This window comes from Megalops cyprinoides, chromosome 1, assembly GCF_013368585.1.
Source record: "Megalops cyprinoides isolate fMegCyp1 chromosome 1, fMegCyp1.pri, whole genome shotgun sequence".
NCBI classification, from domain to species: Eukaryota; Metazoa; Chordata; class Actinopteri; order Elopiformes; family Megalopidae; genus Megalops; species Megalops cyprinoides.
In genome coordinates this window covers 51,590,590-51,734,768 of record NC_050583.1, presented here as the reverse complement: position 1 = coordinate 51,734,768, position 144,179 = coordinate 51,590,590, and the positions used below count along the sequence as shown (strand labels likewise).

The window sequence follows — 144,179 nt, the reverse complement described above, 5'->3', positions numbered from 1 at the left end:
TTCTGATGTTAAATGTGAGCACTAAAAGAACTCTTACATAGCCGCTTTAAATAAATTGCGATTCTAAATTACAATGTACCGTGTTTTGCGTCTTTCATTGATTCTGTTACTTACATTACAACTTTTAATTGTTATCTCAGACTCTAGCTAAACCCCAGACCTACCAGCAAACACATTAACATCATACAAACCGACGGTAAAGCATTATTTCTGGTTTCATCATGTCATTGTTCATGCGGAGGCGGAAAAGCCGCCGATCCCAGTGACGGACGCGCTGCGCTCCGTCACAGGCAGCCTTAAGGAACAGGGGGGCTAAATGCAGAATCTGACAGAGTGGCCCATCCCAAGGACATCAGTAATTTCCCTGGCGGATTATATTAGGAGGCGGCATTACCGGCAGTCCGATAGCAGCTGCCGGGTCCCGCTGGAGGAGCCAGGGGAACAAACTTCTGCCTAAGCCTCTTTGCACCTGATTTTGGATAGCACAGAAGAGGTGAACTCTGGGTAATGATGCAGTCAGACAGGAGCTGCTGCACGGCAGGAAAATACTGTTGATTTCTCAGCGTTCCAATGCATGTAATTATGACTCAACAACTTTTTTTCCTTTCTCGCTTTTTTCTAAATGGGAAAATGTCAAGAATAATAAAGTGGGAGGAGGTTACTGGTGGTTATGCATATTTATATTTTTTTTAAAAAAGAGGACACGCATATGCAAAAGAAGTTTGTTCACACTGCTAAACTTTTTAGTTTTATAATTGAAATGAGACAGGGTGATTATGTTACAAAACCAGGGGTAGAAAAAAACAGGGTGGAAATTTACTGGGTGTCAAGATTAAAAGCTGCAAACATTCAAAACAAGTTCTGCAACTGGTATATTTAGCAAAAAATAGATGTCCCATATAAAGGTGTGACAGTGCTTTAATGAAAATCAGGGGGGAAAATCAATTTTCTCCATTCAAAAAGAATAAAAATCAATAAACAATTAACAAAGTGATTACGTATATCTATTGAAAGATTGAGATCATCCTTTTTGATTCTCCGGACTCCTTTGATGAGTGCTGAGTTATGTGCTGTGAGTTACTAGCAAGTGTATGCTAGTTCAACTGTGATGAAGCCTATCAGTAACTAAAATAATACAGAGCTGCACCATTGTGCCTTGTATTGAAATACATGTGATTTTCCACTGGTTTTGCATAAGACTTTCAATATTAACCACGGCTATGTCTAGTTTTAACAAATAGCTAAGAAAATACAGGTGCAGATGCCGCTGTGACATACAGACATAGATTAACATCCTCTCTATATCCCTAGTGCTCACCGCATTTTCCTCCTCTGGTTTGTGCTTGCCAGTCATTGAAAACCTCCAATTATATAGGCATGGGCGCTACTCCAACATCCTGACGACCCAACTTTTTTTTCAGCTGTCCAGTGATTTGTCACATGACATTCATCAGAGGGGCAGTCATGTGACAAAATGCAGTAAAATCATTGGTGCCTGTTCCTTATTAGCAGGGGAACTTTAAGTTAGCACAGTGAAATACAGCTGACAGCATGTATGCCGTATGGCACGCTGCCCAATGTGACAAAAATGTGACACATTTGAGAAAATCAGGCATGCTGTGGGCTTTAGACCACAAAAGGAGGTGGTTAAATTAGTCAACAACCTAATCAATGTCCTCTTGCAGGCAATTTCATCTAGCAATCCATCAGCTTCTCTTTAACTATTGATATTTCCAGGACAAAAATCAACTGATTGTCTGCAAAAGGCTATAGGCATAATTGCTAAGCACAGAGGCAGCGCTACCCATGTTTCATTCATGACACAAGAGCTGGCCTTTATCCATCTGACAGTCTATATTTTGTGTATTTTGAGGGCATATTGTAATGGCTCATGGAACACTATTCATAAATGGAATAAGGGGGTCTGTCAGAACAGCTTCTGATGGTGGTGTGTTCCCGTTACTGGAGGTGTCTCACACTGTAAGGAGCAGCATGTAGCCACCTGCCATTTGTGTGCACGGAAGCGCTGGGTCAGTAATTGCAGAGCTCCTCCTCAAATGACAGGAGGTCTGAGTAGTTCGATTAGCATGGGCACCGACACCGCCAGCCAGGTGGAATATGTATGCATCCACCATACAAGAACAGCAAAACAAAAAAAATGCAGAAAACAGCAGTGTTATTGGAAGTAATTGTCGGACGCAGCGCTGCTGAGAAAATGCGATGCAGGCCGCTCGTGCACAGATCATTCTTTAAAACCTGCCTTCTTCCCACAGCCAGGCGATTCTCGCTCTTGGCACCTAGGGAACGGCGATCTGAATTCCGTCTCATTTCCACGATGGTTCTTCTCGGAAACCATTTCCATATTCATTCGGCAGGAGCCCCCGTGTCACAGCCCGCCAAGCGTTCACAGGAGTGGTCTTGCTGAGAAGGGCTTCATTATTTCGCTGAAGTTCTCTCCAGGCCTCATGGCCAGGCCTCCACTCCCCAAGTCCCCCCCCCTTCCCGTTGTTTTCCAAACTGTTTTTTTTCCTTCTTTTCGGCAAGCTTTCAGCAGGGCCTCACTCCACCATTCGACAACCCTCTGTCAGCACCGATTAAGCACAGCATTCATCTCTGCTTCTTTTGTCAAAGTAAATGAGTTTGAGGAGAATCACGTTTCTTTTCGAGCGTGCCATAATTTACATAATATAACAATAACTGAGTTAAAGTCATGACGTGCAACCTCTGATGTACCCCTGTGCCTTTTCATCTCATCAGTCACATGGTCTGAGTTAATTATAATGATGATGATGATGATGATGGTGGTGTTTATTATTATATTTATCGTTCATCTTTTCCAATTTTAATATTGCATAACATCATATACCAAGCCCTTTCATTTCCTTCCTGCCTGTATGTGTGTGTATATATATACAGTATATATATATATATATATATATATACATATATATATATATATATATATATAGATATTGGTTGTACTTCTACATTTCTGTCTGTTGTCTGTTGTATCCTATAGGAAATCAGCCAAAGGCTATCCAAGGCATACTGCACACTCAGATGGTAAAAATTCTTCTGGGATTGTTTTTTTTCTTTTCTTACAGTGCATGCAATCTGGAGATCATTCTACTGCTTTGTGACACCAAGGAAGAAAATACATTCTGCTTTTTGCTGCTGACATTAATGTAGGGCCATTTTTTCCTGTTATGAAAAATAACACAAGAGTTGTGTACGCCATCAATCTTCATGTGTCAGAGCTTTCCAAACTGACTAATGTAACCATTCTCCCCCAATTTCGCCTCTCCGAACACAAGATTTCTGGAGGCTAAGTGCGGCAAATTAGCTTTAGTGGATTGCTGTCCAACAGTGTTGTGAATTTAAAGCATCGACGCCGCTCTGTTTTCATCTGTCAGGTTTTAACGATACCTCCAACACTTTTATTAAATGGGCTGGTTGCTATTTTAAATTCATTAAATGAACGGAGAAAGAGTTCTCTGTTTTACATTAAAAGCCCCGTGCCAACAGTTACTGCGGGAAAAAGTCAGGAATGATGGAACAAATTAGAAATAACCTTGCAATTATGTTAGCATCTTTGCCCTCTGTAGTAAAACAATGGCTGTAACAGTGTAGTTACTGCAGAGTTGTTCGGTTTAATTCTAGTGTACAGTGCCCTCTTAGTGTAGCTTTTCCCTGAGTCTGTAACATATATCTGACACACACCTGCATTAGGGTTTTGAGAGGATGGAGTAAAAGTGAAAAATATTCACACAAAGAAGTAACTGTATAGCAAGACTGAAAAGAATTCATACAGATTCGGCACATGCCAGCTCCGTGTTGTAAAAATAAGTGCCTGGACTGTGTCAAGACCAAACTAACTGCCTTTTCTGGGTGGGGGACTCACCAGAAACCCTGCTATTTTTCACATCCCAGTGGCATCACTCAGCACACGGTTGAAGAGGCCAGAGGCAGACAGGGGAAGAGAAGAGTAATGGAAGTGTTCAGAAGGAACGCTGTGTAGTACTGGGCTGATACAGCTGTTTCCATACTGGACTTTGTGAACCTGACCGGACTGCTCTAGTATAGTCCTGTGTTGTCTTTCCCATGATATTTACTGTCAGAGATATCTATCTATGGCACCATGGGAAGTCATGATTATGTTTTTCCTGGGATATGTTTTCATGAGTTTCATTTACAAATATACCCTTACGCAAATACTCACCCATATACTCACACACACACACACACACACACACACACGCGCGCTCATGTACACACAAACACTCATGCACATGCACACACACACACACACACAGCTTGTGCTTAAATCTGCATACACGTCCATGTATTCAGATGTATAGGCATGTAGGCTCAAATGCATACCCATACAAACTCATACAACTGTATGTGCACTAAGTTCATACACATGTATATACCAGTAACATGGATTGTTATGTATGTATAGCATACAGCAGTAGAGATCAGCCATTAATAATGCAATGTACAGATATGCAGTATACGCAATATACTGTACATAAGTAACTATTACCTCAGGTCCCTTTGTGCAGAACACCAGGGACCTCATTTATCAAACATGAGTAGGAATACATCTATATAAATACTTATGAGCAGAATTTTGTATGATCGTGTGCACACAAAAGTGTGATTCATTAGGCAATTGTACAACCAGCATAGAAATAATTATTGGTGAATGCCAACTATTCCCCCAAAGCTTGTGCACGGCCATGTCAATTAGCATTTTGAATCTACCCTAACCAGTGATATATGGTAAAGCCATGCCCTTGAAGCTTTGCTGGACATTCATTGTTATTACCATGAAATAAAATGGCATACTCCAAAAAACAAAAGAAAGGAATTTCTCAGAAAAAAATTGAGCTGTTTGTGTCTGAAGAGAAAAGATGACAAAAGGTATTATTTGGCTGTCTGCGTAACATGTAGGAGCAAAGTTATCACTTGGCAACAGATCAGTTGAACTGTAAATGCTGGCACATCCAAGAGCTGGACAGTGACCAAAATAAAAATGATACGGTTTGATTGGAGGGTGACTGCAAAAAAGCAGCCAGTCCTCTCACAAGGATGGCCTCACTACAGCTGGAGGTGACCAGAGTGTCACAGACATTTCCCCTGGAGATAAAAGAGCTGCAAAATTGGGAAAATCACGATCAGTGGCATTATACCAGAGGGTGACAGTGACCTGTTTCACCCATCATAGAAGCTGAGGACTTCTCCTATCCCAGTTGATGGTAAGGAGCTTACGTTAATCAAACCGTCTGCATTGACTTTCTTGTACGTAATCACACATATGACATTGCAACATCTGTTCCGCACTGACCTGATCACCTGAAACACTATAACACCTATAGCAATTTCTTATGTCTTATACTCTGGTTTCCTTAAAAAAAATCAAATCTAATGGTTTAATGCACTTTTATCTCTACCAGCTAGCTTGTATATTGTCTGGCCAACTGTTGAAACTTAGTCATGCAGCGTTTCTAATATTGTTGGCATAATGTTGCAGGAAGCCCTGACCTGTCTGACATGCACAAAGTACCTTTACAGGACTGTGCCATTTCGCAGTCCTGAAGCCATACACCAAGAGTCCTGATTAATTTCTTCCTTCCTTTAGAAACAACATACTGTATCAGTCAGAAAATAAATCATGCTTAACTACATAATATTTCATTGTTCACGTATTATCTTTTATGTGGCCATTATTGGGTTATTATTATTATTGGGTACTGGCAGGGGTGGTTCCTCAGGTCTAGGACCATTTGGGTCTCAGGCCTTTGGGTTTACAGGACTTCCGTACTGATAGGCCTTATCGTGGAGCAGGCAGTAAGACACATCTCAAGGTTGTGCTGCAGTGTGCCCCCCACAGAGAACGACTGGCTGCGGGAGGAAGGTGAGCGTTAAAAATGATCTGTGCATGAGAAGCCTGCGTCCCACTTTCTCAGCAGCGCTGCGTCCGGCAATTACTTCCAATAACACTGCTGTTTTCTGCATTTTTTTGCATTGTTTTGCTGTTCTTGTATGGTGGATGCATACATATTCCACCTGGCTGGCGGTGTCGGTGCCCATGCTAATCGAACTACTCAGACCTCCTGTCATTTGAGGAGGAGCTCTGCAATTACTGACCCAGCGCTTCCGTGCACACAAACGGCAGGTGGCTACATGCTGCTCCTTACAGTGTCAGACACCTCCAGTAACGGGAACACACCACCATCAGAAGCTGTTCTGACAGCATGGCTATTACGTGCTCCATGACCATGTCCATTTATGCACCCTGTTGTGGCTCCTTTGCCCTGGCTTCTGATTCATAAGCAGTTCCATTACTCTAGCGCCAGGTAAAGTGAATTTGCATGATCAGTGTTATGCATATAATTGTGCAAATTCACACGCAACCGTTTATGCTGGTCTTACACTTTGCTTGGAAGTGCACACACACACACACACACACACACACACACACACACGCATAACATGCACAAATTTACACACACACAAACACAAACACAAACGCACACACACACACACACACACACACACAAACACAAACACAAACACACACAAACGAGAGATTGCTGGTTCAATTGCCCACTGGGGCTCTGCTCGGGCAAGGTACCTAACCCGCATACTGCCTTGGTAAATATCCACCTGTATAAATTAACATCATGTATTGCAATGTAATGTAAAATGTAACCTATGTATGTCACTCTGAATAAAAGTGTCTGCTAACTGACAATAATGTAATCTAATGTAGGTGCGCTTACATACACTCTTACATATATATAATGAATGGCAGAAAAAACAAATGCACCACCATTCCAGCAGTGCAAGTGGAGAGAGTGCAGGAAGAGGAAGGCTGGGCAAATGTAAAGCTGTGGAAGGCGCTACCAGCAGAATTTCACATTGGGTGTGTCATTTCGACTGTGATAAATGCCCCTTCCGCTATTAGTTTGTGTTAAAGTGGTCGCTGTTACCCGCTGGCCATGCCATAATTTGATCACATTTCTGTGTTGACGGCAGAGTTGTTACCATTCTGGCGTTGCTGGTGGTTTCTCTCCCCCAAACTGTGTCAACGCAAAATTGCCATTTGCATTAAATGGGAGTCCAGGTTATTCTTTCCATCTCTTCGTCTTTGCGTAGGGCATGTCCGATTACCAAGATAATCAAACGTGGATTTATTTTCAGCGCACGTGGCGTTGTTTATTTGTACATTGATTTATAGAATGTTCTGAAGCTTTACTGTGATGTCCAGAAGGTTGTGGTTAGTATTTGATTAGTTTCAGCAGTTTGTTCCATTTTGTATATTATATTATATATTATTATATTATATTATGGGGAGCTTTTGTGGCTTGAGAGTTTGTCTTGCCCTTCATTTAGAATTGGTTGAAGTTTTGAGGTTAAGCACATTTTATTGTAGCTAAAAACTATTCATTTTAGTTATTATTTTTTAAAATTCGTATTATAAGTAAGGACTGTGTGAGAGGAAGTAGGATTAGGAGAACTGCAGCTTAATCCCATGGGGAGGAAAGTGTTAAAGTGTTAAATGTCATAAGAAAGAGGAGAGAGAGGCTTATAAAAAATCAAGTGATAAGAGGAAGATAATTTTGATTCACTTCTAATAACAGGAGCAGATTTTGTACTTGTACTGAAGCTACAAAGAGATGAACAAATTGAAACATGACCATGCAGGGAAAGTTTACCCATCTTCCTTTTCATCTAAATCCTGAGGAATTCCAGTTCTCATTAAAAAGGACATAATCAAACATGAATTACTCTCTCAATACTGTGATACTGAAGGTTGTTTCATAATCCACACTGTACATTGAGAAACTCTCAAATTCTATGCTACTTTCCCATAATATATGGTCCAACAATACCTGATATTGTTTCTTTCAGAAGATGCGGGATAGACTAAACCAATTTCCACACTTACCAGTGATAATAGGCAAAGATTTGAAGCAGATAATGAGTCCAGAACAACACAGATTACGCAAAAAGGATACAATCACACTTAAGATTTACAACAGACCCAGAGAGCACACTGAACCCAGAGGCCAAAAAAAAAAAAACAATTCTACTCACCTTCATATACAGTCTGCTTAAGACTGGATGCTGCTTAATCTCCAAAATCATTATCATTAAAATATTCAAAGTCAAAAAACGTTGTAATATCAGATCACACACCATAAAGGCTGCGAACAATGGCGGATGCAGAACCTACTCAGGGGTAATTGGGGATGGAGTCTGACCTGGCACCAGTGAACAGCCCAGCATACTGTACTTTCATCATTAAAAAAGGCAGAGGAATTCATGGAAATTAATGACGAGACAGTAGACATTGTAGTCTGTTTGTGGGGTGTCATGAAAGTGTACTTCAGAGGGAGAATTTCTCCTCTTTCAACACGGAAATTAAAAGAGAAAGGCAAAGAAAGGCGACACCATCAAAGTTGCCTCAGACCCTCCTAATGAGAAATGCAATTTAAACAAGTGGAACATGGCTTCAACACTTACGCACCATCACAAGCTCTCCAGTCCATAAAATGGACAAGATAGGATTGAGAAACTGTCAGACGTAAATATGTCTTTTGACTGGAAGTTCAGGACAAAGTAATTTGAATTGTCATTTTAATATGAATTGGATGAATCACGCCTGTCTTAGAGGTAGCTCGGCCTGGCTCCCCAGCGGCTCAGACAGAAAAAGCACTTGTTCCAAATGCAGGCTCAGCCCTATGGCCTGAGTTCAAAACATGCTGTCTGACAATGACTGGGAGCCCCACATCAAGCAGAACAAACTGGCTTTGTTCCACCAGGGATATGGGCGGGTTGCTTGACCAGGGTCCCCTCCTCCCTTGCTCTCAGCACCCTGGGACTTGCTTCCGGCACTTGTGAGTCATTCAGACAATGTGTGGAGGATGATATGCCTGTTCTCCATTGGCATTTGCCTCCATGATGATACATTTAAAAAAGAAGTGGACGACAGTGTGGCGTATTAGTAAGGAGCAGGGCTCGTAACCAAAAGGCTGCTGGTTTGACTCCTCACTAGGAATTTGATTCCTCACTGCTGTTGTACCTCACTGCTGTTGTACCCTTGGGCAAAGTACTTAACCCAGAATTGCCTCAGTAAATATCCATCTGTATAAATGGATAATATTGTAACGTAGTGTATGTAAGCTGATCTGGATAAGAGTGTCTGCCAAATGATGTAATATTAGATTGACTAAATGCTATCCACCCACATTTAAAATATGTGGGTTTAATACACTATAATGTGCTATATAGTAACACATTACATATACTATTCTGGTAACACCCATCTTGAGCCTCTGTGTTTGAATATTTGATAGACTCCCTTTCTTGCACAACATTTCATGCAGCAAGATTGAATTTCTTACTTAGCACTTTTGATGTGAGGCAATGAAAACAAGTCAGATCTAGGTTTTTGGTGATGTTCCCCCCCCTTTAGCAATGTGGGGAAGAAGGATTTGCATGTTGTCAAAATGTCCTGCCAGCACAGCTTTGCAGCAACAATGATGTTTTTGTGCAGTATAGAGGATTCAGAGGCTGTAATATATTTTAATGTAGCCCCCGCAGAAGCCCCTTAGTGCCAGCGTTAAAAACATTTATGATGTAATAACTAACAATGAGATGAAACATCTCCACATTTATAGACCATAGTTTATGGAAGTGAAATTGCAATATATAATTTAAACAATAATTGCATTTAAATTTGTTGTGAAAAATGAGTGGTGGATGAGTCAGTGATTGATCTATGAAGCTACAGCTTCATACAGCATTGTGTTACATTTCATAGGTTTAGCAGATGCTCTTATCCAGAGCAACATACATAGCTTGTGATTTTATATGATACACAACTGGTTATCTAATTGGTGGCCATATTTTAAAAAGTATGACATCTGCATTTTGACAATCAGGAGAGACAAGCATGCAATGCACATCAAAGTGTAGAACGTGGTCCTAATTTACACAAGAACTAAAAAAATAAAAAATAAACGTGAAATTGTGCCAAATAAAAACAGTAAGATACCATATATAAGGTAAATAAATGAAAAGTATTAGATTGGACAGTGGAATTTTATTACCATTTGACATGCTGAATTTTGGGAATTTTTACCTATGCCATGTGTCAAGGCTTACCCATAAGCTGAGCACAAAAATATCTGGCAAGATCATGCGTGATTTGCTCTGTTAATAAACGCATTACAGTGATCTGTTGAAAACAGTTTTATTGAGCACACTCTGAATCTAGAAAAATAACTGCGTAGTACACAATAATGAATCACGGGGCTTATTCCTAAGCATTAAGCCTCGTTGGCAGAGATCTAATTGATAACAGCATTTTTGAAGGTAAGAGAATCTAATAATGATGAATATAAATATGGCTTATATATCACTAGCAACAAAGATTCAATGTATTGTTGTATTGTTTCATAATAGAAAGAGGCCATACAAACATGCAGCTTGTTTAAAATCATTGGTATGCTAGTACAATAGAGATATGGTCTCGTATTTATTAATTTATCATTAATACCAAGGATTCAAGCACATATTGCTTATTGTTTTCTTGTAACATAACATGTAAATACAAATATTAATTATAAGCTTTCTCATTGGGGTGGTTATTTGGTACTAAACAATTGGGAGTCACCCTAAACAACAGTTCCTCAAATCATTATATCTTGTTTAGGCCATCATGTTAACTAGTATCAGTCACATCTATATAATATTATATAAAGCACAGTTCCATTTCTTGATGTGGACAGTTATTTTTAAATGTAAAGTTCATAGATATGGTCATAAGAACATAGAATTAATCATACCAAAAAAGTGGAACATGGAAGTAACATGCGGATAACGTGTTAAAAACTAGTTATTAGTTATCAGGTTTTGCTGTTTGGGGAATGACATTTCGATCAGAGGGCAGCATGGACAAAATTCTTAGAAAAGCAAGCAAAGAGACAACAATGTCAAAAGAAGTAGTTATTGAAGTCTGTTAGATCAGATTTTCAAGGGGTTCATTGCAGGCCATTTGAAAGCAGAACATATCCTGAAATAGCTGATGGGTTTAGAAGACAATAAATAAGAGGTGAAAGATCAGAAGAAATGGTTTTGAAATAATGAGTAGGCAAGACCTTGACTTCAGGTGGTAGTTTTGCAGCCCAGAGGTCAGACTTAGAGGGAGTGGTGCGTATTTATTGGTTAAGAAAGGGTACAGAAATTTCATTGGTTCAAGGTTGTGAAAGTGAATTTACTGAGAGTGCTTGCAGGTGCTTGAATATCTTGAATGGTTCATGCACTTTTTGAAACACTAAACGTTAAGTTAAAATGAGGATTTTTTTATAAATTTGTAATGAATGTAGCTATCTGAAATTGATTTATAAAGGAGTTCGTAACCTTCTTAAGAATGATAGCTGAGCTTAGGTCCTTGAAAACTTTGTAAATTGTCTTTGAAGGTCCTTGAAACATCAGTGAATGTGGCATTAGGAGAAGTGTAGAAACCTTGAAGGAAGGAAGTAACAGGAACGAGTCACACAATGATTCAGGAGTATTTCATTTCACCTGTCTGTATTGTGGCATTTTGTTTATGTGTGTGTGTGTGTGTGTGTGTGTGTGTGTATTTGAGTATATGGGTGAGTATTTTCATAAGGGTATATTTGTAAATGAAACTCATGAAAGCATCACAGGAAAAACATAATCATGACTTCTCATGGTGCCATAGTTAGATGTTTCACATTATAGCTTTCTTGTGTTACAAAATTCAAATTACAAAAAGGAGCTAAATTTAGTTAAATTGATTTAAATTACTGAGAATAAACTTTTTATATCTGAGATAATCTGGTCATTTTGTTCATTTGAAACATTCATTTGTTCATCTATTTATACCAGAGATTTTCCTAAAATGGAGTTCGGACCTTTTAAAAAAATGGTGTCGCCTCTGGACCAGTGGTAAGTAAAAATCCCCCTACTACCCTGGTTTGCATTTGTATAGCTCACAGCATTTTCAATTACATTTGAAAGCTGCCCCTAGACCTAGGTGATGGGGGGGTCCACTGCCAAACTTCTCAGGCTTGTAAAACTGCCAGAAATTCAATTCCCACGTCAATTCATGGCAGTTCCCAGCAGTTTTCTGTGCTGTCTACAAATTCCCGTGAACAGTCATTAACCAGAACTTCCACGGCAATTTACAGTGCTGCTTACTGGCGAAAATCCCACTTTTCATGCAACATGTGCAGTATATAATTATCTGATTTATAGTCTTATAATACTTTTGTGATCTCTGCTTTTAAACGGCAGTGTAGCATCATGGTAAGGAACAGGACTCATAACTGAAAGTTTCTTGGTTTGATTCCCACTGGCGCTACTGCTATACCCTTTGACAAGGTAATTAACCTGGCATTGCCTGAGTAAATATTCAGCTATATAAATGGATGACATGTAAAAATTGTAATCTGTGTAAGTTACTCTGGATAAGAGCATCTTCTAAATTCTCTGTAATGTAATGTAAGTGAGTTTTGTTGTGGCACTACAGTTTATTGTTTATTTTCATGTCAGGTTGTAGGAATCTCTGGTTCAGCCCACTGAAATTCCATTTTCCTGAAGTATTCACGCATTCAGTTGTCACAAGCTGCACGCATGCCATGACACCCTCCACTTTTCAGTGTAAGGCATGCGTCCCTAAACATTTCTTTTCACCACATTGTGCAGTGAAACATCCAGTCCATTTTCATCAGATCCTACATTACAATGGAAGGGTGAAAAGTCAACAGAAAATTAATTTCAATGTCAAGTCAAGTAGTCAACATTTTGAAAATGTTTTCAAAAAAACTAATTATAAAATGTGCAAGTCACGACAGTGTACTTGTCACTTTCCTCTATTTTAGGCAATAAATAAGGAAAAATATAATCGTAATTCACATGCAGATAATCATTCTCATCGTGCAGAAACCACCACGCGGATGAGAAAACCAGGCATGAGAAAGAAGATTTTGAAAAGATAAAACATAAACATATACATCTGAAGTGTCTGTATATTTAAAATGCATTTTCTACTCTGGTGGTTGAGTCCTGTTAAATCCTGTTATCACCCGTAACCTGTCGTAAGGCCTCGTATTTATATTTTGTTGCCTCGCAGATGTTATTATCCAGAGTGACTTGCATAGGTTATACATTTTGCATGTTATCTATTTATACAGCTACAAATTTACATGGTAGCTCAAGTTGGACGCCTTGCACAGCAGTACAACAGGGTCATTCCATGTCAAATCACCCAGACGGTCCCAGGTCAACCTCTCAGATTCTCCTGAAAAAATTCACAGGTGTTCCTGTACCTTATGGAGACTTATGGAGAAATCCCAGATATTAGGGCTGTATCTCTAATAGTTTTGAAACTACAGCAGATATGTGTTTTTTATATATTAGAAGTGTGTGGTCTTGGAAATACTGGTGTGCAGCCAAGGCAGATATGGAGTGGGACAGATGCTAAAATGAGAAACAATGGTGTGCAGAAGAATGTGGTATGAAACTGAAGGAGGAGTCTGAGTTTAAGCTCCACAACAGGAGGAGCTAGGGAAACGTATAAAAGAGAAATGCATTCAGAGGGTGTGACAGAGTGAGTGGGAGACCGGGTGTGCGAGTTGCTCCGCGCGGACCAGCCCCGTTTACTGTATGCTGCATGAAATGTATACAATAAACCAATTACATCAGACTCTGTAGTTTGTGCTTGTTTTTAAGAAGTATTGAATAATGTGGAGGGAACTCTCAGTCCATCTGGCCCAGGCTGGGATCAGTTCTGCCACAAGAGGTCACCTGTCCTGATGATTGTCATGGAGAATTCTTTCTTAAACAATCTAAAAGTGTAATACCCCTCACACTGTTGGCTCCAGCTTCCCCAACACCTTCCCAATAAAAACGTTAGCCTACAACAATACCCTTTCTGCTGGGGAGGTAGCATTCAATTATCGTTTGGCTGGGAAGACAAACAGGATCAGACCAGAAAGGCACCACCGAGGCAAACAACGCTCGGTACCTCGCTTGACCCACTTCAGAGATGGAGAGACAAGGAAAGTCCTGTCTCCTTAGAAAACAGCCTTAAGCATCACATTCATTTAAAAAGAGGAAGATGCCCTTACCATGGTAACCGCATCCTGAAACCACACACATAGCTTATTTATATATTTGTTTACATTCTATTTGAATATTGTCACCCTGAAAAGCTTGAGAATGTTTTGACACAATTAATCTTCAGATGCCAATAACAGCAAAGGGGCCACCCTTTGAATATTTACACAATATAATCTTGTTCTCATGTCTTGGATAATGAATAAATGATAACACAACAATGTTTTGTTTCATAATAGAGCCCGAGAGACGTCCGTGCATGGTAATCACTTTCAGAGCTTTGTCCTTGCATGAATCACATGTTAATGATTGATTAGTCCTCAGACCACTGTGAAGGTTTTTTTTTTTTTTACACCCACTCCCTCAAGACTGCAGATTAGTTCGCTTTGGTAAAAGAGCCAAAATTTGATTAATTAGTCATTAAGGGTGGTGCTTCCCCCCTGAAAGGAAACTTGTCCTGCCGCAAAAGAGCCACTGAAAAACGAGAAAGGTGAATCCGAGCCCTAATTAGGAATTTTTGTTTCTTCAAGAGGCAAGCAGCCGGCTGCCAATCGCCCCACGCCGGCCATTAAGGGTCACTGTTAATTTACAGACACAGACTGGTGGGGGCCCACACACATGCAGCGGAGTATGAAAAGCTGTTTTACAACCGGCTGAGCCCGGCGGAGCAGGAACGCTTATGGAAAATTTCGTACATAATGCATTTCATTGCTTCACCCCACAACATCTCATTACAATCTATAACATATTCACTCAGGCTTGCAATCAAATGCGCTTTTTGGTAAATTTAACAAACGCACAGAGATCTGCCTCTGAAAAGCAACGGCTCTGACTTCAGTTGTGCTTATTTGCCATTATACTACAATTACTGATGCTGTAAACACAATTTTAACTTTTTTTTCTTTATTTACTTGTGCTGATGAGGAAAATGAGTAAGTGGTACCAGTGATATGTATATGAAAGGAATGAATAATTGGCAAAAGTTAACCTAAAGCAGGTGTTCTGCGCTTGTACTGCCATCCTTAGTGTGCCAGCCATCAATAGATAAAAGTCTGAAACAGCGTGGCACATCATAATCTATGAAGTACACAGTGTTATTTGAACTATCAAAACACCCATGCGAACACAACCAAAATTATAGCACAGCTACTGAGTACATTGTTTTGTGAAATGCTTCATTGTATTGTACTTGTGGGAATTTGATTTTCTTGACAGGAGCTGCTCTCAGTATTTTATGTGATGATGAAGGTGAAAGACTGAACTGTTTTAGCATGCTGCTGTCTTCAGTCTGAGGTGCCATTCTGTTGACAGTTTTTATATCTAATGCTAACTCATCAACTGCAGTTAAATCAAGAGGGATTTCCAATCTGTGCTTTATCATTCTTTTGATTTCTGCACTTCTAGTTTTTAAGCCCTTTGAGTCCTGAATCTTTTGGACTCATCTTTGTATAAAACTCTTTGGTGTGGATCTTTTCTGAATATAGATGGTGAATTCCTTTTGATCCACACACCTGTTTTAATGTATAGGCTTAAATAAGCTTAAATATCCATTTATTGGAAAATTATTTTTTATTTGGCTCTCAAGATTGAGGAACTTTAGTCATAACATCTGAAACCTTTATCCTCATCTTAATGCTAACCTAGTCTCATAGTCCAAGTGCCAATATCTGAAGCCCGACCAGGGTGAGTGATGCAAATAAGACACTCAGGAATTTTGTCATGGTAACATCAACATTAAATAAAAACACTTATGAGGGACTAAGCACTGCACCACTGAAGCACCCCATGGATGTAAGATGATCTTTTTAAGATTCATACAATTTGTCCTGGTGAGATGATGTTATAGTATGATATTCTACTAGATAATCAAAATACTATTGTATGTCTGTGTAATATGCTACAGCATACTCACCATCTTAGTATCAGTCTTAAAAAATCCAGTTAAATATGTGCAGTTGGCATGGTGGATCTGAGAATAGTGCTATTGCATCAAAGCGCTGATATCACTGTAGACAGTACACTGAGCACCGTGTCACTACTCAAGACTGGTCAAGCATCAGATATCAGTGCTAGGGCCACTAGACTTACAGCAGCGTTTGCAAATTGTTCATGAATGCAGTTTCTGAAATTCTGCTTTATAAACTCACCACTATTTTTATTCATGGTCTTAAATAAGAGCACAATCCATTTCTCTTGGACATTTTCATGAGACCACAAAGGGTCTGGCAGAATTTTCAACAATGCAGTGAACAGCTGTTTGCCTCAGATAGTATAATGCTCAAAATGAACTGGAATAAATAGCAGCGCTTTGTGCAATGGCTGTTCTCATGAGAATAGTTCTCAACTGAATAGAAACTGCCTTTTTGTGCACCTCGTTTCAGCATGTACCTACTTCTCGATGTGATGCTTTTGAATGCAGGCATAGTGAGTTACATTTTTTTTATTGAACGTGTCTACGTTGTATAGGTTTCAACTGTCCAACAGACTTCTGTGCATCTAGCCATGTTGAAATTGATTAGGTGTTCCCGCCGGCATTGCCCGCCTGTGTTTCCTTCGATTTTGATGGGTAAGATGTACCTACACCTCATGAATGAAACTGTTGACACAGAGATTTTATTTGACTGTGTTAATATGACATTATCTTTATCTCATAGGATCAAAGCTAAGTTCGAGCAAATGGATATTATTTAAACATACTGTAACACAGCAAGGGGAGCTGGCGTGCAATACAGCAACATGCTATATTTTGTCCTATCAGAAACAGTTTAAGCATCTGCCTCCTTGTGCAATGTGTGGGATCTCTAGTATGGAAAACAGGCATGATAGGTTTTGCGGCTGTTACGGCATGATAATCCCAGTGTCCAATTGCCAGCTACCAGTAAAAATGGATGGAAAAAGGAAAACTCAACAAAAAAAAGAGAGAGATTAGCTTTTAGCTTATGGCCATAAGCCTTGTCATAAGCCTTTAATGAAAACTATATGGCTAGTTTATACTAGACTCTAGCTTATACTAGACTCACATAAAGTTATGCAGCATGCAATGACAAACACTCTAGCAATCATACACTAGGAAGAGATCTGTATAACGTTCCAGCCTCTCTACAAGGTCCAGGCTTTTAGCAATATGCGAATGAATATAGCTACCATGTGGAGCAACACAGTTATGTTCCCAGTGCCAGCAAGTATGCTCTTATTCCTAACAACGCCTCTCTTACCACAGTATTATTGCAGTTGAGACGCAACATCGAATGCTTTGTGCTAACCAATTGTTATTGGATGATTAATCCATTTATGTATGCTCATGATATTATACCCAGCATTATAATTTATTGCTACAACTTATGAGCATGTTATGAACAGTACAGTAGGCCCTGCAAGGTTGTTTGTGCTTTTGCTGTAAATATCAAAAAGTAAATTTTTCACTGTTGAGTGTACAGCTAATAAGACTGTCTGTACATTGCCAGAAGGAGGCTATTAGTGTATGAGAGTGAGAAACTGTATACGATTGCCAGCCTTATGGTTATTAAAATGTAATATTAAGTATCAGGTTTCAGCGTTGAATTCATAGCTCAAACTGCAGGATGCACTGTGTTTAACAACTAGCCAACACCTGTGAATCACTGTGATAACTTAAAGCAGCCAAGGTGGTAACCAAACAAGAGTCCAGTCCAGTCCAGTTTCGATGCCTTGCTCATCTACACTAATTCTACCTTTAAAATAGATTTTATTCTACAATCATGACACTCCATATAAGTCATACTTTCTCAATGAATGAAAAATTCTACAGGGCAATTTATCAATTTCAGCCACGGTATCTTTTGAAAGAGCTTGAGAGGCAAAGATGAAGAGGATAGATTTCTGGTAGTCATCTGTCAGGGCAATGACCTCTGCGTTTGGTAAAATTCCGGTTACACATGACCTGGTAAATACATTACATGACTTAACCACATCAGTCCCTATAGAGGTCCCCCTGGCCCATTTTGACATGCTTCATTACTGGGTTTTGTGACTATATCATTAGCTCATCAGAGATGTCGACTAAATATGGTAATGCAGCCATCTGGACGTAGGGGCGGCAATGGCAGCATGGCATCGTTTTCCAACAGCTAATGACACAAAACAAAGAGACAATTTAAATCACCTCATTTATGTGCCTTCCAGCCTGTCCCTTTATGTCTCACAAACGATGGTGACTTCAAAGTGATAAACAAAGAGAGAGAAAAAATGGCCACAGTAGGAGTATGCATACACTGTGCATATATACAACCCAGGGGAGGGTAACAGGTTTGTGCTCACTCCAAACCAGTCCAGGCTTGCTCTGGAAACTATAACATAACCATTCAAACCAACGCTTTGATTGGTAATCTAATGGGTATGTCACAATGTATGTGTGTAACTTCTAAATCAGCTGTTGCAGCTTCTCTGTTAAAATTCAGGAAAAAATACTAGCAACAAAAAAGGATCTCTATCAGCTGTATGGAACAACTTCCAATATGTCTTAAGAGGTTTCTAATTTTATTTTAAAAACTTTGATATTTAAAAAAACAAATGTATTAAAGGCAATAATGCACGTGTCAATGGGGTTGCCTTCCCAGCTAAGAACTTTCTTCTTGCAATATGTGTGCAGCAAATACTTGAATTGTTACTGTTGGCCTCAATAAAAATCATCTTTATTCTCCCTGAGGGGTTATTGTCTTGGGAATACAGATATATTAACATCCACATACCTGCATTAAAGAACCCTCAATACTCCTGTCATTTTCAAGGGAGAAATCCATGGCCGTCCATGCATTTCATACCAGTATGTACTGTATATTAGACAGTGTCTATGAATAGATACTCAACAGAATTCCAATTAATTTACAGAAATCTCAATTGGTTAATGCGGGGAAGCTCAACATCCAGCACACAATAAAGCTGCAATATCTGCAAAGAACAGTCATTGATTAATTACCTCCAGTAATTAAAATCGTCATAAAAATAGTCAATGGCTTCTTCTGTGACCAATTGCTGTTTTCTTTTTTCTCCTACTGGCCCCAGCAAGCCTATGAAAAAAGATCATTGTGTCTCATTATTTCTGAAAGTGAGTGAGACCACCTGTTGTTCAGCAACACAGGGATAGAGGCACTAGGGATACAGAAACTGGTGGTAATTTGTCAGTTTCACTGTGCAGTCTCTTGTGTCTGGATTTACAATCTCTTGATACTAAAACAAACTTGTTTGCTTAATCCCTCTGACCTCTGTTCGTGACCCCTTAATGACAAACATAAAAGCCAAAATATACATAAAAGTTAGATTCAGGAATATGACGCAGTGCAGTTAATAACTCTTAATCACTTGGGTGTGATTCAGGGTGTTGATTAACATAATTTCTATTGAAAAAGGTGCTTAGATGGGTAATTGATTTGTTGTGGTCTCTTGATACAAATAGCTACTAGAAGATAACTTCTTATGTTTTTCCAAATGCCACCTCCCTGTAAGCCCCAAGAAAAGCGTATTTTTACTCATTGCTTTTTTTGTGTGCAAGAAAGGCTGAGTACCCTTTAAAAGGAAGTTTCAACGTAATTTCATTTCCTTCATTGACTCCGTAATAGAGCCAGCATGCACTAGCATGGATGTTTTGCATAGGATAGTCATCTGATTAATTGAAAAACGCCTGTCTCAAGGCAAGAAAGCAATCGCTAAAAGGAAAACGGGTTCTGGTAAATGAGAGATGCACTGTCAGCTGGAATAATAAAGGTAGTCGGCTGTATGAAGCGTCTTCATTTTAAGGGCCATTAAGCTCTGAGTCTTTCATTTATCTTTGTGAGATGAAACTTAACGGCAATGTTTTCCCTTCTTTCAAGACTTTTTAAGAAGAAAAAAAAACTGTTTGGTGCTTAGCAGAAACAAGGAATTATTCAAATTGTCATGCTGTCATTGAATAATTCCTTCTTATAAAGTGTTAGACTGTCACATTGAATTATATGTTTTGCAAATTTTATAGCAAATGCAGGTATCCAAACTACACTTCATCCACATTAAATATTAACATCCAAATACCTTCAAATCATAATCCAGCAAGTACATTACGCACACCTAGTTTGCTGTTTACTTTACACTGAATTTGAATTAATGGTGATAAGTGAATCTTGAATGTATATTTTCAATCCTCTTTGCAGAAATGAAGAGAATAACAAGTTTGTTTGCTTTAGGCAGCAAATTTGGTCATGAATATTTCTGAATGTACTGTGCACTGTGTTTTTACAGTTGTATAATTGTGTACACAAGCAGCCTGAACAGTTGTCCAGATTTTGTAAATGGCTACATTTTTTGTTATCGAGCTCTTTCAGTATATTCTTGTGTCAAATAATGGCCAAATAATATACAGTAATACAGGTGAATTCTGAAGCTACTAAATAGAGGTAAATATACTGTAACAACTTTGTAACCAATTTGTAGGTACATTTACATTCCACAAAAGATTATATTCTGTTGTTGAGTTCTGAGGTGACCATTTCTTCACTGCATATTTTAATGTGCAATTAATACTTGCCGAAAGACCAACAGCGCATTTATAGCAATGCAGTTACAACATTATGCATTTATGTGTAAAGCAAAAAAAACTTATAGCTGCACCATGGTCTAAAGTATTACCACAACTGTGACACTATGACATGACTTTACACAGCAATATAAATTTTATTATTTAATAACCATGCATACATAGTTATTGCCTCCAAACTAATACAAAATGCCAAAATAAAGTGGATCTCTGTATGGTGAAGGCTTATAAATGATTTAACCTTGAAGCAGAAAAACTCCCCCCACACATCAAAACAGTAAACTAGGAGAGCATATAAATAGTTTCCTAAATGAGTACTGCCAGACTAAACAATTTGCACCTTATTTTCAGTGGAAGGCTGATTCAAGTGGTGTAATTGCCATGTATACGGAGTTCAAACTGAGGACACGTGTCCCGCTTAACAGGTGAAGCAGAAGAAGCCCAGGACACATTATTAGTTCTAATTATGCCCCACAGGCATTGAAAGCCATATGATTTGGGGTCCAGATAAGACTGTAATCTGCATTAATGCATCATTGTTGCACATGATGTAGGGAACTCAAATTGCTATCATTAATAAGTTCCAAGAGTGAATGCCTCAGATATATTCTTTCCAGTTGTTCTGGTGCAAACTGAATTATTCAGCAGGGCAGCACTGTGGGATACATAAAAGGATGTATATGTTTTTAATAACCCTTTATGCATGCAGTCCTGGCAATTTGTTGCAATTATCTATGGTTATGTCGCAGAAAAGGTGAAGCCTCACCACGATTCGAATAATTTAAATTTTTACAAACAGCACCTTGCATGTTACATGTTAGGTCTCCATCAGTTCTGTTTGATGCAGACAGTGTTGCTTGTCTGCATTAATAGAGTCATAAAATGTAAAACAAATATTTCTCTTATTGCCTACCCAAACGGGCATTACAAATGAACAAACAGGAAGCTTATAGGAAAGCGACACCACTTTGTAAAAAATATCTAAGTCAGCAGTGCTCAGCTGAACTGAGAGGCAGCCCATCAGTTGTATAAGTACATGAAGCACATTTGTATGGAAGCAGTGCGGTGTAGTGGTAAGGGACAGACTGTGTAGCACAAAAGTTGCTGGTTCAATTCCCTTGTGGGACACTGCCATTTTACCTTTGTGCAAGGTATTTAAATTGCTTCATTTAGTATCCAGCTGTATAAACGGATTACTTTTAAAAAGCTATGTAAGCCGCTCTGGGTGAGAGTGTTGGCTAAGGAACTATAATGCAATGCTTGTGGTATAAAGAAGTGAGAAGTCAACTTGTAACAGAGTGGAAATCAATCACAATTCTAAGCACTGCATGCAAGCACAGTATGTGACCATAAGTTGGCTTTTAACACTATAGTTGGAAAGGGCAACAAACATATTCATTAAATTACATAATAAAAACATAATAAATTACATTGGTCCTTCAGCACAGGTTTGATGCTATTAGCATAAGTGCACTTCATAGTTTTCTCAAAGACCCTCTTCGGCGTCGTGGTCAAAGTGGCATGGTTGGTACCCCGTAGACCCGGGTTCGAGGCCTGGTGGGGTGACTGCTCTCACACTTTGCTACAAATGGTGTCAGAAGTGGTATGGCTTGCCGCGAGGCCATTGGAGGCGTGCCTGGTGTGTGAGCTGTACAAGGGGACTCCCCAGGATGGGAGAAGTATAGCAAGGAAATGCGTGAGGGATGCTTTGGTGTGTGAAGCGCATGGGCGCACTTCCCGAAGGGGAGGGCAGTGTGACGGACTGCTGTCACTATGGATGAGTATGCGGTCTGACTGCAATACCAACGAGCCTGGCTCTTTGGCGTTGCGGTCAAAGTGGTATGGTTGGTACCCCGTAGCCCCGGGTTCAAGGCCAGGTGTGGTCACTCTTGACTCTTGCCCTTCGCTACAGACCCATAGACTTTCGTGCAGTAACTTTCTTGCAAATGCTGTCAGCAGTGTGGGGTTGCAGTGAGGAGCAGGACTTGTAACTCAAAGCTTGCTTGTTTGATTCTAAAGTGGGTGACTGCTGTTGTACCCTCAGACATCTACACCGATAGAAGGTAAACTCATCAGAGATGCGGGCCGCACACACATATGGATTACACTGAATTACTGAATGAACATAGTTAAATCTGCCACCGGTCTTAATAAGACCATTTTGTGTAGTCTGAAACAAGAATAGACGCAGATTATTTGCAATTATGAATGTGATCCAGTACATGTTCTGGATCACATCTCTAAGGTAATGAGTGTGAATTTGTGAGTGTGCATGTGCCTAAGAGGATGTGTTGCTAAGATGGTGAGATACATATGGTCAGCATCTTCTTATATATAACATACAATTTGAATTGATCAGTTCAGGGCCTCATGCCAGTGTTTTGAGGGATGGGGGTAGCAGTGGCCCACTAGGAATTCTGTGCTCCACTGAATATATTATAAAGATGAGGAGAGTTATTTAAAGTGCCCAATACAATTTGGATTTCTTGTTTATTTCTTACTTTTCTATTTTCCCCCCAGATTGCAGCCTCTCTGCCTCCACTGCAGTAATTATCAGATAATTCATGCAGCCCTGTGCCGTGGTGGTTCATGGTCATGTCTTTCCTTCGCAAACGTAAAAGATGAGGAGGACAGCTTTTCTCATCGCTACTCAGATTAGACCTTTACTGAAATGTCTTCATGTTTTTTATAATTCAGTATGACAATATCAGGGTTTTGAATGAGGCATTGAGGAGAAGTTTAAATGTAGCCTGAAATCTATCTTGTAAAGATTCATTTTGCCACTGTGAACCAAAAGTTAAGATTTTTTTCCCCTTCAAAATGTATCTGAGTAAGAATAACAGTATAGCCCAATAAAAATACTCAAGAAGGAAAATGAAATGATCTTACAGACACACTCATAAGCGTACACGTGCACAATTTTTAAAAACCCTTTCTTATTAGTGGCTATGGAATAGACACACACAATGTTATTGTTCCAAAACATATTTCAACAAGGCGCATATCCCATCCCCCATGTTTTTTTGTTTTTTTTTTGGTGCCAGAGAAACGCTTTTGTATTACAGAGCATGACAGGCAAAAGTAAGGGTCAGTGCCTTTGTGATCTGTGTGAACTTTATTGTTATGTGAGCCACAAGCCGCAAGATGAATCTGATCACCTCACAGAAAAACAAATGGCCAAAATATCTTTACATTCATCACCAAGGAAGCCTTTGTGGGGCTTTTTCAGAAGTGATTTAACTCAGCCCCATGACTTGCAATCAGGTGAATAGCCCTCCTCGGTTTTCTCAAGGTGATCCCTTGGAGAAATTCACAACAGCCAGAAAGTCCACGTCAGAAAGCAGTGCGGTACTTGTCAGCTGTTATATCTTCATTTTGGCCCACATTTGTGACTTGGGCGTTCATCAAAAACATCAGCTTTCCAGAAAAAAAAATATGGCTGCAGGAGAAGAGGGGGAGTTCTCTTTCTGATGAATTCACTGAGCCGCAATGGGCACACCATCTCAGAACAATCAATCTGCATGTGTGCTCAACTTATTTGGCACCGCATCGCTTCCTAACGTACGACCACGACTGTAGAAGAGTAAGAGCGATCATAAACGTGAAAACCGAAGTGCTTTTTTTTATTAATACCTCATTCCAGTCATTTCTGGAAAAAAAATATATTTTCCCAGGACCCAGCAACCATTTAATCCAGCCCTCCGATGTGCTTTTCACTAATGCATTCTGCTCCTGGAATGTGATGAAGTCTATGCCTCGCTTGTATGGTGTGTCCTGATTACATTGCGTTGCATTATTTATTTCCTGTGCAGACATAGCTCGCATTTTTTAACATATTATAAATTTATAGAGCTCAACATTTCCAGCAGCAATAAAGGTTAAGTACCTCAACTGAAGGGTGCAAATGCAGTGCCCTTCCCAGGAATCAAACCTGCAGCCCTCTGTTTTACAGACCCCCATTCCTCAATCGCCATGTCATACCGCTGACACATGGGCGTCTTTGGACTAATTCAGTTCACCTTAGTCACGCAGGTGTGCCGGCACCTGTACATCTTTTCCCGCAGCGATAGGCCAAGTTAACTGTTTTGAGCTGATAAAATGTGATGGTGTGCTGATCTTTTTTCTCAGCTCCCTCTGGTCTAAACGAGTGGTGAAAGGGAAACCATTAAAAATCCAATACCAGGAAATGAACGCTCCAAATACACTTGCCAGAAGCTCTGAAGGAAATGTGCATGATGCCGCCGGTCCAGGAACAGCATGCATTAATTCAGCCACGGTGAACTCGAAACCTCAGCAAGGCCGTTACACACGCACATGCCGCAATCACGAAATTGCGATAAATTAAACATTTTATGTGATTAGTACAGAGTGATCCAGTCCTTTTTTCCTGTGTTTGATTGATGTAATTTAATTACCCATTCAACCCAGAAAGATCTCCTCATCAACAGCTTCTTATTGCATCGCTCATTTGTGTAGCAAACTGTAATGAGAGTGTGTGCAGAGTGTTAATCTACGTGAAAATAGCATAATGTTACGTGACTTTGAGGGAAAACTTCTCCAGATGAATACTTGGGCAGTAGCTGTGCCTGTGCATTTCCTGTTCCTACATTCCATGCTGGGGCAAGCCACGCATTGGGGTCTTAGGTCTTACTGTCATAGGTCTTACTATTGTAGGATATTATCATAGGTCTTACTTATTATCATAGCTTGTGCCTTGTCTGGCCAACTATTGACATTTGGTCATGCAGTGCTTCTAATGTTGTTGACTCTTTATATGGCTTTTTGCTTGTGTTACACTCTGCCTCACTTGTAAGTCTCTTTGGATAAAAGTGCCTGCCAAATGAATACATGTAAATGTAGGTCTTATAAGCAGAGTGGAAGTAAAAATTACAGACAAATTACAGACTGCAAACCTTTTAACTGACATTTTCAGAAAAAAAGAGCTTATGGATTGACTTTATTGCTATCAGTAACATCTTGCCATGTTTTTTATTTTTTGAAAACCCATAAAATGATTTGAGAATTCAGCAAATAAACCTGTTTCCACATGCAACTATGATGCTTCTCATCTGACACAACATCAAGGTCATCTGAATCATGTTCATACTGTTACAATTAGATGGCTCGGCCATATGTCCTTGATGTTGCCAAAAAACAATGCGCAAGTGGAGCACATAACTGTCATAGCACAGTAATTTGGCTAGTTTGAGTATACAGCTGTTGTGAAATGCTTCACAATATCTGCCCATAAGCTGTCAATAAATGTGGTATAATAATTTGCAATCACTCGCATTTTACAGGGTTTTCTGTGTCAGAGAAATATTTTCGAAATATCTGATTAGACTAAAAACCTGAAAGTCACTGGAAAATGTTCATAGTGGGGCCGATTAAGAATTGAGGAATGTATGCATTAAACCCCATTTAAGTGCTTCCCAGAAGAGTCACTTAGCTGTATTACCAATATGCAACTTTTGACATGGGAATTCAACAGACCCCCTCTGGAAGATGGGTGGTTGGTGTGGAGTGGATACAAAATTAGGGTGTTTCATTTATTACTATGACATGCACATTCTGACCACACACATACAGTACCAGTTAAAAGTTTGGACGCACCTACTCATAGAACGGTTTTTTATTTTTGCTATTTTCCACATTTTAGAATAATAGTAAAGACATGAAACTATGAAATAACATAAATGGAATCATGCAGTGACCAAAAAAGTGTTAAGCAAATCAAAACTATCTTATATTTAGATTCTTCAAAGTAGCCAAAAAAATATATATATATTGTGTTTTTTGGAAAGAAATTCATACATAGGCATCAGCCTGACTTATTTATATTTGTCTAGGAAACAGATTTCAAGCATTTAAGCATACATCTTTAGATCAAAATGCCTTTGAATGTTTTTGACTTTGACTTTTAAAGCTCCAGACTTTTGACTGGTTCTGTACATCATTTATCTCTCTGCAACCCTTAAACTCATGAAAAGGTGGAATCAAAAGAGCAACAAAGTGGAGATTGTGTGTACAATATCAATGCTGTTTTTAATTTGACAGGCTATTTACAGTTGAAATAAAAACAGACAAATCAAGCTTCTGTTCAAGCTTCTGTTCGACAAGTATATCACTTTTGCTGGCCCTGAACAATTGTGTTAAATTTTGAACATTTACTTTCATTTAAAACATCATATTTTATCTGTGGTCTGATAGGTGTCTGCACAGATGACAGATGAAATGCATCAGTGAGGTAAACAGCATGGATTAATTAATGGTGGTAGAAAAAAATAACAAATGTGAGCATTTGTCAACTAATGAGCACGTTGTCTTCCATAACGTGCTCATTAGTTGTATTGTGTAAGCATGTATATACCTCAAATAATGTCTCCATTCATATGGTGTTAAAGAAAAAGAAATCATCATGTCCTGCACTGGACATTGTGGTCTTGAGGAAATGGCAGCAGTGATAGAGATGAGACCCAGCTTGTAAGCTGAGACCCAAGCAAATCCCCAAGCCTTGTTCAGATATTATTATATTGACAGAGGATGTTTACAGTGCTTTCAGCTGGACAAAGTGTAAATTTATGATTATACCAACTTTTGCCTGAAGACTTGGAAAGCCACATAAATAAGCTGACTGCTGTCTTGTTTCCACTGAAAATAATCCATGTACTCTCGCTCCTGCCCACCGGGTCTTTTCAGCAAATGTTGTGGGATGTTGTCGGCATCTCACATGCATCGGTGCTGAAACAATGGTAACTTTCTGTAGTTCGTGGTCCAGACCACCAATCCAGTTACTTGTCCATCTAGTTAGCTAATGTTGTGAATGTCTGGTTCAGTGGTTTGGACCGCAAAGTAAGTAGTCTACTACACTTTCCTAATGAGTTAGTTCTCTCTTCATGCTGTGTGTGCTACACCATTTTCTGCAAGTATTTTAACATTGCTTGATTGCACCTTTTATGAACTGTATTTACAATGTGATACTGTATGGTCTGACTGGGAAGGAAGAGTAGGATATGCCCTACTCTGAACACTGACATATAACTTTATCTGAACACTGACATATAACTTTATCTGAAAACACAATAATTAGCTGACTAGCAAATAAAAATGCATTGCGTTATAATACTGCATCATAATTTAAAGCTGATACACCTGAAAGAGAGAAATTACATGTTGATTCAGTTGCCCATCCAATAGTTGCATTTGCTATAATTGAAAACATAGATAGCTAGTTAATGAGACTGCAGTGAATAAATGTTACAGCCCTATGAACACTGAAGGTCATAACTGGACTGTTGTGTAAATACTGCTGCAAATGGTGAAAATGTCTGCTGGAAAGTTTACACTACTATGAGATAGCTGACACAATTGTCCCTGAGCAGTCAAAAGTGTCTTGGCACATTTTGCTTGTGGGAAAGCTGAACCTGAACTATTAACTACTTACCAATAGTTTAGAGCGTGGAAAACAATATGTTGAACCCTCTTTTCCATCACTATCCACGTGCTATCCACAGCTTTGTCCTGTGTGGGATGCTACAGTATGCGACTGCCTTCAAAAAAACCTCCTCACTCAGTTTTAAATTGAGGGTTTGAGGTAATGAAATCAATAATAAGGTCACTTATCAAAATATAGTTTTATGGTTGGTATGTATGTACTTCCATATTGTCACCTCCTCTCGGTGTCATCATTATCTACCCTTTGAGAGAAAACTCCTAGCCGGCCGTTAAAGTTTTCATAATTTCTTAAGTTAAATTTTTGGAAATATCTTCTCAGCTTTCATATTTAAAGTTGCGAGGGTACTGCAGCTGTGATCTGAAATGGCTGTAATGGAACTCCTTGGGAATATGTATCAGTTGCCAGGCTCTCGGATTGGAGATGTAGTTTTCCTGGGTGTAATAAAATCTAGTTAGCTCAGCTTAACATGGCAAATGTAGCTATGGGGACTTCCATCAAACAGGAATTATGCATGTAGAGAAGTACATGAACATGTCATGTCCTTACAGAAATCTGTCAAATTTTATATGATATTGTTCTAGGAATACACCTAGAGACACCTAGACTACAGCCTAACACTAACACTAACACTAACACTGTAGGCTTGTTAATTTATTAGTTGCAATGTCTGGTTAACCTAAATAGTCAAATAATAGATAGCAAAGTTACCCTAAGGCATAGCATGTAATGCATGATCTCTTTCCTGTGCTTTCCTGGACTGGTCAACAGAGCTGGAAGTGGAATATTTACAGTTTTGTAGAATGAAGTAGACAGGACCTTTCCACCCCAGGGTCTGCACTCTAGAATACACTCTCTGTGCCAGCGAGCATATTCTTCCACAGGTCTGTGTCAAGGTCTTTCTTCATTACACTGTTGCCCCTTTGTGGGTTGTTGATTCTTACCTGATTAAGCAAGATGCACCTTATCAGGCAGACATCTGTACACCTGTTAAGACTCATCTGAGTAATGGGTTGGAGAGGAGGCTGTAAATAATGGATCAGATATTGTTATTATTATTAGCAGTAGTAGTCACAGTAGTGTAGTGGTGGTTAGTAGTGTTGCTGTGGTTATCTTTGGTGTTAAAGTAAACTGTATAACCATGTGGTGATGAATGTGGCTCAATGTATCTGTGTGTGTGTGTGAAATGATTCTGATAAGTAATTGACATCCTTAATGAGTGAGATGTGGCATTAAAATGGCATCAAGAAAAAATGTAAAGCAAGGTCAATATTTGTGCATATATGTGTGTGTGTGTGTGTGTGTGTGTGTGTGTGCATGCGTTTGTTTCTGTAGTTGTCAAGATGTGTGTTTGAATGAAGCCTTAGTTTAGTGGAATTTTATTGATTGTCATATTAAATCACATACGAAGGGCAAGGACTCAGAGAATAACATGTTATGCAAGAGATTCTACCCACTCAAAAATGATTGATTTCCATATTTTCTAAAGGAAATAACTACATCGAGAGTGAAAAGGGGTAATTTAATATATAACAAAGAGAGAATTATCAGTATATGGGACATTTGACAGATAGTTACATTAATGTACAAGGAATTTTATTTCTTACATTTCTAATAGTAAACACTTTTATTCCAATTCACTAAAGTATATGTCCAAACTCACTAGTAGGTAACATAGATGCGGACATTGAGGACAGCAGCTCGTTCATTGTAATTGAATTATAGCTGAGTGTTATTGTAAGATAACAGCATTTCACATCTAGTTTGACCATAATTGCATGTGAGATTGTATGACTCCACACTCAATTTTAAAGTAATCCTTGTCTTTGGCTAAATTGTTGCATTCCTGTTAGAAATATTGACCTTGCTTTATACATTTTTTCTTGATGCAGTTTTAATAAAGCTAAATACCACATTTCACTCATTAAAGATGTCAATTACTTATCAGAATCATTTCACATTAATGTCTGCCAATTTTAAGAGAGCCCATATCTTAATCTGATGATGAGCATGGCTGTGTTCGTTTCCATTGGGAGCAAGAATATTTAAGAAAATTTGTTAAAACCAGATTGTGACCTTTGTTTAGCAGCAGTAAGATAGCGTTTTAATTAGGCTTTAGATTTTCTCTGTTTTCTGCTGTAATCGGTAAAACTTTAATTTTCCACTTAGTCAAGAAAATTAAAAAGGAAGCAGACACATGTTTGTTAATCCACTTATATGCTATGGATGTGTCGTTATCTGGTTGAAGATAAACGTCTGGAACACTCCTTTAACTCCTTTGTGATGTCACAGAAGAGGCACACTTGTCACTGTGAAATATTTGATACGGAGGACACAAACAGTCTGCATTTCCTAAATCAAATCAGTGCGCTGGAGGCAGACTAAACCACACTAAATCTGACTTTGATGGGGAATAATATGTCACTATCTCATATTGTCTGGTTGCCTAGGCAACACGTTTGAAGTCGAACAGAGGCTCCCCACTGCCTGCTATCAAGCATGGGGGACAGCACCTAATGATTACACTTTAAAAAAATGTCTGGATTCAATCCCACACACCGTTGTCATCCTTTACTTCAATGATGAGTTCAAGCAAGTTTTGAGATGATAGTTATTAATTTTTTTTTCATTCATTTTGTTTGGGTTTACTTTACGCAACATTACAAGCTTGGCGGTTGCTGAAATTGGTGATTAATACAACTAATAAAATTGTATATGTAATGAAAAAAAGCTTTTTTAAGGGTAGGACAGACCCACAGTACGGTAGAAATAAATAAGAACAATACTCAATATATTACAACCTGAAACAGAGAGAGCTTTTTTTGCATGTCAGCAAGTCTGTTTCAAGAAATAACAATGAAGGAAGAAAGGCAATACATTCAGACCCTATCAGGAACATAACATAATAATAGCACAAACATCTAGTCACAAACCCGAGAAGATGCCTTGACTTTCAGCATCTTTCCAGTCAGAGTTGGTCAACAGTTTTCAGACACTTCAAAACTCCTGAAGAACAAAGAACATACACAGTTATTACTCATTTAGTTAGCATTAAATGAGTTATTACTCATTAAATTAGAAGAAACCCCCTAGGGTGATATAGAGAACACTTGATGATCCAAGTGAAGCGCGCATTATAACAGTACAGTATGTCACACACAAACAAGTGTGTGTTTTTAGGGTACTTTCACACCAAGTTCACTAGCAAGTTATTCACATCGGGTGCACTTTATTTTTTTCTGGTTTAGGTTTGCTTCAATACAAATGAGGCACAAGCTTCAAGGATCAAACTTGAGTTTCCTTTGTTTGCAAATTCATCTCAAATTCAAATTCAAGTTTAGTCCATTTCCTGCAGTACTCATGTGGCAGCTTTTTAATTGTGCTCAGCCTGTTCCTTCACCTGCAGTGGAATTTCTCTGGAGGAACTGCAGGTATGATCGGGAATATCGACACCAATATGCAGTGCTGTTGCCTTTGCTATGTGGCACTTGATGCTTTTCAACTGTGAGAGAATCAGAACATAGTTACAAAAGAGTTGCATCTATCAGCGGAAGACCCTCCACTCCAATCATTCCTTTTCAAAGTGATTCACCATATTAGATTTGCCATTTGACTGCTCCGAGGTAATGATACAATCACAATCAAGTAACGGTCAGCTCTAGATGAGCTGATTGCATTAGGCGCTCCCAGTCCCTTTGAATAATTTCAGGATGAATCAGACTTTGAGGAACATAGATACGGAGTGAAGAGGTCTGAAGAGTTTTTAAGAAGAAGGTGACGGGGGGAAGTTATTCTGCTCATGGTGGCTAGCACATTTTATGTCCAAGAAAAATGAAAAGGGAGATGAAAGGGGAGGTTTGCCATTCTGTTGGACAGCAGTGCCTGACTGGTGGCCAATTGTACAATGGGAGTGGACATCATGGGTGGGGTTGTATGGAGGAGCAGTGTGTTTGGGGATGAGGTACGCCATTACCACAGGTTTCAAACAGATATGGGTTGCATCCAGTCGCAACAGGGACTGGATGGGGCTGGAGTAGGGCAGGAGCAGGGTAAAAAAATCTGACAATTTATGCAGAGTTATGGATGATTTAGAGGTGTGGAACTGCATTTTAACACAGGCCAGCCAGGAACGAGTCCAAGTGGGGGAGTACCAGGCCCCGGGAACATTATCTAGGTAGAGTGGCTTGTGAGGATGAGACAGATGCTTTGGACAGGATGAATGGGACGGTGTAGATTACGGTAGCTTCACAGTTCTCTGGGAGGACGTGGGAGTTTTATTAAGTGTTGCTGTGATTCTTTCAGGGTGTTGGAACAGGTAGATATTTTTGGTTTCCAAGGAGACAGAGAGGTCTTGGACCGGCAAGGACGTTATCAGAAAATAGCAGCAAGTTAAACCCTGACTTGTGTTGTGGCACTGCCAAATTGGACAAAGCAGAGGTGTTACCCAAATGTCCTCTATTATGCTAAGCTGTTTTTTTTTTCTCACCACCATACAGCAAATGGGGATTCTAATAAAGGCTTAGTGAAATATTATACGAGCATGTTCTCCACCAGTGAAACACATGCTGAGCCCAATTTAACCTCTATTTCACCTTCATTTCAAATGACTCACTTCTCATTTACAGCAGTGGCCAGCAGATACAAGACAGGCATGCAGGAGATTTTAGGTTCTTGGCTGCTTTGCTCTGGGATGATTGTGTGGCCAGAGCTAGAAAGCCTGATTAAGGCGGATTGATGGAGACACAGGGGTTACAACTCCAGCTCTGTTAAAATTAGTGATTTCAGGTGACAGGGTGTTAGGGCCTTGGGTTAATGTCTCACCAGTAAGGTCATACCTCCCACAGCACCTTGTCCCCATCACTGAGCAGAGACACTGACTTTATCTTGTATCTCATTGGAACGGATTCCCTAGTGACCCACCAACCCTGTCATCCCAGTAATACCCGAGCCTGGTCCACTTAACTTTAGGCATTTTTTACAAGAGATGACCACTGAGTGTGACTGTGGCCAGCTAGGCACACTTTGTCTCCTTCAATGTGGGCACGTAACACTTGTTTTTGACACAACAGAAGACACTTTGTCTACAGTCTTCTGAGACAATATACGGCAGTGCCAATATAGGATAAGAATACCTCTATATTGCAGCTCCTTTCTTTCAGGTCAAGGTAATTTGTCCCAGTTCCCTTGTCAGGGATTTACAGTTGACACATGTCTCTAATAGACAGTAAAATTGTGTTGGAGTCTGGTGGCAGCATAATGGGGCTGAGGCTGGCTGATTTTACCAAGAATAATGCTGTATAGCACTGCTGGGAGCAGAATCTATTTAAATAAAATTTATTGGGACATATGACAGAGGGTAAGTGGGTCATTGTATGGTACCATAAAAAAAAATTCCTACCAAGTTTTTAAAGTAGATTACTTTGTGTACAACATCAACATTCTAAAACAGTAATGAAAATATTTGCATATTTGATGAATGAGTGAGATTATTTTAATTGTCAGTGATCAGACTGGAGATACCAGTCACTAATTAAGCAAGCATAACTCTGTAGGCTTATGATTAAAATGTGGTTCCTGCTTCTATGACAAACCAAAATTATTTAAATATCACATATTTATACATTCTGATCACATAAATGTCAAGCATAGGCGAATTTCTGATACCACTAGGGGGCCACAGCACAGAGAAAAGACTGTAAAAGAATGTAAATAATTGTGATTCTAAACAAATAATGAATTGTATTCCAAAAAACACATCACATCCCCATAGACAGTATTTTGTAAATCCTATTCTGGCATGGATTGTATTGATAGGACACATCTGGCACTTCTAATTGGGATTTTTGAATATACCCCCTGGAAGGATTGTTCTGGGTCCTTCAGATCTTTTAGTTTTCCTTTGTGAACTACTATCTTGAGTCTGAACTGCTCAAGAAACTGCTTTTTGTGAATTTCTCTAATTAGTGGAGGTCAATGACCTATTACCTGCAATGTTCAGAGAGCCCTCTGACTTTATTCATGATAATGGTTTTGTTACTAATGAGTCTCCACTGTGTTTCCTCTTTTTATACCTCAGGGAAATATATATAGTTCTTGCAGCTTCCATCAAACTTCTACTAAGAAGAAAGTTGATGTAGGTTTGTTTGTTTTGGATTTGGATATATATACACTATATGGACAAAAGTATTTGGCCACACCTGTTTTTCAGGGTTTGGGCTAGGCCCTTTATCTCCAGTGAAGGGCAATCTTAATGCTTCAGCATACCAAGACATGTTGGACAATGCTATGCTTCCAACTTTTTGGCAAAACAGTTTGGGGAAGGTCCTTTTCTATTCCAACATAACTGTGCCCCAGTGCACAAAGCAAGGACTATAAAGACATGGTTTGATGAGTTGGGTGTGGAAGAACTCGACTGGCTCGCACAGAGCCCTGACCTCAACCTCATTGAGCACCTTTGGGATGAACTGGAACGGAGATTGCGAGCCAGGCCTTCTCATCCAACCTCAGTGCCTGACCTCATAAATACTCTACAGAATGAATGGGCACAAATTCCCACAGAAACACTCCAAAATCTTGTGGAAAGCCTTCCAAGGTATATGTATTTGAATACAATGTCATATACAATACAATACATATAGTGTGTGTGTGTGTATATATATATATATATATATATATATATATATATATATATATATATATATATATATATATATATATATATATATATATACACACACACACACACACACACACACACACACACACAGGGAGGGTTACTTTTAATATGTATACCACTACAGATTACATTGCAGGCTGTGCACTTTTTTCTTCTTTTTTTTCGTGAGGGGCAAATGGGAGATGCCTATCATTGGATAGATTTTCCAACTGAATAAACATTGATGAAAAAAATGAAAAAAAATAAATCAAATTAAATGAAAAAAAAAATCCAACATAATCCCTTCAGTAATCTTTTTAAAATGTAACTGTAATTTGATGACCATCAATTTGAATGGTAACTGTAACGGAATATAGTTAGGCCTACTCATATTTTGTATTTTAAATACGTAACGCCGATACATGTATTCCGTCACTCCCCAATCCCGTGTATCTGTGTGTATATATATATATATATATGTGTATATACACACACACACACACACACACACATTTTCATTCCTTTTCTGTACAGTGATGGAGATCAATCTTGATGTATTGTTTCTTGTTTCTGTTATTGATATCTCTGCTCCCGTGAATACAGCCCTCTGTCTTCTCTCCCCTCGGGCCTCTCTTTCCCAGGATTCTATATTTATGTGTTCCTGTGAAGCTTGGTTAATCATGTTTTTCATACTTCGGTGAAAGTACTTCCCCACATTTTTGTCTCATCAACACTTTCCCTCTTGCTCAGCCCCCTTCAGAAGAAATAGCTTTAATTTCCCCCTTGGTTCACCTCTGAATCGTCCTCAGAATCGGGGCGTGACTCATTCCCCACTCCGTAAACTGCCATGAATTTTTACCTCCTCTTCCACGAGCTCAGCTAAATTGCGCAGAGATTATGAAATTGTAAGTATGAGAGGGTGTTTGTTTGCCCACTGGTGGCTTCCGCTGTATTCGTGTCATTGTGCGATGTAAACATTTGTCCATACGCGTATCACTTGTTTATGCCAACGTTTGTGTTGCATGACCACCTTCCATTAAAGATGAACCGGAAATGCAGAAGAGTGGTATACCTAGGGGCGTTTTAAAAATGCAACAAGCTGGGCATGACAGAGTCTAACTTTTCCCTGTCATGCATATATTTACAGCTGAGAAGTGCTAAATGTTACAGACACACAAAATCTCAAAATATTTACTCACAAAATTGACATGTCCAACCTGTCTCGCCATTCAGTTTCTGATTGATTCAGCACCTTTCTTTAATGTAATTCTTTGGTGGCAGTCATATTGAATTTTTTTTTTTTCTTGAGTTACCCCAGTCATATGAGTAGAAAAATGAAAAGCCAAGGAAAACTCTCATTCTAGGCACAAAAATCAAAACTCCTGAAATGAAGAGGGAACAGGCCACAGGCATGCTGACAGCTATTTAATGGTGGTCAGACACTTTTTGGTGTTCACTGGGTGACTACATCAAGGCTACAGATGTGAATGCAAACAAATGAGATACAGGTTCAAGCCTGAACATTCTAGTTCAGTACATCAGGTTGTACCTGAGGGTAACTGTCCCTGGGACTTGCAGAACTCTGCTTAACACTGCTCAGTGTTGTGTTACATATTTAATGCTGTTCAGTATGGCATTAAATTAATTGAACTACATTTCTACTAAGAGCTCATTTGCTGTTAGTAGAGGCAATAATACATTCTTACATAATGCGTCGCTTTTGAGTCATATTTTGGGCAGCAGGTATGGTATAGTGGTAAGGTGCAGGGATCCTAACAAAAAGGTTGATGGTTCAATTTCCCGCTGGGGCACTGCTTCTGCACAGACAGAATTGCCTCAGTAAATACTCAGCTGCATAAATGGATAATGTGTAAAAATCATAACCTATGTAAGTCGCTCTGAATAACAGCGTCTGCTAAATGCCTACAGTGCAATGTAATGCGGACAACACAAGCCCGAAGTGAAAGCCTTCCTGTGCAGGCCGACTTCCCTGCAAGAGGTTTCCGGCGCGTTTCCCCAAGAACGGGCACGCAAAACCGAACGGTCCGGAGATGCATGGTAGACGAACAAAATAGATTTATGTTCCGGCAGTGCGCCGAACCAACCGCAGTAAGGTATACGATCCGTAACACGGCGGGCAGGCAGGGCTCACGGGGGCCCCCGCTGTTCCATTTATTTATGATCGCATTTGTGCAACATGGCAGTGATGGAAAAGCCTTGTTTCCTTCCCTTCAGTGGCGAATGGGCACAATCGTATTCCTCCCCCTACTCCAGCAACCATGGCTCAGCACCGGCAGACCCAAGGCGCGTTTCGAAGCTGCTGCATTGTAAGGCAGCATGCTCGGGGTCAGGGTCCGTCCTCAACGCTTCAGACTCTCTGTTAGTGCTTTCCATTAGTACGAAATTCAGTATCGGATTACATGAGCGTTATATCAAGGTATATCACATTTCGTTATATTATGACAGAAATTATGACACAAAATTTTATGGGGCAGCAAAGCCAAACAAACTGACATCACATCAGCTTGTTTCACTGGCTCTGGTTGGAGGTCAAAAAAGGTGTTATAAGTTTGCCAAAACCCAAAAGGTAGTGTCAGTGTAGCATAGTGGTCAGGAGCAGGACTCATAACTGAAAGGTTGCTGGTTCGATTCCCTGTTGGGGCATTGCTGTTGTACCCGTTGGAGAGGTACTTAACCCACGATTGGCTCAGTAAGTATCCAACTGTAAATAAATTGGAAAAGTCAAAAAAAAAATTGTAACCTATGCAAGTCGCTCTGGATAAGAATATTTGCTGAAGGCCAATAATGTAGCACAATGTTGTCAAGGTATTGCACATTTTGTTTTGAATTCCAAATTAAAATAACCCTATAAATACATCCATTGTGAATGTGTCTGTAGGCTTAAAATCAAATATAAATAAGCAGCAGTACACATCGAGGGTCTGAACAGATGGAGAACACAGAAACAAGCATGGAAATTTATGTAACCTGCTTTGTTATTGGTACTGAAAAATATGCGCTAAAGTAGTTTGCTTCATCTACCTGTTTCTGTTAATACATTCATTGTCATGACCTGATTAGTTTCCATTTGATAAAACACATCTTGTGTTCAAAATGCTAGATACGCTGTAGGGAAACTGCTTTTACCTGTCTGCTCAATACTGGAGAATAAACAGAACTAAGGCTGCAATTGACAGCAATATTATCAACATTATCCCAGTCTGGCATTGTTTCCATATCAACTGCACAATTAAAATTAAACTGCATGCAGGGTTTCTCTTTTTTAGGTTTGGGTTTTCTTCCGATACCACTAAAACCTACCCAGAAGGGCCATCTACTTTATGTATGCTGGATACACTGAACACTTATGTGGGTTTAATTTTGGGTTTAATTGGGTTTAATTATAATAATTCTCACACATTGTATGCATGTGTCCATGCATGTGTGTGTGTTACGCATATGTGGGGTGGCAGTGTAGTATAGCGGTGACTAGCAGGGCTTGTAACCGAAAGGTTGCTGGTTTGATTCCCCGCTGGGGCACTGCCGTTGTAACCTTGGGCAATGTACTTAACCTAGATTTACCTCAGTAAATAACCAGCTGAATAAATGATAATATATAAAACTGTAACCTATTTAAGTTGCTCTGAATAAGAGCATCTGCTAAATGACCGTAATGTAATGTGTTTGTGTAAAGAAGGGTAGGACAAACTACTAATAGTTTTCAGACAAAAAAAATGCTAGGTGCACTCTTAAGAGAAAATTGTGTTGGCTTGTTTTTTCTGTAGCTGGGTCTGTTCTGGTTGCAAGTGATTCATTGACCTATTCCAAATTCAACAACTCCAGTGTATAAAGAGCCTCCTATTCTACTGCTAAGCACTTATACACCTCGGTGGCTTCTGCACACTGCTGAGATGGATGCTAGCTCGCAGAAGACTGAGGAAGATGTGGCTACCCAGCGCTGAAAACTGTCCTCCCTGTCACCTCCTTGACAGCACAGGCCTGCCCCCAGTTTCTTTGGGGTCCTTAATGGAGTGGGACAGCCCTGGAACACCTCCGTGGCCACACAACCTATCATTGCTTTTCATCTCTTTATGCTGTTGTAGCCTGGCCAGCCGAGGCTAGTGCATTTCTTACTTCCCATTACATTGTGTTCTCAATCACCTTGCCGTCCTCCGCTGGTTCTTTCTGTCTCTTTCCACCCTCTCTTTTACTCTCTCTATCTCTATCTCTCTATCTCTCTCTCTCATCTCTCTTGCTGTTTTGCTCTGTCTCTCTTTATCCCTCACATTATCCGAGAGACCAGTACTCCAGCAGCCCAGCCCAAATTAGTATGAGGGTACGCCACAAAATACCACAACTGTGTTAGCCCTACCTCTTTAAAACTGTGTGCCATCATTGCACTGGGAGTCATGCCTTTGCACCCTTAAAAATGGGATTTATCAGGGGGACTGATGGATATTTTACCTCCAAGCCTTCATTTGTTACAATTTCTCTTGTTTGGTTTTGTTTTCTTTTTCTGTTTTCTGAAGAGTGTCTCTTCACTGCATTTACCTGGGGTCAGGGATTAATTTTCCACTTTTTTGGCTCTGGGATTTCTTGAAAAACATATCCTGTCATGAATGCTGTGACAATATAATTATTAAAATGCACAAAACATTTTCATGGATTTTTTTTCCATTAAAGGGCGTGTTAATGTCTCTACAAACCTTCTGCTTTTTCCTCCAGAGTCAATTTTCTCTGTCCTCGACTTGGCTATTTAGAGACAGAATAAAGCACTTTGCCCAATTCAGTACTTCAGAAGAACACTGAGTCCAGCTGCCATACTTCATTTTCTTAAGAGGGATCGCATTTGGGAACCATTTCAAAGATGCACAGTTAGTCTAGTACCAGCCCAAGAGACATTTGGGCCACAATCTTCTGCCTAAGGCCTTCTCTGCAGAGGCTATAAGCCGATTTGTGCTCGTGTTTCTTTAATTATAAAAGACATGAGAAAAACAAACAAATCAACAAAAAAATCTCAGGGGGCTAGTAATAGTCATTAGTGGCAACTCGCATTGTAATTGACTTTAGCTCAGTTTTACTCTACTGCAGCTAACAGGTCTTCCCCTTTCTCATAGAGAATCCTTTCTTTCAATTGATTTAATTTAAAATGAATTAATGCTGCCTCACACACTTTCATAACCTTTAAAAGGTGCATCCATATAGTCTTTCCAGAGTGTATACATTGAGAGAATAATACTATAATTAAAATGGGAAATTTTCGTTTTCACCATAATTTCTTGTAATTTTAATACTGTAGATTGGGCACTATATCACTTCACAGATTAATTGGTTAGATTATTCAGATAAAGCTTTGATCTGATAACATATACCATTTTATTTAATTAAATGTAATATTCTAACCACATTATATGCTATATAATCCAATTATTTGCCACAGTTTTTATGAAGTGCACATTAAGGTACATATTAAATGTCAACATAATTACGAACATACGATGCAGCTGCATGTACTGTGAAGCTACCATTCATGGTAACTTGCATGTAATATTTAGGTTTGTGTTTACAGAATAAGGTGGAGGTGCATATCTGTAGAACACTCAAAACTAATGCAGCTTTTACAAAGAGCTCATCATTTGGCTCTGTCTATGTAAAAAAAAAAACTCAAGCAAGTGTGGATTTTTTCATGACAAAAATGTAAAACAAATGTGAGAAACGACAAATCTTCCAATACATTTTTGCTCAGTGCTTACATTTATAAGCACGTACCTTCACAGACACGACATGTTCTGTGTGGTGCCACATCAGGAAATATGGTATGGTAGAAAACCATAGGATTGATCTTCAGGTAAGTGTTGGGTCTGCTGACACATCACAATTTTAGTTGACCTGCAGCAGTTTAACTAAATTCTAATAAAACCTAATTCTATTAAAGAACACTGCTGCTAGGATCATTTATGTACTTGTTTTAGGCACACTTGACTCCACTTCCAACAAGGATACATTAGGGACCTGAGTGCCTTAATTTTATTTGCTTGAATGTAAGCAATAATAAGCAATAAAAATACAGTAGTACTTTTTTATATATAAATAGGCAAATACCAGGAAACATCTGTAGTACAATTTACTTTCTTGGTTTCATCCTTTTTTCTTTTGTTATTATTACAATTATAGGTTGGGTGGAGTGGAGAAGAAGCAAATAATGAATATTCTAGCTACGTCGCGGGGATATTACATGAATGTTCTGTTCAAAACGCTTTAATCAGGAAGCCATGATGGGTACCAGTGTGCCAAAGCCATCCCACCATGTTCAGAAAGTTATAGTTTCAACCACCTGTCCTGCTGAATTGAATACAGAACAGAAAGAGACTGAACTAAGGCTTAGATTCAATCAACATATGCCCTTATCTTTGACTCAAAATTAAATGAAAGTGCCATTTTGATGTTCTCTACAAACAGTATGGTTTGTTTAGTGATTTAGTGACCTAAAGGAATGGGGGAAAAAAAGAAAAAAAAAAAACAATGTAATGTGTTTTTTTTAAACGAAAAACAATACCATTTGCATTTAATTGCAAGTTAAAGAAAAGATGCTGATTGAATCCAGGCCTAATTCTTGATTAGTCCTCAAGTAGAAGGGCAAGCTCTGCTCCACCAACTTGTAAAATGAAAACAATAATGATTTTTCCCCCAAATTAGTCTCAATTGGTGCAGTTCCTACCATAGCTTCAGTCATACTGTCAGAAGTAAAACAAGAGTTGCTATACCACGTATAGAACAAGTGATTGGAGAAGGTATTCCTGAAAAATAGCAAAATTTTAATTTCTGGAGGAGAGGGCACAGTTTGTATCTCACTTTAATATTTTTGTACATCCTGTGTGAATGATGTACAAAATTATTTTAATTAAATTACTGTAATTTCTTTTTCAGATTATTATTATGATCATGATTATTGTCAACTCTAGTAGTCATGGTGGTGGTCGATGCTGTGGTAGTGGGTCAGCAGTATGTCTCTGTGCTCTGCAGTAATTTGTCTTTAAAAATATATATTCTAACATTTCAAACACATTACTACTCAAATATCACAACAATCATGGGAAGAAGGAAATCTGAGCAGCCTGCAAGTCAGTTTGATTTACTGCGTCTACATGTTCACATGTACTCGTGTGCTTGTTGGGTTATTTTCCAGCATGCAAGAGGCAAAGCATGTTCGTACTTTGGTCCTCTGTCTTACGTGTAGATACATGAAGAATACTGAGTCTGATGCAACAAAATGATGCATTGAGTTCAGGTCTGATGAAACGCATTGTCTTTGAAATGCCTAGTTTTTTTGTTTTTTTTTCAGAAGCGCTTCAGTAACTACAGCAGATAGAAGCTAATGCTTCCAAATTCCTTATGGTCTACCAGTCATTAAACCCAAAGTGGCACTAAAATGCAGCTTATTGCCTAGATGGACAGTCACACCTTAGTTGTAGTCCTCCTGTATCCCATCAAGCACTGGTTCAGTGTCATGCTCCTTGTGTAATGAGTACTTCACCCTTGTGCTTTCCCCATCCACGTGCACTTGCTTTACGCAAAAGCACAGAGTGCACATTGTGAATTCCTTTCTTCTTAGGACCTCAAAATCTGGACCCCATTTGTTCTGGTCACATTAACTGTTCTGTTCAGATTACCTTTTCAGATTATCTTTTCATTGATTAAATATTGATTTCAACAGGAGGTTAATGTATTAACACAGAATCCACAAAACGTTTAATTGAAAAAGAAATGAGAAAACATTACTTAATAAAAGAATCAATTAATATCTATCTAGCAATTGAACAAACAAAGCACTGCAAAACAAATACTACAGTCCTTAACTGTACTCTTTAGAATGTCTTTCTACACAGTATGCATGTTTTTTTTGTTCACACTGATTACTGATGACAGTGATTCTCTCTTAAATAATGTCAAACAATATTTTTATACAATACCATTACCTTTTCTTTTAAACCAGTTCACTTTTACACAATATTTGTATATCCATCAATACACGATACCATCAATGCTGTGACCAAGCGCAACATTTACTTTTCTGGTTTTAGAGACATTAATTGTTTCTCTATAATTTCAGTGCAAACCTCAACCAACTTTCATGTTGTATATTTACACAGATATGTGCACAGATGTATGTGTATGTATGTGTGTATGTCCATATACACATACATATATACACACACACACATACACACACATACATATGGAGATGAATTTATAAATATATGATTTATTGTACTTATCACCATTAATGCTGAATTCACAAGTTTTTCACTGTGATCTGAACACGTGAAACCCTTAATTTTTAAAATAGAGCTTCAATATGAAACATTTAATCTCTGAGCAGTGTTTCACTTCATATTCCATTCAACCAAGTCAGACGTAGCCAGTGTACAGATGTAAACTGGGGCGATTCAGGAATATTGACTTATTTTTACGAAATGGACAATCTTATTTAGTGGTCAGCGATCCCTTCACAGTATATAAGGAATAGTTTGTTACAAAGCTCATGGCTTTTCATCTCATTTTTCTCAGTCTTAGGCGATTTTCTTTATCTCGTTTCTTAAGCGCATTGATGAACTGATTGAAGAAGTGTTCCTGATCTTTCTTTTTCTGAACTTGCTTGAATCGCTGGTCTCTGCCGTATTTCTCTGAAAACTCCTTGAATGTTGACCTGCAGAACAAAACACATTCAGACACATAAAAGCAACTGGTTGTAGATGAACGGAGCTTTATATTCATGAAGTCAAAATCAGCACACACAACAGACTCATACTTCAATTTTAGCTGACTTCACTTGAAGACATTCCGCAAGTAAAATCAAGAACTCTCCATTCAATTGCAAAGCCTTGTATTTCCGTAAGTAATTCCAATCTTTTGAAATACCTTTGATGAAAGAGTGCTAAGTTAAGCACTAATGTCTAATTGGAACAATGTTCATACTGTAGACAAGTACACAAATGCAAGTGATAAAGTATTTAGATTAATGAATTTAATTGTTTGTGATGAGCTCATATTGGCATAAATATTGTATATCATTGGCAATGGTAAAGTCTCCATTTCAAAGAACCCCAGACCCAAAGGCAGCCTGTTTAAGCCTGGAGACCCAGGAGTCCATGCTTACCATGATTACCATGATTGAGTAGACTATGCTGTCCTGGTTATAATTTTGCTGTTTTTATTTTGTGCAAATTGTGTATGAATTGTATTCTAATGATTATCTTTGGAAGTCAGGTATGTAGGTTTGGAGTCAGGCACATATAATAATTGTATGTTGCCACCTGCCCTGGACAAGAGTGATTTCTAAATAACAGAGGAGGAAGATGACTCACTACAAAGGAAAGTATGGGGACAAAATTGAAGTTGGCTCAAAAAAGCCTAGCATGGTATTAGCTAGTAGTAGTTGAGCCAGTCAGCTTTTCAAGCTAGCTAACTAGCAATTAGTTAGCTAACTCACAGACTACCTGTGTCACCATCTTGTTAGCCAGCTAGCAAGTTCTTTTTTGGTTAGTTTTCTCACTACCTAAGTCACTAGCTTGCAACCTAAAGCCAGTTTACACCTTCACCAGCTAACATGCTGGCTAGCTAGTGAACTAATTCTAGCTAGGTAGGTGGCTGCAATGGTAATGAGCGAGAGTTGGCAACTCTGAGTAAGAAGCTTTGTTAGACAGAGAGATTCTGAATGTTCTATCCATGTTAGTCAATGGGAAATTTTTGGATGAAAAACCATGAATATCTCTTAAAATATTATTCCATACAAGTTTAAGGTTTTATCCAAAGTTCCATAGGTGTAGCTGAAAAGCTGTAAGGGTTGCATATAAAAAGGTGTGAAGGAAGGGGTGAAGAAGAAAAGGAAAAAGAAGCGATTAAGCTGGCTTAATAATAAATCATTTGTAGTGCTACTTACAATGCAAGCCAAAAAAAAAGGTTGAGTGTGATGATTTCCATCGCTAGTTTACAAAGAAAGCTGTCAATGTGGGAAAATAGGATATCACATCCTTGTAAGAACATCATTTGTACTTTTCAGGCTCTGCTGCTGTGTTTCTCACAGGGGAATCTAAATAAACCTGACATCAGCCTGACAACAAGCCATTCCTCTTTTATTTTATTAACAATTCCCATGACGGGTTTTCCTATTTGGGTCTTAAATGGTTGGATGCAACACCAGGTAAGAACTGTTCAAACAACTCGTTCTTGTTCGTTTGTACAAAACAGAGAGATCAATAACAGAGGCCAATGCCTTCGAAGAAGACAAACCAAATCAATGTTTTTTATTTTCCCACTGTCTCTCAAAGCTGGCACTTAATTCAGTTTGCAAACAGATGTCTTTACACACTGACTGGAGCAATATAGAATAGATGCAACAGCCCTTTTTCCTTTATGCTCTGGTAAATGTTGCCATTTTATTAATGTTTTAAGAGCTACTTATTCAGAAAGTCATACCTGCAGGTAACTATTGCTGTGGAAAATTATGTGCTTTGTGTTTCATAATTCTCAGGACTCTCATAATTTTATGGCATCATAAATGCAGAATCACAAATTATACACAGTCTTCAGGTAAATGGTTAAGTCACCTAAAAGTAACGGCATTGTGGACCTTTCTTGAGTAGCAGCTTCCTCAAGAATGGACTCCTTTGTATGGAGTCCATCCTCAAAAAAAAAAAAAAAAGCAACAGTTCAAAGTTTCTATCTCCCAGCTGTGATTTCAGAACCTGACATCCTTTCATCAATGCTGGAATAAACTCCCTCAAGGTTTCATATGAAAGGATTCCAGATTTTCATCAAATACAGTGGTCAAAAGCACCTCCATACCAAGCACTAAAATATGTCAGCATATGAAGAGATTAAATAATAAAACACTTTTTACCTTGATGTAATCTTTGACTCCTCAAGAAGTTTTCGGAATTCCTCTTTGGCCTGCTGTAATTTGCTCTTTTTTTCCTTGTATTCTTCTTTTATTCTAGCCTTCACAAACTGATCAAAAATCTGAAATAGAGGCCATTAGTCTGGCTTTAAATTGTACACTTAAAAGAGACAAAGCCACTAAGACCATGGGCATAATTTATGGTAGGGACGGTGGGGATATGCCGCTACCACTTTTCTGATTATCAAGCAAAAATAGTTAGGCATATTAACGTTACACTAGTAGCTAGTATACTTAGCTAACGCTATGTCCCCACCACTTTCCGAATCAAACCTACGTCCTTGACTAAGACATTCAAGGTGCTCTGCTTTTCACTATATCTATGAAAAACTGATATTTCACCCAAGATGACTGGTATCTCTCACAAAATGAGAAGTGTAAAAATGTATAAAATTCAAGAAAGAAAACTTGAAGGGAAAGAAAAAGGAAGGAAGAAAAACATATTTCTGCATATTTATTTACATACCTGTTTTCTTTCTTCTGAAGTTAGTAAGAGATACCGTGGATCAAAAACAATTTTATGCAACTCTTTTTCCCATGTAGAGAATGCTGACACCTGTGACAAAAGAAAAAAATGCTGAATTTTCTGTAAAACAGAGTGAGAGTCTCTGAGATAAATTACAAACCAGCACAACATATCAATAAAATGTACAAAGTCTGAATTTGCCATATTAGGGATGGTGTTCCCAAGGAGACAGTTTATTTTAAACCATTCACTCTACACTACTACAAGTCTTTCGTCACAGGTAACCATTCATCCTTTGCTGGGATCTGTATGCTTTTGAGTCACAAAGATTGCTGATTCACTCAACACATGAAGAGATGGCTGTCAGCCATCAATAACCAGGCTTCCAGCTAAACAATCATTAACTCAGTACATGCAAAACTGACTGAGAATCTAGGATGCACTGATGTGATGTAGCTGTCAGCAGGTTAATATGGTGCATCTGACGGTTCAGCTTCTATGCGCTGATGTTAACAGGATGATATACATGTGCATACTTTAATTAAACACAACATGGCCTTCAACCATTCAAGTTTTTTTAACCATAAATGTAGGTTACTTCATTTAAGCAAGTCCTTTTTTCATTTCTCACACATTTTCTGCTGATTTCAGCAACAAAAAAAAATCTTTAAATTTTGAGAAAACAAAAGTTAGAGGTGTTACGAATAAAGCCAAGCAAAGTTAAATTGAATAGAGGCCCATGGGACAAACAAGAAGGACTATACGTTGCGTATCTTTTAGAAACATCCCTAGATAAAAAAAAAATGACTAGTGTATTAGATTATGAGGTCAAAAACCATGTTACCCCTCTTTCAAGAAGCATATCCCTGAAGTGAGCAATCCTCAGTTCCAAAGGTAGAACTGTCCGATGAGGACATGTCTTGGCACTTTTCTCTCCCTCTTCTGTGTCATTCTGCTGTTCTGTTCCAACAGGCTCCTCAATTCTTACAAGGAAAACGAAACAAAGGCTGTCACCATTCCGATGCTATCAAATTCACCATTAAATGGAGTATGTTCAAATTATGACTGTTTTGCAATGTGTGATATAATACTATAAATTATGTTAAAAATGGCTTAACTAGTGTACTGTATATAATCTGTTCTGCAAATGAAAGATTTTTCTCTTTGAATACTTACTAATATTAATGTTTTTGCAACCAGGAGGTTTCAATTTTTTTTTTTTTTTTCTTGCCAACCCAAATTGTGCATTCATTCACAAATAAAGAAAAAAAAAACTTTTTATGTTCACCAGTAATCAGATTCAGTTTTTTTTTTTTTTTTAAACGATTGCTAATGAGGGAAGCCCGTCTAAAGCAGCAGCTCTGGCAGACTTAGGTTTTCCAAAAAATATGACTTTAACTTCAACTAAAGAATAAATATTAGCTAAACCAATCTTTACTTAATAAAAACACTTTCCTGTTGTCCCAGCAACCAGCTGTTGTGTCACTAATTATCACAGCTTTATTCAGCATACTGTCTATTTTTAAGGAGACTTGAAATCAGATGTGCTGCACCAAGCTGAGGCTACAGATGGTAAGTAATAACCTGTAAACTTAGATTACTAGAGTGCTACAATGTTAACTATACACTTTTAAAAAATCCAAAATGCTTGAATAGACAGACACAGATTCAATAGCAAAGGAATAAACTCTCACTATGGAAGTAATGGAAAATCACTTTTACACAAAATTATCCTTACTGCTCAAACATGTTATTTTCCTTCTGTAAGATTCTTTTCTCTGAGTGTGACTAACAACAAAAAATAATAAAATAACAAAAGTTGGTTGGAGATGCTTTTTATTTCCATTAAGAATCTGCTGGACTTTTGACCCACTGTCTGCCAAGTGCATGCTCCTTATACAAAAAAAAAAAAAACATGGCCCCATCCTTATCAAACGTATGGTGTGACCAGTCTCACAGATCAGACAAGACAAAGTAGCTCTAATGCAAATGAACTTTCGCAAACTCTCCAAGAAGGAAAGGACCCACTGACAGATGAGGTTGCAACATTTTCATTCACTATAAAGCCAGCTATCAACATCCAGGTATCCAAAGAGATCAAAGTTACTTTGAAACATACCAGATGTCTTTGCTATTACTGCCTTTGGAAGAATGCAACTTTTCATTGTGTTCAATTAGATTGTGGCACAGAGACCTCTTTGGATGAAAACACTTGCTGTAAGGACTTTGCCCTATGTGTTAAGTTTGGGCATTAGCTAAATGAGGAATGTGCAACATTTGACATGTTTGGTTCCCTTGGGTACCCCTTAGATCTATCCTTGGGCTACACTTGAATAATTTGCAAATGATCTCAGCAGAAAAAAGCACATAGTTATGATAAAAAAAACTACTTTAGTCATGCAGCACTTTAAAGGAACACTTTACAAAGCATATTTAAAAATGAAAGTGGTTCTTTTCCTTTTTTTAAATTGGCACCCAGAAACGAACTTATTCTTCTCCTTCTTTCTCTTCTTCTTCTTCTTAATATTAATATTTTGACAGATACTATAATCTAGATCAATTTACAAGGCCAACATGGCAAGACACACTAAGCATGTATCAAGAACAAGAACGGAAGCACAGAAACCATAAATCTAAAAGGCAAATATTATCTTGTGCCATTGCAATTGCATGGTCCCAAACCATGATCCATAAGGCTAACATTGCCATGCATTACAGTTTAATACCCATTGCACTTTACAAAGATTCAAAATAACAACATTATGTTAAATCTAATCTCCTGCGTGATGTTGTAGCCTTCTGATGTAATGGCCTGTAAAAATCTTGATTTACAAAGATTCATAATAGCAGCATTATGTTAAATCTAATTTCCTGTGTGAGAGTGTAGCCTTCTGATGTCATCGCCTATAAAAATGTGTGGGAAGAAATGGAGAGTTTCCCACTGTGAGATTGGTTCCACACTTTTCGGTATGCACAACCGACATCATGAATTTTCAGTGAAATTGCCCTTTAAATGAGCCATCTCACAATTGTTCTAATTGATGTATTTGGGTTGACCTTTGATAGCATCCATCACTGAACTGATGCAAAATTTTATCACGCCACTCTACTCTTCAGAATGGAGTGTGATTTAATATGGTGCCCAAAATCAGGGTGCATTCTGTGAGCACTGTGTTTTACACACAATAGTTTATTCAGAATCCAAACTGTACCTTTCCTGAAGTCTCTTTTTTGAAATTTACAGTGAGGTTTTACAGCTTCTAAGAAATACTAGAGTGCTAGATAGCAAACAACAAACCCGATATGAAGGCAAACTTTATGAAAAGCTGGGCTGGGAGAAAGGGACTTTTTTACCTTCTTATTTGCTCTCACTCACAACCAAAGAGCCAATCAAGACATATTTTCTTTGAAAAGCACACATACTCTCCTGTAAATGTGTCTCTTCTTCGCTAAGCCCCCTTCAATAACATTCAAGTTACAAATGAATGTTGATTCAGAAAGGAACAAACAATGCTGCCAAACCCTTGAGAACCGGTCTGAATTCCCTCGGCTTGAGACACAAAGAAAAAAATGAAATGCATAGCAATAATTTGAGTCTTTATAACATCCATGCCACTGTCAATCATGGGAAGACATTCAATGTAACTTTAATGTCCTTTTGTAATATTGATTAACCAATTTAATCAGATATTACTTTTTTGTCCTATTCTTCTTTCTCATTCTTACATGTTGCTTGTCATTCATTGTAGTGCGTATTCACGATGCGTATTGTGAGTATTGGAGAAATGTAACACTTACTTAAATAAAAAGAAAAGGTGCTATGGTAAGTTTGCCCAGGTTTGGTATGTTTATGAAAGAATGCACTGACCAGAAAGAGAAGCCCAATAAGAGTTTCTACATACTTGTTCCTTTTGGTTTTAGCGTTGTGCTCCTCACCATCATCATCATCACCAGGGGGGGAGTTTGACCCCTCTTCATCTGAAAAAAATTAAATCCTTTAACATCATTATTGGTCGTACCACAGTCACAGTCATAACCACAGTTGTGCTGGTTAAGCAAACACCCTCACACATGCTGACTTGTATTTGCTGAAATGTGTTTCCAGTGTAAGAAAGGCAGCAGTATAGCATAGTGGTAAGGAGCAGCAATTTTAACCAAAGAGTTGCTGGTTTGATTCCCTGCTTTGGCACTGCTGCTGTACCCTTGGGCAAGGTGCTTAACCCAGGATTGCCTATAACCTATGTAAGTTGCTCTGGATGACGAGCATCTGCTAAATGCCAGTAATGCAATGTAATAAAAGAACCTTGTGCATCAGTATAAGAGCAGTACCGCACCCAAGATTAAAATCAACCTACAAAAGTTTAGATTGCCTCACACACATCTATGTTCAGGCCTTGTTTGTTTCTTTAGATGCGAAATCGATGATCGTGAGGATAACCCTACTATGGCAAAAATATAATATACAGTATACAAAAAACATGCGTTTTCAGAGTGTACTTTTTTAACCTTTGCACAATATCTTGAGAAGGCTTTTTTCTGTCTTGGCCGTGTTCCAGAAAAAAAAATTGCCAGGCTGTACTAATGATAATGGTGTTATTACGGTGTTTATTTATGTGCATGTAGCTATAAATTCTATGCACATTCCTTTGTGTGTGACTGGACTTTGCAGCCCCATTTAGTGCTATTGCCTTGCTTGCTGAGTTCCAGCAACAGTAGGTTTTGTGGAACTAAATGCACTTAACCGTTCAGCTGAAGTGCTTTGTTGAAGCACACTGCTCAAAGTAAGTGTGCTTCTGAGTGATGTCCATTGATTTCTGTTTGCAACAATTCTTGTTGCCAAAAGACCCTCTCTCTGCCCTCTGAAGGAAGCTCTGGTTCATCTCCACATATGTAGCCCTACAATTTCAAAGTGTCTGGCTTACAGGAGGTGATGTGTCTGTTGTTGTCGCTGCTGTTTTTTATTGCCCTCTCGCTGTCCTTTATCTAGCCAGACATCAGGAATATTAAACTATTAAATCAAGATGAATTTTCAAATAAAAATGTACACTTTCAAGAAGACTTGTTTGAACAGTGATGTTCAAACAGCTAAGGTCATCAGTATATTATCAGACAAGCGACTGCAATAAAGCTAAACCAATAATGCATTTGACAAAGAACCTTCAGGGAAATCTATCAAAGCAGATTACTTTGCCAACAAGATCAAGAGTAATTCAGTATTTACACAGCCAGCCACACAAGATAAAGGCTTACAATTTAATCTATATGAACACATATTAAGAGGCCAGAATAATTTCACATTTTCAACATTAGCATTATTATCATGTTAACATATATGGGCAATGATGATCACATACATTTCCATGTGATGTGGAAAAAAAGGAGTGGGTGTACGCCTGGGTAATAGTTGACTGTATAAACCAATCCTGCATAAAATCTGCTGTCTTCAAGCCCTCCCAAATTTAGCTATTCCAGTCAGGGAGATGGGAAAACTGCATTGCAAGGGTTCACCAAAAAGCCTGTGCGCAATGAGTAAGATGGAGGTCACCTACTTGATAATGAATCCTTTTTTCGTTTGTGCGGAGGATCTTCTATAATCCTGTTCAGATCTCCACGGCCTTTCAAATCTACAGGTTTCTCCCAAACAGACAGCTGCATTGTGGGATTGAAGAAGAACACCCTGTCGTCTCCGGTCCACACCACACACCTGGGAGCACATGAAAGGAAGGATATGAGCAACCTGAAACTTCTAAGATACTTTGATTAAAATCTTTGATTACTTTGATTAAAAAATACTGCAATGATGCAGTAGTAAGGATGCTGTATGTGAGGGCAATTCCCTTTGAATTGAAAGTCCAGTACTTCTGCTATTGCTTATTTCATGTGTCTCTATACATAACATTTTGACTTTCAGAGTTTAAATTGCCATAGCACAGACTTGACACATCGCCCACTTAAGATTTGAACCTGCAACCTGTTCTGTTTGCCTCACTGTTGCCTGTTCAGATTTGCTGTAATATAAAAATTCAAATGCATTACAGTGCACGCCATTATGCCAATGCAATACTCTAATCAAACCAAATGCTTGATCGCATCTCATCTTAAAAAGAGAGTCTAGCTAACAAGGAGCATTCGCAGGACATGAATGGACATGAGCATGTTTCTGGAAGGTTCCTTTTTGGTTGTAAAATAACAATAAGAGCAGAAGGTTCTCTGAACATTTTTTTACACTGACATGATGTTCCTAGAAAGTTATATGTATGTTACAAAATAGCATGAACATTTAAAAAGACATTTACATTAATGCAGTCAAAAGCACTGTGTAATCAGCTTGAGAAAGACTGGGTGAAAAGGTAATCTTGGTAAACCCAGTAGGTTCAAATGACACAGTAGAATCTGGTGTAATGTGGCTAGCACAGCTAGCAGTGGCTCTTCTAAGGTGGTTCTTGGTCAGAATGTGCTGTTAAAATGGAAATAAATCACACACCAGAACACTGGGGACGTAAAGGGGTTAATGCAAACAGAATGTTCTCCAGACTATTACAAGAACGCTCTGAGAACTGCCAGAAAACTAGACAAGTAATTGTTTGGGGAACATTTTTCAAACTTTTAGGGGAATGTTCTGAGAATTGAAACCCCTGTTTTGGTTTGGTTTGGCTCACCTTCTGCAGAAAGGCTAAGTTTTTTCAGCGTATATCTCTTCTGCTTTCCTTTTCAATATGGTATTGCTCTTCTTTGAATGTAAATAATTTGGTTTCATCCTTCGTAAGAAACAATTTTTTATCTTCTCTACAATCTAAAAATCTTATTGATTCAATACTAACTAAAATGGAACAAATAAAACTCAGAAAACAATTGCCTGAAAAGTATACTCTCTGGTGTCTTCATGGTGTTTGCATTTCAGCTAATGGAAAATGTCAGACTAGTTTGGTCAAATTCTGTGTATCCTCAGGTGGGGGGGGGGGTTATTTTGGTATTTACTTGTGTACTTAAAGCCCAGCATTGTCGTCTACAACAATATTTGTTGAGTGACAAATGCATGACTATTAGTGGCTGTTTTTTTTCTGAGGGTTAGCACACAGTCCAAAGGAGTGAATATGCTAAGAAAGGAAATATCTGGATGCAATATGCTCTTCTTTTCTATGTGAACATGAAAGCAAACAGTTCTACTGGGTCGCTCTGAACGTAAGGTGTAACTGCATAAAGCATATATAAATCTTACACAAGCAGCTTACACAGCAGCTGCATTGCACATTCATAATACATTGGATGTGATACTTGACACAATTTATCAGATGTCATAACATGTAGAATTGTATTTCACACCCAATCCCTCTGGCAGTGTCACAGGACAGTGGGGCACCTTTCACCCAAGCTGTGTCATATGTGTCACGTGACACTGTTGACGGTTTTGGAAGTGACATTGAATTTCTACATGATAGGTTATGACATGATAAAGTGTCTCATACATCATACCAAATGTATTTATGATTGCTTAATGCAGCTGTTATGCCATGATTATGTACTGTAGGACTTATGTGTGATTTATGTAGTCAACCTTAGTGTAAAATGTGACTTTTCTGTTGTAACCTGCATGGTAACATTAAATTCTGTACTTATAGGTAGAGTTTATCCTAAAGATACTGTACTTTTTTAGTCAGTTATGAAGCGGTTCTTGGTGATAAATAGTCACAACAGCATATCAAGACTACAAAGTGTTCACAGATCAAACTTCACAATATATGTACACATGCATAATTAAACAGTATTGGAAATACAATATTTCAGATCTAACCACAATTTCTAATACAATCAATACTGTGGAAGAAATGTGGATGGATGGCACAGAAATACAATCTTAATGTTTCTAGAAATGAAGAGACTTTTCACTTGCAAATGCTTTCAAGACCCCAAAACTTTCAGACCAGTATTGTGATCTCTGCCCATTTTTCTTTTTCTTTTTTTTTTTTACTAAAACGCTTCAGAGAAAAAAAAAAAAAAGTGCTGAGATTTTTCTCAAAATCCATTTCTACTGAATATGACATGAAGCAATGCCTCCACAGCACAGCTGCCACATGAAAATCACTAATTATTCACTGTGACTTCATTCTGTCCACAGAAAATGGATTCTGACATTTCATTTAGAATTAGTTACCCCGCATTAGCCATTTCTCATCTGCCTTTCTTCAGCATACCGTATATTACTCAATGACTTATTCTGCTTTAAATAATAAAGCCCAGGTATTCTGGATAATCAGATATCCAGGCAAAAAAAAAAAAAACAGATGGTCAGTGGAAATGACAGTATTTTGAAGTTGAATTGAATGTGCGACTCATCCAACTCCCTCTGTCCTTAATCTCTTCGGCACGAAGAAAGAGTGGGGGAAGTATCACCCCTTTTATTATATCAAGACCTTAAATGGTGAATGCGAGCTACAGTGAACAGCTTGAACACAGATTGATGGCTGCTGTTGGAAAAGACAGGGCTGCACTCACACCAAAGTACATGTTTCTGTTTGTATCACTCACTGGCTTTCAAATTGTCTCCCAAAATCAACAATAGCCGACAAGTGATGACTGTTACCTGGGGGCCGGAACAAAGGAAGCCCAAGGAATAAAAACAAATAATCACATTTTTCTGCAAGCAAGTATGGCAGGCTTATAAAACAATGATTTCAAGGCAAAATGGTTCAATTCAGTGCCATGCAATGCCTGTTATACCACTCTGGATTTTGCCATGCGAATTTCACAGCCATTCTGTCCAGACCACAGACACAAACAGTAATCACTGTAACAACCAGTTTGAGGGGCTTTTATGACAGGAGTTTACCAGGGCGATCCCGGGACTGGGGTGGAGGCCACGGGCCGCTTGTCCTTAGGAGCGTTACCTTCGGTCAAGGGGATCTTGAGTGGCTCACCCTTGAGGAGTACAGAGGAACATTTTCACTGCAGAGAACTGAGAGCGTCTTCCGCACAAGAGGTCAGGGATATTCATCTTTACTGTGAGCACTCAAAATAAGCTAAAGAACCCAAAATAGATTCACCTCCAGTATCAAACACACAGAGGAGAATGAAAGCTGAAATATAAAGACAAAAAGAGTGCTTGACAAAGACGACACACTTGTTTTGCTTTACTGTACTCACACATCTCGGTTTCCTGAGTGCGATGCCAGGAATGAAATATTTATCCAGGGATAAAGCACAAATACACATTCTCTCCTGGTGACATGTCTTATAAATTGCAAATGTGATTACTTTTTGGGTCCTATGTGTCACCATTGTGTTGAATGTTTGACAACGGTTGCATTGGTAAGAGGTTAAAGAGGAGTAAATAAGAGTGATGTAAAAATGTCATGTGCAGGTACTATTCTTTGGCTGCAGCCAGATATGGTAATTACCAAGTTAACCTTCTATGTTGCCTACTGTAGTGTGAGAAAATTTAATGTCAAAAAAATGCAAGCCTCTGCACAAAGCTAAAGCCTGCAATAGAACAAAGCCAACACAAACTAAATTAACACAGCTGGGAAATGAAACTTTATTAGGTGGCTTTAGCATGCATAGAGACTTCTGGAGGTGCTGAATGAATTACGAAATTGAATGTTTATCGAAATCAATGTTTATTGCCTTTTTTTTGTATTCTTTCTGATCTACTGGTTGAATATAAAATTTCAATTAATTTCCTTTTTACAGGGTGTCCGAGGCTAATAGGGGAAAAAAAGGAGTGTAGATTATTGTGCAATAAACAGTTTGCCCCTCTGAAGCCCATGACAGTCCTGCAGGACAGCCAATTACACTGGCAATGCTTGGCCAACCACGCAGATTACTGATTGGTCATTTCTCCAGAAGACCTGATGGGGAAACAGCTTCTGAGGGCACTTGGCTTTTATCTCCTAATGAATTCAAATGCTGGGGGTGTTTTTTTTTTTTTTTTTACTAATTAAAGTTCTAAGGAAGGTTCTTCTTTTTTCAAACAATTAGAGGGAGGGAGCACACATTATATTGGAGAGATACAGGCAAAACACCCTAAATGTAACCATAAGGCTTGCCGTCTTTGTCCAATGCCCTTTCTGTTGTTAGGCGTGTTGTGCATTGCGTGAAAAGGGAAAAAAAAGAGCATAGCCTTGTCGTGATGAAGAGTGGACAGTTAATTAAACAGGAACACTTTTGGTGTTTTTGTCAGTCCTACTTCCTTGATACTTATCCGAACCTAATAAAAGGAGGTATAATATTGCACCAACCTCATTTTTGTTTTCAGGCTTCTGATCGGTACGCAGCACCAAGGACCCGGCACACGACGCCTTCCTCATATCTAAGCTCTTATCTGGCGGGGCGAAGACAGACAGTGTAATACATTTGACATTGATCCTTCACTTCATTTTCTTTTGAATCCTGAGTAATTTATTATGATCCATATTTTTGAAAGCAAAAAAAGAGAGGGAGAGGGAATGAAAAATTCTGCATAATTTCAGCACTTTACTACTACAACATTACTGAGAAAGGATTTGGAATATTAGATACAGCAGACGCAACACATTGAAATGTCCTCTTTCACGGCTTATGGTTTGTGAATGTAATCCTCATATACACTGTTGGCATGTACAAGTGGACGCCATTGTTAGAGTACCCCATTTTTTATTAGTGGCCAGGGTAATTGATTTGTCAATAACTCCAACCTGCCCACTGTCACAAGCATGGCTGTTGGTAAATCAAGCCAGCTGATCAACTAATTGAGACCTTGATTTCAATTGTCACACTCTAAACAGGTTTCCTTTATAAATCAACCTTTGTACAAATTAATAATAAAAAACTGAGTGGTTACAAGTAGAATGATTGAAGAGTTAATTGTATGATTAACCACTAAATTAGTCTACAAATTAAATCCTCATCATCCATAATTCCAGTAATAAAAACAGATAACACAAAGACCACTGCTAATAACAATTGCGTGGGCTTAACAACAAATGTTAAGTTATTGCTGTCCAATCATGTTCAGACAAATAAAATTTCCTCTTTTGTTTTAAAGCAAATACTACTTAACTAGCAGCATCTCCAATGGATTACAGCACTGGACGTTTAATTACAACATTAATCCCTTTATCCACACGGTAATATAAATTTATTTGCAAACCAGTGTTTTTTGAAGGGTTGGCCACGGTACAGGTACTCTTACTCTGTGTAAATAATTAAATCAGTTATAGGTCTTTAATTATGTTACTTACTTGCAGATCACAGTGCTCAGAACTAAACAGTAGCATTGTTTCCTCTCTCTGTATTTTCTGTGTATCCTTGTGCAAGTTTAATATCTTTTTTCTTTTATGAAACATTACACACAGTGTTGTGTATATCATCACTGAACACTTATTGAGTGTGCAGGGTCATTTTAACTGTATAAAACTATGCTTTTAACAATTTTCCTGCATTTCTAGCAGAAGACAAATGTCTCCTTTGGGGGCAGTAAAAGTTTTTTTTTTCTTTCTTTCTTCAAAGCTACAGTTTTGCTGAAACCAAGCTACTTAGGCTTTCCTTTACCCTCTCACCTCCTATTGCAACTATGAGTGACTTTCATGCACATATGGGAGACAGGACCTGTAACAATTATGATGGCATCTATCATTAATAGCTGATTTTTAATTGAACTTAAATCTAATTGATTTCTAATTTAAATGTAATATTAGTTTAGTGATTCCCCTCCTTTACCTAGTAATAAGGAAAATACACAGTTAAAATATTAAAAACAAAACATTTCTACACTTTGGCCTATCAGATCTTATTAAAAAAATAATGACATGTTTGGACAAATACCCAACTGAGACTTAAGACTCAGGAGGAAATTACGGACAAGTCTTTTGATGTTTTGAACCAGAAGCATCACGAATGAATTCCACTTGGTGTTGCTGGATTGCTGTGTGAATATTTATGCAATATGAGAGAAAAAAAATCAATAAAATAGTTGTTCACAAAATATATATATTAGGTGTTGTGTGCGCCCCGGGAGCTGTAAGGGAAAAGATCCCATAATAAGAACATACATCATTTTAAGAGGCAGACAAATGCATTTCTACATGCACCAACGTGGTGACAACAGAATCAATATCTCAGCAATATTCTGAATTTCACTAACTGCTTGAAATGATCATAAATGGGACCCAGCACCTTTCAGGATTGTTGATCTGAAGATTAATGATAGCATGGCAACCTTGCAAGACTAGAAAAATTGAATCTGCACAACTTTCTCAAAGTTACTACATAATTGCTTTATGAGCTGACACCTGGCAAACATGAAGATTGTTCCAACACTGCTTTTGCCCTTAAGAATTTTAACCCCCTGTAGTGCATGCTGGTTTTGTTTGTTCCTTCTGTATCAACCAAGGTATAACATTATTCACATATTTGTAATGAAATGGGAGGATTATTTGAATCCTATCTGGCAGGACACTGCATGTATGGTTCTGAAATCATGTGGCATTTTCAGAACCATATCCAATATCCTGCCAAATTAAACATGTTTAACATTCACAAATGTGATTGCTGCTCTTCTCAGTGTAATTACTAACCTTTCAATGAAGCCATAACATACAGTACTATTAACTAAAGATGAACTAAGCAAAAAGTATAATAATTCTACATCTTGGGGGATATGGGTACTTTCTGGGTTGTTATGATGAAAGATGCTGTGTTTAAGGTGGGGGGGGGGGGGTGCACACACACACAACACACAGACACACAAAGTGTTTTAAGAACTATGAATGGAAATGTATAAATGTGATTCTTCGTCATCATCTTCATCATCGTCATCATCAAGACAGTGTAACCCTTATGTAGTGCACAGTGTGTGGTGAATACGTTTTTGTGTCATGCAGTTTTAACACAACAGCTCAAATGGTCTTGCTTTGCCCAGAACGGCAGAGATGCACCGTGAGCCGCTAGAATCAGAGAGGTGATCTGTGCTGAGGTGGAGGGAAGACGATGTACATGCCCTGCATGGCAAAGAAGTCTGATTCTCCTGCTCGAGAAACAACAGAAGAACCCAAAACAGCCATTCTATTTTAAGAGCCCCGAACCCCAAGAGTATCACATTGATCTCAACTGGATGACGATGGAGCCGAAATAAAAAAGAAGAAGAATCAAACCTCAGCAGAACGGACGGACTGGATTGCGAGCTATTGAGCTGTTGCTACTGGGGACACTTTGTACATCTATGTACTGTACTGGATAAATGGAATGCTACTGAAAGGAGGTACAAAAAAAGCTCTGAAAATGCACTGACAATTTCCAAGAAAGTTCTGAACACTTACCAGTGCTACTGGTTGGAACAGTCTGACTCCATTCCGACGAGATGCACTCATTTTTACAATACAACTCAGACTTGATGGAGGCAGCTTGGATGCGCAGGTCCAAGCTGCTGGAGTCAAGTTTAAATGGAACCTCGATAATTTCTAAGTGGCAACGTCTTGGCTCTACTCCTCATTAAGGAATGGATGCTTGCATGAGTAAATCTAGGATTTCCAAAGTGATTTATTGTTTAAATACCTCACCTGTGTACGCTGTTCCCCTTGGGGGGGGGGGGCAATTTTGTACAACAGCAGGGAGACTATATGATATGATTAAATAAATTGCTGTTGGCAGCTTTCCGTGTGGCTGGGTAAATGCAAAAACCTTGTGATTTAATGAATTGCATTTTTTACAGAGTTCTGCATGTTAATGGCCATTATAAAACTCAACTGGGGTAATTTAACATGAATTAACAATATGCCCTTCACCCTTAATCAAAATGACCTCTAAGGTGACACCATATGCAAGTTCCCACGCAAGCAAGCAATTCTGAACGTGAATTCATATGTTCACATCTGGATGGGCGAGATATAAGAAACCAGTTGTGTTAATTAATGTGCTGTAACATAGAGCTGTTTGTGCCCTCAATCATTTCCTACCAGGACAGAGACTTGTTGCCTCCTGGAAATAAAATTCAAAAAAAAAAAAAAAAAAAAAAAATATATATATATATATATATATATATATAATTTTCTGCAGAATAACTGTTAAAAACTGTATACTTGTGTGACTTCTCCTTCCTCCCAGTCCCACCCACTGCCCCAGGCATTGAGGTGGATGGAATATTCAGCGTTTATTCTGCATAATGAGACATACAACCACACTGGGGGGTCAACATAGATGACTGAGTGTTGTCCAGTTAACTGAAATTTTCTACAGCACACATCAGACACTCTGCTGTAGGATTCTCACAATTCCAAATAAAATGAAAATCTCTAACTAGATTCAACACTCAAAAGAAGTCTTACCCACAATAGTGGTCGGTTGCCCCAATTTAAGCAGGAATTTAAACCTAACTATTTACAGAGTTACACTTGCAGTCGTTGTTCCCCAATACAAGCAAACATGGAAAAAAGCCAGTGGGATCCCTTGTTATAGTATAGATTATGGTTAGGATTAGTGAATATCACAGCATTCCCACCTCATTTTAACATGTCAGTGGCCACCCTGCTGAGATGAATAGAGTTCCCTGACAGGAAAATGTGGGTTGAAGTTGTGAGCCTCACTTGCTGGAGTTTGTTCCGTCCAGTCACCGGCCACGAAGGCAACGCCTGGCGCAGACAGGGACGTCACCCTGGTGATCTGGGCTGGCAGCACCGGCCCGACCCGTCCATCACGAAAGCTGGCCCCTGCGGGTAGAACAGCACATCACCCCGGGTCAGCTACAAGGGCAGCTTGTGAACAGCAAACAGTCCAAGAGATGACCCAGGATCAGCTGGAGGTGCAGTTTTATACATGGTGAATCATTTCTTTAGACCACTGGGCAACAGGGGACTGTAATGATGCTGCAGGTCATACCCCCCTGTACAACACGTGCAACATCACCTGTACTCAAAGTATATGAGAGACTCAAACAAACGCCTGTCTCTGGCTTATGGGCATATTGTCCATGTGCTTTCACAAAGAAAGGTATTGCTCTCACGTGTATGGCATGCTTTACTAGGCCTGGCAGTGTGACGTAAACAGAAATGGTTGGTTACCAGACAGTTGCAGATTCAGCTCCCGAAGCAATGCAGTTCTAATAATAATAACAATACCAAAAGTCATGTACCCTTGAACAATGTGCTTGAGCTGAATTGCTTCAGTTCCAGTTTAGCACCAGTATTCAGCTTTATAAATGGATGATATATAAAAAATTACAGTGATGATAAAAGTAAGGTATATATAGTATTCAATGTGCCCAAAGGAGAAACAGTTCAGTAGTTCACACACACACACTAATTGTCTAAAGGTGATTGTTTTATTCATTTTGTTTTGTTTTGAGGAGGGTTAAAACTGTTGCCATGTAGCAACAGCTGTACGGAGGGCTTGACAAGCATATGACTAACCACAACTCCGAAGCAGCACGAATTGAAGATAGCTGTTGTGACGATGACCAATTAAGTGGTCCGAGCACCCTGTCTAGCACGTAATGTCTAGAAATTTATACCAGGTTTTATACCAGTGATCACCCATTTCACATTTCATGTAAAGTGTAATAACCATTATCACTTAATGGTAAGTATCATCACTGTAATCACTTGGAACTGATTGAAAATGAGAAGTAGCTCCTCCAGCCCTATGTGCTCAACAAAAGAGAAAAAAATCTCTTGTAAAGCCTACCTAAGCCTAACTATTGTCCATCAAATGCAAAACAACCTGTGTATTTATACATGTACACACATTTATTAAATATACATACAGGCATACACACATGTATGTTATTAATAAAATGCCACATCCCATCATTAATTCCTGATACAGATGCCCTCCTGTTTCCTCACAACATCACTTTCATTCACTCTTGTCCTGGTGCTTAACGCTCTGTCTGCAATCATAACCACTGAATGCTCTGCATGGCGCCCGACGTTAAAGCACAGTGCTCTTTAATTGCATCAAACAGCCACAACTGGGAAGGAAATGTGAGACTTCTATGTATTCTCATCAGCACTGCAGAAATTCTGCAGCCACGAGCTATGTAAAGTAATGCACGTGTTTAAATAAACTCAGGGGATGTTTCAGGCATGAAGCTCTCTCTGAATTAAACAGCTGCAAGCTATCAGCTAGTCATGTCCGTGACCAATGGCTACAAGCTCAGCTTGGCTCCTGCCAATAGGTGCGTTAATACAGTTAAATGCTTACCTTGCTTGCTTGTTTTCGCTATGTGATTTTCTGGTCTAAGCTACCTCAGCTCACACACTTCTAGTAACAGGTGGTGCCAGGTACTCTGTATCCGGTTTTCACTGGCTACCAGAATTCCTCCAGGCTGTGAAGCCCCAGAGGACAGATCAGAACCCTCAAACCAAATCATACGCACACATACCTGTGTTCGTATTGCTTTAGATTTGATTATTCGATTATTTGGTAAATTAGGATTTACTGTTATTATTTAATAAACATCACACTGTTCATATTTGACTGCATATAACAGTGCACAAATCACTGTGATCAGGAAACACCAAATGATTTCACTAACATTTAACAAATAGCATGGAAAACCTTTGATTGCTTCAACACTTGTGACACTCTAATAATATACAGCATTACAAAATACCTTTGCTTACCACATGCCCCCAGTTCAGGGTGAGGTGTACAATTTATTTTTGTGTGTACGAGTCTAGTTTGGAAACTTATTACATCACAATACCACCCACAGAGATACGGCATCAAAATATCACTTCCCAGCAATCTCAAGAGTTTTGGAATGACTCTCTGAAGGGCAGGCAGTACGGGAAGTACGAGGGCACATTCATTCATTTTGAAACAACCCACTGAAAAAGCGTGTAAGTATTCAGTGCAGACCTACATACCACTGACTTTTTTGCCAACGGTGTAATCAAAAGCTAATTAATAAATGCTAATAATGAATTGGCAATGCTAATTCAAAAGCTAACACTTCAAACTGTCAACGCAATCATGAGATCGTGAGATGAGGCAATTTCATTAAAATCTACAGTCACATTATCTCAGTTATCAGCGTATCGATCACAGGGTCCTTTTAAGCACATTAAAAAGAAAGAAAGGGGAGAAAAAGAGACAAGAAATGTCACAACAGCTAAGCTCATTTCAGTCACCATGACACCACAGCCGTCGTTCTCCTACTGCCTGTCTGAATCCTTTTAGATAAGTGCAGTGCGTTTGGAAAGGTTAATTATGTTTGAAATTAGCAGGGGGTGAGAGGACTCTGAGAGCATTGGCTGTCAAAATGAATATGTATTTGTTCTGCATAATTTCTCTGCTGAGACATAAAAAATAATAATAAAAATACGCTCATAACGGACATCCATAGCGCACCTAGATTGATACAGTTGAAAAAATCACAGATGATGAAGAAATGAGATTTGCTTATAACCTAATCAACATTTCCCTGAACGATATGTCACAATCTACTATTTCATCGCAAATGGAACTCCAAATGCATGGCATCCAACGACAGCAAGTTCTAAAGAGATGGCATTTTTACTAAAGATAGACATCTCTGGGGAAAAAAATGGGATATCAAAACATGAAATCGGCATAGAGAGTTTGTGCTGCTGTTTGATTATTGTCGTTGTTGCTTTAGCAGGAGCAGAATGCCCGCTGATCGACACTTTGTTTATTGAAAAAAACGAAAAGCTTTCATCCCCCTCTTAGCGCAGTGAAATCACGCTCGGCCGCGGTGGAGAGACGTACAAAATTGGTCGTGGTTTCCTTAATAATAACACGACTTTCAAAACCTCTGTAGGTGGTGTTCTGCAAAAATCGCGAGCTACTGGAGCGCCGTGAATGGATTTGAATCTGATTAACCCAATTTTGCTGGAGAGCTACCACATCTAGCAATATAATGTGAAACTCCTCTCAGGAGCGCCGCTGAAAAAATAGGTAAATAGGTTTACCCTGCGAATCACTGAGATCATTTTCCAAAAAAAAAGTAAAGAAAATAATGACAGAAAACACAGCAAGGCCTCCAGAGAAAAGAGCTTGGATTCAGCAGGCGATGACCCCATTAAAGGTATCATGTGTGCAGAAGTGTATAGTCTGGAGGATGGAAATAAGCCAGACTTGCATGCAATGAACACAAATGAGTATAAAACTGGGCAATGGCAGCCAGACCAGGTGAGCAGTGTCTGGAGAATGTTGCTAAAACTTTGTATTACTGACTAGATTTTACATTACATCTTCATAAATGAAACCTTTGCATATTTTACCATAGTTTATGTTTGTAAAAGTGGCAAAACATTTCCCTCACATTTTACCTGTTAGGGCAATTATTAATTAATTTAAAGGTCCTTCAAATCCCGTTTTTTTTTTAAAACATGTAATGCATGATCGGGATTTTTTAAAATCCTGTATAGAAAATGTGACAGAAGGATGAAGGCGAACTTATTGCTGCTGTTTTTTTTTTCTCTGATTGATATTGCACAAACAACACAAAACCTGTGGTTTTGGCAAATGTAGAAATAAGGGAGAAAACTAAGGAGCAGTTTTTGAAGTTCATGTTAATGTGCCTTTTCTTCTCTCATGTTACAAAATATAATTGGAATCGGCAAAAGCCTAATTCCAATGCTAAATTTACTTTCTTGAAGACACTGATTGCAGGCATAATATTGTTTTTCTTGTTCAGGCTGATGTTCTCCTCACTGCTTGCAATTCTGTGATGAGAAGTATCAAATATCAAATTACTTCATAATCATAAAAGCTCAGTTTGTGTGCAGATGCCAGTGGTTTTACCACTAGTTGATTCTATGTTAAGAAAAAAAGAACAGCATCTAAGGCCTGTTAAGTTCATTAAAACATTTAGACCCTCACTTAGAGTAGTATACATAACATAATATTTCACACCTGACTTTTTTGTCTGCTTCAGAAGGCTTTGTTAAGAAGTACACTTAATCAATGGCTCATTACAGTAAAGGCATTATCACAAACCTGCATAACACATGCCCACAGGCAAGAGAGACTTGAATCATTGCAATCATCAATTATCACAGATGTGCGCACTGCATTGCATCAATGAAATAATTCAATGAAATCAATGAAGGTGCTTCCTCTGATAAAGGATACCAAGCTGGGCCTTGTACTGAAGAGTGTACTTTGAAGCATACTGCAAACAAAAACTCAAATGGATGGACAATGTCCATGCTGAATGAACCAAAAGGTGCACTGTAAAAGAAGGCCATGGTAGATCCTGCCACTGATCTTCTGGCAACTTTAAAATTATTTTTGCAGCCTTCCAAAAACACACAATAGAGGTGAAAATCTGCCTTCAGTGTTAGTTGAACACAATATCAATTTAAATGCATGTACTTTATGCTTAGCTCTGAGCAAGAAAAGAAAGATTGTTTTTTTGTTTTATTTGTGTATTGACCTCACGTCAATGACCACAGCACGTCCATTGATTTAAGCTCCTTACAAGAATGAGCACTTGAAAACGAAACACAGGGCAAGCCGTTGGTTCAACATTTGATAAATGGTGCAACCATTTATCAAACAACCATTGTGAGGTCCCACATAGTTGGTGTCTGTGCTCGGTCTGTCCATCCAAACACCTCCCCTAGAGTTCCGTTCTTTTTTTTCTTTCATTTCCCTGGAGAGGCAGGTCATTTAGATGGCCTTCCAGCCCTGCAAATTGATGCTCCTACTGATATGAGATAGGATGGAGCAAAGACGTAGGGCGATTATAGCGTTCAATGGGGCGGCACTGAGTGGTTAATGCATGGGGCCTGTACAGAGTTGTTGTTAGGTATCACGAGGAGTGTTGCAAAGATACAGCACTTATGTAAAACAGCCAATTCCTCTCTCTCTCTCTCTCTCTCTCTCTGTCTCTCTCTCTCTTTCTTTCTCTCTCTCTCTCTCTCTCTCTTTCTCTCTCTCTCTCTCTCTCCCTCTCTCTTGCATGAGCCACACTCACATTCATTTGATCACATGAGTGTGGACACCTGTTTGCTGCCAGCACTTTGCCATTGCACAGTCTGTGAGAGGAGGTGAGAGGTCTCTCTGCTGATGCAGCAACTGCACAGTAAACTAAACGAGCCCCAATTGCAGTCGGCTCATTTAAGCAGCCTTGCAGGAACCAAAACATTTTTTATACACAGGGACAGCATGCATATTCAACAGGACTGTAATCTGAACCCGGATTGACATGAGCTAACCGTCACCATGGAGTTCAGTGGTTGGAGAACACTATTCTGGCCTGGGACGTGCAATGGTTGGACCAGACTATTCTAGACTTTGGGGGGCTGCAGTGGTTGGAGCACACATATCTAACCGGGGGGGGTTCAGTGGTTGGACCACACTATTCTGGCCTGGGGGGTTCAGTGGTTGTAGCACACTATTCTGGCCTGGGGGGGTTCAGTGGTTGGACCATGCTATCCTGGCCTGGGGGGTTCAGTGGTTGGAGCACAATATTCTGGAATGTGAGGAGTTGAGGGTTTGAATCTGAAGTGGGACACTGCTGTCGTAACCTCTGTGAAGGCTCTTCACCATAACAACTCCACTGGCAAAACAACTGCCTTATAAACATGGCTACAGTGGATACCAGAGTGTAAAGCACAGCAAGCTTTCTGAATCACACTGTGTGTAAGGGTGTCTGTGTGTCAAGAAAATAAATTAGGTTGCAATAATGGTCACAGCTGGGCAGGGCGACTGTTATCACAGCAGTGCTCACAGTAGGAATGGGCAGGTTCCCTTCTGAGCTGTGGATGGACAGGAAGCCTATTAGTGTTAAGAACCCCATTTGCGATGTTCACATGTCCTCTGGGTCCATCACTGAGTGTTTCCATGGATTGTCCACTGATAAAATATCATTCACAAGATTAAAAAAGGAAAAAAGCCTACAGTGTCAAGTCTAATTATGAGTTGAATGACAAATTTGCCAAGCACTGACCAACCCACAAAGGCATGTTGAAAAAAAAAGCACACAGAAAATTTAAACGTTGGTATCAAGCTTGTCTGAGCACAGGCTTTCTCAGTTTTCCAGCAGCTCCTTTTTCTAGAGTGGTGTGGACGCCCCTGCTACTTTTCTCTTCACATTAAAGCGCTGTGGATTTTTTCCTTGAATTGATTCAAGAAAAAAAGAAAAAAAACATCACAAAAATGTTCCATTAATGGCTCACAGGCTGTAATTGTCAACCTTTCTGTGTCCATAAGGCAAGAACCCTGTGGCTGGGCCATAGGGAAGTAAGATGGTCGATAAACAGAGGATATTACTTAAGGAAAGGTTTAGAGGGGGGCGTTTGATGTTGGAAGTGACTTGATGGAAGGTGACAAGAGAACATTATCTGTAATCTATTGTTATAGAGGCATCAAAAGAGACAGACAGGCCAGTTAAAGTGGCTTTTCCACAGTAATCTGAGAACCAGTGGAGAAGAAGAGGGCCACCTTTAAGAGCTACTTATGAAGAGGCAAAGATGTGGATTTAATGATGGTAATAATCAAATCACATCCCAACTACAGATCCAATCGGTAAACAGTGTGCCACGGGCAAGAATCTAGCCTCTTAAAAACAGTACAAATTGTCAAGTCAAATTGTGCTGGTTTCTTTCAAGTATATCGTTAACAATATAGTAATCCACTCATTTTACTTCTTTAGTCCAGAGCATTAGACCATAGTGCCCTTCACACAGACTTGGCCATGGAAACCTTTCTGTGCTACCTGTTCTCTCTCTCTCTCTCATTCTCTCTCTTGGCCTGCATCTCCTTCATCACACATTTACCTTCAGGAAAAAACCTCAATCCCATGATGCTTATCATCTCTCCCTGCTGAGCAGAGTGTCGGACACTCGAACCGTGACCTCGCAATTCAAGAACAGACAACCTGCTACTGGATATAAGTCTGGAGTCATGGTTCACAGCAAAGAGAGGAAACCTTTCTGGAACTACTTGGCAACTAACACAAGAGGTCTGGCAAACAGTATTATAAGGAGTTGTGTGACCATTCAGAATTTCTACTTTTCTGATCCTAATGGAAGCTTCCATTGTTCCCTGGGGGTATATATTCCCTTTAACAAGCTCAAATTGCCATAGCTGCTTCACATCTGTTTGAAGTGTAGCCATGACCTGAATTTGATGGGATTTATACTGCAGTGTCTAATTTAACCACACACAAAGAGGTCTGTGTTGTATGGTATGGATCATACGCACGCAGATTGCAACAACTAGGAAAACAATTCATTACACATTTGCATAAATACATGCATTTAATTGTAATAACCGGATAAGGCACAGGAACCTCCCTTTCTCGAATGCATTTGACGAGGTAACTGTGAAAGGCATATTTCTAAAATAGCTCCACATTTTGTGCAATTTGTGAGGATTATGGAAAAAATGTGCTAAGACCTTAGAATCTAGAATGAGCTCTTGAGCTGATGTAATCTGCACCATTTATTTTCAGTCTCACTGGCCGAACCAGCACTGTGACTAGATATACCCACTATGTACTGTAGATGGTGCTATTGCAACCACTCCCCCAAAGGTTAAGGGTATCCCGTTAGCTAAGATTCTTGGCCATTGTGTTCATTCAAGAAGTTTTCATTGATAGGTAAAATGAATCAAGATTAAAGGGACCAAGAAGTCAACCTTTAATTAAAAAATCAGATTTCAGATAAGCACACTTATCTTCCAATTTGGGTGTCAAAACTTGACCAAAAAGCCAAAAGACATGTCAAAATTTAAAAAAAAGGGATGGAGACTAGGGAGTAGATTATACAGCAGGAAGCTAACACATCCAACAGGAATAAAAGTGTAAAATGTTAGATTAAAAAGAAAACAAAAACAGCATTCTAATTTAAGTAGTCCATGGAAAACAATGGTTCCAGGTTGGAATGTACATGTACAAGTTTGCCAAAGTAAGTCAGGTTTATAAAATGTCTTATTATGTGCCCAGAGCCAAAGGACATACTGTAGCTGTGGATGTTTGCGGCTACATATTAATTAGAGAGCAGGCTTTCATTTCTTTGTTGAAGCCCTCTGTGATGAAGGGATTAATTCAAAACTGAATATGGCCTGAGACGCAAACATTAGTGTCGTCTCACTGTGCAGTCTTTGTGTCTTTGGCTACACATCACTGCTTTCCAGCTCGGTGCCCGTCATGCATCATTCCACAGCATATTAAAACCCATTGTATTTTAAATATCAATCTGAAATACAAAAATGCATATTTGGAATTGTTTCAGAGCATAATAATAGAAAAAACGAAAAAAATGAATGATTGGCATGAAATAAATCTCAATTCATTCAGTATTCAAAGATATTCCTCAGGCAACACAACACATTCTCTGTGTGATCCTCTAACCTAATTATCAACTTCCTTTCTGATGTGGTCTCCTTGATGATGCTATGTTTTATGCTATATGCTATATGCTATGCGGTTACTTTCTTTCAAAATTGCCAGTGTTGTTTTTCCCCTTTTTATCCTTTATCCATTTTTTAGCCTCTTTTCCCTACCAACTAATATTAAATTAAATGAAGTTACAACCCTCTTGTCAGGGGGACAAACACTTAGGAAGAAAGAATTTGTTTTTGGAGGCAACAGAACCTTCATTCTTGATTGCCAGCTTAACTTTACCATGGTGGGAAGAGGTATCAGCCATTCATTGAATGAATGTCAAGCACATTGTTTGCATGCATGATTTCATCTGTATCAGTGCTCAAGAGGGTATGCACCAATCACAGACAAAGACTGCTCAACTTACCTGCCCTCCCATTATTTTATTGGTTACAAGTGAATAATGCATCCTCTGACACTCATTTGATATTACAATTGTTGCCATGTAATAAATTATGTGACCATGGAAACTCTTCCATTCCATTTTGACTTGCTGACTTATATTCAACAATGTGTATTAAAATGTCAATTCCTTGATCACAGGAAAGTTCGGTCTCCCTTTAATAATGCATTACATCAATGATTTCTGTGTTTTTTAAAACAAGCAGTAAGTTATTTCAGACTTACTTACATTTACATCTTCAATATCATACATTTTAGTTGAGCTGAGCTGCATAGTTCAGTAAGAAAAAGAGAAATGTCAGCTTTCTTTTCTGCATACAGAAAGTGCTTTGAACAAGTCCAGAATATACTGAAAACCCAACATTCTGCAAAATCAATCAATCACATTTGAATTCATACTGCTGTATATTTAAAAGCAGTTACTCACAATAAGTAAAGCAAAACAACAAAGTTTCAAACGGAGGATCAAACAGTCAGTGATCAAGTCAACAAATGACAGGGTTTGACTCAGGAAATTGTATCAGAGTACTACAGAAAGAGCTGAAAGGGCCATAAAATAAATTCTTTATTATTATAGAAAGATCTATAGGTTAAACAAGACCAAAGTGGCAAAGACAAGCTCCCTCCAGCAGAGGAATAAGGAAGAAGTAGATTTGTGACTTTGACATTGTTACTCCCCTACACTATGAATATAAAAGGCTGAAATTTTAATTTTTAAATTCACTAAAACCTGGTATTTCACTACACTGCTGTTAAAACTTTATTCAGCCGAGTTTCAGCCGAGCAGTCACATATTCATAGTGTCACTCTCTATAAAGAAAGTGACAGCAGAGACTATTCAAAACCACAGAAACTCTGTATTTTTGGTTGTTAATCACGCCTCAGACCTGCACTGTGGTGGTGCAGCGCTGCCGATCACATACTTCATTGTGCGACAGAGTTTTTTATTCTTTCATTTGGCAGTCTCACCACACACTCGCACTGCACTTTCCATGTCCTTTCTTAAAGTTTAACTTGTCCCAAAACTTTGCTTATCAAAGAAACAAAGGGATAAAATGTGACCTATTTAAGTCCCAAGATGCAACAGACTAAAGATGAGCTGCTTGTCAAAACCAATGAGGCGGAGACGTGCGGTGCAGAGTAATGGCGGAGGGGTTGCCAGTCCTTCGGCTCCACACGTGGCTTCCAAGGCTGGGTGGGAACGCAAAAGTAGGGAAAAAATATTGCCCTGCTTCAGTGTAAAAACAGCAATTTTCCCTTTTTGCAAAAGTGACGTCTGTGTGGCCTAGGGGCAAGCATGGGGCGTTTTTTTTTTTTTTTCCTTTTCCCTAATGTGTAATGGAATGTTGCAGGCATTACTGGATTCTTAATAACCTTTGCACCACAAGTGTAATTGCCGGGAAAGTCTCATGTGATATGGTATTTAAGGCCGTCAAACATCTGTTTAACTATCTGTGCAGGTCTTCCGTTGGACATTAAAAATTCCTCCCAAGTTCCTGCTGGCTCTGTCACCCATCATTGCCCACAAGGGCTCTCATTCGCAGTGCCTCAGACATCTGTATGCATGCCCATATTATATTAATAAATACATAGATTCATGCATATATATTTAGGTGCATGCATACATACACTCACACACGCACACTCGTTTTTTATTAAAGATACTCATGTGGCTAAGATAGATGGGGTGAATAAATTGCTTTCATGGAAATGATCAAACCTTTTTTTTTTAATAAATGTCATGCAAGCCGCAAGCAACACACATTCATTACAGAGGAGCATCCCTAGCGAGACCTGATGAGTGCGGTTGTGTTCGTGTGGCCGGATTGCAGCACTTTCTGGATTTTCTGGATGGACGGCTGTTTATTTGTGCAAGGCCAGTAACACTGCTGGACACACAGTCAGTCATGGCACCAAAAATGTAAGATTGTCTTCTGCTGTTCCCATCCCTGACAGCTGGCGATACCACTCTGCAGGGCTAAGATATGGATTGCTGGTTACCAATTTGGCGCCATCACAAGAAGATGACAAGGCTCAAGAATACGCAATTTTGTCATACTTACCATCAACCTTTCTCTCTCAAATTGGCACTTAGGGGGGATATATGACACACGAAATTCACCAACACTTTCAGGACAAACCACAGAGATGTCTCAGAAAAGAGGGATACCACCTGGCTTATTTTTTTTCTCTTTTTGGGAGAAGAAAGACAACAGTCCAACCATTCAGGGTGTATTCACATATAGTTAGAAGCACACATCTGATGGTAAACAATGTATCCGTATACGTATCATTTATGACCACTTTGTACATTTATTGCATCTATAAGACACCAACATAAGCATGGGATAAAAGCTGCATTAAGCAGCTTTGCTTTGCTAAATTCAAGCAGTAATGCTTGAATTTAATGTGTGAGATACTGTATCATACAGTCCAATATGAGGCTGATGAATATCATTTTGGATGTTTTACTAATGTTGATGCTAGAGAGAAATCAAGAAAAACAGAATGTCTGTTCTTCCATTTTCTCAGTACAGCACAAACAGAAATGCTATGCTCTTACTTGATTTATGCAGAGAATGTGGTTCCTCAATCTTTTGCACATATGATAAGGTTAATGAGGTTACCCTCAAACTATTAATCACTTTTAGCATCAGAGCAATTTGCCCCACTTTGGTTTGGAAGTGAACCATGGTGGTAGTTAACATATGCCACAGAGTTTGAAGACAAGAGACCAATTAAAGCAAACACTGCATAACCAGTATGAAATATCACTGAAGTAAAATTACTCAAGATTTTTTTCTTTTAAAATCTTATTAAAATCCCCATCACCCCAGCAGATACAAATACACACACACACAAATACACACACACACACACACACACACACACATAGAGCTCTTATTTTGGTGCTCATAAAACAGATGCTGTGTGGTTCTGCCCCTTGGATCCAGACTGAAATGCTGTGCTCTGCTGCCTGTATGATGTCAACCGTGAAAGTGCATTGCAGGGGGCCAATCAGGCCTTTCAGTACAGAAACCCTCCCTTCTATCCAAATCCGGACATAAGACAAAACAAACAGTCAAGTGTGCAATCATAAAATTAATTAGGAAATGAAAAAGCCTGTAGACTCCACAGGTTTTCACCTGTTTCAGATTCAAGCGTGGAACAGGCTTTTCTTCCCAGTGTAGGGCTCAAGGGTGCTGGTAAGCAGCTCCAGGGTAGACATTTTGACTTCTTCTATTTGGAATAGAACTCATTTTCCAAAGCATTCCATTGATTTGTGTGTGTTGTCAGAGTCACTGATGCCACAGTTAAAAATCTATGTTCTAATGTATTTAATTATGATGTCATTTAAATAAACTACAATAATTTATTGTTTTAGAGGAAAAGGTATCATTCAGTGTGTTGTAAACGGGGCATAACAGCTATGGTGGTTTGAGAATTTAGGGGAAAATAGTAGCACTAGACAAAATCAGCTAAGGCCATAGCCCATGAGGCCTCTAAAAGGATACAGGCTAAAGCTTAAAATTCTCCAAATCAAATGTATACCTACAAACCTCTATTTCAACACTGCAGTGAATAATTTGACTACTCTGTTTCCTTCCCTCAGGTTAACAATCTATGACCGTAAAAAGAGTCATATACCTCAATGCATGTTCAAGTATACAGAATGTTTCTGATATCAGTTTAACAAATCACTTGCTCATAACTGACAATGATGTGTTCGAGTGACAGCTGCATAAACATTACATTACATTATTTTTATTGTTTAACATGTGCATATAATGTAATAATAATGTAATCAATGTAATGTAATAAGCACCACATCACCTGAGCATTACACAGAGAAGTGACTTTAAACAGCTGATGAGGCTATTTAATCTGTTGTTTGACTCAAGTTAGAGAAACATGTAGAATTCATAGTTATCTACTCTTTTATTTATTTATTTACTTACTCCTTTGTCAACCTTTTTGGAACTGCCGATGACTGTACATGAGAATCATCTCACCACAACATCCTCTACACGAGGGCAGGAGCTCTGGGGCACAGTGAACGCACTGTAATCCTTCACTACACTCACATGCCAGCAATGACTATTCTTTGCTCTACGAGTCCCACAGTGCACCAGGAGGGCCAACACTGAGCCGAGGACAGGCACATCTCCTTGACCACCTCCTCATCCAAGCCACTCACAGGCATCTGTCAAGGAGTGGTGTGGTGAGAGAGGTGTGACACCCATCTCCCAGCCGACAAAAGCTGACCTATCCCAGAGGAGCGGGCCCAACAGTCTGCTGCCGCCATGGATTCCGATTTCCCTCCTACCAAGACAGCAAAGCCTTGTGCCGCAGTTATGCTAGAAAATGGACTATGTCTGCGTGCTGTCATTTACCGTCTAAGGAGCTTTACTGCAGCTTCTATAATGCCAAGACTTTACCGACAAGCATTTCATGACAGGACACAATCCGGGAGACCACGAGGCACAACAACTGGCCAATTATGAATCATCATCACACTCCATCTTCAAAATCAGCCAGTTTCACCTCAAGGTCACATCAAAATAGCATTGGCAGCTTATGTGTGATACGGCATGGTGTTAGACACACCATGCCATGTATGAAAAAAAGTCTCATTTAATGACAAACCAAGATTTAGTCACAATGAACTAGGGTGTGAAGCGTGTAGATATGCATTAGAAGTCGGTAAATTTTGACTCCAGAGCAGTCAATGGGAGGGTTGAGACGTGATTTTCGGGGCAAGAGTGCCTAGCTGCTACAGAGCTCCCACTCCCAGTGATTGATGGTATCCTGAGTGCACAGCGCTACACTGACCTGGGACCTCATTTGCTGCCTGTCCAGCAAACTCATCCTGATTGTGACAACCTTCCAGCTGGACACGGTGGCGTCCTCATGACAGGTTTCTTGCGAGACAGGGCTGTGACAGTTATGCCTGTCATAGTCCAATTTGCTGGACTCTGGCCTCTATGGAATGTTTGTGGGACAAGATAAATCATCATGTGTCAATGAGGGCTCAGGCACCCCAGAGCAGGCCCAAACTTGTCCATACTCAACAGGAGGGACTGCATACTTCCTAATTTATTTATTCAAAATCCCTCCATGGCATCCATTTCTTGCTACAATGCATGGATCAGAGATCTGAAGCTGGTGTTAATTCAGCTGGTAGCCACACACGATGTTACTTTCTCATAATACCATCCCAATTAATGACAAATAATTACTGGCATAACGAGGATACCAATATCATTTTCACACACAACCATGGGGTGGCAGTGTAGCATACTGGTAGGGAGTAGGCCTTGTACCTGAAAGGTTCCCAGTTCAATTCCCCACTGGGGTAATGCTGTTGTAGCCCTGGGCAAGGTACTTAGCCCACAATTGTCACAATTGTAAATATCCAGCTGTATAAATGGGTAACATGCTAAAAAAACTGTAACCAATGTAAGTCACTCTGAATGAGAGCATCTGCTAATTGCCAATGTAATATGTTGGTGCACAAGCTAAATATTAGATTTTTGTGATAGCAATTTTGTGAAAATGTTGCAGATACAGGTGATACAGGAAATGTTTTTGCTGATCCTCAGTGCACTTACTAACAGCAGTGGTATATATCAGATCCTCTGTTAAAAAAAAAAACAAACAAACAGGAATATCATCATTTGTTATTGCCAGCACAGACATGCATGACTTTGTTATGTGGCAGTGTAGCATAGTGGTAAGGAGCAGGGCTCGTAAGCAAAAGGTTGCCGGTGCTGCATCGATTCCCTGCTGGGGCGCTGCTGCTGTACCCTTGGGCAAAGTGCTTAACTCAGTAAATATTCAGCTGTATAAATGGGTAACATGTAAAAAAAATTGTAACCTATGTAAGTCACTCTGTATAAGAGTGCCTGATAAATGGCAGTAATGTAATGTATGCTTCTGATGAAACACTGGAATACTGCTATTAAACAAAAAAGCATGAATTTTATTATGTATTAATGCCAGCGCAGAAATACATGACTTGGTTACGCTTCTGATGCAACACTGGAATACTGCTTCTCTCAGCCCACATTAGTATCAATCATAATAAACATCTCTCTCCTATTTAAATAGGCCAGATTCTTTTTATTATTAAAGCCACAGTGCATAAAACAGGATTATTTTTCAACTTCACATCACACAAATAGGGAAGACCTAAAGTACAAGATTAGAGAGGGCATCTTCGCCACTAAGAGAGAGCTCAAGCACTACAGCTTGACAATAGTAGGCCTGTAGCTAAGTGACACTCATGGCTGAGCTGTAATTGGTTTCCATGAATGGGAACATTTGAAGGTTATATCAGTTAAAAAACAGATGAAGGCAAACTATTTATTTCCCCTAATGTGCACTGCTGTCTATCATTCTGTTATCTGCTCTATACAAATATGATTAAGGTGTCACCTTTTTAAGGAAAGCTGCTACACTGGCATATTAAACATAAGCACAAGGAAACTTGTGCTTTTTCATCATTTCAATTTTATGCTATGACATTTACACCTAAACCCATATGAGAATTGTTCATCCTCAATTACATGACAGAGTTTCAGGAGTGGCGCCATTTCACTAGAAAATATTATGTCAACACAGATAAGTGGGGTCAAAGCAGTTGTTTAAAATGAAATCCCAACATTCGTGATGTGTTCCCCAACTACAAAGAACATCATTTTCCAAAGGTCATCATGAGAGCATGAAATGAACAACCCCAGAAGATTCTAAACACAGACTTTGCAGGAGCAAAACTGAAATATGGTTAACATGCATGAATGAATGCACAATCTCTAGGTTCCCGAACTCCCAAACCGATTGTATATGTCACATTTTTATATGTACTGGAGGAATCTGTGATACTTCTGGCTGCACACTTCATTTTTTTCATTGTGTGAAATATAAACTTTGCATGTTTTTCCTTATGGCAGAACCTATCTTCTAACAGCACAATACCTTGCAAGCATATTTATAAAATTAAAAATCACATTTCATTTTTTTTGATTTCTAACATTCAAGTGCTATCGAAAGCACCCAATAGAGGCCGGTACTTATTATGTGGGGTGTTAATTACTCCTTATCTCAGGAGATGCCATGATGCAGGGCAACTTGCATATTTTACTTTTTTATTGTTTTAAGTATTTTCCATTTAAAACAGCTGGATTTAAAAAAATAAAAAAACAATTCAGATTTAAGTACCTTGCTGAGAGATACAACAGCAACAAGCCAAGTGGGATTCAACCCTGCAACTCCGTGCTCACCTCTGCCATTATGCCACACCACACAGCTGTCCCAGCCATCATGATTAAGCAGGCAAATGTATTTTCAAAAGACTATAATTGCTTTTTTACAAATTAGCGGTAAACAATAAGGGCCCCATAATAGTGCTGGGTAATGGTGGTTCTTACGAGGGCTTGATGGGCATTTAATAGAACAATCGTTCACATTTTTACACACATTTACATAATTTAGTGGGGAGAAATTACAGAAATGATTTTAAGTGTCCTCAGATGAGATGTGGTTGGAGTGTGTTTTCTAATTCAAAGGCAGACACACATCTGTGACCCCCTAAACCTGAATTTAAGAACCGTGCCGGCTTGACTTGCTTTCTTCACAGTTGGTTAAGGTTTACATTCGGGACAGTTCAGGAAGGCCCAGTGGTAGACTGTAAACATTGTTACAGTTCAGGTTTATATCCTCAGCCAGCATAAAAATGTCCCCCCAATGAGGCACTAGTAATGGACTGTGTGCTTGCCAAATAGAGGATGGTTTGGGATAATTGCTTAATGTTTACTTAAACCTTATGCAAAAGCATACATTACACCTCACTAATCTTTTTCTTTACTTAATCTTGTCTCTAATTAGGGGGGCATGTGAATAGCATGGATGTATTCATAGTGCAGATGCCTGCTGCAATTTTGTATTATCAAACAAAGAGCTAAATCAAAGAGGTTCATTTTAGTTACACTACTCATTACAAGTAAAAATTCAGTGTGACTAGATGGAACTCAAACTCATTTAAAATCTATTATCATGACATGTCTCTTTGTAATGATGCAGCAGGTCGGGCAGTTAGGAATCACTTAATGCAGTCATGCCACAAATATGAAAAGACAAATTATTATGTAAACATAAAACTGCAGTTTTTCGTCTTTCTTTGTACAGGTTCCCCCTGTAAAAAGAAGTGTGCAATCTAAAAGCTTTGTGACAATTGGGGACATAAGGTCAGCATTAGGTTGATCAGATCTCTGGGAAGATTGGAGAGAATTTAATGTGGCTTTTCACCTTATCTGTACCTCTCCTTGACAGTAAAATTTAATAAGCAATTTACTCTGAAGGCATTAACGTCAATAGCCTGGTAAAAGCCAAATGCTACCCGGTAAATTTCCTTTGCACTGCCTAATTACTTTAAATCCCCCTCCCCCTCTCCTCCTAGAGTTCTCTCTCACACACACACACACACACACACACACAAAGGAAGAAAACATGTTTGGTGGCAGACTACCAGTTCCTTGGCTCAGATCTAACTAGTGCTGTGGTTTACTTCTAACATAGCTGTATGGCAATGCCACAAAGGTAAATGTGGTTTGCATGACAAATCTTGAATTTGTCCATGTGTCAAGGATTATATATCAACATAGTAATTTCAGTCCAGCCCTCCTCATATGGTGTATACACATCCTTTACATCAACATACATCAAAGATGCAGCATGCAGTTCATATTATCTGACCTATACATTGCATCTTCAAAAACTGCCTTCAGTAAGTCAGTACTGGTCTCAGAGAGAGCCATGAAACCAATTAAATCTTTTTAAATAAAGATTTCCCAGTTGCTAATTGAATACTGTCAATGCCTCAGCACTTGTGCTATTAGACACATCACAGACAAAATCCCTGAATGTGTCATTTCCTAAAGAGGAATTAACTCATATATTGTATTGCACCATAAGGTATATTTATTTTGAACTATTCCTATAAAGGTGTAGTACATTATCCTGAACTCATGTTATAAGTTTTTGTCTTTGTGATGGTGTATGGGTATTCTCCTTCTTGCAGATGTTTGCAGTGGTCTTCAGGAGGCCATTCTGTCCAATATTTTTTCCTATAGAGACATTCACAATTATTGTATCTATTCTTCAATCATGTGCCGTCCCATTGCTAACCAGGCATATGCATGTACTGTATGAATGGTCATAAACGTTGCATGGATAGGTATAAGCTTTGAATTAGTTGTGTGTAGAAGTTTCCTGTAGTCAATTTCAAAAATCTAAGCCCTGCTTTTGTCAAAGCCTGCTTTTTTTTTAGCTCATACCTTCAGCCCAGTGACAGAGTAAACACAGCACTTTGAACCAGCTGCAGATGGATGGACTTCATCCATGGGAACACACCACACCAATTTTAAGGTCAAAGCTGCACTTTTCCTACCGCATAAGGGTTTTAGCGCACCCTAATTTATTTTGGACCTGGCTTGGATGCTACCTCAGCATTCTGCCAGCAGGGTCTGGCCTCTGCACTATTGTTCTCGGTCTCCATCAGCTGACAGTGGTTGAGCCTTGTGCTCCTTATTGTTTTTAGTATATTTGTGCCATGATGCACACAGTTATCTGTTGCTTGACCACTACTCACAGTTTCTTTATGTGGTGGTGGCATGTCTGTTGTATTGAAACTACTGCTCTATAACCTCTGTATATTTCCCAGTGAATCTAAACAGACCTCCTATGAGGACATCAGCGCCGTGTCACCTCATAAATTCACTGGAAGACCAATTTAGCATCAACAATTTTCCTTTATGGGTCCTTTTTAAAGAGCAAATTTCCCCTATGAAATTTTATGTGGCACCTAGCACCATCTCCATTGTTGCTAGCTGCTTTAGGTGCATATGTACCAGTTATATCCAATATGCAGAATGACAAAAATGGATTGCAAAAAAAAGAGCCTACTCCTTTTAGCATCTGCTGGCCTGGACTGTTTTTTTTTTTTTTTTCTTTCTGCATCTACCGGTCCAAACAAAAAGGGAAAAAGTTCCAAAATTCAAATTCTATTTGAGAGCTGAGGTACGTGGGACTTTGCTGCCATTTTTTTACTCAGACCGTAACTGAGCCAAGCAGAAGTGACATTAACCTTGTTACCTCCAATTCTAGATGGACAGTGTAACAAGGAGGCTGTGCCTCCCAACTGTACTCCCAACCACCTGATTCCCATCAAATTTTCATGACAAGATGTTGCAAAATTTCGAGATACAACAAGCTATTCCAATGCTTTAACCATTGCAATGATGGGCTAACAAGATCGACACAAATCATAAAAAATTGACCTGCTACACAAAGTGTGATGACTTTTTTGAATAACACCTGTGTGACATAAAAAACCAGAGCATGTTATTGAGCTGCTTTTGTTATTTTCTAAAATAACACTTGAGTACAGAGAGTAGCAGGCATTTGTATACAGATCTCACGGTAGGAGGTATTTGCATACATATCAGTTAGGTATTTTGTGTCCAGATCTCATGGTAGCCAGGCTTTTTGCTTACAGGTCTCATGATAGCTAGGCTTTTTGCATATAGATCTTATGGTTGCCAGGCTTTTATGTACAGATACCATGGTAGACAGGCTTTTTGCATATAGATCCTATGGCTGCCGGGCTTTTGCGTACAGATACCACAGTAGCCAGGCTTTTTATAGATAGATCTTACGGTTGCCAGTTTTACATACAGATACCATGGTAGGCCAGGCTTTTGTATTGTATACAGATCTTACGTTAGACAGAATTTTGTGAGATTTATCAGGACACAGACTGCCCTCACAGGCAAAGAGCTGCAGCTGAAAGCAGAACAGTGGTTCATTAATAGTAATGAGGTGCTGCTTTCTGGTGTTCATCTCAGGGGAGAAAGTGAGGCATATTCTCAAGTCAAATGTAACGGAGGAGCGGTGAGAACAAGCAGGCCAATCTGCATGAGCCTGACAGCAGGCTTGTCCAATCCCAGTGCACAGAACGGACATTGGTAACCACTCCGATTGGAGCCATTGTTCAGTCTCACAATGAACCGCATCTTTTTTACCGTTTTTCTTTTCACTGCAGGTGGATGATAGGCACTTCCTTTCAAAGTGAAACTTTAAGTGATGGTTCTGCAAGGGGATATATGAAAGAACATAATTTTTAAAAAATAAATAAATAAAGACAGCTTCTCATTTTACACAAACCACCCTGATGTGCAACACAATGCAGAAAGGTTGTGGGGAGGAAGATCGATGCGAATTCACATTTGAAAAAGGAAAATGGGAACGCTGAAAACATCACTGTGCTGTGATGAAAAATACATATCAGTCAAACCAATACACGACCCTCTGTACATACACAACACTTTTAAAAAAAAAAAAAAAAAAAAGAGATCAATATCTTGCACTGGTGTTTGTGTGGAAACGCTGACTCTGCAAAAATATAATATATACTAAATCCTTCATCTGGCTGATATACACCACAAATATATACTGCATATCCCAGAGGCATTGATTATTAAATACATAAACTGAAAATTAATTCCAGCTTTGAATTCTCAACTTTTGAAGGGAACAAACTTTGTGATGGCGATGTGTGGCTGATGTGTTATACATGCCAAAGTACAGTATTTCACAGTGAGAAGATTGATTTTACGGGTGATATATTTGATAAATCAGAACAAAAAGTCCTTTCAACCAATGTAACTGTAACTTTCATTAGCCTATGTGGTCTACTTCCTTCTTCAGTGTAAAAAAAAAAATTATTAGAAGACACCTCTGGCCAGGGTGACTTACAAACTCAACTTTTTGACCTTACATTTGTAATGCTGGATATTTATTGAAGTAATTAAGTGCCTTCCTCAAGCGTACAACAGTGATTTCCCATGTGGGAAGAAAACCTACCACCCTCTGGTCAAAGTCCATCCCTGCTTCTTTGCCACAACACCACGCTGCCACTATAAATGATACATTGTGAGCTAGAAACTCTGATAAACATTCAGGCTACATTTACATCTTTCTCCACTGAGATTCAGAATCAAAATTAGGTTTTATTGGTCAGGCATGCTTTTACACCTGCAAGGAATTTGACTCCAGATCCAGGGTATTCATGCCGTACCCTAGGTCTATACATGAAAACAGCAAGTGTGGTCATCATGGCTTCAACCTGTGTTCACAATGCTTGAAGCTTTAATGACCAGATAGTGACCCTTCCCATCAAACACCCTGTTTTCCTGTGGCGTTCTCTGTCAGTATGTCAATAGTCCAACCACGGTACATTGCAAAGGACAGAATGTGAAACTTCTAGAATTCTGCAAATACGGAACTGCATGGAACTGGAGTCAGGTGTAATGTGGGCTGTTTCCTGGGTAACCCGCCATCCTTTCTTTCGACAAAATGCAGACTGAGAGGCGGGACTCCGGGCTCCCGTGGGATAGGGTCCTATATTCAGACACACAACAGCGAGCATCCTGGCCCACTTCTGTCTGCCATGCTGTTGGACGATGCCTTTCCCCCATCTGAGAGTAACCTCAAGAGGATGGGGTTGAGACCCGCCGTTGTGCAAATGATACACTCTTCAAATATTTGTCTGCTTGTTTTATCGTGAGGGCAGATATGTTCATCAAAAACATGCTGCACACTTAAACTGTGGAATTAGCTAAAGCACGCATTATATTATCCAAATTACTCAATTACTCATCACTCAACTACTCATTATTAATAATAATAATAATAATAATAATAATAATAATAATCATTCTCATCATTACCATCATCAAAATCATAAGAATAATAATCATAATGGTAAATGTTATATGCAAGATTGTCATCCTTAGGTATTGTGGATGTGCAGTACCTGTTAGAACAGTATAAAAAAGTATAATTTCAATATGTGAGCCATTGACATAACTGAAAGGCTTCCATCTAGCACATAGCAGGTCTCTATCTTCCTTTGTATCAGTGTTTGTTAATTTAGTCTGGGATTCTTTGTTTTTTGGCTGTCATCTTAAACTGGAAAAGATCTCATCAAAGTAAGAGCCAGTTTCCCCCAGGCCTTTTAAAATGCTTTCTGCAGTGAGGTAGCCCATTGTATGCTTTCAGACAGCATACCTCAAATTGCATGAAATAACTGTGTCTCTGAAAATGTCCTTAAGACAACTTAGAGTGGGTGGGCTCGTCAAAAGCAATTATCTGAATCTTCTTGGGGTAAACAAGGAGAGGAGGTAACATTGGTGACCCAAATTATCCATCAAAAATGCCATTACTGCACAAGAAATTTATGAGAAAATATGTGCATTTACATTCTTTGAATAACAGAAATGTACATTATTGTCATTTAGCAGATGGTGCTATCCAGAGCAAAATGTTTTCTCTTTTGAATTTATGTTTTCAAAACAAATAATGCACAGTAACAGTCAAAAGTTTGGACAAACCTGATTAAGATAATGGAAAACATGCATTCAAAGACATTTTAACTTAGGCTTAATTGCTTGAAATTTGTTTCTTAGACAAATATAAATACTGATATTGATGACTATGTATGAAAGTCTTTCCAAGTAAATTAGCTTTAAAAAAACAAAAATTGGTGACTTTGAAGAATCTATATATATATATATATATATATATATACACTGCTGCATGAGCTTTGCTGGGTATCCTCTCATTCGTCTGCTGACAAGGTGCATTAACCTGCTAAATGACAAACCAGGTCAAAAACAGAATATCAAGCGGAATTAACAAAAAAGAAAAGCTCACTGAGATTCATCACACTGGTCCACATAAAACCTTGACTCATCACCTAAGAGGGCTTGGCACTACTGCTAATGAGTTCAGCTCAGGAGCTGCTGACTTCACCTAATACCGCCAGGCCACTGGCAACCGGTGAGCGCTGGGTCCCCGAGTAGGCATTTTGGCCAGTGAAGGATCTCCACCCGGCCAGCTCCTCGGAGCCAAATTGCTGATGGACGGGGCGCTGTGACCTGGCATTCCTGATGTACTCAAACTGGCAGAGCGAAAATGACCAAGAAGATGGAACATGATGATGTCTCAAAATTGGCAAGGCATCATGCCTCACAGTCTCCCAGAGATGTCCTATCGCTGACAGACCGCGCTCGAGCTGTAATGTCTTGCCAGGTTAGAAAATGGCTGGCTGTGAACACACCAGACGGTCGGTGGCAACGTCTCTGCCATACCGATGAAATAAACACATTGTTCATTTGATAAGCAGGGCGTACAGATACCTTTTGATGTTTTTTTTTTCATTATTTTCAAAAAGCCAAACACTCAACAGGTCCCATCACTTGTTCCCAAATGTTTCTCTGTCCAGGGCAGTGATGTAGAAGTAATGTAACACTCAAAGTGACTCGAGCAAAATATTTACTCGATGTCCAAGATCTGTATTCCTGAAACATGCATGCATAAAAAAACACAGTGATGGGTTTCTTTTGATGCTCAGTATATAACCATTGATTTTGTTCTCATGAAACTTTTATGTTTTCCGAGCTTGAGAAAATGTAATGTTTGCATAAGAACCCCCTTCAAAGCAAACCTCACTCTCGTTTCGGAAGAGTCACTTCTTCATTTACATGATTTGAATCAGATTACTTCAAATTTTCTGCTTCCACCATGATAGCACAAGTATTTACACAGTAATTGAATTTCAGAACCACGGTCTGCTAACTGCATGTATCAATTTCTGAGCACACACCTGAGGAAGGAGGTAGGAACTTGAATAAAAATGCACTGTGAAATTATCAAGCAGCGAGAAAAAAAGGACAGGAAGAAAAATATCTCTGTGGCAAAACAAATTCCTTTTCAATCATTTTCAAGATGTCCTGGAGGTGTATGTGTAGTAACTGTATGTATCTCAATATGGCATGACTCATTTGCTTGGCAAACACCTTCATCCCCATTTTTGCTTACAATTCATTTATAGCACCAGATATAATGCTAGAGCAATGCAGGTAAGCACTTTGTACATAGGCAGCAGTGTTGAGTCCCATTCAGGGTTTGCAGGCCTCATCGCTATACCTATACACGTGTTTCCCTGATTGCACCCCATCCCAACACACATACAGTTATCGTTGATCATGTCTTGGCAAACTGTGACAATCAAATTATACAGTAAGTTAATTAATGTATTTGTTAGGCTCAGTTTAATATTCTTTTGGAAGCTTAGGAACTGTGAATTTCATCTGAAGTTACTGATGGCATATGTTAAATACTGTGTACACCTATCTGTCTACGTGTTTGTGGATCTCATATATAAATTTTTAAAGCATTTTTTTCTGCTTCTCAACACACAGTAGTTTCTAAATTTTGAGCATTACTGCACGTATGTATTCATGCCACCATATGCAAAGCAAGACCTCAGCATTCACAGAATGTCACATGTCCAAGTTGTTGATAAAATTTGAAATGCGATTATCTATTTACAGCACATATGGGAAACAGTGTGCTTACAAGCGACATCATGTTGAACCTGACATACTTTTCATTTTCCCATGAGTACTTCCACATTTAAAGACAGATCAGTGTATGGAACGTTGCCATGTCTGAGGACAATGCAAAAAATTCATAACATAGTGACAAGGTTTCCAGCTGCCGATGGGGTTTTAACAGGATTGTTGGACAGTCATAATCATTCAGCTACAGAACCCTTTTTGGAGCACAGTAGTCCTTCCACCCTCTCCCATCCAGAATATTAACTTAGATAACTCAGAAGTTCAGTGAATGCACAGTACTTCATCTAACACACAGGATCTTAGACCTAAACAGATTTTTTTCCACAACTCCAGAGAGGAAGACAACTCATTAGAATTAAAAGCGCTAACTTTTTTCCTAAAGGAGGCATCCACGTTTGATCAATTCATTAAGTGGAAAATATTTATGTTGCACGCTTACATTGGGAGTGGAAGCTATAGATGTGGCATGAGCCAGCAATACAGCAAGTCCATGGACTGCTCAGTTATGCATGCAATTAAAAATGGATAAAAAAAACAAGTGCGTTATCATAGTAAGCAGTGGTCCTCTTCAGGATATATAAAATGCCATGCATTCTGTTAAGGATCGCCCATAATAATAAAAAGTTCACCTGTTATTCACTGCATGAATCCATTTTTATATTATGGTAAATAATTTAACAAGGACAGTCTCTAGCGGCCTGCAATAACCTCTCAGGAATGGTGCCATCTCTTGTCTTACTCACCGCGAGATGCTCTGGCCGGCAACCTATGTCTTATTAAAAGGCTGCCTTACAGAAACATACAGCTAAAGAAATGAATTATGAATCCTGATCTTGGCGTGTGTGTGCATCATTACCCCTTGCAGGATGTGCCCATTCCAACCCCATGTCTGTTTAGACATGATTAAAGGACAAGAGCCCATCTCTTAAACATGATCTCAGTCTAGTCACATCAGGAGGCTAGGAATTCTTTCAAATCAAATACATATATCCAATACTGGAGACATACATTTCTTGGACACTGAGCTATCTAATTCCAAACACTTTTTTTTAATAAATGAATATAAACACATGGTAAAATATGAAATCCAATATATAAGAATTGCTTGTTTTATTATTTGTCTAACTTGCAGCATACACCATAAAACATATATTATATATTATATATTACATTATATTAATTATCAATATATATTAATTATTTTCTTTTTCATGTATGTGTAGCGGAGCTGAAGTGATTAGCTCGTGTGAGTCCTGCGTAAAGCCTTAGGTAGCGGGTAGCAGGTAGCCGAGTGGTTGCAGCGGCTACGTCACTCCCCCTGAGACCTGGTTAAGTAGCGTTGTCGCCGACAGGCTAACGGAAATTTGCCTTTAGCTCAACTGGCAACGACGCTGGCTTTAAGGGGTTGGCAGCGAACAGTAAGAACCTCGGTTCGAAACTCGCTCGCTCGCCGACCCACGTAACATCATATTAAAACACAACGCAAGAGACCACCCGTTACATTGGTGCCGTGACTCGGATCACTGGCTAAAGCACAGCTTGGCCGCCAGTGGTCGCTGAGGAGTCAGAGGAGGTTAAAGGGGGGTGAGTGTAGCGGAGCTGAAGTGATTAGCTCGTGTGAGTCCTGCGTAAAGCCTTAGGTAGCGGGTAGCAGGTAGCCGAGTGGGTGCAGCGGCTACGTCACTCCCCCTGAGACCTGGTTAAGTAGCGTTGTCGCCGACAGGCTAACGGCAATTTGCCTTTAGCTCAACTGGCAACGACAGCGAGCAGTAAGAACCTCGGTTCGAAACTCGCTCGCTCGCCGACCTACGTAACATCATATTAAAACACAACGCAAGAGACCACCCGTTACATATGCATTTTGTTGCATACAGTATGTTGTAGAATTAATTTCACAATATACATGTTAGCAATATATGCCCACAGTCTACATGTGGAAGAGACACATCTTTCACATCTTTTCAAATGTGTGCTTGTAGTAGCAACAATACAACTTTCTACAACTTTTTTTTTTACAATGCCTGGACCATTGCTGCACCATCTACTCTCAGAAGGAGAGTTCACAATCATAACCTGCCTGAGGCTAACATTTTGATCCTCTGTCTACCGAATTGAACTGTTCTGATGAACTCTTGAGATGAACTGATGCCTTCTTATGTGTTATACCAATGTTATCTTCTCCATTATTATTTCTGTCTGGCTTTTCTGCCTTTTTGATTCCTTAAATACTACAGTATATGCACAGTGCTTTGTAACTCATCTCAATTGTAAAAATGTGCCACAACAAATAAAATTACATTGATTGATTGACTGATTGATATTTAACACATTTCTTATGTCTTAGGATGCATGTGTAAGTATTCATCTCTGTCTGAATCCCCTTTGATGTAGCAGATGACTCATTAAAGGATTCTAAGACAGAAGGTTCTCACTCTTTGGGGAGGTTACTTGTCTGACACTGCCTGATCAATGGGCAAAATCTGTTCCCTTGGGTTCAGAAACTTCAAGTGCAGGAAATCCCCATTTATTTTCCCTCTGGTCTCATAAAATAAGCTCTCACAAGTTACACTCTGCCATGAAAATCCATTTTATATTCTAGTTTTACATTAAAAATGTCAAAATTGCATTTTATTTCCTCTCCCCTGGGAAACATCCTTACTCCACGGCAAAAGACTAATAGCAGTTTTGATGCTGCGCTTTCTTGGGCCTGTGCTTTTTGTGTTATTTACTTAATGCATAAACACAGAAGCATTGCATGATCTTAAAAGAAAAAAAAGGTATCATTATGTAGTCCCAAGAATTACACAGAATCACCATGAAAACAGTTCTGAAGGGCTAAGGCAGAATAGTTCAGAGACTTAAGGCACTTTCATCAAGCACCAACAATGACAAGAAGCCCACATCAGCCAACCAGACTGGCTTTGTTCTGGGGCATTAGTGGGGGCAGTAGTGTGGCATAGTGGTAAGAAGCAGGTCTTGTATCTGAAAGGTTGCTGGTTTGATTCCCCCACTAGTGCACTGCTGCTGTACCCTTGGGCAAGGTATTTAACCCACAATTGCCTCTGTAAATATCCAGCTGTAAAAGCAACTTATGTAAGTCACTCTGGATAAGAGTATCCACTAAATGACAGTAACGGAATGTAATGTAATGTTCTGCTAGGGGTTCCATTCCCCCTTAATGCCTTTCCAGGCACCCTGAGTTTTGGTTGCCTTTGAGTTCCCCAGATAGCACTGAGGGATGCATCTGTTCTCCTTTCAGTGGGACTCCTGGTGGGTTGAAGGCCTCACCCCACCCCCCTTCTGCACACTGTGAGTGGTTTTTGAGGTGGCGCAAACCTAACATATGATTGGGAGCTACAAAATCTGGGTGAAAGAGAGGAAACTGCAAAAATGACTAAAAGCGTACAGTTAATAGGTTGGGTGGGTCCACTCAGGACTCGTATCTTATCAGCAAACAGGGATTAAATTGTGCCCGCTGGTATGGTAGCTTTCAGTATTAAAAAAAAAAATCCACAGTTTGTTCTTTTCTGCCCTTAAGCTAATGTGAGCTGGATACCAAATGCACGCGATATTGCCTTAAATAAACATCGCTTTCAACAGAGCTTCATTTACGCTTAATCTTCTCGTTCTGTTGTGTACTAATCCTTTGCTTCATCGGCCTGTTTGCACTTTTAGGTTAAATCGTTTCTAAACAAACACAGATGTTGGTACGAAATTAGGTTGATGAGCTATTAGTCTGACAACGTGTAGTTGAAATGTCGTCAGAGGCATTTACCAGGAGCCAAACTGTTACGCACACATACAGTACAATAAACAACTCCCCAAGAAAACAGCCCCAATTCCAAGCCTGTACACTGTGAATAGATAGTGAGCCAAGGGCTTGAAAAAAGCAGGAGAGACAGATAGCTTTTGAAAGCAGATGAGCCAGTGAATATCAGCAAAACTTGTCTGAGGATGCATACAAGCTTTCATATTCATGTAGCTTTTCCAAAATTAATCTCTGTAAAACTGCTCATTGGAATAGGAGTAAACATATACACTGTAAAATAGTGTCATTAAATAAAGGAGAAAAATAATAAGAAAATTAGCAAAAAAAAAAAAAAAAAAACAGAAATCATGTTTGTTTGGAGCCATGGCAGATAACATGAATCAATCTGTTGGTAACTATCAGAAGGTGCTTCATGACATGTGTTCATCCCATTAAATAAACTGCAGACATTTTGCATCTGTTATTTTATAAGAGCCTCTTCAAGGCCTGCCAATTCTGTATTTACAGATAAAGTAATGCAATACCACAGGCTAATCGCATCTCTAATCCCGGGCCATTTGCCTAAATCATGCATCCAAAATTAAACCGTCTCTAAAGTGCTGGATCAGGGTGGAAAAAAAATAAATAAATAAAATGGTTTTTAAGACATAAAACAATTTCATGAAACACCAGGCAGCACATCCCAAATGGTATAGTTTACCACGGTCAGTTACCTTTAATGAAGGGAGAAGTGGAAGATTTTGGAAGTTTCCCTTGACTCTTACGCTTCTGTAAGCAGACTCTCCCTGTTCCCTCCACATTTGTTTCTAAACCCTGGTTTTGTGGAAGTTGCTCTTATAGCCAGTATACGCTGTTGACTTTTACTGTACATTGAGTTCCATCCAGCGCGGGGCAAGGATTAAGCCCTGCGAATGTGCACTCTACAGAGCGGTTAAGAAGTAAAATTGCAAGCAGTGCAAGTTGCCTTGAACTTAGTCTTATAAACAAAATAAATAATGGTAATGTAATGAAAAATTGATGCCTGCTATAAACATAGCAGCGCCTGTGTAAGCAGCTGAACGAAGTTATTTATATGCAAAGACATGGGCCTCTCCCTAAACTGCTCTGAGATGTGTTTTGCTCGTGTCCCACACGCTCTAAGCGCTGCTGTTTGTGCTGATGCGGTGAATAATAACTGTCATGTGATATCTGGAATAATGCTGGGAGTCTAAACACAGTTTGTGAAAGGAGGTTTGTATTGAAGCGAAACACAGTTTATATTGCGTGGTGACGTTTTCTCGCCCAGGCGTTACAAAAATCGATACAACATATCAGTTAGAGTCTCCCCTGAATCTTTCGCTTCATTTTCAACCCAGCTGCCATCCCCCATTCCTTTCTCAGAACGTTTACAGCACCCATTTAATGGAGTGGTGGATTGTCCCAAGTAACACCAAAAGATTGTGGGTAAAATTCCAACCCACCTCATAAAAAACATATTAGGAAGAAAGCATTTTTTGTGTCAAATCTTTATTAAATGAATACTGGTGCAATGAACTGGCATCTCTTACAGTGGATGTATGCGTACGCACATGTCCTTCAGATTGTATATATCCATTGATATATACAGTCTATATACATTGATTTTTTTCTGCAATCCAGGCAGCAATGCTCTGAGCAGATGGGACAAGTAAACCCACTTGTGCTACAAGCAACAGGAGAATCACATGCGCAGGTGTGTCTGCCACTTAGAGACAGACATATTCCCACACTCCTTCAAGCTTGTTCCTCTTCATCTTCATTTTATTCCTTTTTGGTACAGCATGTTGAATGAGGATGAATACATGTTGCTCTCAAAAACTGATCTCAGATCAGCTTACCCTACTCCATAGTCCCAAGTACTTTTGTTGAAAGGGCTTAGATTGATTCGCTGTTTGTGATCTGGGGTCACTGTATATCTTCTGCACCTCCTTGAATAACGGCTTTTAATCCCTACTATGTTGCAAAACAATGACTTGTTCCCATCTTTTTCTTGAAACGCACACCTTCGGCCACCCGCGGCTATATTCCGCAAATCAAGCCGCGGAAGTTTCTGGAGTGCCATGCACAAAGAACCCCCCAGTCAATTTCGGTGTCCCAGAGCTCGGATTGACGGGGGTAGCAGTGCACTGCACCCGGGGGACTCGGCAACAAAGCCGGCTCAGCCATTCAAAACCGGCGACTTCGAAAAAGAAAGATCGGGCCTTTCTTTCACCCCTGCGACTGTGGAGAAAATTACACTGCGTTGATAAAGAAAAATCTATCCATCCCTTTCAAAGCCTTGAATGGTTGTGAAAGGTGCAGCATTAGTAAGAGGCCCTATAGAAGCTGAATTGTGATGCTTGTTGCAACAGCGGAATTATAGCCAGAAGCCATTGATCGATATTTTTGGATGCCATCTCCCTCGGATACCCACAAAGTCCACAAAAAATTCTGAGGACAATAACTGTCGTTCCTAAAACAGAATGACCAGTATTCTAAAAAGCAATCTCTGCTCTGGTTTGCACTGAAAATTAACTGGCACCAAATGGCGACAAAATCAATACTCAAGCAGTAGCAATTATAGCTTTAACCAGAACTTTACATTGTTAAACTTATACCACTATGATAATATTACAATTACTTTTGGAATGAGTGCATAAAAACACATTTTTTTTACAGAACAACAACGGTTTAGCTAAGGGTTTTACAGAATTACAGCAGCACAAAAACACTGAAATTACTTTAGGAGCAAATATATAACTCTTATATAACATCCACATAATACCTGATATGGAACAGTTCATGAAGTAATTACAATATTATTACAATGGTAAAATTCTCATTTTAATATGAAGTGTCAGCAGATGGCTATCTAAAGCCAGGTGCCTATCTGAAAAAAAACAGACCAACCAGACAACAGCAGCTCCAGCGATGTCATACTGTAACACGTAACGGGTTTATTTTGGAGAGTTCTTTAAATAATACATAAGCACTCATGGTAGGACTACGACTGCTGGCTATATTTACTGACTACATATTCATCTGTGCCTCAACATGCTTTTGTCTGACCTACACTAAAAAAGAAGGAAATAAAAAATACAGTAGAATAATGTTCCACAAGTGAATGAAACACTGCAACGTTTTCCCCTTTCTCTCAAGGCCAAGAGGTCACGCAAACACTGATACAACTATGTGATCGTGTCAGGGCTTCATACTGCAAAGTGTCACATAGCAGTGTGATGTGCAGTACAGTGGGTTTCATTATTAAAGTGACTTCTGTGCTCCCTGACGGTCGTGCGACAATGTTGTCCTGAAGAATGGCGCACATTTTGTTACTTGAATGATTGAATCTTAGGGGTGAATGGCACTATTTGGTGGTTTTCTTTCATCTCAGTGCCTTTCTTTGATCTGAAAACATGCCAGAATTACCCTTCAAAATGAGCTCTTCAACATGATGTTACATTGAGCAGGCAAAAAAACAACATTGCAGGCTCTGCAGTAAGGATGGTGAGATTCACCGATTCGCATCGGTGCACCGGCATAAAAGTTCACGATGCGATTGCGGATACAATTTGGGATGAACTCGGGATGCATCGTTTCTAACATCTTTGCATCGGTAAAATCCGATTTATTTATATATAATTATTAGTAGAGGCCCTATGCCTTTATTATTTAGAAATGTAACCAATAATTTGTGACCAATAATTTTATATTTAGTTTGATTCTTCCTCTCTAAACTATTTCTCAAGCGCTCTCTCTCATCTCCACTGCTGTCAGTGGCTAATTCTCATCAAGTGTCTCGGCCAGTGTTGCGCGAGTTGGAGGCGTGTCCGAGCGAGTCACAGATTATCATGGAGGAGGAAGAGTTACACGTTCCACCAAATTGCAACAAATCAAATGTTTGGCGACACTTCAGATTTTTCAAGAGAGATGGTCAATTTGACAAGATGCATGCAATTTGCGAAATATGGCATATGCCGCTATAAAGTACACAGGCAGCAGGACTATCTTAAGTACTCACCTGAAGCGGCGACATGATGTGAGTGTGGAGATGTCTGCCTCCCCCTCCCCCTCGGATTCAGCTCTGGCTAGCCCCAGTGGTACCCCTAGCAAGAAGACTGGTGAGCCAAGTACTGCAACTTTTTTTCATGCCCTACTGGCTAACAGCTCTGCAACGCCATCGCCTTCTTTATATGTAAAGATATCCAGCCTTACTGTGTTAAAGAGAACGAGGGCTTCCAATACCTCCTCCACATCTTGGAGCCGAGGTACCACATACCAAATAGGAAGCTATTCACCGAGAAAGAAATTCTCTGTACGACAAAGTGAGACGAGAGATAGCTGAGTCGTTGAGCAATGCCCAAAGAGTTGCAATAACACTTGATGGTTGGATGTCTCGCACCACTGACTCGTATGTCACGGTCACGGCACACTACATTGATGACGAGTGGGTTTTGCAAAACCACGTTCTACAAACCAGAGTGTTCCAAGAGGCTCACACGGGCATGGCATAATCTAGCAGCTTTACTGCAGGACGTTTGCCGCAAGTGGAACATCAAAGACAAGAACCCAGCGTTCGTCATGGATAACGCAAAAGTTAGTACAAGAGTTGGTGCAGAGATGGACCCCCATGTGTGATGCATTGCGCACACATTAAATCTGACCTTGCAAAAATCCCTGAAGGGTGTCAGAGCTTCTGGTGAAAGTGAGGAAGGTGGTAACTTTTTTTCACAGAAGCCCAAAAGTAACTGAAGTTCTACGTGAAATGCAGGCACAGTCACATCTGCTGAATCACAAGCTAGTCCATGATGTTTCCACAAGATGGAACAGTTCCCTTGACATGTTGGAGCGTTTTTGGGAGCAGCAGTCTGCCATGTTGTACACCCTGCTGTCAAAGAAGATAAGGGGGGGGGGGAGGCAAATCCAGCCTGACAGAGGAAGACATGACACTGATCCAAGAGGCCATCAAATTGATGTCCCCTCTGAAAGTGGCAACCACACTCCTCAGTGAGGAAAAAAACCCCACCACCTCAATGATCTCCCCAATCCACGCCAAACTGCAGAGGCATTTCTAGCCAGATGAGAGTGATCTACCGGTAATTTCCCAGATGAAGGAGCGATTCACACAGGACTTTGATGGTCACTACACATATCTCCAAGACCTCCACTATACCTTGGTGCTTGATCCACGTTTCAAAGACCTGGCTTTCCTGGATGACAACGACACCAAGGACATGATGTTCATGAAGATAACAGCAGAGGGGGTGAAGATGGAGGGAGAGGTAAGAATATACTCAGTATACTGTAGCTAGACTCTTTCTTTCTCTCTCTCTAGTCTCTGGAATCTGGATTATACTGATTATTGTTAGGCAGAGGACAGTGGCACACTGAATGAGGGCCAGGCAGCTGAAACAGAAGTGCCAGGAGCCCCCACAGAGAGGAAGAGATAGGTTTGTTCTGATAGGAACTCTGCCAAAAGTTATAAAACTACGTTGACTTGAAGATGCATATATTATTATTGTATAGTATTGATTGACATAATTTTTCAACACAACTGATGACACCCTCTTCTCTTCCGTTCCACTCCATAGATGATGTCCCTCCCAAGAAGAAGACGGCCTTGGACCTGATGTTCGGGGATTTCCTCACTGCAAGAGCACCGATGAAGACCACAAGGGAGAGAGCTAAGGAGGAAATCTTAAAGTACAGAGAGAGGGATTCTTTAGGTCTGAGTGTTGATGTGTAGCAGTGGTGGAAAAAAACAAGTGGAACTTCCACTGCTTTCAGCCTTGGCAAAGAGCTACCTGTCCATCCCAGCAACAAGCGTACCCTCTGAAAGAGTGTTTAGCACAGCCGGTGACACAGTTACAGCACAGCACAGTTTGCTTCATCCTGATCACATGGATAAACTAATATTCCTGAAGAAAAACCTTAAAGTAGGACATATGAGTTAAATTTAGCGTGTGAGGTGTTACGATGGTGAGACTGGCATTTACAACAGCCTGTGACTGGCAATAATAGTTTACCTTTTTTTACTTTTGAAAGCAGTTATGAAAGACCTGTTTGTGAAAGGTTATTTTTATTTTTTATTTTTTATAGAAACAGCACCATTGCTTTCTGCTCACTGCTGAGTAAGCCTACCTGTGTAAAGCACATCTGTCTGCTGGTAGTAGTTATGGCACATTGCACTCTGCTTCATTGTTAATCCTGAGCATCCATAAATTGTTTAACTGTTAAATGTCTGAGGTGTTATAAAAGTGTAACTGAAGACAGAGAACAGGAAAGAATGACTGGTTTAAGGCAAGGTCCAGGACTGGTTTTATTTTATCTTTTGTCCTTTTTGCACTACAAAGGACTTGTGAAAAGGCCTGTTTGTGAAAGGGCAAAGTGTTTTTTAGAAGTCAAAAAGAAACAGCATAAATGAGATGCTTACTGAGTTGCAGTACTAGAGAAACAAATATGTGAAGTAAAAATGGCACTTTTTTAGTTGATTTATGATTTGCTGTCCGCTTAAGAAGAACCAAAGAAATAAAATCAAACTATCTGTACCATATTGAATTGCATAGCATCATACTCTTTTGCATTGCATCGTATCGCATTGAACTGCATTGTGTTGAATCAAATCATGTCGAATCGCAATGCATCGCAATAGGGGTGAAGCATATCATATCACATTAGTAGTTGCTTCATATGTATCTTTAATGTATCGGATCGTTGGCAATGCACCGAGATGTGTATCGCATCAGCCTCAGTGATGGAGATGCACATGCCTACTCTGCAGCAAGGTCTGACGTATGGATTAACCATTTCCTCACACATTGACTATCAGGGCGGAACATAAGGACACAAACACGCCCCTTCCCCATGATGTTGGAATGGAATCTCATCAGACAGCGACAATGTCCCCCTCCTTTTATATAAATTGACCGGCATGCAGCCAGCCATTGTGAGGATTACAGCTCGCTGATGCCGGATAAACACAGCTGGCTCCATGTTTTCGTTCACCATAAATTCCCACAATCCCACGCTAATTGAATTGACGGAGCTGTCCTGGCCTCTGCGCAGGAAGGTCCGCATAATGAATGCCGGGACATGAAACACGTTCGCTGACGTAAATGTCACGGCGGCGCTCTGATGCTCATTCTCAGCTCAAGCTAGCAATATGCAAACAGGCAATTAGCAATTAAATATCCCAGCAGCCTCATGCAGAAAACATGCAATGATAACCACATCTACAGCATATCTTCTCTATTGTGTAGATATTGATGTACTTGCACATTCTGAATGACAAGTAACATACTGTAACGAACCCCATCCACCCCCCCCCCCCCACCCCATCTTAAGTTTTTGAACTTTAAAAAGGACGAGATTAGGTTATTACATAAAAGAATGGAGTTTCATTCATTTTGACAGTGGATCAGAAGAACAGCCAGCAAGCAGAGGAGAAGGTGCTTTTTTAATTCATCCTGATTAAAATTTGAAAGAGAATTTTAAAGCAAAAGTGCAGGAGGAGGAAAAAAAGGAGAGAAAGGCTGAGTGACCTTTATAATAAGTCTTCTACAAAATACAGCCAGTGGCTCCTTCCCTAATGCTTTCAGCTAGACACAGCAGTACTTCCAAGTGTCCAATTCTGTGCAGCACTAAAGTGGAGGCATGCCGGGGCCTGAAATGAAGCAAGGTTAAAGCACCCCTAGTTTAGCTAAGAAGTCCGTCTGCCACTGACAAAATATTAACTGACTATGAGTTCAGAAAGTTGTCAGGGCCGACTTTGTGGAAGGCTGAATCAGACAATCAAAGTTGCTGCCGGAGCGTATGGCGTGGCCTCCCTGCTAAGTGCCCCTTGGTGGGGTGTCTGTTTTAGGACATGCTTCAACCTCTGAATGGTTCAGTCCCACGCCTTCCTCCTCACACCACCCCAGGTGTCACATCACCATTCCTCTGGCTTCAGATGGCCAGTGTTTCCAAAAATAGATCAGCACTACTAGACTAGCACATCATACAGGGACCAACATTACAGACTCTTGTCCAAAACTGCATCATTTGATCCCCAGACTTTCTTAGTCACACGGCCCAAGAAGGAGGCGTGTCAGAATATAAGCTTCATGCTACTGATTTTTTCTTTTGAGGCTACATATCACACCCAGTATCATACTTTGGTGCATGGAAGTTAGTGCCTCTTTTTTATGGGACAACTGTACAGCAGTTACACCAGTAAATGCCACATTTGTATCAGATATGTTATGGCAAAGATTTTTTTTGCTGTATCCATCGCTGGTTACACGAGTAACTAGCATGCTCCACTGATATGAGTCTCTTTCTAGTCATCACACATCACCTCAACTTGGACTACTTTACATCAAACCTGTAATTGTCATTATTAAGCAGGTCACACTGTCAATATGTTTACAACTCTTGTGGTATCAGGCTCACATGTCATGTCACTTAAAACAAGCATATAACACAGGGCTTGCGACTGCAACAAGAACCCTTAAGTCAGCAACGCTGTTCACTCATGCAATGTTTGTTTTTTAATTCACTCCAAAGTATTGAAAAATGTGAGAAAGTGTGGGAAAGTTATTTTCCGGTCATTTATGGCAGCAAACAATCTCATCCAGGGCAATTTAAAACAGACACAAATATAAGTGTAACCAAAAAAATGGAAATGGGATAAAACACCTGTAATACCTAAAATAAGGTTATATGCCTATATGCAATGCATATATACAGAAACCAGTGGAAACATACAGCACCACAGCCATAAAAAGACATGTATGGCCAAGAGTCTGTTATCCAAATGATCGGATACCAGGCAGCCTGTTGTAAAAATATCATTGTTAATTAAACTGACATCCTATGTCAACTAAAGCTTCTAATCCAAAACCGCACTGCCTTTACATTTTTACCATACTAAACCTTTCCACCTGTTTGTAGACTACAGCATTCCCAACTGTACAACAAATAGTGTAGCATGCAAGTGCATCCCTGGCAGTTCATTCTGACGTGAATCTAGGGCACCTCTTAGCATGTGAAAACCCTTTTGTAACAGATATTCATGAGCACAGATCTTCCATGAATTTCTTACATCTTATTGCAAGGCCTAAAAAGCAGCAGACCAATTTTTACTTCCTTACCCTTTTTAACAATAAGAAAAAATATTCAAAATCTAAAAATATCAAAATCACTCTACACATTGCACTGAAAAGCCGCTCTGTAAAAGCTGCTGAAAAAGCCCAGGTCTCTCAGTCACAGGATCTGTGCAAGTGGCGTGACCAGCACCGGTGAAGCTGGTTCATTTATGCCCGAAACGCTTCATGAAACGCAGGTGAATTGCTAACTACTTCCATAAATAAACCAGGGTTTTCAGCTTCTTGCAGGCACGTTCTCCAGGTTGAAAGCAATGAGACCAGTGGAGAAACCTCTCATATCTACATCCATAACCTTCTTCTATGCCTGGGTTAATCACTCTCAACGCGCACCCCGAGCTAAGATGTGCTTTACATAGCCCCTTTTTCCCACATACTCAGCATTCTTAACTGTTCAGTTCATCTTTTCAAGTGAAAAGCCCTCAACGCACGTATTGTTTCATACCCTTCTGAACTAGTGGGGACTGAAATAGGTGTACTGTACGATATTATCTCTGAAAGCGGCATCATTCACAAAGCGCTTTATGATAGTGAAAGTGACCCTCGTTCGCAGTATCGTTTTGTATGCAGTATACATAAAGTGAACAAGTGCATGCCTGATCGTGTACTAATGATGTTGTTTTAGGATATCAAAGGAGCCATGGCATATGTTAATAATGGCTTTTGAAATTGCATCACATCAGAAAACATCAAAAGATGGCTATTAATAAAACATTTAAACAACAATGTATTTGACACATCTGTGTATGTTTTCTCTAATTACATTTCATAACGTTCACAATTGCCATCATTGAAGCCTTTTAAACTCTCATACTCCTGGTGGATGGCCTATAAAAATTTTCCCCCTTTTTTCTCAAAACGAGACTTTGAAATATTGTCCTTTGACTCGTTGGTCTGTTTAAAACCCACCCTACTTAAAAGAGAATGCAAGAGAAGGCAGCCTTGCAGTGCGGCTCATATAAACCTACACAGATGATGGCTTTGTAATCTGTGAAACCATGATGCATGGCAATGTTTATTATAGTGAAGGACAGTTAATAAAGAGAAGTACAGATGTTGTAGCTTTCAGCAGAATGGTGGGCCTGCTTGCCAAGCCTGCTGAGTGTAAACTTGACGAGGTGATGCAATCAGCACTCCTTCAGCGCTGGGGACACTTGCGCCTTTTTGAAGTGCCTTTGCCCTCTCGCCATTGGGGTACCTCTCTCCTGGTATGTGCATTTAGAAAAGGAGGAATAGAAAAGGGGATGGAGAATCAAGTTGAAAGGATAGATCTGTTGGTTCAGAAAATAGCTGGTTGTTGCGTTCAAACAAACCGCACAGGAGCTGCCGGCGAGATCGATGTTTTCCCGGAAAACAGTCTGAATGTGTTTGCAAGTCATTTATAAAAGAAGCACAATAACATTACAAGCCAGCATCAACGGGTTGGCAATAGCATTGAAGCCAATGAAGCTTGCTTATTCTTGATCAATAGATGTTGCACTGTAAACCACCCTCTGGATCTTAGCTGTCCTTTCTTTGTGGTACATCCTGCTGCTCAACCTTAATTTACCTCAGTTACGCAAACTGTAGTTGGACCACTTGGGAATGGCAGGGTGAGCCTCAGCCAATCATATCACAGCTGATTAATGATGTGAACAGCCATGTCTCAGCCAAGTCTGCATGGACCTAAAACTGAAACTGGAGCCTGACCCAAGTTGTGCACTTTAATTTCCAAACCAAACACAGCCCGGAGATGATGACAAGTTTTACACAACACAGTCTAAACCCGACATGGCAAACACAGGGGGGTCTGGGGGCTGGGAGGTGGAGGGGGGCACTACCTATAAGTTACCAAACCGGTTCCCGGTAATAACAAGATCAAAAGAAAATCACCATCAGCAGTTGACATTGATCAAAATCTTAACAAAACCGCTCCTTTTCGGTACAACACAGTGTACTTGGTGAATAAACATTCGTACAAAAATAAATCCCACAGTCTGAAATGTTCAGCATCTTAACAAATGAACACAATACTGTCTGTCCTTGCACGGAAGACAGTACACTATACAGAGAAAAAAGTCTGTATAGGTATACAAATACAAATGGCATCAGTCCTTCAGCTTGAGATGTTTTGCTTGTGTTGTGTTTCTCTGCCTTCCTGTCTGTCAGTGTGGGTGCGTCTTCTTTTTTTTTTTTTTTTTGCGTGCATGTGCTTTTGTTTTTGTTACAGCCCCATGTGCTCCGTCGTCCCACCTCCTGTCCTGCCTATCTGCCCTTCTACCACACCCACCACCTGACGCCCATCCTCACCTGTTCCCTGTTAATTCATTATTAGTCTGTTTTATTCCCACCTGGTGTAAGCTTATATCTGTTTGCTTGTGTGTTTGACTTCTGCTTTGCCCCTTGGATTGCTCTTCTTGCCTGCTGATTTGGAATAATTCTCTGCCTGGCAGAATGGGAAAATTCCACTCAACACTTCAACAAAACAAACATCTCCTTTTGGGGAAATGGAGAGCACTTGTGGCAAAAAATTCTTCCTGTCTGAGTGGACTAAATGAATTAATCCTCCATTCAAGCTCAAAACTCATTCAGAATGAAATTTTAGACAGCACCTGACCCTGACCCAACCCAAACCTGAATGCTAGAGGAAAGGTTTTGTCCTGTCTTGTTGGGGTTAGGTTGAGTTGCAGGGCTCTAAGGAAAGTTAGGTGCAATGTGTTTCATGTCATACCACTTCACGTCTGTGCCTATGTACAGAACTTTTTTTGCCCTGCATTATAAAATCTCTTTAACGACTACCTAACAGGTTTAGCATGTGGTATAGTGATTTGACTGCTGGACTCTTGGACCAGAGGTGATAAAAGCAAACGGCTAGCTGCACAAATGGCTGCACAGAACTTTGTAAGACATAAAACAGTGCACATTGTAAGTTGCCCCTGAATGAAGATGCCCGCTAAGCTAATAAATAATGCAATGATAATGTAATTTGTCCCAAATAAACGTCAGAGCGAGATTGTTAAAGGAGCTCGATTACAGTTAAGAGCGCTGCGTGAGACAAATGTGCATAAAGGGAGGATTAGATTAATAATGTGTGGATGAGGTTGAGGAGCCGAAGGGGATATTCACCTTCAGAGTCCTCCTCCCGCACCCAGATAAGCCGCTAAAAATTGATGGGACGACATTAACGAGACAGCGGGACACTCTCGGGGGAGCGGACTTTCCTTACTGGACCATCATATCTTAAGCTGGTAGGAGGATTAATTTATTAACTATGACATTGTTTCATCAGGTCTTCTGTGAAGTGCTGTAACCTTAAAAAAAAAGATTAGGTGCAGGTCACCCAGAGTTGAACTTCCTTTTTAGCAAAAAAATGTACACATCTTACATGCATAAAGAGTTGTATCGTGGGTATTCCGGGCAAGTGTAGTGTCAAATTCACTACAGAGAAGGTAAAGAAAAAGAGGGACAAGTCAAAATTTTATTAGAAATTATTAAGAAAGAGATTTCATTCAGATTTTTTTAAATTAAAAGAGCTGCTAGAACATGAATATTCTTGCAACATAAGCACCAATTAAAAAATTCTCACCAAAATGTCAGGACAATCCAACAGGTGTTGGAGTGCTCCAACCAAGCAATTATCTTATATATTCTGTAATATCTAGTGTGTTGCGATTAGACAAACTCAGACACCTCTGAATACTCGGTCTGCCTGGAGCATGACAAAGCCCGGGATACAAGCAATGGTAATTAAAGCTTTGAGCAGCGTGCTTTGAAAAGGCCAAATTTAATCGCATAATGCTCTTGTAGCAGACGTTCACCTGATATCACGGTTTAAAGTAATCTTTACTAAATATGCCGCCATGCTGTAATCACTCCATATTTGGGAATGTTCAACCCCTGCAAGCACGCAGTTATCACAGGGATTACTTTGAACATATCTCTTTGAAACTGACACGCTAGCTGCACTCAGAGCTGTATCTTTGCAGCTGCCGCATGAAACCGGTGCTTTTCAAAGCAGAAACGTTGGAAATGTGTACATATTTCCATTAATTGTGGTTCTCTTCCCGATAAAGTAAGAACAAATATGAGGGTGAATTCATCCCAGATTCATACTGCTGGAGCACAGCAGTAAATTGAACATCATCATAATACAGACTGTATTCAACTAAAGCAATGTGGTGGTGCATGACAATTCTATTAACTGTTTCATATTTTAATTTAAAGAACAAAGAAAACCGTGCTCCCTATTTAAATTTTCATGATGGCCTATTCCTCCACCAAGCAGAGAGGACACTGTTTGTTACCCACTGTTTGTGTTTATCTGAAGGTGTTTATCTGTCTCTGTTTTATAAGTTTGTTAGTTAGTCTGTTTGCCTGTCTATGAATAGGATGGCAAAAAAAAAAAAATGGAATGCATTTGGATAACACCCAGAGAAATAGCCAGTGGGACAAGAAATGATGACATTTAGTTGATTAGACCTCAGGCCTTCTACAACAGTTTTAAAGGGTGGTGGGAGTATGTGTTCTACCAAGTGCCACTGCGGATATGCAAGTAATATACTCCAATAATGCACTGAGAAATACTAGCCTATAAATACTGTTACATTCCGTGCACATATCTCTTACCATCCTGTTCTCTCTCCTATGCCCTACAATGTACGTAAATCAAATAATGAACTGTGTGTCATTTCATATGCATAACCATTGATGTTTTAGATTGCCAGTCTATTCTTCATTTATTTTTATCACAAAGTGTCACAGACAGGGAATGCCGGAACATGACTCACTTTTTTATGTGCAGTTGTCAAAGGAGATAAATAAGGAATTGATTAACTCTGATCTCTGATTCGAACAGCCATTTTTTGTTTAGGAGTGCTGTTCCCTCACTTCTTTGTGAGATTCTTGGACCACCATTTCCCTTGACGCAGGCAGCCCAAATCAAGTCAATCATTTTGTCAGGGTTTTGGCTTCTGCTGCTTCCCACGATGACCAACAGGCGTCCTCATAACATCCTGTCTGGGTTTCTGGCTGCTGCTTCCCAGGGCTGCCTACAGATGGCCTCACTCCCTATTTGTTCACTGTCTCATTTGGTGTGTTACACCGGTGTTTAGCTAGTGTTGTTGTGTGATTCATCTGTTATTTAAGCTGTGCCTTTTCCCTTGCTTGTTGCTCAGTTTTGACTTGCTATGCTAAGCATGCTTTTTGCTTCTTGAGCCTTCAGTCAAGAAAACTTTGTTTTACTGCAACCAGCATTTTTCTCTGAGTCATCTCTGCGTCTGGATTCACCCTGCTCCTCATAACACATTTAGCCTGATGGGCACAGCGAGTGGCCCAGGGCTGGTCCTTCTCTCTGATGGACATCACACAGGGTGGTTGTGTAGCATCGTGGCAAGGAGCAGGACTAACCGAAAGATTGCCGATTTGATTCCCCGCTGAGGCAATGCTGTTGTACCCTTGGGCAAGGTACTTAACCCAGAATTGCCCTAGTAAATGTCCAGCTGTAAAAATGGATAACATGCAAAAAATTGTAACCTCTGAATAAGAGCATCTGCTAAATGCCAGTAATGTAATGTACCAGCCAAATCCAGGGTTCTACCACGGAGCACGCCTGGGACAGGGCGTTTTGCCGCCCCTTTACAAAACAGATTGGAGTTCTTCAGAGAGACAAACCTGTCTCAATCGATCCCAGGAGGACTTTGTGCCTACGCACCCCATAAAAAATCCCATCAGCTCCAGGGATCAGTGAGCAACAGCGGGGCAGGAATCGCAGCAGGTTAATGCAATGCACTTGGACGGACATTGGCCTTTAATTATGAAAGACAACAACTGTCACTCCCTGCCAAGACAAACATTCAGCTCTTTTTTATCTCTCTTGTTCAATGCACTGGTGAAGCTGTGTTGCCCATCCTCCAACTATAAACATTTAAACGATGTTGTTAATTATATAAAAAAGCATCTCCGGCCATGAATAAATGATCAAGCTCATAAAAATCACCCGTACAAAACTGTGATGTGTTGAGATGTTATAATTAAAAGTATATGGGATGTATTTCCGGCATTTGTCATTAACTATGTATTATTACTGTGTATAATGATGTAATTTGAGAGTTAGGCTTCAGCACTTAGTGTCATAACATATATTATATTCCACTGGTACATGCAGTGATCACAAAGCCACAGGTCTGATCCTTCAGCATGTGTTTTTTCCACTTTTAATGTTTCTCAAATCACAAGGCTCAAGAGAATTTGTTTCTTGTACATGGCTGTCAAAAATAATGATTAGAGATGTTTGCACACAATGGAGCAAAGAGACATAAAATAGATCTGAATGCCAAAAAAAAAAAAATAAAAATGCACACAAAGAGATAAAGATATAAAGATTGCATATAAAAGATGTCATCATGTTAACCACTCAGTGGCACTCAACACTTCAAAACTGCCAGATTGTAAGAACATTAACTGTGAAGCAATGATAGGTTTGGAATGTCACCAATGAGACATGAAGAGAGCAACAGTAAAGCACACACATTTTCATTCCTCTCCTTTCAGCAGCACTTGGTTATTGAAAATTATTTGAAATCTACAGTAGATTAGGATGCCGATTAGAGCGTATTGGATTCTAGCAGGCACTTTAATCGAAAGACTGATTCACTGAACACAGTCTTTAGGTCTACAGCAGCCAAGGAGTCAATGCTTTTAACGTGATTCTTTTGACTGATTATTTCGCTTTCTCCATCGCAGATATCGAAAGTGCTTTTACGATGATTAGAGGAGTCACTTCATTCTGATGCATTATACCTTTTACATAGCTTTATTGTTGTTGTTAAAGGTTGTTGCTGAATCTTTATTAGCTGAGGGCACCAAAACAAGATTATAATGCAGCTCTATCATCACTGTCTGAGCTGCGAATTTGATTTAATGTACGTAATTTAAAACCGTTATTAGTTCTCCATCAGACATCCAGAATAAATTGCCGTTTCAAAAATGCACTCGGCGGGGCCTCAGATGCCTGAATGAGGAACCCCCCCCGAAAGCAGGATTAAAAAACTCCACCTTCCATCCTGCCACCATCTTCCTTTTTTAAGTTTCCTTTGCAGTCTCAGGAAAAAACGGAAACAGCAGAGCTCTGCTCCTCATCTTAACATTAGAGCAGGACTGGGAGCAGAAGCCCGTGAAAATTAAGGCCCTGCACATCCCAGCAGATCAGGTGCAAACCAAAGCGGGTTTCGTGTGAAGCTGGAAGGTCGCTGGCGGGGGGGCTGTTTGCTCTTATGTCCGTCCACCTGGCTACGGTGCTCTGGAACTGAGTGTTCCATCCTAAGCCTTGCTGCTCTCCTGCTCTCAGGAGCACTACACCTGAGGACATTCTTGCACAAGGTGCACTGTGTGTGCCCTACATTCCTTGGAGTGAGACCCTTCAACACAAGCAGAGGACGGAATCCTCACGAATGCAAAGAGTTGCAGTCGGGCTCATTCAGCAAATGAACCACTCGACTCTGTGGTCTGTTTTCTCACTGGCGGTAACGGCCTGACCCCCCCCCCCCTTCATTTAAACACCTCCTCTTTAGCTGAGTGGCACTCAGACCATTGGAATCTTCCACAATAAACATTAATAAAGACACTAGGCAGGGTGACTCAAGCGTTAACTCAAGGGAGGATTTGTTTTCACAGCTGAAGCCTCTGATTTCCACCATGAGTGTGAAAAAGGGAACAAATTTATTCTGTGGACGCTCCTGCCCGGGTTTTCTTTGTTTTCAGAATGACTATCTGTAATTCACCTAAGAGAGCAAGAGTGAACAGAACCACAGAAATCTTAACTGGTGAATGCTGCAAGGGGAAAAAGCACAATACCTTTGCAATAAAAATCCATCAATCATGGAGACACAGTTGGTGATGTTAAGACTCATCACGCAAGCAAGCGTTGGGACAGCGCTGTTATTCTGCATCCAGACCGACTGCGGGCAGCATGCGCGGTCACTGTACCTGACACAGGTGAAGGCAGGATGGGGATCCTTATCGGCGACAGAGAGAGCAGGTGGAACGGCTGGCCGGAGGAGGACGAGGGCCCCTGCGCTGCCTCCGATTCCATCGCCATCATGGCTGCTGCCGCCAGCGCGATCCTCTTGTGGCTGCCCACGCGTTTGATGGCCACAGGACACCCTGTCCAAGGATAGAACGGAGGATTAACTAGCACCCCACTTCTCCAACACACAGGCCCCAAGGCAATGCAACTGCAATGTGCTTTCTTCTTAATATTACGTAACTATTTAAGCAATTTTTTATTTTTTTAATTAAGGCAAAATGTTCTTACATAATATTATTTCCTTTTCCATCTCAGCAATTTGCTCAAATGCATTAGGAAAAGTTAAGGGCAAAACAAATTGGATTTGACATTCAACAGAGGCCATGGTGCTAGACAGAGATGAAGACAGAATTGAATGCCACAGCAAGCCAATGGAAACTGAAATGATGACAATCTTCACTAAAGTGGGCAATATGTTAATTTATTAACATGTGAATGTGTCATGAGTGTGTTTAAGGGCTATCTGTGTCATCATTTTACAATCCCCACCATAACCAAGCTTTTTCTCACAATTTAACCTCAGCACTGGGGTACATGACAATGTATGTGTCTGCTCAGGTACTGGATAACTGAGTTGCTGTGAAACTGACTGGCCATACCTAATTAGGAATACCAGATGGTATTAATATGAGGAGGACTGTGAGATGAGACGGGAAAGAGTAATAAAAACAGAAAATGGAGGTTTGAGTGCAAATATTTCACTTCTTTTTTTAGACCGTTTTTACCCTTTTAACTGTTGACTACATGCTTGTTTACCCATTTCACTGTCATATATACTAATAATAACTGCATAATTTTGTTACATTTCCATTCCTATGCTTATTAGAGAAAAACCTTTTTAATGTGAGAAGCATCTGCCAATGTCATGACAGGAACATTATCAAGCACATGACATGCATTCTATTTCCACTTCTACCTGTGCAGTCTGCCGTTGGCGAATTACGTGGATTTGTTGGAATAATGTATTAAAAACTGCAAATATCCCAGGAAAAAAAGAGAGAAAAAACCAGTACAAAGCAACACCGCTAAAGCGGATAGAGTCAAGGACACAATGCGGGTCTTTTCCCTTTGCCGCGGTGTAGGCCTCCACTTGGGAGATAATTTCGGCTCCTGGATGAAGCGTGTCCCGTCTTTGTTCTCTGATTTCGCCAGCTGCCAACAGTGTTTTTCATGTGCTCTCAGCTCTTTTCATCTTCCCGCTCATCCTCTACGCAGGTTTCATCAGGTCATAGTCATTCCTGGGGACGGGGGGGGTGGATTCACAACAGCAAAAGGTTGTGGGGGGGGCTGTCAAGCCTACACACTGTGTCAGCAAGCGCGTTAAGCGAAGCACATTCTTCCCCCGACAAGGCATCACGGCATTACGCGCAAGTGCTTATTTGGATTACACATGCATTTACATTCAGTGTATCTCCTTTCGTGCAATACTGGCTTCAGCCATTCTGCTGTGGCCTTTTTTTCCTATTCTGGCTATAGGAAAATGAAAACAAATGATGCATTTCATCTTGATTAAGCTGTCATTTTGGAAACCCTACAGGGTGAATCTAAAAAGCAGGAGGGGGAAAAAACAGCTGTAAAAGGCTCACGTGGCCTTAGCGCCGGAGTAATTGTGACCGCAACTCTTTCAACTAGTGGGTCAACGTGACTTGCCTATAGCTCTGCGCTAAAAATCCAAATGTGACATTCATCATGTTCATTATTTCCCTCTGCCTGTAACTGCTGAGTTGAAAGAAAAAAAAGAAAAAAGCTGCTGTTCGCATGATAGGCTTAAGGACATTCCAAAGCAATTGCATTGACTTTTTCCTCAGAGTTAACCGGGCCTCCAAAACGAATGGCACTTTATTTAATGGTTGTGAGTGGGAAGATCTGAGCCAGGCCTTCAGCGTGCAAGAAACACACCTCAGAAATGAGCCCCCTTGGGAACTTTCATGTGGAATAATTTGGGAGCCTGTGTGGTTCAGATGTAAAAAAAAAAAATCACGTTGTCTTCAGAAGCAAGGGAATACAGGGAATTGAATTAAACTTCCATATTCACCACAAATTAAAATAGAACAACTTTGCTTTTTCAGGACCAGAATGAATGACGGGTCTCTAAAAACGCATTAAAACAATGCAACTTTTTATTTGTTACACCCTCCATCAGTCTCGCTAAACATTCACGTTTTGAATAATATATCGGACAGCAGTTTGCCTGAAACCAAAAGTGTGAGATAAGCTTTGAAACGAAGATGCAGGGAAAATGCATTCCTCTTTGTCATCTCCGCTCATCTCTGCTGATCTGCATTCCTTCATGGGGCGTCTGTGCAGACCAAATCCCACAGACAGTGGCTTTTAAATGATTCCAGAGCTGAAATCGAACCGTCCCACCGGAATAGCAATTAGAGCTCTCCACGTTGGACCAGATCAGAAATGTACAGCAAAAAAAGGAAAAAAAAAAACATGTCTCAGCAATTTACACTGTAATTAAAGCAGAGAGGGAGAAAAAATGAAGATAAGAATTAATCTCAGTAGCTAGAGTCGGAGAGCATCAATACAATGACTAAACATATGGTTGTGTTTCAATAACTGTGTGGAAATGGCTATATGCTGCCTTCAGCTGCTTGGAGGCACTATTCTTCATCTTTATCACCTTTCAGACTGTGTCCCCTAATCATCATTATATACATACAGTATATATCTATACATTTATATACATATATATATATATATATATATATATATATATATATATATATATATATATATACAGTACACACACACACATATGTATATATATATACAGTACACACACACACATATGTATATATATATATATATATATATATATATATATATATATATACTTAAGCTTCTGCCCCTGCTACTGAGATAAACTCCTGGTTACAGACCCAAACCCAAATGAAAAATAAAACCAGGTTCAGCAGAACAGTGCTGAGAGCAGAGTATGTTGGCGCTGTCCATTTTTACAGTGGTGCTGAAACAGCAGAACTAAACGACCATAAACTTTGCCATCATATATTTTGAATGCAACTAATGAGCAGTGTCCTCTATCATTAAATTATCTGATCTTTAAACATTCCCACGTACTATCTACTGCCTGTCATTAATATTTACATATAATAAATTGGCTATTCAGCCCATTTCTGACTTGCTGCTGGGAAATCCTTTTTTTGATGAATTATTGGGTTTTTTCCTCCCTCCCCTTCATGTAATGGAATTTTTTTTTTTTTTGCTAAACAAAGCTGGGATAATAACGCCGAGGGCCTTTGTTTGCACAGAAAAAAATGGATCAATGCAACCTACTCGGAGATGAGCTTTCCCACACTAATCTATGAGAGCTGAAAGCCTGCCCTGAAGGGGGACAGTTTTCTGCGGCGTTGAGGGAACAGATTACACTCCCATGTTCTTGGCTTGTCGTTCCAAAGCCATCTGCCCGGCTTCACCCACAGCTGGGCTTGTGGAAGCCACAATCGGACGTGATGGGTTCTGACATGAGGGGTAAGTACACCAGTCCAGATCATTGAGCACACATATACCACCCATCAAAAGATGACTGGAGTTATTATTAACTCCTGAGGCTGAAATGAATTTCTGTTTGAACTGGCATTACTGAAAGCACACAATGCTTGGAACTGCTTTGGGATATTGCAGCGCATCCCCCATGTAGATAAATCAAAATAAACAGAAATATTCATGAATCGTTTGCGCAGGCAGTATGGGGTCCCTCCGCGCAACACGGTGTGTTGCATAACGTGACAACTTCTCTGAGTGACGGGTTCCTGTTCAGTCAAGGAGGGAGGCTGCGTCTTCCCCCCAGCTGCAGCACGAGGCTCCACGTGTTCACAAGCACGCTGCTATCGGTTCAGATACTCGGGCGGAGATTTCATCGATCTCTTTGCACGTCAGCGTTTTTTCCTCTCCTTTCCCGGAGAAGGTGCGAACTTCAAAAGGTTGCACGTGCGGGAGCATTTAGCTCATCTCACATAAGCCACGTCTTCACAGGAGAGAACTGGTGATTCAGAAGATGGGGTGGTGTGGGGTGGTGTGGGGTGGGTGGGGTGGGTGGGGTAGGGCTTTGGGCTCAGCAGGTCCTTTTGCAAAAAGGCAGATCACCTCAGATGTCTTTCGCTGGCACCTGAACTTTGTGAAGAGGCTTATCGTGGGAGTCGGCAGAGACTCTCTGAATGACATCACATTTCATTAGATCCCCCTCAGTGACCTTCGCCTGAAATTCGGAATGAGAAAAATGCGGGGCTGATCGTCGTCTTTTTCCACAGATGCTAGAGGGGAGGAGAAGGGCCCCATTTTCATTTCAACATCTCTGCCCTTCTGTCCTTTCATGGTGCACTGGAGACCATTCAGTCAGACTTAATTCAAAAGGCCTTAATAAATGAAGTAGGAAGTACTCTGGTGATACCAGCTCAGTAGCACAGAAAGCCGCTCGCATGGCTTTTGCTAAAAAGGGATCACTTTTCCACAGGGGGAAGTGCATCAGGCATGCCTGGAAGTGAGGTCACGAAAAGAGGGTTAAGTTACTGCCTCCCATTGCATTTTGTTAAGATCATGCCATATTTTGTTATTTTGTCATTAGTTTTACTTACTTAGGTTCACTTTATTGGCACACTCTGTGTCAAATATGTGTTTTTCTACAGTTTTAAGATACATTTAAGGCAAGACAACTTAAGACATTCATAGAATTCAGACTAATAAAGCTATGTATTGTTTTGTTGAGGGCTTTTCCTGATCACTTGCCTTGAAGAGCAGTGAAGAGAATAAAATTCCAGATAAAGCACAAGCACATGGTCATAAATACTTCATACCATTATACAGCTATTCCTAGATTTGCTTTTAGGCGAGCTGGTCCATTTAAATTATACAGTAACCTCACACGGTTTTTTGTTTGTTTGTTGGAGGGGGGGGGGGGTGCATATGGTTGTGAATGCTATGTTGTTCCTATACAGAAATCTGTTGACAATTACATTTTAACAGAAAACAACATACTACTTAGCATGAACTTAGCCATGTATTTGTGTATCCTAAGACAGCAGTATATTGTCCCCCGGAATAATCACCTGGTGGGCATAACAACACACTTTCATTACCACAGTTTATCAAACCAAGCAATATCAAACCAGGCAATGATAAATGGAAGCCTTATTTGAACACAATCCAAAACTACCATGTAGAGGTACAGTTGCCTTTAAACAACATATTGGACAGGCTGATCATAATGTTGATTTAAAGTCAAAGGGATACTTAAAAACCAACAGGTCCTGTATGGTACTGTGAAAAATGTGTCTCAGTGAGTAATAGCTTCACTCTCTTCCTACTTTATTGATTATTATCGCTGTACCTTACTCTCATCAAAACAACAGAGCGCAGCCATGCAAAAACAGATCAATATATATTCCCCAAGAGAGCATATTGAGGTCACCTTTCAAAACAACTCACAATGACCCACAGACAATTTAGAGAACTTTGTTAAGAAGAGTAAAAGAGCCAAGACTGAGTCAATAGCTGTATGACAAAAACACAGCATGGCCATTTGGAACTGAATGACATGAAATATTACATGTTGCTTTTGGTCTTTGCCTTCATGCAGTATGGCTGCAACTATTGAAATTTGGCTTCATATTTGGATTGGACCTAGAGTACCAGTCAAAGGTTTGGACACAACTTTTATTCTTTATACCTTTTTATATCTTTTTACCATTTTCCACATTTGAGAATAACAGTAAACACATCAAAACTTTGAAATAACACTAATGGAATTGTGCGGTGACCAAAAAAGTGTTAAACAAATCAAACCTATCTTACATATTAGATTCTTCAAAGTAGCCAAAAAAAATCATTTTTAAACATTAACTTTTTGGAAAGATATTCACACATAGGCATCAATTTCACTACATATGTTTGTCTAAGAAACAAATTTCAAATATTTAAGCATACATCTTTAGATCAAAATGTCTTTGGATACAAGTTTCCCATTATCTTAATCCGGTGTGTCCAAACTTTTGACTTGTAGTATACAGCGGTAGAACAAATGTGTCCAAGTGAACTGTCAGCTGCTGTTTAGTGAGTACATTATTTTTTTAAAAGGGCAACATTCATAATCATAGGGACCTTCTCAGAGGTTAAACTGAGTTCATTTACATTACTGCAGAAAAAAAAAACTGTGAATGTGACAAAATTTCGAAACAAGAGAAGCATCTGGTGAAATAAAGCTAGCTATCATTGCACAGGCTGCGACTTTGGGTTGGCAGCCATCTAAATGCAGACATTCACATGCACAGACATCGTGACTTGTCCATTGGTGTCTAGTGTCTGTTTTGCCTAATTACCATAGTGTGCAAAAAAACCTTAGACACATAATATGCTTCTGAAATAACACCAGATGAACATTGCCAAACTACAACTATCTTCAGTTCTATTAGTAAAGCACTATAATGGCTGTTATAACCACTGTCACTACACATTCTACTGATAGAATTTGGAGTGATATGGATAATAATCTTCATCATCAGCATCACCATCATCATCATCATTATCGCTATCATCATCATCACTGTCATTAATATCATTAAGATTAGAATATGATTAAACATTAAGCTATTCATCAACTCTGCCATAAATGCCTTCCAGGTTTAATATAATATAGAAACGCAAGTCTAGAAATGCCGCCTTTTAAAAATGCATGCTCGTTGAGCTACCACCCAGCCATTAGACGAACACTTTCAGGATTATTTGATTTGGACACGCAACTCTTTCCACAGCACAGTGTGTTCCCAAGTCTCCTGTATTCATTTCATTAAGTGGCCAGCCTGAGGGGAAAAAAAGGTTTCCAAGGAATGTAAAGCTCCTGGGCTGAACAGAGAGATGAAGAGGGATTAATGGCACAAATAGACCCCCTGCCATCTCTTTTCTGTCTCCTAAAAACAAAACACTGAGCGGCACTTAAAAAGCCAGCTAATGATTGCAGTGCCTTTGTTTTGCCAAACAAGGAAACAAGCCACTGTGATGTTTTGATTTGGCAAAAGAACACACTGCACATAATGCTATGGCACTTACGCACGTTAATGTTCAAATCTGTTGAAAGATCAAAGGAGGTGAAATACCAAGGGGGTCTGTTTCTTTGATTAACAAGTTCCTCCATTTACCTCTAAATTTCACTCAGTGATGAGTGCTGCACTTTTGGGTTTGCAAAACATGCCAGTGATCTATGCAGTTTTGCTAGTAATAAAGTTGTATGTGCTTTCCCATATTTGAGAATAAAACTGATGGCACAATGGAAAATTTATTATGTTCATTTGTTGAAAAAAATCATCTGTTCTTTCACCCACTGTCATGCTTTAAGTGTCATTATATATTATTTGTTGGCATGGGCGGTCTCATGCCCTTTTAGCAGTAGGCAAAGTTTCAAAGGCTCTCCTTCATATCTAATCTCATTATCATATATGTCTGTGTTGATTCCCATAATGTGTTGGCGTGGTTTTGCATGAGAAAAAAGTGTATTTTTGTAGTACTTTGTTAAAATATCCAGCAAGAACATGCATATATTGCTAGCCAGCTAGTATTCACCCCACAAGCTAGTTTGCATTATAGTTAGCAATGTATTGTTTATTTTTTAGCATATGCACCAAACTGTGCCAACTTGCACCTAATACAATATATCATCACCAGGGCAACTTTCTATATTTCATCCAGGTACATTCATTTTCTGATACGTTTGCTAATTTTCATTTTCTCCAATGCAGCAATCTAACACCTCAAATCAGTCCCCAGTCTGTGAGCTTCCCATTAGCACACATGCATGAAACTGGCAGCTTGTGCCCCATGAAAAATCCTTAAAAGTGCAACTTTCTATGTTGTAATCAGAATCAAAAAAACAGAACAGACACTCTTGACGCCTGTGGTCCTCAATTTAATTCTACACAACAAAAAGCCCGGTTACATACATCCATACAGACATTCAATAAATCCACTAGATTAAAACCAACTGGAATTCATTTCTAAAAGCTTCCACCACCCATTCACAAAGGCCTGAGTCAAATCAAATATCTCTGAAAAATAAAGAACAAATATACCCTCTGACCAATTAATCACCTGTCTGAAATGTACCAGCACTGATCTATTGGGATGAAGTGGAGAGAGAACCCTGGGGGAGATCTCCCAATCAATGCAAGCTGCTCCTCCCATAATCGATATCTGAGCAGTATCAAAACTATACATGCGCTGCAGACAAACACCAAAGAGGCGAAATGCTGCAGGGGTGGGGTGAGGGACCATGCCTCCAAGCAGGAGTGTCAGGGTTTTGGCTGCTGCTTCCCACAGTGACCAACAGGCGTCCTCATAACATCCTGTCTGGGCTTCTGGCTGTCGCTTCCCTGGACTAGTTAATGTGTAACAGCTTTGTATAGTTAGTCTGACCACGTGCTTTGTTTGTTATTTAAACCCTGCCTGTTCACTTGCTCATTGCTTAGTTTTGGGCTGCCGTGCTTCATGGATGCTCTCGTGCATTAAGCCTGCTTTCTTTGGGCCTTCAGTGAAGATAACTTTGGTTTTCTGCCACCAATCTTTGCCTCTGAGTGATCTCTGCATTTGAGTTTCACCCTGCTCCGCTATATACAAAGAGTCACACAGGATCTCTTGTGGATCAGAGTTTCACAGGATCTCAAAGTGAAACTCCATTGAAGGCCCTGCATCACACAACAAGGGCAGCACAGACACACAATCAATCACCCGCACAAGTAATTGATCATTAAATTACAACTCAAACTGCGACACACGGCTGCCCTATCCTGTCACAATCAACATTTCCTCAAAAGAGCAGCATCCTCTCTGAGAAACTCAAGCACTGTGGAATGGGTTTCATTTGATACCTTCCGTTAATGGTGTGCGTTGTTTGTATGGTGCCCACTGCGTTAAAATGCAGACTAAAAGGCTACACACAAAGTGACTGTGCCTCCACTACACTCATCCTTTCCGGACATTCCTAGTAAAGAGGCTTTTTCAAGTCACAACTCCTAAGACTGTTAGGTTTCACGTACGAACGATGGCTGCGATTATTCAGGAGTCTAAACACACCTCTTGAAACACACTGTGAATTTAAAGGAGAATCAATTTCTGTTGCTCATGGTTTTTTGCACAGTTTGGGTTGAGAAAATCATCAGTGGGTACTTTTTAAGCAGATGCAATGCAAGAAGATGGCTGGCTGTTCCTCTCAGGCTTCGCCCAGTAACTGATCGAGTGTGGAAGGACAATAAACATGGAGTGCGTGCCCCGACTCCAGCAGGATGCACCATAAACAAGACTGTGCCGTTCCGAAAACTTCACAAAAAAACCATCTCACAAATACCCCCTCAAGTCCCAATTATTTCCACAAAGAAAGTCAGCAAAATTAACTGCAGTGGTTGGTTATCTATTAGCGTGGACATGTGTGCACAGTCGGCACTAGAGGGAAGCTGGCTGGCAAAATAGCTATTTTCACCTGCGCTGTCTGGCTTATCTTAGAAAAATATCATCTCAACAGATTCGTAATGTGTATGGTGATAGCCCTCCTCCCACTCACCCACACATAGCAAGTGTGAGAAAAAGGGTGAGATAGAGAATAACCCTTACTCTTTTTTACAAGAGCTGTGAAATACAAAATTATGTCCTCCATTCTCTTTCAGTCTGGCTAATGGTGAAGATTTCAGAACTTTGAGAACAGGCACCGAATAAAGGAAGGGGAGGCAAAGAACCAAGAGAAAAGAAAACACCATATAAACTAAGCATCTCAATGGCCAGGCTCGTAAAGCAGGTACAAGTAATAAATTCCAGCACTAACCTGATATACGCCGAGGTGACACAAACAGAGTGTGAACATTCCTGGAGGCAGCAGCTGGCCTAGATATGCTCATTGCCATTTGATTTGTCATCAGCAGTGGTTTCTCGTGCCTCTGGAAAATTCCTATATCCTCAGGTCCTGGCCAGGTGGTGTCCAAGGCGAGGGCGTTGTTTACATAAACCTGGAAATGCACCGAGAGACCATCATTTGTACTCCCTGGAAAGCGCAATTTCACGATCCTGTTCAGGATAGCTCTTGACATTAAACCTCGCTGATTATTTACACTGAGGCTCTGTGACACACAAGCAACATGCCTGCTTAGCTTGCGGTGTTAGGTTACACCTGTTTGCTGTCTTCTTGGCTAGCACTGGAAGTTGAAATAAGGACAATGAAGATTTTATCGTACTCCCACTTTAGATTTGTTGTTGTTTTTTGTGTTGTTTTTTTTTTTTTACCTTGCAATCCGGGACCCTCTTCTCTACCCATCCTTTCCCAAAAGGAGGGGGCAACACCGAGTGGTACACTTGAGGAAACACGGGGACCAAATCCATGCTTGTGGACTGCTGGAAACCCACAATGGGGGGGCGTGAAGGGAGATCCCACTGAAAAAAAAAAAATGTAACAGGAAGACCGCATTAGGAATTCACAGTGAGAGGGAGAGAAGGGAAAAGCACGGCTTCAAAGTCTTCGACATTCCTGTTTACCTCAAATCTGCACAGTGAATACTGAGCTACTCTATGACAAGCAAAGCAGGGCTCCTCATTTCAATGAGGCTGGGGGGGGGGGTATGACTGAGAACGCTAAGGATCAAGAGCGATCGATGCTGCCAATTGCCTGTGGAGGAGACTTTTCTGTCAGAAATGGTTACACAGCTCCGTTGTCGCACGATCGCTTCGGGGTGGGAACTGGGAGCTATAAGTCAACTTCATAATATGTTATGACTGTCTTATGCCAGGCAACCTTTCCTTCTTACACTTCCAACATTACAGTTTAATTTCAATTTAGGACAGACTCCTCGGGTGGACGTTAATTGTAGGTAACAGGTGGCACTTGCTGCTGATAACAGTGCTGATAACTCTGTTGACCTAATGTGACATAATGAGACTTCTTTTAAATAAGAATACACTGTGTGTTGTTTATTTGTAGATGACCAATGGATGGGAGGCAGATAGTTGTTTTAAGGACTGGATTCAAATTTGAGTGTTTCATACACAGAAAAGATATGACCACATAAGTGACTTCATAAATATCAGGTAAATGCATCCTGATGTTGTTACCAAAATGTATTCATGATAAACAGTCTGCTACCAGGAAACAGCCTTTAAGGTCACACAACTTCTGATAGGCATAACCTCTCTTAATATAACAAACACTTTTTATTTGATTATTATTTTAGACTGATCGAACATTGTCAGATATTGGGTATCAATACTGCTTTAAATAATCTGAACAGATAGATAGATAGGTAGATGGTAGAAATGGAGCAGTCACCTTTGAACACCATCTAAGTTTTTCTTAAACAGCTTGTTCCTTGAAACAAGCTTAAATATGTCTAAACAGATGTTTTGTTTTGTAATGAAAGCAGACTATTAAAAAGCAGCCAATATCCCCTCTTGGGGGAGTAAACTTGAGTCTGTACACTGGCAACACAGTGAGACATGAATAATAGAAAGACTCAGCAATTTCAGGACGATAGCCGGGTGATCACAAGCAAAAAACCCAAACATAACCGTGTAAAAGTTGTAAAATCCAGTGGCATTACCCTTAAGAGCACTTCGCACTTCATCTCTAAGACACGTAACATTGCAGCATCGAAAGGCTCTGCCTCCAGGCACTATCTCTCTGTGCTATTCAAATGCAGTCCCCTTGTGTTAAGCTCTTGTATTCCACACAAGAGCTAAAGATTTAAAGATTGTTTTTTTTTAAAACACTTGGGTCCCAAAGTACAGATCTAGTTTCCAGATTTGGTTTCCAGTGCTCTCAACATATAAACATCATTACAAAATCAAACAGGTGCATCGCTGTCTTGCATCCCTGTACTGAGTTGGAAATCAATCAAAAGTATTGAGATAGATTTGCATTGCAAAATAGGCTACTTCTCCAAACAGTGTTTTGCACGCCCTGTCTCCACACATACACACACAGGGCAAATCCCTCCTTCCCCCTCAGTCAATGATCTGAAAAGTCAAGGTCTACATCATTGCCCATATGCCTTTACCACTGTGATCAAGCCCTGTCCTCACTCTCCCCAGATTAAATGTCACGCTGTGTTTGGGTGCGTGATATAGATTAAGGAGAAAATGTGCATTGAGCTTTGTTGCACAAAATGCCCCTAGTGGCTCCAAGGAGACACTGCAGGCTGCACACCGCGCTTATCCAGTACATCATACTGCATTACTTCCTCTAGTATACAGCAATGGTTGTCACACATACGCCCCACAGGTCAGACACAGCCTTAAATTTAAATTAATTTATTTAATTCAATTAAAATTACCTATGTTTATCAGACAAAAGCAAAACAGCCTGAAAACACAATAAAGTGCCTCCTGGTGGCTGGTGTTGCTGCTGATTGTGATGATATTACTGCTTTCATGTTTGCATTAAAAATTGTTCAAGTTCCTTCTGCTATTTTTATGGACAGTGTATCAACCAGCACTGTAACCCTTGGGGTTTTAGTTTTGATTATTATCATTGACATTATTGCCAAAGCACTTTTTTATTTGTCATTTTTATGGCATTTCTTGTACAGTAGGTGTTCCATGCCTTGTGTAAAGTGCATTGCATTTAATGAGTTCCTTTTTATCATGTAACTGTGACAACTCTGGCCCTAAAACTCTCAAAGAAATAGCTAATAAACTGAAATCTTTAGGGACAGGATGAAGCTGGGTATCTGGAAAAACAAGATAGCATAGCAAGTGCCTTACATGTATTATGCATGAAGTTTAAAATGTACACTACCTGTGCGTGGTCATGTGTGTGTGCGCACGCAAACTTAATGTGTTCCAAAACACGCATTGTGCATTCAGAGCATCAACATTCTGAAACCAATAACACATCGATACCTGAACACTTGGCAGAGGGAACTGATGAACAGCCGGTTCTGGTACGGAGGGTATTCGCATCAAAGGCAGAAAAGGATCGCAGGACAGTTGCCAGCTCGTGGAAACGGCTTGCAGCATCGGAGGTGGGTGAGAAGAGATTAGGAAAGGAGGGGGCGCCGTGGCACCCATTCTGCAGAGCCCGGAGGCAGCCGGGAGCACCCAAACCCAAGGAGGAGGCTCCGCGCTCAGCGGCCACAACTGTGGCTGACCCTTTAATCTCCGAACGGGAAGCATCCTACATCCTACACCTCGGCGTGGTATCCTTCAGGGGACATCACCAAACGAGAAGTAAAAGCATGGAGATATGCCGAAGAAACACAGGGCGACAACACATACACTGAACGGACCAACGTGCACTGAGTTTTGACCAAACTCAAGTAAAGCTAACGTCATATGAGCGGTGCTCCAGTGAACGGCAGCTCTCTAAATAATCTGTCACTACATGCTTAAGTGAGTAAACGTGCGAGCAGGCTGGGATCAGACAAGAACCAGGGAACTTTAATGAAATCAATGGTGCAAGATTATTATTCATAATGCTCTAACATTAATTGGATATGGCGTATTACATCTCAATACGCATATGCTACGAGTGATACCAATGAAAAACAGAAAACAGTCGTGATAAATATGTGGAGAAGGTTATTTAATTATTTAAGCAGAAGATGGTAATTAAGGATTGGCACACCATACGTTCTGTAATCCTAAATTAATGTCTAACTCTCTACATAAAAGTCGAAAATCAGATTGGCAATCGACTTCCCGATCAGAATGAATCTGAAACGTTTTGCTAAAGCATGCACGTTTTCTGGCACTGGTCAAACGTCTTTGTCCCCATTGAAATATAAATAAATAAACGCGGTTCGGTTCTCCCTCCCCGTACTCTGCAGCAGACATCCGCTGTCAGATATCTAGGCGTTTCGTTTCAATATTGAACAGCAGCATTGCTTTATAATAAGATATTTTTTAAAAAAAAAAATAAGTTAGCAAGGAGGACCAACCGACATATCTATTGAAATATACGTGTAAAACTTTGTAAAAAGTTATTGACAAACATTGCTTATTGAAAACGAACAAAACCGTTCAACTCACCTAAAATGTGGCTTTTCAACTGCTTCAGTTACCTATTGGATATCATTGTTTATCCATCACATTCTTTTACAGTTCCCCCAATTGCTTCCGGTATCCACAAATGTTATTTTGATTTTGAGCAGATTCCGACTGTCGGAACGATCAATACTGGGGGGGAAATGAGCTGATATCACAGTCTAGCGAAAGACGCACGTTTCCCAAAAACATCCTGAGACCTTCTGTCCTGCGCGGAGGCGTGTGTCTCGGGAGCTCTACGGCAATCCAGCAGAGACGCTCACTGTCACTGATTATCTCGCAGCCGGTCCAGCCTCCTCCCTGCTAAAGAACGCCACCCCTGAAAACGGGACTGCTCTTGACTGAAAAAATATATATATGTTGCTTTTTCCCCCATTCCCTGCACAGTCAAGGAAGTTGTTCAACGTAACATGTGACGGAGATATCCACTGTATATTTCCCTTTGCAATAATCTAGCAGTTAGATGGCACGTCTTTCCAGCAGTCCCACCCGAGACCGCACTTCCTCAGAATTGAACAGGAATCGCATCAACTGTTTTCCTCAGCTCAAAAGGAAGTCTTCTATATGTGGGTCCAGCAGGACGCTTAGAACTCGTGGGTTAAGACGAAACTACCCACCTCATGGAACCTGAACACGGTAATTACGTTGGTTTCCTGTTTTATGCGAGGGCATGGATGAAGAGTAGATAAACAAATTATCTCACCTTCTGAACTTTTCCTGTAAATTCAGTCCTCTGCTGTTTCCCCTAACAAACGCAACTACAGGGTACCACTGTCGTGTGCATTTCATGGATGCACGATACATTACAGTACTTGTGTGATAGAACAGGTCCATTTTTGCAAAACATCTAATAGTTTACCGATGTAAACGCGTGTTTTCTTACCGCTAGGGGGAAGGTTTGAACTATACCGCAAAAAATGATACACTAGTTTAGCATTTTCAAAAGGATGAGCCCTTAATCTTCTCCTCGCGGATGCACGGTTTCATAAACTACGGAGGGAATTGTTCATCTTGTTAGAGAATGCAACTGGAACGAGCTTCAGGGATTTCAAAGACCCAATGAACAGAATCTAATCGCTGCATGTAGTCTGCAACTGGAGCATCCATGAACTGTTTAGATTCGGATATTGTTATTCATTCTAAATCCACGGATCGACATTTGTGTGGGTAAACGGCGATTCGAATGGCATCATCTCGTGAAATAAACTGACTTGCGATGTGACGATGAATAAAGTTGCAAGAACTTCTATTATCTCTCTTGGCAGGTTCTGTGTGGTTATGGCGAAAACCATAACCACATAGCAACAATTAATGCAACAATTAATTAGTTTCAGAGAAAGAAAAAGTGCGAGAATTTTGCGAAACGGCGTATCATATTAGTCAAGGTTTATATTTCAATATCTGAGAAGGTAGTGGAAAAGTACATGAAGTAAAATTGATTTTGGAAAGTTTCTAGCAGGACATTCGTTACACCACTTTAAGGTGTGCGCAGGTGAACTCCCGAGGGCTTGTTTCAAAGTTAAAAATAACCACCAGGGCAATAAGACAAATGGAACTGGAAGCTATTGGACACAGCTGACTCATAGAGATTAATAAACAAGCAGTGCATTTGAAAGCCAACAATTTCCTCAGTGCTTTAAAGCAAAGGCCTTTTTAAAAGTGAGATTTAATTTCCTCATAAACCAGCAAAACTTACATGTGTTGTGTGTGCCTGCCTGAGCAGGTTTGTGTGTGTGTGACTTTTTTAAACGTGGGATATACTGTTTTAAAGATACATGTAATGAAGCCAGTTAACAGGTAGCTTTGCACATGCAGCTTATTTAATTAGCACTAATATTGGATGGATTAGATCTTCTTTGACTAAACGAGCATTGCATGAATTACATTACACTCGGTTCACAACTGGAAGCTGTACGTGCACGGCTGGTTGTGCAGAACCACTGTTGGTTGAGTTGTCTATTCAACAGGAATTGCTCTGTCTCACACAAGGAAACTGCCTCCCATAGAGAGCTGTTTATGTACCAGGGTCACAACAGGGACTATAAGCGTTTTAAAGATTTAGATTGTTGTAAAAGTATCAGAAATGAAGATGCCATGAAGGTACCATGCACTGTCTGCAACAACATGACAGAGCATGTTGGTGACCCCACACAACTGTCAATGTCGACCCAAAATTGAGAGCAAACAAATTATCTGAAAGGTCACATTCACAATTATCATTTGGCAGACAGTATCAGAGAAACAGCTGGATGACCAGACAGCCATTACTGTATATAACCTTGACTCACTGAGAAGCTAATCTAATGTGCAGCATCTCCACACAGTATACAACCATTCGTCACTCAGGCAGAGAGCAAAGGGTATGTACTTTGCTGATGTGATCAATATGCCAATAACTGTCTTTATGAAACATAAAAGTAGTCCTCAATCACATTTAAGAACCTGAGGAGGTATAGTATTGCTCGTGGCTCCTGATTCACATCAAGAACATTTGTTACAGTTTCCTTGATGTCCATAAAATACGAGGATGTGACAGCGTATATTTTATTTCACAAGAATCTTCCCAATTGTGTATTTTTGTCCATGGCTTGCCCAGTGCTTGAGTTACAATATCTGGGAAAAACACCCAATTCAGTAGCTTTGACACACAAATCCTCCATTTATTCCAGGATCATATATAGCACACAGGTCATTGGCACAAAGAGACTATGTCTATGTCTTAGTGTAGTGACCAAACAGGAGGGAAGTGGATGGTCAAAAAAACTTACTCTTCAACTTTGTTGTTTTTCATTTGTTTGCATGGTTTTGTGAAGCACAAATGCAGATTTTCTTATCTATTTAGCTTCTCTCTCCCAGGCTCTTTCATGAATTCCAGGTCCTTTTTTGAAAGGGATCTGCATGTGCAGTGAGGGAGTTCCGTCCTGCGCTATTAGCCACTGGCCGGAGACCAATATGGAACACCTGAGACTTCCCGACTGCAGTGATTTGCAGTAATTGCTTGTCTGTAATTGGCAATCTCAAAATGGTGAGACGTTCTTACTCCTTACCTCATGGGTGGCATGACTGTGTCCTCTTCCTCTTCACAACTGAAAGTGTCAACACTAAACCAGAACATAGTCTATCTTCTGTCATTTATAAAATTTACCAGGATCATTGTTTTCTCATTACATAGAAATTAGCATCCAAAACATAGTGTACTTCATTGCAACCCTGTACCAAATCTGTCATGCAATGCATGAATAGCATTCATTTGATTAGTTAAGGTCACATTGTGGCCATTTTACACCACTGACCATTGACCAAGTTTGCTTGGTCTAGGACAGTGGCAGTATTTTCCGCAAAAAGGTTTCAACCATTCTTCACAGAGACCATGTGGTGGCATGCCTCCCAGCTGAAATACGGGTATTGGCACTTTTGCAGTCATATAGTCACACTGCTGGCTCTAATTCTAGTCCAGATTATTTCCCAAAAGTGGCAAAATGGTTTGTCTGGAAAACACGCAGCCAACTCGAAGCATAAAGGTACCCCTATTGTCACATTGTGGAGAATTTCCTCCAGAACTAACAACTAAATTGGTATGAACATGAAAAAGCTTTTTTTTTACACACAAAAAACCATTACCATTGGAACAGTGTTGTTGCCTTCAGCACAAAATGTCTTCCCACAACTCAGAAAGTCTTTAACTGAACAGAGATTTGCTGTTGCTGTTGCTGCTCTTTCCTAGAAAACCACATACATTGTATGCTGTTCACGCCAAATTCATATTAATTTCCCAGATCACCTACGTCGGAGCAGAAGAGCTGCCTGCTAGTGCCCCCTTGCATTGCAGCTAATGGGAGGATATTTGCCTTTGCGCGTTTCACATGAAACCATTTTAAACATAATAAAATGTTTGTAAGTTAAAAATCCATGTTATAATCAAAGTAATTTCATGCAACTTACTTTATTAAACTTCAGGTGAACTTATTTAATGTTAATTGCACAAGTTAATACTACTGTATCTAATGCAAGTAATAGGGATCAGCTGACAGGTGATCCTTACTAAAACTAAAACAGGCAAGCTTGTTAAACATGACAAACAGGTACAACACCATTATCACATTTTTGTCATTTAGCAGACACAACATATGTAAGTCTCTCAAGATAAGAGCATCTGCTAATTGCCAATATATAAATGTAAAAGTAAGTTCTCTCCCACTACCAGTTGTAGCTCACCAACTCTCGCTTGAACATATTAAACATGGCATAATGGAGAAATCCTCATATAAAATATTAGCGTTCATAACAGTTCCAGACAATAGTGTTGTTTTTGCGTACACCTTCGATGTAACAACTTCTCCACCTCCTAATAAAATGTGTTAATAATTGCAAAAAAAAAAAACAACAAAAAAACAGTGACTGTTATGTACTGTATAATTGAATGGCACTACTTTGTGTTACTGGCGCATGTATACGTTCATGCGTGCTGTGACGTGCATTGAGTTGAGTGATCACTCAAGCTCAACAGTAAAAATGTATTGAGCTTACTTGGAAGCCTGACTCTTGTGTCCACAAGGTTAAACATTCAAAGTGTGAAAAGTGTTTTGTAAGTGTCTTGTGTAACATTTCCTTTGTTTTTTTTGTTTTTTTTTTTAGTTTCCTCTTTCCTTATTGTGTTCATTTGTTAGTTTGCATTAGCAGTGCGTTGTGTTTCAGCATAAGTTTTGTGTTGACTGACACACAAATTGTGTCTTTCAATGGTTTCCTTCACCATGTATGGCTTCAGGCAAATGGATTCAGCTACTTGTGCTGCAGGTACAATAGTTCAACAGAAGTTCAACATGACACACAGATTGGACTGCAGCAGTCCTCCGACATCCCTTCTGGGAGTTGCTGTTTAACACATTCTGTCTGTTCCTGACAACTTGTCTTGCACCATATGCACCAGAATACCAAATGAATTCGGTGGTCCTAATTCATTACAAATGAGCTGTGAAACAGGTGCACAAAATGCCAATTAGTTCTCCTTTGCCTCTGAATTTTTTTGGATTCAGATTTGATTACAAGTTAGTGAAGATCAAGCAGGTTAATGCCTTGACAAAACCAGTGCGAAGTGAGTTTGACACTGACACTGAAACAAGCGAGTCAAGCACAAGGTACACCACACTTCATGTGTGATAGCTTTATTGTGAAATGCTTAATAATTTAGATTATTTTTCAAAGTAATACATAATCAAACCTTAGCAAGACTGGAACTCAGCACTCTCCATGCAAATGTACAAGGCATAGTATAGTTTACATTTTTTTTTATCAAATAATTATCCTTTCATGTTCAGTAATGGAAAAATGTAGACAGCAAGTCAATAACCACAGAATGCAGTATCTCCCAACCACCCTCCCCAGCCTTGAAAAATTTTAGTTGATTATTTGACTCATTTCAAATAGGGAAAACTGCAGGCAAATTTAATTAAAGGACCCACATAGCCTGAAACTTAACAACATTAACATGAGGATGAGAATTAAGATTAGGATGAGAATTCATAAGGTGAATTTATTGTCATTCTCATAAATGTACCATGATTTTGAGATTAAAAACACAATCTTATTAATACTTCATTTATTTTTATATTCATTTTTGATTATATGAAACCTTTCCTCAATAATTCTATGGAGCATATGAATGATGACCTAGGCCCATCTCTCATTCAAAGCAGGGTACACCTATATTACAAAAGATTTTCACAGGAGTACTTAGTGTATTGTGCTGAATAAAGGCTACTTTATCAGAAATTCAGCTTTTTTTAAAATAGTGATCACATAATATTATTGCCAGCAGAGCAGCGTTTGTAAAATTCCCAATGATCACTTTACAAACTGGAAACCTAGACCTAAAGCAAAAAGTGTTAACAAGTCCATTGATTGTTGTCAGTTGTCTAAAATTGTGTATGATGTCACATGAATGCACAAGTTTGCAAAGAGATTGGCCTGCAAGATGAATATTTGAACAAGGTAATTAAAGTTGATTCATGTCCCTCCCAATTTGTCCACACATCTGAGCATTTTGAGTATTCAAGAAATTTGCCTAATAATACAATGTAATAATGTTATCAGATGACTGAAACATCAGGTTTGCACTTCACATCAGCAGCACTACTGAGTAATGACTGGGGAAGGAACTGAAGGCAGTAGGGAGTCTGCACTTCTCCAAAAACTCCTGCTTAGTTTGCTGTTGCCTGGTGGGTGTTAAAAGAATTTAATGTGCCTTGAAGCTTTCCTGAGTAACCCTGATATAACGTTGTCTAAGGCAGAATTGACAGTTGTTAGCGACGTGTTGGCAAGCAACTCCAAGGTGTGCTGGAATGAGCTGGTGTTATGTGTTTTTTTTTTTTTGCTACGCTGTCAGGACTTGCTGCCATAGAAAAAGAAATTGCCATCTAATGGACACTGATCTTGCTACCTCGTCAGAATATGCTACCTTTCTGAAGAATGAGTGTAATAAAGATATATTCAATGTGCAGGGGAGGTTTTCACACAGATACACTATATACAATAGTACCAATTTTATATGTAAAGCCATTGCAGAAAAACTAATGATTATGATATTTATGTTTTGCAACTTTTTAAAAACACCTCATTCGCAATTATATATAAAACATATGTCGGTAACAGTGCAATGTCAGATGGAGCACCCAAGCAACACAAAACAGCCAGTAAAGAAATATTTCTCATGTCATCAGCTATTCAGCTCCCCATCCTTCAATGACCAATCAAGCCATTGCAGCAATGAAGCCCAGGAAAGGTATATATAGGCTTGTCAGAAAAGTGTAACAAGCTGGGGCAGAGAAGATTTCTACCACACAGAGATATCCATCCCAGTTCAAGTCAACCTGCAAGACCAACTAAGATTCGTATAGCCCATATATGATGACACATCGGTGCACAATTCTGTGTTATAACCTGCTTGATACTTCCTCAGTGCCATGTGGCATGGTAGATACCACAGGTGACACTGGATCTGTTATCAGAGGTCATCGTATCTGAACAGGACAGGGTTTGGATAATACAACAGTTTGTGTACTGATATACGTTTTATCCACAGCTGCAGATATTAAACACCATGCAAAAGGGTGGTTGTGTCAATTATTTTTCTTCACTTGTAGAAACATAATTAATTACAATACACTAGATTTATTTCAATACATTCGTTTTTTCTCATAATCATTACATCAGGTGTTGTAGAATCACGCAATGCTTGCATTTGGATGATTTGTGTAAAAAGCTGCCCTTCACATGTCAAGATTTTGCGATAATTTAAAATACTTCTGCGCTGAGCCTTTGGACCATTCCACATCCCCAAAAACTAATGGTCACAACTCCTGTCACACCTATTCAGTCCAAGCACTAAGACAAGCAAGGTAGAAACCAGCAGCTCGGGCCTAGCTGGCATATATCCCCATTTGTGCAGTCCCAGAATAGCAGTATAGAGTGCACCATGCTGCGTTAGGTCACTGCGCCAGCTTTTAGTGTCTGCTAAATAGGGCCTTGCTTTCCAAGCCCAACAGCAGTCCTCATCGACACTCTGATGCAGCGGCGTGACAGATATGCTCAAAATTTCCTAATAATATTGGAAAGGCTTAAAATAAACACCGTGAAAGGAAGTTGGATTCCAAATTATTTATTTCCTAAAACTAGGTTCACTTATGTTCATGCATTCTCCAGAAAGTACAGTGAATCAAAAGAAGCTGTAAATTTTGAATGTTTACCCTGCCTACTTAACTGTCTGTGAGGCACACCTACCTCTTTTTCATATGAAATATTGTATTGCTGAGTAAAATTGTGCATAACTTGCATTGATTAAATCATTCAAATATGGATATTAAATGGATTAAAGTATTAGTATAGATTAGTATAGATAAACAATGATATAATTATCTTGCAACATAATGTAAGCATTAAATGTCAACTTATGATATGATATTCGTCTCATTCTTTTCTGAGCAGACTCCCTACCTTACAAATAGGTAGCCAATATGACAAAGGTTAGGTGACATACTCTCCAAGCCATTTCAATATTTTGCTGTCAAGGTTTTGAACTCCCAGCATAGACCAGGGTAAAGGCTTCAATAATACAGTGTAGTACTGCAGTGAACTATGTACAGTGTAGTTGTGAGCAGAGTTGAGCACTTTAAAACTATATCTGAACCCTGATAACAGTGCATCGAGATGTTAATACAGCCAATATATTTTGACTTGAGATGTATTTGGTACTTATGCCCAATGATTTCATGCACACACTCGTAAAAAGTAAGACCGAGTGGAGGCGATCCAGCACACCAAAAAACTGCTTCCCCCAGCACAAACTCACACCGTCGGCAGATATAAGCCCTACAAATCGCAATAAAATCTCATTTGGTGCATCCCTCTGGTAATATTCCGCTCCCACGGCTGTGGCATCTTGTTTCCCTCCACAGCTCTCCCTGTCCTGGACAGAGGATCTTTTTTTTTTTTTCTCATACTTCGACCTGCCAATCATTGGATGTGTCCTTTCAGAGCAAATGCATTCTTAACACAACAGCAGGCTAATCAGTGGCCGTTGAATTATTTCATTAAAGTGCTTGCCATGTCTCCTGCCATTCCCTTGACAACTGTATATTTTGCATTACAATGTTGACTGAGATGTGATGATCTTATTGCTTCATGCTGACCATCTTCAGAAGGAAAAACGAGAAATAAGGACAGGCCTAACTGAAATATAATAAAGAAATTTAGATTTCCTATTTTGTATTATTTTTATAAGGCTGTTCAGGAATTCATTATCCTCTTCCAACTCCGGTATTGTTCAGTGAATAACCATAGTTCATTACACTCACAAATTCCAATGGAACCCCATAGACTTCGTTATCCAGGTTACCAGGAGAAAACGATACTGGTAAAGAGGCACTACTCACTTGAGTGCCACAATATTTTCAGGTTCAATCAACCATCAGCTTCCATTTAGGGACTGTCAGGTCCAATCCTGAAGAACACCAGTGCCATTAATCTGCATTTAACTGGGAAAAGAACACTTTCAAACAACTGAGTATACTTTTCTAACTTGTTATTTTTGTTTTAACAGTCTGTTACTTAGCACTGTGAGGATTCACATAGTGTCCATATAGAAATCAAGTGATTGGTTGTTACTGTTTTTTTTTTTTTTTTTTTGCCTTGGTTGGTTATGCGAGGGCATTTTAAGTGCTGGTTTAATTAGTCTGTAGCTTTCCCCTCTCAGCTGCTCATCCTCTCGTTAGCTGATCAGAGCATTTATAGGGTGTGTCTATGCTGCCTCGTTGCTCAGCGCCAAATGCACAAAGTCTCAGATGTGCAAAGACTTGGCTGTACAAAGACAAGGGAGTCTATTTACAGGAATCCATCAAGTGAGGCCACCAGACCTTTCACATCACTACCCCATATTGCCATTGTTAATTAACTTAATGAACTATATGCATCTAACCCTGTCCTTTAAGTGACAAAGATTTACTTCATGGTATGTTTGGTATTGTGTTGCACTTGCTTGTTGGGAAGGGTGCGAAATTGTGGTCTCAGCCTTGTGTGTTTGACTCTGGCTTTTGTTCATGTTTGAATGATGATGTCCTTGTTTATGTACTATTTCGTGTCGCTTTATTGGATACTTTTTTGTGCTTGTCTTTGAGAGTCGGTCAGGATAAAAGTGCCTGCCGGATGTCAAAAATGTAAACAGAACATAAAATGTCCTCATCTTGTATGGTGCTCTGGATAAGAATGTCTCCTAGGCTACAAAATGTGAATGTAACTGAAAAAAACAAAGCTGATTTACAGGAAGAAGAGGGGGAATTTGTGAAGGAATTTTCCACAGCGCTCTGGACTGTGGGGTTGTTGGGATGTCCAAATCCTCGGCACCCCCTGTGGCCCTTCAGAGAGGAAGCAGACTAACCCTTCCAGCTTGGCAAAGGACCCTGGATCCAAACAGAACTGATTAGCAAACCCAATGTGGATGTCCTGAGACAGAAGACTTGAGGCTTTAGAATGGTAGGAACGGTAGGGTTGCAAAGAGCTGATACAGCGCAGGAATAGAAAGGAGAGAGGATAGTTTTTGACAGCCTGGGATTGGCTAATTGGATAACTGGTTGTGGCTGGTTTGAGAATCTACCTCTTCCACTCTGCAGCTATTTCTTTTTTATTTTTTTTTGAGAGAGAGAGACACTAATAAGGGCGATATATTCCCTCTATGACTGGCCGCATCCTGCTCAACCAAAACCACTTATAGGAGGAAAATTCAATTTGCCTGCCATTAAAATTCATCTGAAATAAAGCCATCCCATTCGGTTTCATCGCATCGCTTAGCTGCTTCCTCATTCGGGCAAAACACTGAAGATCTGGAGCCCCAGATCCCTTAGCTACCCCCCCCCCCCACCAATTCCACTCACAATGGTAGAGTCTCCAGTGGCATTCGCTGCATTGATTTTCATCAGCCTGCATAAGGCATAAGTTTAGTGTGGCACTGGTAATCGATAATGACCATTTGGAGCATTTGCCACTCTGAAGCCCACCCCCCCACGATTTTCTGACTCATTCCAGGCCTTTTATGAATCAGGTATGTTGCGCAATCAGGCAGTGTGGAACATACTATTTATTAACATATTATTATTAACATTATTTATGTATTTATTTTGCATGGGTTGTTGCATGGGTTGTTGTAATCGATAATGACCATTTGGAGCATTTGCCACTCTGAAGCCCACCCCCCCACGATTTTCTGACTCATTCCAGGCCTTTTATGAATCAGGTATGTTGCGCAATCAGGCAGTGTGGAACATACTATTTATTAACATATTATTATTAACATTATTTATGTATTTATTTTGCATGGGTTGTTGCATTGTTTGTTTTTTTTCCTTTTACTGAAGTCAGAATTGCTATGAAACATTGATTAAAAATTGACATTTGGATTGAACATTGCCTTCTGAGTATATCTGAGAAAGAATGAGAACTCCACCAAAAATACACTGCATATTTAGGGCATTGTATTGACAATGCGATTATTTTACCTTTGAGAATGGTTCTTTACCTCAGTGCCTCAAATAAAGGTGTCTGCTAAGCAAATTAATAAATAATACATGGTGATAATTCTCAGCTGGCTGGTTAAAAAAAACACTCGTAACTGCAAAAAAAAAAAAAAAAAATGACCATGATTTGTAATTCCTCTGGGATGTACTGTGTTAGAACACAACCTCATCTGCTTCTATTAAAGACTAGCAGATGGACATTCAGAAGCAAATTTATGACTTTTATTCAGGATTTCTTTTGAAGGATTACATTTGACTAACTGAAACACTGCAGATCAATGGCACGCCACTGCTCCTATGACAAGGAGCAGGGTGAACCCAAATGCAGAGATGACTGGAAACACAAGAGGGTTGGTTCAGAGAAAATAAAGTCACCTTTACTGGAGACTCGTGTCATACAAAACAGGCTCAGGCAAGAGTACACACAGACACATTAGGCTTGGCAACTCATGACTACGCAAACAAGTGAACAAAGGCCAGGACTGAAATAACAGTGAACATAGGTGTAACCAATAACAAATCAATACAGGTGAAAGAGAAATAAATTAAATGAGACATGAAGAACACAAGAAGTTATGTGGCCATATGCTGGCCAAGCTGGGAAGCAGCAGTCACATTCTTGATGGCTCCTGGTTATGAAAAAAAACATCACAATAGTGAAGATTCAGTCGGGACTCAATCTTCCACATCTTCCACCCAAGCCAAGCCAAGCATATCTTCCAACTGTGTTGACCTCTGACCTTTGACGAGGGTCTATGAGGCACGCGAGGGAGTCCCTTCTGGTGAGCAACAGAGCATTACAAACTCAGAGCAGCATACCTGCCTCCCTTACCAGCTGGCTAAACCCAGGGTTAGAAAACCTGAAGATGTCAGGTACATGTGATGGATTCATGTGCTGGACTTGGAAATAACACAAAGCAATTTCCAGTAGACAGTCACACAATTGTTGATGCTTAAAATAGTACGCATAAACATAGTCAATGTGAGTAGGTGTGGTATACATGCTTTCCCCCCATGAAGACCAGGTCTGTCTCCATGGACTGGAATTGAGGGGGGTCTTCTTGGAAATGCCACCGGCTTACTTCAGCTTGGTATTTTTTTTACAAAATCACCGCGGGCGCTGTTTACAAAGGTGAACAATGTCAGTGGTTCCCAAAACGAAGAGAGGGGGGCTCAGCGCCCTCTTCAACGAGGGCTGGGTGACTCAGAGCATAAAATACACACACAGATTCCAAACGTCGACACAAAAGACCAAAAGTCATCTCGAGCATCTGTTAGCCTCACATTCTCTCTAAACTGGTCTTCAGGCGGCAACACCATGCACAGCATGGCCCATTAGCTGTTAGACACAGCAATCCACAAAAAGGAAAAAAAAAACTAAAGCCAAAATGTAAAGTTTCATCACTCCTTTCATGCCCAGTGGAAGAATGACTGACCCCTGGTCCAGCATTCACATCAAGCTGTGCTAAAAGAAAACAAAATTGTTTGACCAATATGACTGCTCTGTGTAATGCTATTTAGATAATTCTTATTTTTAAAAATAGACATATTATCTTTTGCCATATTCTCTGTGTTATATTATGTTCTTGGTTATGCATAAAATGGGAAGGCATTGTGCAGTACCAGTCAAAAGTTTGGACACACCTGATTAAGATAATGGGAAACATGCATTCAAAGACATTTTTAAAAACCCTTCTATGAGTAGATGTGTCCACACTTTTGAGTGGTATTGTATATACTGTTCCTGCTGATTTGCCACATATTTCTCACACTCACATTTAACTAGGTGAATAATATCACTTCTAAAATTGATTGGAATTGAATATGCTAATCAAATTCAGTGTTCATCCCTTTGATCATGTGTTCTAATACACTGTAAATGCATTAACATTAGACGTGTGTGTGTGTGTGTGTGTGTGTGCGTGTGTGTGTGTGTGTGTGTGTGTGTGTGCCTGTGTGCATGAGCATGTGTGCATGGTAGTGGGAAAGCGGGTGATCCGCATAGGGAGCTTTGCTGTGTTTAATCTTCTTCGTTCTTTTTTCAGGGATCATAGGACTCTGCTGGAACAGGCCTTCAATATTCTTTGTCAATTACTTCTTATCACAAAAAACCTTCATTATAATTCATCGTCAAACATTGACAGAATGTGTTCTATTTTCGCAAACATTTGCCGAGAAGATTAATACATTGCCTGAATATTAAAATAAGAATTGACATAGCTGTTCAGAGGAGTAAATCCAGCATGTAATTTCATCGCTTTGATTAAATTAATTCTTAATCAGCTCCCCGGTAACCTTTGCCTTAAACAATGCCTCTGCCTCACTGTTTGAATCACTCTTCCCCACCTGAATTTCAACTTAATTCAGGTCTTACTCTGCACTACAGGCTTGTCAGAAATGGCGACTTTAATCTGATGGTATGCTGTTAATAATGAACGCTAAGCGCCAGTGCCTGGTGATGCTATGTCACATTAGCGAATTGATGCCGAGCTTGTCTTCCTCATTAGAAACCTGTCATACAAGTTAATATCTTAGAAATGACCTTCAACGGAAAATCAGTCAGTGCCACCCAGAAAGCCAGGGACATGTTTTAAAGCTATGCGTGCCTTTTTGCTGTGGTTTAAAAGCCCCGTGTGTCTGTTTGTTGTAGACACGGTGCATATGTGTTGCAGTTTAAAAGATGCAGAGTGTTTGATTTATTGGAAAAGCAAGATTGTCTTGTTTTTTTATGCTGGTATTTTTTAACAGCAGCCCTACGTTTTAGTAACCCCCAACTGGACACTGTCATCTCTCTCACTGCAAAAAAAAAAAAAAAATATTCATAAATCAGTCAAGTACTTCTCTCCTGCTTCTTAGTGCACTTTCAATGATACACAGTTTTCATCAGTATACTTATCCAACCACCTCGTCTCTGCTGGGTGTACTCCTGACTTGTATAGCTTACAGTCCACAAAGCGTCTTTTAAAGCAACTATCCACCCCATACTCAAAGGGTAATGCATATCAAAGGTGCGCTTAGTGCAGAGAACACAAACAACACATCGGGAGTCCATTACTTCAATTCCCTTTACTCTTTCTTGCATTCAATATGCAAAGTTCTCCGTGCTAATAGACTGATTTACATTTTCCTTGCTTGAATAAACTTCATATAGGCTTTGAACATCCCGTTTGTGAATCCTTTTCAGCTCGGGTGTGCGTCACCCTCAAGGGCTTCCTTTCAGTCCCCACAGGTTGCGCAGCTGAAGACTACTTTCTTATAGACTATGGCGGCGGAGGCAATAGCAGGCTCCTCAGCGTTTTGTAGCAGTCAAAGTGACGACTTTCACTGACGTTCTGATCACTCCGTGTGAAGTAGTATCCTAAGACGGCTGCTGCAGCTGATCTGCTGTGGACCGGGTCTTTAGCGAGACATTCCACATGCTGATGGCAGCATTCGCTTTTAACTGGATCCATCTTTTCTCTCATCGAGGGAAAATGCAGCTGAGCCCCCAGGCAATAGAGGAGCCTGATGTATTTGAAAAGCCCCCTTGCACTTCCACTGGCAATAATGACTTACAATCTGTCTTACGATCCTCTCTTGCAAAAAAAAAAAAAATGCTTTGTAAAATGGTTTAGTTAAGTGCTTTTCTTCTTTTTTTAAGGTTAAAAGGCCCATCAATCAATTGACTGGTGTAACTTCAAGACAGGTTTACTTGCTGTCATATCTTAGATGTAAAGTCATCACAAAAGGTTTTTTTACAATGCACACACTGCTTAAACTCTTATTAAAATCAAACTTGTGAAAACATCTTTATTTGTTATGACTGAAGTGACAGACTTTTTTTTTTTTTTCAAAACAGCATCCATCCTTACCATAGCCAGGGGCAATTTCTGTTGTCCAGACAAAACAAAGGAGCTGCTTTTGTGAAATATTCAACATGCAAGAGCAACAGTCTTAAACAGTGGGTCTCACCCCAGCAATTTTGGGTTTTTGGTAGCACACAAGGTATATCTTTTTTTCACCCCCCACTTGTTGTAATTCATTAGGTCTGACTGAGCTGATGATTGAATTTAACATCTCCTGACAGTCAATTTGCTGTAAGTCCAGAGTGAAAAAAGGCATGGTGGGGTGCATTTGTGCTATTTGGAAGATACGTGTGAAGGAGTTCATTTAACATCCTTTAGTCGTTGTTTGTGCCAGCCCTTAAATTAATCTGAGTCATTTGCCCTAGGGAAGCTTAATTAGATGTTGGATAAAATAGTCTTTGCCCCAAAACTGTTGGAAATAAAATAAATATTATTCAATTTACATGAATGTCTGATTGTTTTTCCAATTTAACAAGCACAAAATAAAATGAAGGAGTAATTGTCACTGTCTTTTTTCTATTTCTGAACTATTCATTTCTTTTACAAATGAACTAAAAGCAGCTGCATTGGCAATGGATGTCAAACTCAGACTGGTCAAATCTAATGAACTTATCAAGAACTAAGCTGGAATGGAAACCAAGGCTGGGGAAGACTAGTCCCCCTGAGGAAGGAATACCATGTTTGATGTCAGCTCATCAAACCTCAAAGATTTGTATTGATAAATAATATATAACTTACATATTACTGGTATGTTAGTAATATAATCATTAAAAAAATTATATTCATGTTGCATGTTAAACATGTTGTTCCAATCAATTGAAATATTCAATATTTATGAGCGGAATAAAACCACATGTTATAGCCCGTGTGTATATCATTATGGGGATTAGTCGTTCCACCGTGGGAAACTATCATGTTGATTTGCATAGGTGTGAAACTAAGTAAGATCAACACCAGCTATCTCACTCCAGCTATCTTACTAATGCTACACTCAGACTGCAGGCTTCAATGCTCAATTCCAACAGTGTGGTGTGGTGTAGTGGTAAGTGTAGTGTGGTATGGTGTAATGGTAAGTGTAGTGTGGTGTAGTGGTAAGTTTAGTGTGGTGTGGTGTAGTGGTAAGGAGCAGGGCCCGTAACCAGAAGGTTGCTGGTTCACTTCCCCACTAAGGTTTTGTTGTAGTGCCCTTTGGCGAGGTGCTTAACCTACAATTGCTTCAGTACATATCCAGCTGTATAAATGGATATAATGGATATAAATGGTGTCACCTACTGGATATCAACGTTTGCAAAATGACAGTAATGTAAATTAAATCACTGCTCAGATCCAGTTTTTTGGTCTGACTGTTCACATTCATTTTTGAAAGTGTCCCATATTCGATATCACTGAATGGGCCTCTGTCCTGAAAGGTCCCACATGTGCACATAAACTCCAACAAAAGACATTTCATCTGCCTAGTCACACTGAATAATACAGACTAATACAAATTAATACTAACCTGTCGTAAGCAGTGTGATGTAAAAATCACTTGGGCTATGTTAAATACATTCAGTCCCAATTTGAGCATCCTACACCTGTCGAATGGCTCGATATCAGACTTACATCCATATATTCATGTGGCCCAAATCAGAACTGAAAAGATGAGACTTCATGTGTTCTTCTGCTGTTTACACTGTTCTAAAAACTTCTGAACTGGGTCACATATGAAGGAAAAAATCAGAAATGGGCCACTTTTGGCTGTCGTCTGAACATGGTGTGTCTCTGCATCTAAGTATGCATGCACAGTATTCTGAGGCTTTCTGTTTTATTCTCAAGTTCTAAATAATAACATAACAAGTTTAATGACAAAAACAGGACATTCATCCCAGCCAAGTTTGTCTTTTTGGCAGCTATGCTAATCAAATGAAAGGAGTTAATGGAAAGAATACTGTCAGTTTCGCTCTTTCAAAGAAAAAAAGCAGTTCTTTTTCAATTCTATTAATTCACTAAACTCAGCCTTAACAACGTGTACTTATTTAAATAAATTCTATGTCTGTCCCCCATTGATGACAGGGGAAAATGTCATTAATGGGGGACAGACGGATGTATATCAACTCATTTAAATGATTAAGGTTTCTCAGCTGAGCTGTGCATCATTCAGATGACCAATTCTAAAATGATCCTCTTAAAAAGCAAATAATTTACATTTGTACATTAACTGGTGATGTAACAGAGTCGCAGGCCACACACTAAAGGATACATACAATTCCTTATCAATGCAGGTGGTTTAAGAACTTCATTTAGATTTGGTGTTACGCTAAAATCAGTAAAGCGTAATGTGTGTGTCCACTCAAATACCTTCTGTAGAGAAAGTTTGAAAATCTATTTTTTATATTTATATATTTTTATGTTTGTGTGCAAATCACATTAGGTCTTAAGTTATACTTGTTTTAGGGGATGGATATACTTCTCTTATTACTTATAAGTACATTGTACTGTTCTCTTAAAACAGATAAGAACAGTGAATATACTTATGCAGTGGCTGTATTGAGGGAGTTGTGAGGGATCACAACTATGTCCCTCAAAAAAAAAAAAGTTTTATCTTTTTTCATTATCTTTAAAATAGGCTTTTCTCAAAAAACACAGATTGATCATTATTCTCCACATATGAACAATGGTATCATTACATCAATATACAGTACCAGTCAAAAGGACCAGACACACCTGATTATGATAACGGGAAACATGCATTCAAAGACATTTTGATCTTAAGACTTATGTTTAAATGCTTGAGATTTGTTTCTTAGACAAATATAGTGGAGAGTGAAGTTGATGCCTATGTATGAATTTCTTTCCAAAAAATTAATTAAAAAAATAATTTGGATCCTTCGAAGAATCTAAAATATATCATAGTTTTGATTTGTTTAACACTTTTTTTCTTCCACTTCACAATTCCATTTGTCTTATTTCACAGTTTTGATGTCTTTACCATTATTCTAAAATGTGGAAAATGCCAAAAATTAAGAAAAAGTAGGTGTGTCCAAACTTTCTATGGGCACTGTAAGTAGGACGTGCAGATATCTTCAGCATACTGGAAAGCTAGGGTAAGGACTTTGCTCTTTGGCTTGTAACCAGGAATTAATTGCCAGGAAGGGCTCTGGTCTCTAATCACTCCGATTGGTTTTGTGGAACAATCGATCTTGACCGCATCCATCATCAGTTTGTCTGTAGGAGTCCTTCGTTACTTTACTTAATCTAGTAGGGAAGCAATACACACACAGGACCTTATTTTTTCACAACATCCTAATACTTCATCCCCTAAATCATATGCAATTGAATATATTTACTATTTTTGATAAATATCTACAGCATATTAATAACATATTTATTAATATAATATATATTTTTATTATTATTTTGTATAGCCATTGAGACAGATAGATAGATAGATAGATAGATAGATAGATCAAAATATAATATTGAGTTTATTCTATGTATTTTATGTTTTATTTTTCCATAAGATTTAAAAGGCAGTTTAGGTATGAAAAAGGTAGAGAATTATTGGATTGATCAAATTTTTGATTACATTTGACACCATATCATACGTTTTGTTTGGTTTTGTATATTCCTATGCTTGTCTCAGCATTCTACACTCTACATGAAAGCAGTGACCATTTCTATAGTGTCACATACACCACGAAGACTAAATGACATATCCTTATGGATGGTTTACAAAAAGCCACTGTCATTTTTGCATGTTTGGTCTGCTTTTGTGTGGGAAAAAAGTAAATGTGTTATAGTGGCAGCTTAAAAATACCCAGAATAGTACAATTCCAGCAAAAATATACTCTTTTGCCAAAGCAGACCCTACAAGCTGAGGGCAATTACTCTCACATCTTCAACTTCTGTGGTGGAGGGAAATATAGAAAGCCTCTTCATAGTGTTGTGAATGCCTGGCTCCGTCTCTTAGACTGGATTCTCCTCTTCAGCTCCAATCAGTTAACACTCTGATCTGATGACATAAAGAAACTGTGACATGCATAGCAATGAGTGCATGTCAGTTAAGCAGCTCTGTTTGTACTCAGCAACAATACCAGGAGAAAATTCCCTCTTTGGCATTGTAGCGTGTTCAGTAGATGAGGCAGGCAATAAATCTGCAATATCAACATACCCTGATGGTCTTCACAATGTGGACACTCTTTAATAGACAATAACTTATCAGTGAAGACACTTGTTGCCAGGTAAGTATTTTTCTAAAACATAATTGCTTTTCACTAGCACAAACTGTTAGTATCTTGTACCTTTAAAACTGAAGCCAGCTTGTTGAAAGTTTTATTTTGTGAAGACTGTTGTTGCTAATTTATTCATGTTTGAGGATCTTAGATGACAATAATCATTGCTCTTCTTCCATTTGTTCTGTGCTTGAAGTATGTATTGCCTCATTCATTGTGGAATAGGAATTCCTCTAGGATGTCTTCCCATTAACTCCGAGCAGATACAGTCTCACTCACGATTACCCCCGGGATCCTTTACAGATCAGATGCTAGTATTCATGTTGTGAATAATAATCTGGTTTAATGTGTTTTATGATTCAATGCATGTGATCATATAATGTTTAAAATTATTCTAAACACATCCAAAACTCCAAAAAATGTAGATGGTATTGTGTGGGAAAAAAAACTGTTTCCCTCTTCCAAAAATACCAAGGAGCAGTTTTACAATGAAACCAAAAAAGGCCATGAAAACCAACAAGCTTTTAGGTGGTCTAAAGTGCTCCACCCAATACCATTTGCTCCACTGAAAGACTGTTTCAGCTCTGTTGGTCGCAAAGTCAGCTGAGTATTTAAGGATCCTCAACAGATTTACACATTATTAGGAACTTTCACCTTGGATTTTCACCTCCATCAATCACAGTGATTTGTGGGAACGTGATGGAGGATTCAGAAACTGAATTTCAAAACACTTTGATGCAAAGCACATTCCAGAAGGAATGATGGCTGGCCTACTTTTCAGGTAACTGGGGCATTGCAACGCAAATAATCAATGTGACAGTTGATTAATGGGAAAATGCAAATTAGAGTCACTTCAAATATTTCCATATTAAACACATATTTCTTATTTTATGCTTTGGTGTAATGAGTAATAAGTCTTGTTTTGTCTCCTTTTAAATAAAAAAAAAAAACAGGAAATCATCTAAAAAGCCATAAAATCTTCTTAAACCTAGTCTCAGGGGAAAAAAAATGTCACAGTGGTTTCCTTTCAAAAGAATCTCTCTTTGGGGGTGGGGAACACCTTTATGTCAAACAGGAGACAGAGACAATAAAAGCAAGTTAGAAATTGTCTTTGTCGGCAACTTTTTTCAGCATTTTCAAAATCCAGCTGCAAATTTCTAGTGGTAAGGAGCAGGGCTCGTAACCAAAAAGGTTCTGGTTTCCCCACCGGGGCACTACTGGTGTGCCCTTGGGTAAGGCACTCTATCCAGAATTGCCTCAGTGAATATCCAGCTGTTTAAATGAATCACATGTAAAAACTGTAAGCTATGTAAGTCTCTCTGGATGAGAGTGTCTGCTAAATGCTAATAATGTAATATATATGTAATGTAATCTGGGATCCAGGTGTAAATTGTTAAATGCTTTAGCCTCTCCTGGACCTTCCACAGAGGCTTGGTATAGTCAGGCAAGTAAGGAAGATCGCATGGTCAAGGTTTACTGTAGGAGACCCATATGGTCTAGTATGTGGAGCAACTAAACAAACACAAAGTATTATCAACAGAAAAAGGTAATGTATTGCTTGTGTTGTTGTGTTTTTTATGAGCATAAAAGAGTTAATAAACCCCTTGTGAGGTGAAGAAGCAAATATATCTCTAGTGGTACTTTTTGTGTAACAAACACGCCCTCTTCCTTTTGCATTACACAATAATTAAGATAGACAATAACCTACTCTCTGTTTTGGGGAAACACATGTAGAAGAATTTGATAGTAATTTGTTATTAACGCATAGATTTAATATAGGAATATAGGAAGGCTTGAAACGTGGCTTTATGGAAATCTATTTCAAGCTTCCAAAATAGTCAGACAGCCTTTTGAAAGAGCTGAAATTTGGAGTGTCAGGGAAACCTATTTCCAGATAGGTCTGAAAGCACTAAAAGCATTTAAATGATTTCCTGAGCTTCACAGAGATCAGCTACCGAAACCATACTCAAAAGAGCAGAACATTTATTGTAGGGGTATATCGTGCCATTGACTATAATGAGGTCTTTTCATAAAGCTTAGACAGCTGAATTGAAACGAATTCTGCGAGTCAGATCTTTCCAATAAATTTCCCCTAAAACTCTTTCATGTGCTTTGCAGGTGATTCACAAGTTTGAAGAGGGTTTTTTCCAGCACTTTTCGCTCCAATATTTAACAGCACCCAGAGCCAGTTTTCAGTACTTTCTAACCAATATGTTTGTCTGGTGGGTAGAGTATTTGGTGTTTTTTAATGATTCCCTTGTGATCAAGCCACTTCAGTAGACTAATACTAAGGACACCAAACCTCAACAGCACAGCCAATATATATTGACATCCACCTGATTTTAGGAAGAACTTGGGGCAATGATTTTAAAAACACAGGGAAGATCACCAGTGTTCGGAAATGACATTGCTATGCCTTTCCCCTGGTCTTTTGACAGTTGACAGATGCTGTACAAAGGGATGTGATCCAGATGGAATGAGAATGAGTCATATTGTATGAGGCATTTGAAAACTTTCAGTGGCTGCAACTTCTGTTTTATTTATAATTACATATCAGCCAGGTAGATGCCCTTATTCAGGGTGACTTACACAGCTTTCCTTTTTACATATCATCCCCTTACATACACAGCTGGGTATGTAATTTAGTTTAAGTACCTTGCTCAAGGGGAGTATTGTGCCGACATGGGAATTGAACCAGCTCTCCTCAAGTTACACACTCGGTTCCTTTAAAATCCGCTATGCTTCCCTCCTAAAATGGCAGGAATTGAATCAGGGTCCCAGAAGCAACATTAGGCTATAGGTCCGTAACTACTAAGCACTGTTTCATTTACACTGGTTTGAGTTCTCAATGAGGAGAGGCATTAAGTACTGACAGTCAAGCACAGACTGTGGGCAGTGGTATGTTCTTCAGTAGTGTCAATAGTAGATGTATAAATCCTTATCCAAGTATGGGTCTATATCCTCCATGTTTTGCAATAAAACTGCTGGACTTAAGGATAAAGATTAATTAAATAGAGTAATATCTAGCAGAGCAGTACATGAGTTTTACCCGTGCATGCACCACTATTCATGAAGTAGCTTTTACTGAGAGAATGCAGAGCATACATGAACGCAACAAGGGTCAGCTCACCTGCATAAACAAGTTAGGGATTGTCTACATTCACAACTTAAAAAATACACAACTAATAAATAAACTTGATTTGGTTAATAAAATTACAACTTGGCTAACTGAGGCATCTCATCGTTTGGCCCTAGCCCAACCCTTTACCAGAGGTTCCCGTGGCAACACAGGGTATTTGAAAATAGTCACTCAACACTTAAATGGAGTCGCTTAAATAGAGCCCTGGTGCATAATGCAGAAACATTGAAATTGTATACAGCAGTAGTACTTGGCAATTCCATCAACAGAAATATCATTGGCTAGCTAGATTACCTAGCTATACTTATCCGCTGCCTTAATTATAATTCATAAAAATAAAGAAAGCACTTTTCTTCAATTTTATTATGTGTCCCCGACTTATGGCATATTAGGACTCTGTGTTGCCTGTGTAATTTTATGTATAACGTAGTATGATATTATTATGATGTCATTCAGGGGCAGAAGAGAACAGGAAAGAGCAGAAAAGGATGAGAGGTAGAAGCACCTTTTGTTACATTCCAGTACTGTTAGAAGAGAACCAATCTGTTTGTCGCCTAAATATAAGTGTTTTTATTTGTATTTTTACAATTTCTTCAAGTAAATTAACATTCTATTTTCAAAATGTGTAAAACCAGCATATTATTATTATTATTATTATTATTAGAAGTAGTAGTAGTACTGAGTGGTTTTGATGCCTCATTATTGAACTAATGACTGCCATCTCAACATAAGTTGTGTAAAACACATCATAACATGCTCTTGACTGCTTCAGTGGTGTCTCTGTCACTGCCAAGATATTAAAAAGCTGAGGAACAAAAAAGAGAAATAAAGGCTTTGGTGAACAGGAGTGCAAAAATCTGCAGTTCTTACCCCTGCTTCATCTTTGATGTACTCCTAGCTATGTCACTCTGAGTTTCATCACAGTCTAACCAAATGTTGACTGTCCCTCCAGCGCATGGGTTGGCTCAGTAGAGCTGCTTTGAATAAACCTCACTAGACTGCGAAATCTGAAGCCTGAAATCTCTATAATTTCCCAACAAAAGGCATGCATTTCAGCTCACTGAGGAGTTGACCCAAAATACAGAAAAAAGTGCTTAGCCATCCCAAAAATCAATAACAATTCAAGGGGAGTAACACATTTTGTCATAAAGTAATACTGTATGTAATGGCAAATAGTGTGTAAATTTGAAAGACCTGTTGTACATCGCTGTGAATTGCAGACACAATAAGCATGGCAAATGTTGTTTTCTTTCAGCAATACCAACATTTCACAGAAATGTCACATAAAATATATATGTTAATCTGCCCAAATGAATGTTGATTTGAGCAAATGTCCAGTCTGTTCTGGTTAACAGCTAAGATCGATGGAGAGGTCACATAGGAGACCATACAATATAGTGACATACCTGCCAGGCTGATGTCACACAAACTGTTTTATTGCTTATCCTAACTGACTAAGCATAGGGAGGTCTGA

At 39.5% G+C, this 144,179-nt stretch overlaps 1 protein-coding gene across 1 annotated transcript; it reads right to left on the bottom strand.

The window, feature by feature from the left end:
- Positions 1-43,104: 43,104 nt before the first annotated feature.
- Positions 43,105-120,812, bottom strand: LOC118786811 (transcription elongation regulator 1-like protein). Its single transcript, XM_036542147.1, has 14 exons — positions 120,436-120,812; positions 119,308-119,608; positions 116,701-116,847; positions 116,246-116,426; positions 106,320-106,496; positions 60,791-60,913; positions 56,471-56,553; positions 55,063-55,151; positions 51,785-51,939; positions 50,138-50,213; positions 47,080-47,218; positions 46,236-46,325; positions 45,713-45,831; positions 43,105-43,519 (listed from the first exon to the last, which is right to left on the bottom strand). The coding sequence occupies exons 2-14, from the start codon at positions 119,578-119,580 to the stop codon at positions 43,363-43,365; spliced, it is 1,809 nt and encodes a 602-aa protein (XP_036398040.1). The 5' UTR covers positions 119,581-119,608; positions 120,436-120,812; the 3' UTR covers positions 43,105-43,362.
- Positions 120,813-144,179: the final 23,367 nt, after the last annotated feature.

Bases quoted from the DNA above. Each gene is read 5' to 3' on its own strand.
- LOC118786811 (XM_036542147.1), bottom strand. From the start codon at position 119,580: ATGCTTCCCGTTCGGAGATTAAAGGGTCAGCCACAGTTGTGGCCGCTG. The intron at 106,497-116,245 runs GTTAGTGCTGGA...ATCCTTGGACAG, and splicing joins GTCACCTCGGCGTATATCAG to GGTGTCCTGTGGCCATCAAA. The intron at 47,219-50,137 runs GTATGTAGAAAC...TTTCCTTGTAAG, and splicing joins GCTAAAACCAAAAGGAACAA to AATTGAGGAGCCTGTTGGAA.